Source organism: Somniosus microcephalus, chromosome 10 (assembly GCF_052327205.1).
Source record: "Somniosus microcephalus isolate GS21.2 chromosome 10, FLI_Smic_1.0, whole genome shotgun sequence".
Taxonomy (NCBI): Eukaryota; Metazoa; Chordata; class Chondrichthyes; order Squaliformes; family Somniosidae; genus Somniosus; species Somniosus microcephalus.
The window spans coordinates 71,287,959-71,432,137 of NC_140996.1; the positions used below are offsets into that span (position 1 = coordinate 71,287,959).

General features: G+C 49.7%; 1 protein-coding gene across 1 annotated transcript; it reads right to left on the bottom strand.

The window, feature by feature from the left end:
* Positions 1–3,132: 3,132 nt before the first annotated feature.
* Positions 3,133–48,823, bottom strand: LOC147111543 (CD276 antigen-like). Its single transcript, XM_085999898.1, has 2 exons — positions 48,589–48,823; positions 3,133–3,437 (listed from the first exon to the last, which is right to left on the bottom strand). Exons 1-2 carry the CDS (start codon positions 48,821–48,823, stop codon positions 3,133–3,135), a joined length of 540 nt encoding a protein of 179 aa, XP_085856024.1.
* Positions 48,824–144,179: the final 95,356 nt, after the last annotated feature.

The following is a 144,179-nucleotide window of genomic DNA, read 5'->3' on the forward strand; positions in this document are numbered from 1 at the left end:
ACCAATATGAAATTAAGTATAAGGGCACGAAACAGCATGGAAACGCTGATGGGCTATCATGCCTGCCACTGCCTACTGCGGAGGAAGCACCAGCAGTGAATCCTGTCGAAATATTTCATTCGACTATAATTGAATGCTTGCCAGTAACTAACGCTGGTATAGAGAAGGAGACCCGAAATGACCCGACACTGTCTCGGATATATGAGTTGATGGTGAAGGGATGGCCAGCACATGGCGACTCACTGTTGCCAGCATTCTCATCCAGAAGAGAACAGCTGTCAGTATGCCAGGGGACCTTGATGTGTGGATCCCGAGTGGTAATTCCACCCAAGTTAACGGAGAGAGTGCTCAATGAGCTTCACGAAGGTCATCTGGGAGGGGTGAAAATGAAAAGCCTTGCTAGGGCTTATGTGTGGTGGCCGGGGATCGATCAGCAAATCGAGGACCTGACAAAGAGCTGCTCAGGATTCCAGTAGGTCCAAAATGCACCACCACATGCCCCTCTACACCCATGGGAGTGGCCCTCATCTCCATGGCAACGGGTGCATATTGATTTTGCTGGTCCATTCATGGACTCAATGTTTTTAATAGCCGTGGATGCGCACTCGAAATGGCCTGAGGTGATCAAAATGTCCTCCACCACCACGGAGAAAACTATTGCAGTCCTACGGACCATTTTTGCCAGGAACGGCTTGCCAGAGCAGATTTGCTCTGATAACGGACCACAGTTTGTGTCCGAAGAGTTTCGAAGATTTATGAAAAGGAATGGGGTAAGGCATTACACATCCGCCCCGTATCATCCAGCCACAAATGGATTGGCTGAGAGGTTCGTACAAACCTTTAAAAAAGCAGTAAAGGCCATGTGCGATGACGACATTCCACTGCAGCATAAGGTAGACAATTTCCTGTTAGCCTACAGAAATGCGACACATGCAGTCACCAACCAGGCCCTGGCCATGATGTTCTTTAACCGAAGGTTGAGATCTCGTCTGGATTTGCTCAGACCAAATGTGCGAAGAAATGTTGAGGATAAGCAATTCCAGCACATCAATGAGAAGCCGACAAGGAGCTTCAATGTAGGACAACCAGTCTTGGCCCGCGACTACCGAACAGAGAAATGGCAACCCGGAACGATATGCACACGGCAGGGGCCACTAATGTACACAGTGGATGTCGGGGAGAACATTGTGAGACGCCACGTCGACCAGATCCTTGCGTCACAGGAACAATTCAACCCCATGTCTCGCGTATCTGGGAATGAACCCGACATACCGGTAGCATCTACCCCAGAAACAGTAGCAGCAGAAACTGATGAACTAACCGACGAAAGGGGGCCAGAATTGCCTCCGCACCAAGAACAAGACACTCAGGAAAGGCGCTATCCAGAAAGGATCAGGAAGCCACCCCAAAGACTGAATCTATAAATGGACTATTTCAGTTAAATGTGCATGTTAAAGTGTTAACTGTTATTTGAATGTTATGGGTACTGTTAATCTAAAAGGGGAGGAATTGTAGTGTATGTACCTTTAAGAGAGAACTACTTTTACAGCTCCTGTATACTGTAGTACCAGCAGTGACCACACCTGTATATAAGCCTTGAGCAGGCATCTGTACTGTTAGTCTTTAGACTACCCTCCTCCAGTAAACACCTGTTGATTGTTAATTTACAGCCTCCGTCTAGTTATTGGAAAACACCATACTTTAAGAATCACAGATTCAACATGTACCTTTAAGGGGGAGAACTACTTTTTACAGCTCCTGTATCCTGTAGTACCGGCAGTGACCACACCTGTATATAAACCCTGAGTAGTGATCTGTACAGCCAGTTGCAGTTTGAACCCTCATTCAGTAAACACCTGTTGATCGTTCCCTGCAGTCTTTGTCTGATTATTGAAGGACACAACATTAAGATACACGGATATAACACCTCATACATTACCTTCCTTCTGCCATGCACCTCTTGCTTTGCTGCCCTCCCCTCACCACAACTCCACCCTTGTGCCTTCCTCATTTTACACACCCAAGAATTGCAGCCTGCCCAGCCAGTGGGTGACCAAGAAGTGGGAGAGGAGAGTGAAGAAGAAGAAGAAACACCATCACTTGTTTTGACTCTCCCAGCCACCAGCTACTCAAGGTCGACCAGCAAGGCCATTTGCAGTGTCCGCCACTGAAAGTCAGCAGCCTTCCACCAGCCATGCTGCAGCTACTAGGGTAGCACTGTGTGACATCAGTAGGATAGGCAAAGGCACACACAAGGCAGTCACTAAGAGAATGAATAAGGGTGATGAGTTCATTTCTTGATGCCATATTGGATGGATAGATGCATAACGTTGGATTAGAAAGTTTGCTTTGTGGCGGCTTTTATTTCAGCATTGTGGCCAAAAGGACACTGTGATGGTCAGTAACAGAGGGAAGGTAAGGTATGGGACAAAACTTGAAAAGGGAATTTGGAGTTATGGTCACTGGAATCGCAGGCGGATGATTCCATTCTGGATATCCTAGCCAGAAAGGTGTGGTCTGGATTCCATCCTTCCTTCTGCTACCTCCTCTTCTGCTGACAGCGCCTCTGTCAGTTTGCTTGCTGGGTTTACCTGGCATGCTTAGGACCCAGCACTGAACTCAGCACTAGGGTCGCAGTTTGCCGTGGTGATATTAAGTCAGCGTGCACCACCATTTTTCTTTGCAGGACGATAATTCATAACAGCAGCGCTACCAGGACTTTGAAAATGGAGGATGCAGTGGGACCCACAACCAGCTGGCGGAAGAGCGGCCGCCGCCGCTTTCTCCACATTACGCCGCACTAACGGGTGGCGATAAGGTAGGGAATTTCTCCCCAGAGAGTCCAAACAGATCCACAATAGCCCACAATTTCTCCATGAGAAATGAAGGAATATCACATAAGTGTTGCCATAATCTTCTGCAATTTTCCGGTCACAAATACCGATTAACCCAAAAATCCAGTGGGCTGTGTCCTGAGTGCATGTGGTATAAGGAATCTTTCTTTAGTGAGTCTATCATAATAGAATTTGCATCCAACAAATATGAATGATGCTATCACCAAAATATTGAAATATGATCGCTGTGTTATATCAAGACATAGATTGTTTAAACATGCAATGTATCCTAACATGGTTACGTACGGAGATGATATGCTGACGTTTTATTGTCTTGAAGGCTGGAGTTTATTATGGAGCAGATTATAATACATTCTGTAGTAACTCTGACCCTCAGGACACTGGTAACGTTGCACAAGCGGTTGACAGGATCACATCTGGTGTTTGTCTCATCCTTTTCAAAAGGAACATCTCCAGTTTCATTGTACCACTCAACTTCTGGCTTTGGATAACCGTTACTGGAAGAGCAGGTTAGATTCACCTCAGTTCCATACTGGACTTCATCCTTGGGTGCCACAGTTATTGATGGTTCATTGTAAAGCCCTAAAATTAAATAGCAAGCGTTAGCTTCAAACTCAAAGCAACTAACCAACTCTGTAAACTAAGTTACTGCAATACTTTTGGGGTAGGGTAGCAAAGTGGTTATGTTACTGGACTTGTAATCCAGAGGCTTGGACTAATGATCCAGAGACGTGAGTTCAAACTCCACCACGACAGTTGGGGAATTTAAATTCAGTTAATAAAATAAATCTGGAATAAAAAGCATGAAACTACTGGATTGTTGTAAAAATCCATCTGGTTCATTAATGTCCTTTAGGGAAAGAAATCTGCCATCCTTACCTGGCCTGGCCTATATGTGACTCCACACCCACAGCAATGTGGTTGACTCTTAACTGCCCTCTGAAGTCTCAGTTGTACCAAATGGCAACGAAAAACAATAGTAAGAATAAAACTGGACAGACCACCCGGCATCGACAGAGGCAACGGCTTTGAACACGACAATGGCACACCCATCCCAGTCGAAACATAGAAACATAGAAGATAGGAGCAGGAGTAGGCCATTCGGCCCCTCAAACCTGCTCCGCCATTCAATGAGATCATGGCTGATCATCCAAATTCAGTACCCTGTCCCTGCCTTCTCCCCATATCCCTTGATCCCTTTCGCTTTAAGAAATATATCTAACTCCTTCTTGAATATATTTAATGAATTGGCCTCAACCGCCTTCTGTGGTAGAGAATTCCACAGGTTCACCACTCTCTGGGTGAAGAAATTCCTCCTCATCTCTGTCCTAAATGGCTTACCCCTTATCCTTAGACTGTGACCCCTGGTTCTGGACTCCCCGCCATCGGGAACAGCCTTCCTGAATCTAGTCTGTCTAGTCCTGCTAGAATTTTATGGCCTAGAAATTCAGTTGGTTGCGCCAGCCGGTAGCGCCTTAGGAGGAGTATATGTCGGGCGCTAGGTGGCTAGCGGCCAGGCGCAGCGCGATCTGCACCTCTCCCCAACTTCACTCACGATTTAGCGGCGGCGCAAAGTCTTTGCGCGCGCTCAGCTGCGCGCGCAGATCATGACGTCATTTCCTCGTGCAACGCCCTTTGTGCGCCCCCAACCGGAAATTCAGTCGCAACGCCCCATTGTGCGCCTGGCGCCCCTAGCGACTGTTAGAGTGGAACGGTGCTCAGTCGATGCGGGGCGCGGGGGGCGCAAATTAAAGGGCACTCCTCCTGCACTATAAAAGGCTGCCATTTCGCAGCACTCCTTCTTGAGAGACGGATCTTTGCAGAGAGACCAAGGTAGAGAGCTTTCTGCTTTGGCCCAACACTCGGACAGGTACTTGTGGCTTCAGGCCACAGCTTTCCACTTGTCTTTGCCTTCATTGACATATCATTGCTTGCCAGCATATTATGGGGGCTGCAATGGGTGCAAACGCTGGCTCTCTCAATTGCATCCAAAGGGCTCACAGACGCCGTGAGAGAGTGGCAGCCCTGGCTAGACGGAGAGGGGGCAACAGGCGTTGGGAAAGGAGGCCTTACCCACCCAGGGTATACCGCCAGCAGTTCTCCTATCTCAACATGTCTGAGGAGCAGTGTGTTCGGAGGCTGCGATTCAGAAGGGACGTGGTCACAGAGATCTGCCAGCTGCTTGGCGGTGATCTGCAGCCACAGCTGAGGAGCAGGACGTCTCTGTCGGTGGTAGTGAAGGTGACGGTGGCTCTCAACTTCTATGCCACCGGCTCCTTCCAATCCGCTACTGGGGACATTTCCAACATCTCCCAGTTCGCCGTGCATTGCTGCATCCGCCAGGTGACCAATGCCCTTTTCAAAAGGAGACGTCAGTTCATCTCCTTCTCCATGGCCCTTGCCAAGCAGCAACAGCGTGCAATGGGCTTTGCAGCATTCGCGGGCTTCCCCATGGTGCAGGGCGCCATTGACTGCACGCATGTGGCTTTGCGGGCACCTCTGGAGAATGCCGAGGATTACCGCAACCGGAAGGGCTACCATTCGCTGAACATCCAGCTGGTTTGTGACCACAGGCAGCTCATCCTAGCTGTCAATGCCCGCTTTCCAGGCAGCAGCCATGATGCCTTCATCCTGCGCCAGGCTTCTGTGGCAGACATGTTCCAGGCCCAGCCTCACCCATGAGGATGGCTTATCGGGGACAAAGGCTATCCTTTGTGTACCTGGCTGATGACCCCGCTCCGTGCGCCCAGCACCCCTGCTGAAGAGGGATACAACGATAGCCATCAAGCGACCAGGAACATCATCGAACAAACAATCGGCGTCCTGAAGCAACAGTTCCGCTGTCTGGATCGTTCCGGTGGAGCCCTACAATATTCGAGTCTCCCATTTCGTGGTCGTTTGCTGCATGCTGCACAACCTGGCTATCCGCAGGACTCAGCCACTGCCACCAGACATTGGAGGACCACCTGAGGAGGAGGAGGAGGAGGAGGAGGAGGAGGACCAGCACAGGAGGGAGGCAGAAAGTGCAAGGGCCGCCCGTCGCCAGCTTATTGAACGTCGGTTCTAGGCCCCCTCTCAGGGAATGGCTTGTGCCAATGTCAGCAGATGAATGTAGCTGCTCCACAAGCCCTCAGCCGAGCAGGGCAACCAGGACTTTACAAAAAAACCATGCACAGTGCAATTTAAGAACAATAATTTATTGCAAACCTCTGCCCTTCCCACATTACATCCTCATGTGGAGAAGCCCCCTCCAAAAACACAAAACTACCAGTCTCGGCCTTACAAAAAGAAAGAAAGACACCAGTCTCGGCCTTACAAAAACACAACTGCACCAGTCTTGGCCTTACAAAAAGAAAGAAAGATACCAGTCTCGGCCTTACAAAAACACAACTACACCAGTCTCGGCCTTACAAAAAGAAAGAAAGACACCAGTCTCGGCCTTACAAAAACAGAACTACACCAATCTCGGCCTTACAAAAAGCACCAGGCATTTGTGCATACCTTCTACTTTTTGCCCTGCGAGGGCGATGCCTTTCGCATCCTTGCCTGGCCCCTGCCCGCCCTGCAGCTCCTCCTCAATGGGAGCCCAGTGGCTGCAGCAAGGCTGGGGGAAGGCTGCTGAGGGGCAGATGGCGAGACGGCAGATGCCCTTGGGGGTCGGCCTGCACCAGCTCTGGCCTTGGAGTGGCCGGCTGCTGACTGCTCCAACTCTGGCTGGGCGGCAGCAGTCTGTCCAGCGGCTCGTGGCAGCTGCAATGGCGGAGTGGCAGTGTCAGCTGCAGGAATGGTGCCAACCTGGCAGATCGCAGGTGCTCGCTGGTCGCCTGAGACATTGGCACTCGCACGGGCCAGCACTGCAGCATGCGCAGCAAACAGCTGAATAACAGAATGCTGGGCTGCTGCTGCATGGCGAGTGCCCTGGCGATGCCTGGCTGATCCAGCGAGGGTGGCAGCAGTTAGTGCCCGTGTGGCCCTGGTCTGTGACCGCATGACAGCAGCCAGTGAATGGACGGCACGACTGAGCACTTGGCTCGAAGCCGCCTGTGCTGCCGCGAAGTCCTGTAGACTCCTGGCCTGTGCTGCACTGAATTGATCCAGACTCCTGGCCTGTGCTGCTCCAAATTGCTGCACACTCCTTGACAAAGACTCAATGGAGTCAGGCATCCTTGCCACTGCAGCCATGAGCTCATTGTGCCTGCGCTCAGCCTGGACGGCCATTTCCTCCAGGAGCCGCACCTCCTCTGCGCTGACCGTCGCAGGACTGGAGGCCGCACTCACCCTCTGGGGAGAAGTCCGCCGAGCTTCCCCACCCCTCCCGCGTTGCTGCAGGCCGCTGGGCCCCAGAGCTTCACTCTCCTCCGACCCTTCCCCCCGGCTCCCCTCCAGGGAAGACGTGTTCCCTTCATCGCCATGGGCTGGCGCGGCTGAGGGTGGCACTGATGGGCCGGCTTCCTCTTCCTCCTCCTCTAATTCAGAAGCGCTGACAGTGGCAGCTTGAGGGCCCGCCTCCTCACCTGGCGATTCACCATCTGAAAGCAGGAAGGCACAAGAGTAGCTTTAGAGTGAGGACAGGGCGGCAGCGAGGGAGGCATGAGTGGTGCCATTCACTGCATTGGTCGGACAATGGCAAAGGATGCTGATCTGAGGCGCAAGTGGAACGAGCGAGGTCAAAAAGGTGATGCCCTTACCATTGGTGCCCAGAACAGGGTCGGCATCTCCACTGGCGACGGGGCCAATCAGCCGGCCTCCCATAATGCGCTCCACATGCTGGTCGAGGTCGGAGAGCTCTTTTACGTCAGGCCTCCCCCGGTGTCAGTTCGTTTCTGCCGGTTGTGCACCACCTTGGCCTGCAAGAGAAAGGACGGCCTCTAAGTACAGTGTGAAGCCCTGATCTTGTCTGCACTGCCTCCCATGGTCGAATAGCTTGTATAGTGTGAAGCCCTGATCTTGTCTGCACTGCCTCCCATGGTCGAATAGCTTGTACAGTGTGAAGCCCTGATCTTGTCTGCAATGCCTCCCATGGTCGAATAGCTTGTACAGTTTGTAAAGTGCTGAATGTGCAAGTGATTTTCATGACAGTCCCATAGCTGCTGGATGAGGGCTGGCCATTAGGGCTTTCAGGTCCCTTTGCCCATAAAGTGAGATGCATATGCAGGGATGAGGAGGACACTGGAAAGGGTACTCACCCTGACAACCCGAGTGAGGTCGTTGAACTTCTTCCGGCATTGCACAGGAGTCCTGGCAACCACGCTGTTGGAAGACACCCTGTTTGAGACCTCCCTCCAGGCTTTCCGGTAGGCGCTGGGCAGCGGCCTCTTGCCACCTTCTGGGAACAGAACATGGCGCCTGCGCTCCACTCCGCCAACCAGCAGCCTCAGGTCACCGTCGCTGAAGCACTGCGCTCTCTCCCTGGCCTTCTCCATAGCCCTGGGCGTTGTGCAGATGAAGCTGAAGTGGTCAGGCCTAGGTTGAGGGCTGCAGTGTGCAGGGCGTGGCAGGCAAACAAATCCACCCTCCCCCTTTAAGAGCTGACCGGCGCCAGAGTGTCTGCCGTCAATCAACAACTCGCCGCACCGGCGCTGCGCCCGGCCTCGGGGGTATCGCTCAGCACCGCCGGCTTAGCGCCTAAAGATAGTCGTGCATCGCCTGTTTTAGCACAGCAGCAACCTCTTGGGGCGATGCGACTGAATATCGGCGAAGGTGGCGCGACTTTGCGCCGGGCGCAAACTTTAGCGGCCGCCCGACTTTACCGCCCCAAAAGTGGCTATACTGAATTTCTAGGCCTATAAGTTTCAATGAGATCCCCTCTCATTCTTCTGAACTCCAGCGAGTATAAGCCCAATCGACCCAATCTCTCCTCATACGTCATTCCTACCATCCCAGGTATCAGTCTGGTGAATCTTCGCTGCACTCCCTCCATGGCAAGAACATCCTTCCTCAGATAAGGTGACCAAAACTGCACACAATACTCAAGGTATGGTCTCACCAAGGCCCTGTACAACTGCAGCAAGACTTCCTTGTTCCTGTACTCGAACCCTCTTGCTACGAAGGCCGACATACCATTTGCCTTCTTAACCGCCTGCTGCACCTGCATGCTTACATACAGCAACTGGTGCAAGGACACCCAGGTCTCGTTGTACTTCCCCTTCTCCCAATCTCATAGAGTCATAGAGTTTTACAGCACGGAAAGAGGCCCTTCGGCCCATCGTGTCTGCGCCGGCCATCAGGCCCTGTCTAATCTAATCCCATTTTCCAGCATTTGGTCCGTAGCCTTGTATGCTATGGCATTTCAAGTGCTCATCCAAATGCTTCTTGAATGTTGTGAGGGTTCCTGCCTCTACCACCCTTTCAGGCAGTGAGTTCCAGATTCCAACCACCCTCTGGGTGAAAAAGTTCTTCCTCAAATCCCCTCTAAACCTCCTGCCCCTTACCTTGAATCTATGCCCCCTTGTTATTGACCCCTCTACTAAGGGAAAAAGTTCCTTTCTATCTACCATATCTATGCCCCTCATAATTTTGTACACCTCAATCAGGTCCCCCCTCAGCCTTCTCTGCTCCAAGGAAAACAACCCCAGCCTGTCCAGTCTTTCTTCATAGCTGACGCGCTCCAGCCCAGGTAACATGCTGGTGAATCTCCTCTGCACCCTCTCCAAAGCAATCACATCCTTCCTATAGTGTGGCGACCAGAACTGCACACAGTATTCCAACTGTGGCCTAACCAGCATTTTGCACAGCTCCATCATAACCTCCCTACTCTTATATTCTATGCCTCGGCTAATGAAGGCAAGTATCCCATATGCCTTTTTAACCACCTTATCCACCTGTTCTGCTGCCTTCAGGGATCTATGTACATGCACACCAAGGTCCCTCTGATCCTCTGTCTTTCCTAGGGTCTTACCATTCATTGTGTATTCCCTTGCCTTGTTAGTCCCTCCAAAATGCATCATCTCACATTTTTCAGGGTTAAATTCCATTTGCCACTGTTCCGCCCATCTGACCAACCCATCTATATCGTCCTGTAGACTGAGGCTACCCTCCTCGCTATTTACCACCCCACCAATTTTCGTGTCATCTGCGAACTTACTGATCATACCTTTTACATTCACATCCAAATCATTAATGTAGACCACAAACAGCAAAGGACCCAGCACCGATCCCTGCGGTACCCCACTGGACACAGGCTTCCAGTCACAAAAACAACCTTCCACCATCACCCTCTGCATTCTGCAACTAAGCCAGATTTGGATCCAATGTGCCAAGGCACCCTGGATCCCATGGGCTCTTACCATCTTGACCAGTCTCCTATGCGGGACTTTATCGAAAGCCTTACTGAAATCCATGTATACCACATCCACTGCACTACCCTCATCCACACACCTAGTCATCCCCTCGAAAAATTCAATCAAATTAGTCAGACATGATCTTCCCTTGACAAAGCCATGCTGACTATCCCTGATTAATCCTTGCCTCTCCAAGTGGAGACTAATTCTGTCCCTCAGAATTTTTTCCAATAATTTCCCGACCACTGATGTTAGGCTCACTGGCCTGTAATTCCCTGGTTTATCCCTACTACCCTTCTTGAATAATGGTACTATGTTAGCTGTTCTCCAGTCCTCTGGCACATCCCCTGTGGCCAGAGAGGTTCTGAAAATTTGTGTCAGAGCCCCTGCAATCTCCTCCTTTGCCTCACACAGCAGCCTGGGATACATCTCGTCTGGCCCTGGGGATTTATCCACTTTTAAGCCTGCTAAAACCGCCAGTAACTCCTCCCTCTCGATGTTAATATGTTCAAGTATATCACAGTCCCCCTGCCCAATTTCTATGTCTACATCGTCCTTCTCCATAGTGAACACAGGTGCAAAAAATTCATTTAAAACCCCACCTACATCTTCTGGCTCCACACACACATTGCCACTTTGGTCCCTAATGGGCCCTACTCTTTCCCTAGTTATCCTCTTGCCCTTAATATACTTATAAAACACCTTAGGGTTTTCCTTTATTTTGCTCGCCAGTGTTATTTCATGGCCCCTCCTCGCTCTCCTAATTTCTTTTTTAAGTATCCCCCTGCACTTTTTATACTCCTCTAGGGCTTCCTCTGTCTTTAGTCCTTTGTATCTGCCAAAAGCCCTCCTTTTTTTCCTAATCCATTCTCGTATATCCCTTGACATCCAAGGTTCCCTGGGCTTGTTGGTCTCACCCTTGACCTTTACGGGAACATGTTGCCATTGTACTCTCTCAATTTCCTTTCTGAAAGATTCCCATTGCTCCGATGTGGAACTGCCACACTTGCGCTGAGTGCAAGCCTCGGTTCTACCGCCCTGATAGAGCCCACCTAATCAAAGCTACATGGCCCTTTGAGCGGCTTAGCTTAGATTTCAAGGGCCCCCTCCCGTCCGTCGACCGCAATGTTTACTTCCTGAACATTGTGGACGGATACTCCCGTTTCCCATTCGCCTTCCCCTGCCCAGACATGACCAGGGCCACGGTCATTAAATGCCTCAACAGCCTGTTCTGCCTGTTTGGTATGCCAAGCTATATCCACACGGATAGGGGGGCGTCCTTCATGAGTGAAGAGCTACGCCAGTACATGCTGTCCAAGGGGATTGCCACGAGCCGTACCACCAGCTACAACCCCCGGGGTAACGGTCAGGTGGAGCGAGAGAACGGGACAGTATGGAGGGCAGTCACTCTAACTCTAAGGACCAAGGGCCTCCCTATCTCCCGCTGGCATGAAGTCCTCCCAGATGTGCTCCACTCAATACGGTCACTATTGTGTACCGCCACTAATGCCACGCCTCATGAGCTAATGTTTGTGTTTCCCCGGAAATCCACCTCAGGCGTATCCATACCGTCATGGCTCTCCACCCCAGGTCCGGTACTTTTGCGGAAGCATGTGAGGGGCCACAAGACGGACCCTCTCGTGGAGCCAGTGCACCTGCTCCACGCCAACCCACAATATGCGTATGTCCGGCACGCCGACGGACGGGAGGACACTGTGTCCATAAAAGACCTCGCCCCAGCCGGTAACAACAGCAACAACGACAACGACTACAACAACGACAACAACCACAGCAACAACAACAACAACCACAACAACTATTACCCACCCACTCCACCCACTTTTCTTTCATCACCCCCGGAAGAACACCAGCCAACGGTACCCCCACCACCTACTCCTTCAACAACCCCGGTGGCGCCCCCGGCAGAGACCCAGGAGGTCACCTGGGACACCCAGCCGGCACCCGCAGCACCGCAACCGTTACGTCGGTCACAGAGGACTATCACACCCCCGGACAGACTAAATCTGTAGAAGGGGTGACTGTGATGAAATATGTCATTCATCAGACTCTGTATTTAACTACATATATTGTATTGCCTGCTCCTGTGTTTTTACCTTGTATTGTATATAGTGCACCGCCCCCTTTCTCCCCATTGGGTGTGTCGGCTCCGCCCATATCTGGCCCTACTTAAGACAAGCCCAGGCTTGCCTTGCAGCAGAACAGCAGAATGCTAGGTGAAGACACAGGCATCTTTCTTTGCTAATAAAAGCCTAGTTTTATCCAGTTAACTTTGAGCCTTGAAGTTATTGAGGCGCATCAGGGCCGAGTAGTCCTGGTGGAATCCAAACTGAGCATTGGTGAGCGGGTTATTGGTAAGTAAGTGCCGCTTGATTGCATTGTCGACGACACCTTCCATCACTTTGCTGATGACTGACAGTAGATTCAGGAGATGGTTCTGTGATAGTAGATTGGCGGTTAGGATCAGATCAGCCATGATCTTATTAAATGGCGGAGCAGGCTCAAGGGGCCGATTGGCCTACTCTTGCTCCTATTTCTTATGTTCTTATGTTCTTAGACTGATGGGGTGATAATTGGCCAGATTGGATTTGTTCTGCTTTTTGTGGACAGGACATACCTGGGCAATTTTACACATTGTCGGGCAGATGCCAGTGTTGTAGCTGTACTGGAAGAGCTTGGCTAGAGGCGCGGCTAGTTCTGGAGCACAGGGGGGAAAAATTTGGTTGCTTTGCGCCTCCCAGGAGAGCTCCGAGGCGGCAGTACAAAAGCAGGAGCGAGGCGAGGCCCGACCAGATCAGAGCAGGAGAGCTCCGAGGCGGCAGTACAAAAGCAGGAGCGAGGCGAGGCCCGACCAGATCAGAGCAGGAGAGCTCCGAGGCGGCAGTACAAAAGCAGGAGCGAGGCGAGGCCCGACCAGATCGGACCAGGAGAGCTCCGAGGCGGCAGTACAAAAGCAGGAGAGAGGCGAGGCCCGACCAGATCGGACCAGGAGAGCTCCGAGGCGGCAGTACAAAAGCAGGAGCGAGGCGAGGCCCGACCAGATCGGACCAGGAGAGCGCCAAGGCGGCAGTACAAAAGCAGGAGCGAGGCGAGGCCCGACCAGATCGGACCAGGAGAGCTCCGAGGCGGCAGTACAAAAGCAGGAGCGAGGCGAGGCCCGACCAGATCGGACCAGGAGAGCTCCGAGGCGGCAGTACAAAAGCAGGAGAGAGGCGAGGCCCGACCAGATCGGACCAGGAGAGCTCCGAGGCAGCAGTACAAAAGCAGGAGCGAGGCGAGGCCCGACCAGATCGGACCAGGAGAGCTCCGAGGCGGCAGTACAAAAGCAGGAGCGAGGCGAGGCCCGACCAGATCGGACCAGGAGAGCTCCGAGGCGGCAATACAAAAGCAGGAGAGAGGCGAGGCCCGACCAGATTGGACCAGGAGAGCTCCGAGGCGGCAGTACAAAAGCAGGAGTGAGGCGAGGCCCGACCAGATCGGACCAGGAGAGCTCCGAGGCAGCAGTACAAAAGCAGGAGCGAGGCGAGGCACACTAACTCAGCAGCGGGGAGAGAGGTAAAAAGTAATCAGAGTGTGACATCACCAGGGAGCAGGTAAGTGATTGGTTGGTCAGTATTTCTCTTTTTTAAACTTTAACTCTGTAGTTTATAGTTACTAAGGTCTTTTCTGGTGTAGCAGGGACTGTTGGTAGACCATACAAGTGCCTTAGAGCTATCTTTAATTGGTGATAGTGAAATAATTTAAATTAATTAAAGGGTAAGTCATGCCAGGAGAGCCCAGCCCCGTGTTATGCTCCTCTTGCTCTATGTGGGAATTCAGGGACACTGCCGGTGTCCCTGATGACCACGTGTGCCAGAAATGCATCCAGCTGCGGCTGTTGGGTGAGTCAGGGAGTCTTAACTGGTTGCTGAAATCAAACTTTTGTTTGTTCCACATTTACTGTGTACTGTTTACTGTTTAAAATCTAAATTTCCCAGCTTGAAGCAGGGTTAAAAAGGGATAAACAAGTCCTACAACTCAGAGCAGCTGAAGGCAGTTAACAAGGGAAACTGGAGAAATCTGGTTAACCTGGTTCTCCTGTAGCTGGGCTCAGCTCAGCAAGTCTTTGTTTCAGGGCCTGTAAAAACAGGCTTTGAAGTGCGATTTTGCACTGAGTGCGGTTTTTCAACAGAGTGCTGAGAGTTGGGTGAGTCAGGGAGTTAGGTGAGGCAAGGCCTCAGAGCTTCGGCGGGTGCTTCAGCGGTAGAGCGGGCCTACAAAGGGCTCCAGAGACCAGGTAAGGCTTACTTTGCTGGTGGTATTGAACTAAGTTAACTTAAATTGATTAAAGGGGTAGGTCATGCCAGGAGAGCCCAGCCCCGTGATGTGCTCCTCTTGCTCTATGTGGGAATTCAGGGACGCTGCCAGTGTCCCTGACCAACACGTGTGCCAGAAATGCATCCAGCTGCAGCTACTAACGGGCCGTCTTGCGGCGCTGGAGCTGCGGGTGGATGGGTTGTGGAGCATTCACGATGCTGAGAGGGTCGCGAATTACTCGTACAGTGAGTTGGTCACACCGCAGGGTAGGGCTGCACAGGCAGAAGGGAAATGGGTGACCACCAGGCGGAACAATAGAAGCAGGCAGGTAGTGCAGGAGACCCCTGTGGCCATCCCCCTTTCAACCAGGTATACCGCTTTGGATACTGTTGAGAGGGATGACTTACCAGAGGAAGGCAGCAGCAGCCAACTTCCTGGCACTGGGGGTGCTCCTGCTGCCCAGGAAGGGAGGAAAAAGAGTGGGAGAGCAATAGTGGTAGGGGATTCTATAGTAAGGGGAACAGATAGGCGTTTCTGTGGCCATAGACGTGAATCCAGGGTGGTTTGTTGCCTCCCTGGTGCCAGGGTCAAGGATGTCACTGAGCGGCTGCAGGGCATTCTGGAGGGGGAGGGCGAACAGCCAGAGGTCGTGGTCCACATTGGTACCAACGACATAGGTAAAAAGAGGGATGAGGTCCTGCAGCAAGAATTTAGGGAGCTAGGTAGAAGATTAAAGAGCAGGACCTCAAAGGTTGTAATCTCTGGATTACTCCCGATGCCACGTGCCAGTGAGTATAGGAATAGGAAGATAGAACAGGTGAATGCGTGGCTAAAGAGTTGGTGCAGGAGGGAGGGCTTTAGTTTCCTGGATCACTGGGTCTGCTTCTGGGAAAGGTGGGACTTGTACAAGTCGGACGGTTTACACCTGAACCAGAGGGGGACCAATATCCTTACGGGGAGGTTTGCTAGCACTGTTGGGGGGGGTTTAAACTAACTTGGCAGGGGGATGGGATACAGAGTGGAGCTATAGTAGGGGGTGAATTACAGCCAAATACGGAGGAAAAAACAAGTCAGCTGGGAAGGCAGAGCAAATATGTGAAGGCAAAAGGGAATATGGCAAGGCTGGAAGGCATTTATTTTAATGCAAGGAGTCTTGCAAATAAGGTGGATGAACTGAAGTTGTTGTTGAACACATGGGAGTACGATATTGTTGCTATCACGGAGACATGGCTGAGGGAGGGTCAGGACTGGCAGCTCAATATTCCGGGGTATAGAATCTTCAGGCGAGACAGAGGGGGGTGTAAAAGGGGAGGGGGTGTTGCAATATTAATTAAGGAATCAATTACTGCTGTAAGGAGGGATGATATATTAGCGGGTTCCTCTAATGAGGCCATATGGGTAGAACTTAAAAACAAAAAGGGGGCAAGCACTTTGCTGGGAGTGTACTATAGGCCCCCAAACAGTCAGGGGGAGATAGAGGAACAGATATGTAGGCAAATCTCAGAGGTGCGAAAATAATAGGGTAATAATAGTGGGGAATTTCAACTTCCCCAATATTAATTGGGATAGTCAGAGTGTGAAAGGCTTAGAGGGTGCACAATTCTTAAAGTGCATCCAGGAGAGCTTTTTGAGCCAGCGTGTAAAAAGTCCTACAAGAGAGGGGGTGGTACTGGATCTAATTCTAGGGAATGTAGCCGGGCAAGTGGTGGAAGTGTCAGTAGGAGAGCATTTTGGCGACAGTGACCATAATTCGGTGAGATTTAAGGTGGTCATGGAAAAAGACAAAGACGGCCCGGAAATAAGGGTTCTAAATTGGGGGAAGGCCGATTTTAATATGATAAGGCAGGATCTGGCCAAAGTGGACTGGGAGCAGCTACTTATAGGAAAATCCACATCAAAGCAGTGGGAGACTTTCAGAAGGGAAATAGAGAGAGTACAACGCCAACATGTTCCCGTAAAGGTCAAGGGTGGTACCAACAAGCAAAGGGAACCTTGGATGACAAGGGATATACAAAAATGCATTAGGAAAAAAAGGGGGGCTTTTGGCAGTTACAAAAGACTAAAGACAGAGGAAGCCCTAGAGGAGTATAAAAAGTGCAGGGGCATACTTAAAAAAGAAATTAGGAGAGTGAGGAGGGGCCATGAAATAACACTGGCGAGCAAAATAAAGGAAAATCCTAAGATGTTTTATAAGTATATTAAGGGCAAGAGGATAACCAGGGAAAGGGTAGGGCCCATTAGGGACCAAAGTGGCAATCTGTGTGTAGAGCCAGATGATGTAGGCGGGGTTTTAAATGAATTTTTTGCATCTGTGTTCACTATGGAGGAAGACGATGTAGACATAGAAATCGAGCAAGGGGACTGTGATATACTTGAACATATTAGCATCGAGAGGGAGGAGGTACTAGCGGTTTTAGCAGGCCAAAAAGTGGATAAATCCCCAGGCCCGGACGAGATGTATCCCAGGCTGCTGTGTGAGGCAAAGAAGGAGATTGCAGGGGCTCTGACACAAATTTTCCGAACCTCTCTGGCCACAGGGGATGTACCAGAGGACTGGAGAACAGCTAACGTAGTACCATTATTCAAGAAGGGTAGCAGGGATAAACCAGGGAATTACAGGCCAGTGAGCCTAACATCAGTGGTAGGGAAATTATTGGAAATAATTCTGAGGGACAAAATTAGTCTCCACTTGGAGAGGCAAGGTTTAATCGGGGATAGTCAGCATGGCTTTGTCAAGGGTAAATCATGTCTGACCAATCTGATTGAATTTTTCGAGGGGGTGACAAGGTGTGTGGATGAGGGAAATGCTGTGGATGTGGTATACATGGACTTCAGTAAGGCTTTTGACAAAGTCCCGCATAGGAGACTGGTCAAGAAGGTAAGAGCCCATGGGATCCAGGGTGCCTTGGCACGTTGGATCCTAAACTGGCTGAGTGGCAGGAGGCAGAGGGTGATGGTCGAAGGTTGCTTTTGTGACTGGAAGCCTGTGTCCAGTGGGGTACCTCAGGGATCGGTGCTGGGTCCCTTGCTGTTTGTGATCCACATAAATGATTTGGATGAGAATGTAAAAGGTATGATCAGTAAGTTCGCAGATGACACGAAAATTGGTGGGGTGGTAAATTGCGAGGAGGAAAGCCTCAGGCTACAGGACGATATAAACGGGTTGGTCAGATGGGCGGAAAAGTGGCAAATGGAATTTAACCCTGAAAAGTGCGAGGTGATGCATTTTGGACGGACAAATAAGGCAAGGGAATACACAATGAGTGGTAGGGCCCTAGGAAGCACAGAGGGTCAGCGGGACCTTGGTGTACATGTACATAGATCCCTGAAGGCAGCGGAACAGGTAGATAAGGTGGTTAAAAAGGCATATTGGCTACTTGCCTTCATTAGCCGAGGCATAGAATATAAGAGCAGGGAGGTTATGATGGAGCTGTACAAAACGCTGGTAAGGCCACAGCTGGAGTACTGTGTGCAGTTCTGGTTGCCTCACTATAGGAAGGATGTGATTGCTTTGGAGAGGGTGCAGAGAAGATTCACCAGGATGTTACCTGGGATGGAGCACCTCAGCTGTGAAGAAAGACTAAACAGGCTGGGGTTGTTTTCCTTGAAGCAAAGAAGGCTGAGGGGGGACCTGATTGAGGTGTACAAAATGATGAGGGGCATAGATAGGGTAGATAAAGAGGAGCTTTTCCCCTTAGTAGGGGGGTCAATAACAAGGGGGCATAGATTCAAGGTAAGGGGCAGGAGGTTTAGAGGGGATTTGAGGAGGAACTTTTTCACCCAGAGGGTGGTTGGAGTCTGGAACTCACTGCCTGAAAGGGTGGTAGAGGCAGGAACCCTCACAACATTCAAGAAGCATTTGGATGAGCACTTGAAATGCCATTGCATACAAGGCTATGGACAAAATGCTGGAAAATGGGATTAAATTGGACAGGGCTTGATGGATGGCGCAGACACAATGGGCCGAAGGGCCTCTTTCTGTGCTGTATAACTCTATGACTCTACTAGCAGACCGCATTGTGGCGCTGGAGCTGCGGATGGATGGGCTTTGGAGCATTCACGATGCTGAGAGGGTCGTGGATAACACGTTTAGTGAGTTGGTCACACCGCCGGCAAGGGCTGCACAGGCAGAAGGGAAATGGGTGACCATCAGGCAGAGCAGTAGAGGCAGGCAGGTAGTGCAGGAGACCCCTGTGGCCATTCCCCTCTCAAACAGGTATTCCGATTTGGATACTGTTGAGGGGGATGACTTACCAGAGGAAGGCAGCAGCAGCCAACTTCCTGGCACCAGGGGTGCTTCTGCTGCTCAGGAAGGGAGGAAAAAGAGTGGCAGAGCAATAGTGGTAGGGGATTCTATCGTAAGGGGTACAGATAGGCGTTTCTGTGGCCGTAGACGTGACTCCAGGATGGTTTGTTGCCTCCCTGGTGCCAGGGTCAAGGATGTCACTGAACGGCTTCAGGGCATTCTGAAGGGGGAGGGTGAACAGTCAGAGGTCGTGGTTCACATTGGGACCAATGACATGGGTAGGAAGAGGGATGAGGTCCTGCAGCAAGAATTTAGGGAGCTAGGTAGCAGATTAAAGAGCAGGACCTCAAAGGTTGTAATCTCTGGATTACTCCCGGTGCCACGTGCTAGTGAGTATAGGAATAGGAGGATAGAGCAGATGAATGCTTGGCTAAAGAGTTGGTGCAGGAGGGAGGGCTTTAGTTTCCTGGATCACTGGGCCTGCTTCTGGGAAAGGTGGGACTTGTACAAGTCGGACGGGTTGCACCTGAACCAGAGCAGGACAAATATCCTTGCGGGGAGGTTTGCTAGCGCTGTTCGGGGGGGTTTAAACTAAAATGGCAGGGGGTTGGGTACCTGAGCAGGGAGACTGAGGAAAGGGAAACAGGGATAAAAGCAAAAGATAGGAAGGAGAAAAACAAAAGTGGCAGTCAGAGAAATCAACGGTTTAAATCAAACGTGGCCACAGTAAATAATAATTCTAATAGGTCTAAGTGCGTTAAAAAACAAGCCTGAAGGCTTTGTGTCTTAATGCGAGGAGCATTTGTAATAAGGTGGACGAATTGGCTGCGCAAATAGAGGTAAACGAATATGATTTGGTTGGGATTACGGAAACGTGGCTCAAGGATGGCCAAGACTGGGAGCTCAACATCCAGGGGTATTCGATATTCAGGAAAGATAGGCAATAAGGAAAGGGAGGTGGGGTAGCATTACTGGTTAAAGAAGGGATTAATACAATTGTAATGAAGGATATTAGCTCTGAAGATGTGGAATCTGTATGGGTAGAATTGAGAAATACTAAGGGGAAAAAAACATTAGTGGGAGTGGTATATAGACCTCCCAACAGTAAGGCGGAGGTTGGGGATGGCATTAAAAGGGAAATTAAACAAGCGTGCAATAAGGGCACAGCAGTCATCATGGGTGACTTTAATCTACATATAGATTGGGCCAACCAAATTAGTAACAATACTGTGGAGGAGGAATTCCTGGAGTGTTTACGGGATGGTTTCCTGGACCAATATGTCGAGGAACCAACCAGAGATCAGGCCATCTTAGACTGGGTATTATGTAACAACAAAGGATTAATTAGCAATCTTGTTGTACGAGGCCCCTTGGGTCTGAGCGATCATAATATGATCGAATTCTTCATTAAGATGGAGAATGAATTAGTTGACTCAGAGACTAGGGTCCTCAATTTAAATAAAGGAAACTACGATGGTCTGAGGAGCGAGTTGGGTAGGATTGATTGGGGAATGGCACTCAAAGGGTTGACGGTGGATAGGCAATGGCAAACATTCAAAGACCGAATGGATGAGCTACAGAATTTGTTCATCCCAGTTTGGCATAAAAATAAAACAAAAAAGGTGACTCAACCGTGGCTAACAAGGGAAATTAGGGATAGCATAAGATCCAAGGAGACGACATATAAATTGGCCAGAAAAAGCAATAATCCTGAGGATTGGGAGCAGTTTAGGATTCAACAAAGGAGGACAAAGGGATTAATTAAGAAAGGGAAAATAGAATATGAGAGTAAGCTTGCAGGCAACATAAAAACTGACTGTAAAAGCTTTTATAGATATGTGAAGAGAAAAAGATTGGTGAAGTCAAGCGTAGGTCCCTTACAGTCAGAATCAGGGGAATTTATAATGGGAAACAAAGAAATGGCAGACCAACTAAATTCATACTTTGGTTCTGTCTTCACAAAGGAGGACACAAATAACCTCCCAGAGATGCCGGGGAACATAGGGCCTGATGAGAGGGTGGAACTGAAAGAAATCAGTATTTGTAGGGAAATGGTGTTAGGAAAATTGATGGGACTAAAGGCCGATAAATCCCCAGGGCCTGATAATCTACATCCCAGGGTACTTAAGGAAGTGGCCCTGGAAATAGTAGATGCATTACTGGTCATCTTCCAGAACTCGATAGGCTCTGGAACAGTACCCATGGATTGGAGGGTAGCTAATGTTACCCCACTATTCAAAAAAGGTGGTCGAGAAAAAGCGGAGAATTATAGACCGGTAAGCCTGACATCGGTAGTGGGGAAAATGCTAGAATCTATTATAAAAGATGTAATAGCAGAGCACTTGGTAAGCAGTGACAGGATCGGACAAAGTCAACATGGATTTACAAAAGGTAAATCATGCTTGACTAATCTACTGGAATTTTTTGAGGATGTAACTGGTGAAATAGATAAGGGAGAACCAGTGGATGTGGTGTATTTGGACTTTCAGAAGGCTTTCAATAAGGTCCCACATAAGAGATTAGCGTGCAAAATTAAGGCACATGGGATTGGGGGCAAGGTATTGACTTGGATAGAGAACTGGTTGGCGGACAGAAAGCAAAGAGTTGGAATAAACGGGTCATTTTCCGAGTGGCAGGCAGTGACTAGTGGGGTACCGCAAGGATCGGTCCTAGGGCCCCAGCTGTTCACAATATATATTAATGATCTGGACGAGGGAATTGGATGTAATATCTCCAAATTTGCAGACGACACAAAGCTGGGTGGGAGGGTAAGCTGTGAGGAGGATGTCGAGAAACTCCAGTACGATTTGGACAGATTGGGTGATTGGGCAGAAACATGGCAAATGCACTATAATGTGGATATATGTGAGGTTATCCACTTTGGTGGCAAAAACAGGAAGGCAGATTATTATTTGAATGGCAATAGATTGGGAGAAGGGGAAGTGAAAAGAGACCTGGGTGTTCTTGTGCACCAGTCGCTGAAGGTAAGCATGCAGGTGCAGCAGGCGGTTAAGAAGGCAAATGGTATGTTGGCCTTCGTAGCAAGAGGGTTCGAGTACAGGAACAAGGATGTCTTGCTGCAGTTGTACAGGGCCTTGGTGAGACCGCACCTTGAGTACTGTGTGCAGTTTTGGTCGCCTTACCTGAGGAAGGACGTTCTTGCCATGGAAGGAGTGCAGCGAAGATTCACCAGGCTGATACCTGGGATGGCAGGAATGACGTATGAGGAGAGATTGTGTCGATTGGGCTTATACTCACTGGAGTTTAGAAGATTGAGAGGGGATCTCATCGAAACCTATAAAATTCTGTCAGGCCTGGACAGACTAGATGCAGGAAGGATGTTTATGATGGCCGGGGAGTCCAGAACCAGGGGTCATAGTCTAAGGATAAGGGGTAAGCCATTTAGGACTGAAATGAGGAGGAATTTCTTCACCCAGAGAGTGGTGAACCTGTGGAATTCTCTGCCACAGAGGGCGGTGGAGGCCAGTTCATTAAATATATTCAAAAAAGAGTTGGATATATTTCTTAAGGCTAAAGGGATCAAGGGATATGGGGAGAAGGCAGGGACAGGGTACTGAATTTGGATGATCAGCCATGATCTCATTGAATGGCGGAGCAGGCTCGAAGGGCCGAATGGCTTACTCCTGCTCCTATCTTCTATGTTTCTATGTTAGTGCCTTAACAGGGCACTAATGGGGTGCAAAGCAACTAACACCCGGGCGTGGTGGTGTTTGCGCCGCTCGCAAAATTGACCAGACATTTTGCGGCGGCACTAAACACTATCGCCACGATCTCCTGTACCCGCAGATCGTGACGTCAGTCAAGCGTGCAACGCCCCAGACCGGATATTGAGTGGCGCTCCCTGCCTTTCCGCCTGCTGCTAGCAACGACAGGTTGAGGGGAACGTTTTGCAGTCAGGAAGGGACTGGGGGAGCACTATTTAAAGGCAACCGCTTCCTGACTTTTTTTGTCGGCGACATTTTTGCACCACGCAATCAGAGAGAGAGAGAAACTTCTGGAGAGATTCAACGTTGTGTGAAGGAGTTTAGGGTACTGAGCAGTACTTTTGACCTTCCTTGCATCGATTTGGAAGAAACTATGGGGGCTGCACTCTGAGCTCTTTCCCTGGGCATCTTCATTGTTCTTTCCAGCAGATTTGATGTTCAGGTCTCTCCAGGCCAAGATTCAAGGCTGCAATGAGTAGGGTGTGGCTGGAGAGCAAGATCGACCCGCCCCCCCTTTAAGAACTGGCTGGCGCCAGTGTGTCTGTGTTCCATTGCTGACTGACATCACATGAGCTTCGCCAGCGCTCTGAGGTAGCGCCTCGCTCCTCGGTGTTAGCGCCTTAAGAGAGGTGTGTAGCGCCTGATTTAGCGCTCCAATCACCTCCAGGGGCGATAGAAGCCAAATTTGCAGTTTGAGGCGATAATTAACACCAGGCACTAATCTTTGCGCCCAGCCGATAATTGCACCCCAAACGGGGAGATACCGAATTTCTCTCCCTGTGTCTTCAACACAACAGCCAGGATGTTGTCGGGGCCCATAGCCTTTGCAGTATCCAGTGCGCTCGGCTTTTTCTTGATATCCCATGGAGTGAATCGAATTGGCTGAAGACTGGCTTCTGTGGTGGTGGGGACCTCAGGAGGAGGTCGAAATGGATCATTCCCTCGGCACTTCTGACTGAAGATGGTTGTGAATGCTTCAGCCTTGTCTTTCACTAGCCCTCTAGATATAAAGGCTAACATTCTATTAGCCTTTTTGATTATTGTTTGTACCTGACTGCTACATTTTAGTGATCTGTATACATATCCCCCAAAAATCTCTTTGGACCTCCACTGTTTGTAGCTTTTCACCATTTAAGAAATACTCAAAGGCAACAAATCCCCTGGACTTCATGGCCTACATCCTGGATGGCTACAGAGATAGTGGATGCATTGGTTTTGATCTTCCAGAATTCCCTAGATTCTAGAACCATCCCCATGGATTGCAAGGTAGCAAAAGTAACCCCACTATTCAAGAAAGGAGGGAGAGAGAAAAGAGGGAGCTATAGACCAGTTAGCCTGACATCAACAGTAGAGAAAATGCTAAAATCTACTACTAGGGACATGGTAACAGGGCACTTAAATAATCATAATATGATTGGGCATAGTCAACACGGATTTATGAAAGGGAATTCGTGTTGGACAAATCTAATAGAGGTTTTAGAGGTTGTAACTAACAGCGTAGATAAGAGGGAACCAGTGGATGTGTTGTATTTAGATTTTTAGAAAGCATTCAATAAGATGCCACACAAGAGGTTATTACACAAAATTAGGGCTTATGGGATTAGGGGTAATATATTAGCATGGATTGAGGATTGGTTGACAGACAGAAAACAGAGTTGACAAGAACATGGCAGATGGAATATTCTGTGGAGAATTGTGAAGTTATCCACTTTGGTAGGAAAAATAGAAAAGCAGAATATTTTTTAAATGGTGAGAGATTGGGAAATGCTGGTATTTAGAGGGACCTAGGTGACCTTGTACATGAGTCACTGAAAGGTAACATGCAGGTACAGCAAGCAATTAGGAAAGCAAATGGCATGTTCGCCTTAATTAAAAAAGGATTGGAGTGTAAGAGTAAATGGGGGAAAAACTCAGTCGGTTTGCCTCTCCCCTTAGCGCCTTAAGAGGGCGCGAATGGGGCGCAAAGCAACTAGTGCCCAGGTGCGGCGATGTTTGCGCCGCTCGCAAAATTAACCAGACATTTTGCGGCGGCGCTAAACACTACCGCCATGATCTCCTGTGCGCAATGCCCCAGTAGCACTCTGGACCGGATATTGAGTGGCACCCCTGCCTTACCACCTGCTGCTAGCAACAACAGGTTGAGGGGAGCGTTTTGCAGTCAGAAAGGGACTGGGGTGCGCTATTTAAAGGTGACCACTTCCTGCCTTTTTTTGTTGGTGACATTTTTGCACCATGCATTCTGAGAGAGACTTCTGGAGAGATTCAATGCTGTGTGAAGGAGTTTTGGGTACTGAGCAGCACTTTGCAGGTTCATTTTGATTTGCCCTTCCTTGTATCAATTTAGAAGAGACTGTGGGGGGCTGCACTCTGAGCTCTTTCCCTGGGTCTCGCCATTGTTCTTTCCAGCAGATTTGATGTACAGGTCTCTCCAGGCCGAGATTCAAGGCTGCAATGAGCAGGATGTGGATGGAGAGCAAAATCAACCCTTCCCTTTAAGATAAAAACAGAAAATGCTGGAGAAACTCAGCAGGTCAAGCAGCATCTGTGAAGAGAGAAACAGAGTTAATGTTTCAGATCGATGACCATTCGTCAGAACTCCCCTTTAAGAACTGGCCGGCGCCAGTGTGTCTGTGTTCTATTGCTGACTGACATCACATGAGCTTTGCCAGCGCTCTGAGGTAGCACCTCGCTCCTCGGCCTTTGCGTCTTAAGACAGGTGTGAACCACCTGATTTAGTGCTCCAATCATCTCCGGGGCGATAAAAGCCAAGTTGCCGTCGGAGGCGATAATTAGCGCCAGGCACTAAACCTTGCGCACGGCCGATAATGGCACCCCAAACGGGGCGATACTGAATTTTTCCCCCAATAAGTCTTACTGCAATTATATAGAGCCTTGGTGAGGCCACACCTGGAGTACTGTGTACAGATTTGGTCTCCTTACCTAAGGAAGGATATACTTGCCTTAGAGAGGGAGCAACAAAGGTTCACCAGACTGATTCCTGGGTTGGGGTATTGTACTTGAGGGTACAAGAAGGTCTAAGAGAGGTTTACAGTGCATGTGTGTAAACGCAAAAGCTTTGGAACTAAGGTTGGTGAGCTGCAGGTGCAAATAGCCACATGATGTGGACACCTGGCTCAAAAAAGGGCAGGATTGGGTATTAAATATTCCTGGATATAAGGGGCAGGATTTTCATTGGGCCGTGGAGGTGGGATTGGAGGTGTGTGGGGGGTTAAAATCCCGAAATCAGGGGGCACAAACCCATCCCGCCCCCAACCCGCCTCCATGCCTGTTTCAAAGGAGGCGGGTACCCGACCCGCACTGGGACCCGCCTCCCTGAGGCGGGAAGGGGAATAGTGCCAATTAACTGCCTGTTGGGTAGTTAACAGGCAGTTTTTAGCCTAATCCCTATTTTCATCCCTGAAGTGTGGGCTTCCCGATGGCTCCAAACCACGCCAATTTAGCGAGGCGAGCCGTCGGGCTGAAGGGCTTGGAGAGGTCGAGATGTCTGGTGTTCAGGTGAGTGATGGGTGCATGAGTGCAGAGGTAAGTGTGTTTGGTGTGTTTAAATAGGTTTTACTTACCTTTACAGCCTTCCTTCCTTCAGGTCTCGGGAGTCCCTCATCTCACCGGCACAGAAAGCAGAATGGCCGTGATCTGTCAAAAGTTCCAGCATTCAGCTTTCTGTTCCGGGGAGATCTCTAAATCATCCTGAGAGGAAGGAATTAACCTCGAGTACAGATTGTCAGTGTTTGACAGCTTCAAACAGCTGTGAAACATTGATATTTCATCTGTCAAAAGGTCTCGACAGATGAAATATCAATCTGTGACGTCACCTGTTGCCGGGTGGCCCTTAATTGGCCTGCTGAGCCCGCTGGGCGGGCTCAACAAGGTCAATCAAGTCAAAATCACGTGGGTTGGCTAGAACTCGATGGAGGCAGGACTACAACCCCGAAAGTTGTAGTCCCGCCTCCTACCCGCCTCCTCAATGAAAATCCAGACCAAGTTGTTCAGGAAAGATAGGGACGGAAAGAAAGAAAGAAAGAAAGGGTGGCAGTATTGGTTAAGGAGAATGATACAATACTGGAGAGGGAGGATGTCCTGGAGGGGTCAAGGAGAGAATTTATTTGGTTAGAGTTAAGAAATAATAGAGGTACCATTACACTACTAGGTGTATTCTATAAGCTGCCAACTAGTGGGAAGGATATAGAGAAGCAAATTTGCAGGGAAATTACAGAGAGGTGCAAGAACTATAGAGTAATGATAATGGGGGACTTCAACTATCCTAATATAGACTGGGATAGTAATACTGTAAAGGGGAGAGAGGGGGAAGAATTTCTGAAATGTGCTCAGGAGAACTTCCTTGATCAGTATGTTTCCAGAGCAATGAGGAAGGAAGCATTGTTGGATCTGGTTCTGGGGAATGAGATGGGGCAAGTGGTGTAAGTATCAGATGGGGAACTTTTAGGGAACAGTGGTCATAGTATCATAAGGTTTAGATTAGCTATGGAAAAGGATAGGGAGCAATCTGGAGTAAAAATACTTAATTGGAAGAAGGACAAGTTCAGTGAGTTGAGAACGGAGCTGGCCCGGGTAAATTGGAACCAAAGATTGGCAGGCAAAACTGTAATTGAACAATGGGCTGCCTTTAAAGAGGAGATGGTTCGGGTACAGTCGAGGTACCTTTCCACGAGGGGGAAAGGTAGGGCAACTAAAAGCAGAGCTCCCTGGCCGATGAAAGAGATAAAGAGTAAGATGAAGCAGAAAAAGGGTGCGTATGACAGATGTCAGGTTGTGAATACAAGTGAGAATCAGGCTGAATATAGAAAGTTCAGAGGGGAAGTGAAAAAGGAAATAAGAGAGGCAAAGAGGGAGTATGAAAGGGAATCCAAAAGTCTTCTATAGGCATAAAAATAGTAAACGGGTAGTAAGAGGAGGGGTGGGGTCGATGAGGGACCAAAAAGGAGACCTATGCATAGAGGCAGAGAGCATGGCTGAGGTACTAAATTAGTACTTTGCATCTGTCTTCATCAAGGCAGAAGGTGCTGCCAAAGTCATAGTGAAAGAAGAGGTAGTGGAGATACTGGATGGGATAATAAAAATTGATAAAGAGGAGGTACTAGAAAGGCTGGTTGTACTTAAAGCAGCAGGTGGTTAAGAAGGCAAATGGTATGTTGGCCTTTGTAGCAAGAGGGTTTGAGTACAGGAACAAGGATGTCTTGCTGCAGTTGTACAGGGCCTTGGTGAGACCACATCTTGAGTATTGTGTGCAGTTTTGGTCGCCTTATCTGAGGAAGGATGTTCTTGCCATGGAGGGAGTGCAGCGAAGATTCACCAGGCTGATACCTGGGATGGCAGGAATGACGTATGAGGAGAAATTAGGTCAATTGTGCTTATACTCGCTGGAGTTTAGAAGAATGAGAGGGGATCTCATTGAAACTTATAAAATTCTAACAGGAATAGACAGACTAGATGTGGGAAGGATGTTCCCGATGGTCGGGGAGTCCAGAACCAGGGGTCACAGCCTAAGGATGAGGAGGAATTTCTTCACCCAGAGAGTGGTGAACCTGTGGAATTCTCTACCGCAGAAGGCCGTAGAGGCCAATTCATTAAATATATTCAAGAAGGAGTTAGATATATTTCTTAAGGCTAAAGGTATCAAGGGATATGGAGAGAAGGCAGGAACAGGGTACTGAATTTGGATGATCAGCCATGATCTCATTGAATGGCGGAGCAGGCTCGAGGGGCCGAATGGTCTACTCCTGCTCCTATCTTCTATGTTTCTATGATTCCATAAGTCACTGGGACCGGATGGGATGCATCTTAGGATGCTGAGGGAAGTTAAGGTGGAAATCTCGAAGGTACTGGCCATAATCTTCCAATCCTCCTTAGATACAGGAGTGGTGCCAGAGGACTGGAGAATTGAAAATGTTACATGCTTCTTCAAAAAAGGGTGTAAGGATAAACCCAACAACTACAGGCCAGTCAGTTTAACCTTGGTAGTGGGGATCCTTTTAGAAATGATAATCTGGGGCAAAATTAACAATCACTTTGACAAGTATGGACTAATTAAGGAAAGCCAGCACAGATTTGTTAAAGGCAAATTGTTTTGGACTAACTTGATTGAGTTTTTTGATGAGGACAATGAAATTGATGTGGTGTACATGGACTTCCAAAAGGTGTTTGATAAAATGCCACATAATAAGCTTGCCAGCAAAGTTGAAGCCCATGGAATAAAAGGGACAGTGGCAGCATGGATACGAAATTGGCTAAGCAACAGGAAACAGAGAGTAGTGGTGAACAGTTGTTTATTGGACTGGAGGAAGGTATACAGTGGTGTTCCCTGGGGTCGGTACTAGGACCACTGCTTTTCTTGATGTATATTAATGACTTAGACCTGGAAATACAGGGTACAATTTCAAAATTTGCAGATGACACAAAACTTGGAGGTATAGTGAACAGTGAGGAGGATAGTGATATGGGTGGACATGTGGCAGATGAAATTTAACGCAGAAAAGTGTGAAGTGATACACTTTGGTAGGAAGAACGAGGAGAGGCAATATAAACTAAAGGGTACAACCCTAAAGGGGGTGCATGAACAGAGAGACCTGGGGGTATATGTGCACAAATCGTTGAAGGTGGCAGGGCAGTTTGAGAAAGCGGTTAAAAAAGCATACAGGATCCTGGGCTTTATGAATAGAGGCATAGAGTAAAAAAGCAAGGAAGTTATGATGAAACTTTCTAAAATACTGGTTTGGCCTCAACTGGAGTATTGTGTCCAATTCTGGGCACCGCACTTTATACGGATGTGAAAGCCTTAGAGAGGATGCAGTATAGATTTAAGAGAATGGTTCCAGGGATGAGGGACTTCAGTTATGTGGATAGACTGGAGAAGCTGGGGTTGTTCTCCTTGGAGCAGAGAAGGATGAGAGGAGATTTGATAGAGGTGTTCAAAATCATGAGGGCTCTAGACAGAGTAGATGGAAAGAAACTGTTCCTGTTGGCGGAAGGGTCGAGAACCAGAGGATACAGATTTAAGGTGATTGGCAGAAGAACCAAATGCGACATGAGGAAAAACTATTTAACGCAGCAAGTGGTTAGGATCTTGAATGCATTGCCTGAAAGGGTGGTGGAGGCAGACTCAATTGTGGCTTTCAAAAGGGAATTGGATAAGTACCTGAAGGAAAAAGATTTGCTGGGCTACAGGGAAAGGGTGGGGCATTGGAACTAGCTGAAGGGCACTTGCAGAGAGCCAGCACGGGCTCGACGGACCAAATGGCCTCCTGTGCTGTAACTATTCTATGATTCTATGAGGAGAGATTGAGGAGGTTAGGCATTTTTTCCCCTAGAGTTTAGAAGAATGAGCGGTGATCTCATTGAAACGCATAAAAATTTTAAGGGGCTTGACAGGGTAGATACTGGGAGAATGTTTCCCCTGGTTGGGAAGTCTCAAACTATGGGTCACAGTCTCAAAATAATGTGCCGGATATTTAGGACTGAGATGAAGAGAAATTTCTTCACTGAAAGAGTTGTGAATTCTCTATCCCAGAAGGCTGTGGATGCTCAGTCGTTGAGTATATTCAAGACAGCGATCAATAGATTTTTGGATATTAAGGGAATCAAGGGATATGGGGATCGTGCAGGAAGGTGGAGTTGAGGTCGATGATCAGCCATGATCTTATTGAATGGCGGAGCAGGCTCGAAGGGCCGAATGGCCTACTCCTGCTCCTATTTCTTATGTTCTTATGTACTATCTTTTTTGTCTCCCTTTTCTGCTATTTATATCTATCCCAGTCCCCTAGATGTACACTATTCTTTGCACCTTTGTATGCTCTTTCCTTTAGTTTAATGTTACCTCTCACCTCTTTTCTCGACCATGGCTGTTTTTTTGATAAGTAGAAGTCCTGTCCCTTAGGCACATAGACTGGTCCTGTATTAAACAAATTCTTTTTTGAACTTCTTTGAAGTTCATCTGTATTTTCACCTGATAACAGTTTTGACCAGTTTGCTGTCGCCAGTCTCTGTCTCATCCCGTTAAAGTTAATGTTGGTCTTACCAAAACCTAGAATCTTCGTAACTGTTTTAAGTGTCTCCTTTTCAAACCTACCATTGAATTCGATCATTTTATGATAATTGTCAGATAAATATTCTCTTATTTTAAGATTATTAACTAAGTCTGGCTCATTACTCATTAGAAATCTAGTATGGCCTGCCCTCTTGATGGTTGTAGAACATATTTCTCCAGAAAACTATCTCGAATGCACTTAAGAAAATCACTACCTTTCTAACTTGAGCTACTCTGCTCATTCCAATCTATATGAAAATTAAAGTCTCCCATTAAAACAACTCTGCTTTTGCTACAAGCTTCTCTAATCTCAGAATTAATATATTCGGACACTTCATTGCTGCTATCTGGCCTGTTGTCAGTTTTAAGTCCTCTCTTATTCCTCAATTCTAACCATAGAATCTGATCTGATTGCTTTCCCCTATCTATATCCTGTCTTGCTAATGTTGTAATAATATCTTTAATCTTTAATCCTCCTCCTCCTCCTCCATTTGGCAGATTGAGAACATTTATGATGGCAGGTGGGGGGCACAGTTTAGAGGCCGCTAACAACACAGAGGTATCAGGGTAAGCTTTAAAAGTTTGGGCTCCCAACTCAGTTGGAAGGCAGGTTGATAACTGATCATACAGTGACACTTCTTGTTCTTGCTTTGAGGTTGGTTATATCTAAATACTTTATATATGACATCAAGCAGTTTCTTTAACAGTCGTTATTATCTCAAGCAAATTTTGGTGTCACATTAGGATCTATTATGTTGCTTGTATTACATTTCCATTCCATAAATATTTTCAATAAATATTTTCAATCCCATAAAATAGCTCAAGAAATTAACAAACCGATTAACTCTATCATTACCAGTCGAAGACTGCAGTTATACTCAAAGCAGTTTTGGATTTGTATTGTAAAAGTGGTCGTTAACTTGAAAATCTGATTCCTAAGTGCACTGAAACCAACTGGTTATCTCCTAGCACTTGGGCTTGACCATGGGTGCAATATAACTCCAATCTTTAAAAGGCACTACTTTCTAAGGGATAATGTAGCCTAGTGGTTATGGTACTAGCCTAACCAACCCAGAGATCAGGGCTTGATTTTAAATCTCAGGAAAGAAAGCGGCAAAGCAAGCAGCCGGCCATTCCAGGAGCAATAGTGGGGAGGCTAGGAAGTCGGTGGGGAATGGCTGCCCGGCTGAAGGGGAACCTCAGTCAGGGAGGCCTAATGTCACCTTGTGGACTCAGAGGAGAACTACTGCCCGCAACCATACTGTACAGATAACTGTAGCTGTAGTAAAGACAGCTGCTTTACGGTAGCTGTAGTAAAGACAGCTGCTTGACGGCAGTCGTATAAATAGGAAGCCATCTTGGCCATGCGGCAGTACTGCACGATCTGGCACTGACTCAAGACCTAATAAAGAGTACTCAACGATATCTACTCGTAAGCCTCTTAATACTAAGATATAAGATAACATTACATGGTACCAGGATTTATAGAATGCACGATACGGGCATACCACAACCATGGAAGGGATAAAACCACCGACTAGCCTGCAACTTGAAGGAAATCTGGACAAAAATTGGCGCGAATTCAAACGACGCTTTCTTCTCTACCTCACAGCGATCGACGCCACGACTAGCTCTGGAACACGTAAGGTAGCTTTGTTGCTAACAGTGGCTGGCTCGCAGGCAATCGAGCTGTATAATACATTTATGTTTGCAGCTGAAGGTGAAAAAAATGATCTGGACAAGGTGATAGACTTGTTCGATAAATACTGCATACCTAAAAAGAATGAAACGTTCGAGAGATTTGTTTTTTGCTCCCGCGTGCAAAAGCAAGGAGAATCCTTTGATGTTTTTCTGACGGACTTGGAAACAAAAGCACAAACATGTAACTTTGGAGACTTGAAGGAATCGATGATACGCGATCAGGTCGTTTTCGGAATACTTGACAAGAAGGTGAGGGAGAGAATGCTTAGGGACAATGACTTAACTTTGGATGCTGCAGTAAAAATATGTAATGCTAGTGAACTCACAGCCATGCACACGCAAACATTCAATGGGAGAACTACAGCAACGGGCGTGAGAGCGCTGGGACTGGACAACCTACCAATGGATGTAGTACACAGAAGGGACACAAGAGGGCGCACAGAGTTCAGGACTATGACGCCATACGATTGCAGACGGTGTGGCAATAGACACGTGGCAAGACAATGTCTGGCTTATGGGAAGAACTGCGCAAAATGTAAAGGCAGGAATCACTTCTAAAATGTGCTTTTCGGAAGAGAAAACCGAAGGTAAAAAGACAGTGCATGCTATTGAGACTGAAGACACAGAATCGGAGACTTTGTATGTTGGAATGGTGCAAAATGACTTAAAACAGGGTAAAGATATGGAAAAGGAAGTACATTCCATAGGACTAAAGACTGAAGTTTGGATAGCCCCCTTGCTGGTAAATGGCACCATTGTTCCCTTCAAGCTAGATACAGTTGCTAAGGCAAACCTCATAAGCTGGAGTGATGCATGGAATCTCAAAGTGAGACCAAAAATACTGAACAAGACAGTGGCTTTGAAGGCGTACAATGGACAAAGTATTGATACAAAAGGAATGTGTAGGCTGAATGTTAAGGTAAAAAATCGCATTCACCCATTGACGTTTGTTATAGTGCCTGAAGGACATGAGTCACTGTTGGGGAATAAGGCATGTGTGGATTTGGGCTTGGTAAAACGAGTCTATACTATTAATGAACTGAACTGTGTACAGAATGCCCCCCAAGACAGTACAAATATAAATCATGATGCTATAACACACAAGTACGCAGATGTATTTCAGGGTTTCGGAGCACTGCCCTTTACATACTCCATCAAACTGAGAGATGATGCACAACCTGTGATTCACGCACCGAGGAGAGTTCTGGTGGCCCTCCGTGAGAAACTGCGGAAAGAGCTAAACCGCATGGAGGGACTAGGGCCTAGAAATTCAGTATAGCCACTTTTGGGGCGGTAAAGTCGGGCGGCCGCTGAAGTTTGCGCCCGGCGCAAAGTCGAGGCCACTTCGTCGATATTCAGTAGCATCGCCCTAAGAGGTTGCTGCAGCGCTAAAACTGGCGATGCACGACTATATTTAGGCGCTAAGCCGGCGGTGCTGAGCTATACCGCCGAGGCCGGGCGCAGCGCAGGTGCGGTGATTTCTTCATTGACGGCAGACACGCTGGCACCGGCCAGCTCTTAAAGGGGGAAGGGTTGATTTTTTTGGCTGCCACGCCCTGGACACTGCAGCCCTCCACCTAGGCCTGAGCACTGCTGCTGCAACTCTTCACCGCCCAGGACGATGCAGAAGGCCCGGGAGAGAGCGCTGCGCTTCAGCGAGGGTGACCTGAGGCTGCTGGTTAGCGCAGTGGAGCAAAGACGCCATGTTTTGTTCCCTGACAGTGGCAAGAAGCCGATGCCCAGCGTCTACCGCAAAGCCTGGAGGGAGGTCTCCAACAGGGTGACATCCAACAGTGTGGTTGCCAGGAATCCTGTACAATGCAGGAAAAAGTTCAACGACCTCACTCGGATTGTCAGGGTGAGTACCCTTTCCAGTGTCCTCCTCATCCTTGCATGTGCACCTCACATTATGGACAAAGGGACCTGAAAGCCCTAATGGCCAGCCCTCATCCAGCAGCTATGGGACTGGCATGAACATCAATTGCACATTCTGCACTTTATACACTGTCCAAGCTATTCGACCATGGGAGGCAGTGCAGACAAGATCAGGGCTACACACTGTCCAAGCTATTCGACCATGGGAGGCAGTGCAGACAAGATCAGGGCTACACACTGTCCAAGCTATTCGACCATGGGAGGCAGTGCAGACAAGATCGGGGCTACACAATGTCCAAGCTATTCGACCATGGGAGGCAGTGCAGACAAGATCAGGGCTACACACTGTCCAAGCTATTCGACCATGGGAGGCAGTGCAGACAAGATCAGGGCTACACACCATACTTAGAGGCTGTCCTTTCTCTTGCAGGCCAAGCTGGCTAACAACAGGCGTAGCCAGATTGCGACTGGTGGAGGCCGACCTGAGCACCAAGAGCTCACCGACCTAGACCAGCGCGTGGAGCGCATTATGGGAGTCCGTGTGATTGGCCCCGTTGCCACTGGAGATGCCGACCCTGTTCTGGGCACCAATGGTAAGGACATTACCTTTTGGACCTCTCTCGTTCCACTTGCGCATCAGATCAACATCCTTTGCCACTGTCTGACCAATGCGGTGAATGGCACCACTCATGCCTCCCTCGCTGACGCCCTGTCCTCACTCTAAAGCTACTCTTGTGCCTTCCTGCTTTCAGATGGTGAGACGCCAGGTGAGGAGGCGGGCCTTGAAGCTGCCAGTGACAGCCCCTCGGAAGAGGAGGAGGAGGAGGAAGAGGTAGCCAGCCCATCAGTGGCACCCTCAGCCGCGGCAGCCCATGGCGATGTAGGGGACACATCTTCCCTGGAGGGGAGCCTGGGGGAAGGGTCGCAGGAGAGTGAAGTTCCTGGGCCCAGCGGCCTGCCGCAACGCGGGAGGGGTGGGGAAGCTCGGCGGCCTTCTCCCCAGAGGGTGAGTGCGGCCTCCAGTCCTGCGACGGTCAGCGCAGAGGAGGTGCGCCTCCTAGAGGAAATGGCCGTCGACTCGGAGCGCAGTCACACGGAGCTCATGGGGGTAGTGGCACGGATGCCTGACTCCATACAGTCACTGGCTCGGAGAGTGGAGGAATTCGGGGCAGCACAGTCGGCGAGTTCCCAAGTGCTCACTCGTGCCGTCCAGTCACTGGCTGGGAGTGTGGAGGAATTCGGGGCAGCACAGTCGGCGAATACCCAAGTGCTCAGTCGTGCCGTCCAGTCACTGGCTGGTCTTATGCGGTCACAGACCAGGGCAGCACGGGCACTAACTGGTGCCACACTGGCTGCATCAGCCAGGCATCGCCAGGGCACCCGCCGCCCTGCAGCAGCCCAGCGGGCTGTCCTTCAGCAGTTTGCTGCGCATGCTGCAGTGCTGGCCCGGGCGACTGCCACTGTATCAGGCGACCAGCGAGCGCCTGCCATCAGCCAGCTTGCCCCCATTCCTGCAGCCGACACTGCCACTCCACCAGTGCAGCTGCCACCAGCTGCTGGACACACTGATGCCGCCCAGCCACAGCTGCAGCAGTCACCAGCCGGCCCCTCGAGGGCCGGAGCTCGTGCAGGCCGACCCCCAAGGGCATCTGCCGTCTCGCCATGTGCCCCTCAGGAGCCTTCCCCCAGCCTTGCTGCAGCCACTGGGCTCCAATTGAGGAGGAGCAGCAGGGCGGGCAGGGGCCGCACAAGTATGCGCAAGGCATCGCCCTCGCGGGCCAAAAAGTAGAAGGTGTGGGCAAATGTGTTGTTTTTATGAAGGCCGAGGATGTTGTGTTTGTTTTTATGAAGGCCGAGGATGTTGTGGTTTTTATGAAGGCCGAGGATGTTGTGTTTGTTTTTATGAAGGCCGAGGATGTTGTGTTTGTTTTTATGAAGGCCGAGGATGACGGTCTTTTTTGTTTCACTGTTCTGTTAATCCTCTCCAGGTTGTGGGAGCGAGTTATGTGGCTGACTTTTTTTGGGGGGGTTTTTCTGTTTCTGTTTGTCATGTGGGAAGGGCACAGAGTTTGTGGAATAAACAATTTTCTTTAATCAGATTGTCCATGTTTGAAATTTGAAGTTTTTGTTGCCTTGACCGGCTGAGGGCTTGCGGAGCGGCTGCATTCATGTTCTTTCATTGGCACAAGCCATTCCCTGAGAGGGGGCCTAGAACCTACGTTCAATAAGCCGCTGACGGGCGGCCCTTGGACCTTGTGCCTCCCTCCTGTGCTGGTCCTCCTGCTCCTCCTGCTCCTCCTCCTGAGGTGGTGCTCCAATCTGTGGTGGCAATGCCTGAGTCCTGCGGACAGCCAGGTTGTGCAGCATGCAGCAAACGACCACGAAATGGGAGACTCGCTTCGGCGAATACTGCAGGGCTCCGCTGGAACGATCCAGGCAGCGGAATCGTTGCTTCAGGACGCCGATTGTTTGTTCGATGTTCCTTGTCGCTTGATGGCTCTCGTTGTATGCCTCTTCAGCAGGGGTCCTGGGCGCGCGGAGCGGGGTCATGAGCCAGGTACACAAAGGAGAGCCTTTGTCCCCGATAAGCCATCCTCGTGGCTGAGGCTGTGCCTGGAACATGTCAGCCACAGTAGTCTGTCACAGGATGAAGGCATCGTGGCTGCTGCCTGGAAAGCGGGCATTGACAGCTAGGATGAGCTGCCTGTGGTCACACACCAGCTGTACGTTGAGGGAATGGTAGCCCTTCCGGTTGCGGTAATCCTCGGCATTCTCCACAGGTGCCCACAAAGCCACATGCGTGCAGTCAATGGCGCCCTGCACCATGGGGAAGCGCGCTATTCTTCCAAATCCCATTGCACGCTGTTGCTGCTTGTCCAGGGTCATGGGGAAGGAGATGAACTGGCGTCTCCTTCTGAAAAGGGCATTGGTCACCTGGCGGATGCAGCAATGCACGGCGAACTGGGAGATGTTAGCAATGTCCCCAGCAGCGGATTGGAAGGAGCCGGTGGCATAGAAGTTGAGAGCCACCGTCACCTTCACTGCCACCGACAGAGACATCCTGCACCTCAGCTGTGGCTGCAGATCTCTCCGAAGCAGCTGGCAGATCTCTGTGACAACCTCCCTTCGGAATCGCAGCCTCCTAACACACTGGTCGTCAGACATGGTGAGATAGGAGAACTGCTGGCGGTAGACCCTGGGTGGGTAAGGCCTCCCTTGGCGACGCCTGTTGCCCCCTCTCCATCTAGCCAGGGCTCGCACTCTCTCACGGCGTCTGTGAGCCCTTTGGATGTAATTGTGAAAGCCAGCGTTGACACCCATTGCAGCCCCCATAGTATGCTGGCAAACAATGAGATATGAATGAAGGCAAAGACAATTGCAAAGCTGTGGCCTGAAGCCAGAAGTACCTGTCCTAGTGTTGGGCCAAAGCAGTAAGCTCTCTACCTTGGTCTCTCTCCAAAGATCCGTCTCACAAGAATGAGTGCTGCAAAATGGCAGCCTTTTATAGTGCAGGTGAAGTGCACTTTAATTTGCGCTCCCCGCGGCCCGCATCGGCTGAGCATCGTTCCACTCAACAGTCGTGAGGGCCGCCAGGCGCACAATGGGCCGGCGCGACTGAAGTTCCAGTTGGGGGCGCACAAAGGGCGTTGCACGAGGAAATGACGTCATGATCTGCGCGCGCAGCTGAGCGCGCGCAAAGACTTTGCGCCGGCGCTAAATGTCTACTGAAGTTGGGGCGAGGCGCAGATCGCGCTGCGCCTGGGCGCTAAGCGCCTAGCGCTCGACATCTACTCCTCCTAAGGCGCTAGCGGCTGGCGCAACCAACTGAATTTCTAGCCCAAGGTGTCATAAAGAAGACTGAGGAACCGACTGACTGGGTAAATTCCATGGTTTGCGTCAATTCAAAAAAGACTGATAAATTGCGTGTCTGCATGGATCCCAAGGACCTTAACGCGAATATAAAAAGAGAGCACTATTGTTAAGTCTGTGTGTTCTAGTTGTATTTAAGATTAATTACTGACACAGACTACAAGAATAACGTTTCAACAGGTCTTTACTAGTTGGAGGTCAGGGCTATACTAACAGCAATATCACTACACAGTACTTATATACCGGTGGTCACCACCGGTATTACGTATACAGCAGCCAGAGAAAGTAGTACATCTCTTAAGGTGGAACAGGCTTAAGTTCTCTTAAGGTGGAACAGGTTACATACACCACAATCCTCCCTTTTTAGCTTAACAGTCATATCCCCATTTAACATAACATAATAACATATATACATATATAACTTCAGGTATAAACAGTTCAAAGGTTCAGTCTCTCAGGAGGCCTTCTGATTCGGGTTGGATAACGCCTTTCAGTGGTCTCTGATTCTTGTTGCTGAGGTGACTCCTCTAGTTGGTTTCCTATGTATTGGACGTCATCATCAGGTACATTCCCTGCCGAGGTAGATGCTTCAGGTTCATTAACGTCTTCCACAATTGTCTCTGTCGCAACCATGGGTTCGACCCTTGCTCTCGATTCTACCAGTTGATCCGCATGACGCCTTATCACATTGTTACCAATATCTACTGTGTACATCAGAGGTCCTTGTCTGGCCCGAATTCTTCCGGACTGCCATTTTTCGTTTCCATAGTCCCTTGCCAACACTGGTTGTCCTACGTCGAAACTTCGAGTGGTCTTGTTATTAATATGCCGGAACTGTTTGTTTTCCACTTCCCTCCGCACATTTGGTTTTAACAAGTCCAACCTGGACCGCAACCTCCTGTTATAAAACATCATGGCAGGACTTTGGTTAGTTACTGCATGAGCGGCGTTTCGATATGCCATTAGGAAATTGTCCACCTTGTGTTGTAGCGGAATCTGATCATCGTTCATGGCCTTTATTGCCTTTTTGAATGTTTGGACAAATCTCTCGGCCAACCCGTTTGTCGCCGGATGATATGGAGCAGGGGTATAATGTTTCACCCCATTCTTCTTTAAGAATTTTTGGAATTCTTCCGACACGAACTGTGGTCCGTTGTCTGAACATATCTGTTCTGGCAATCCGTTCCTTGCGAATATTGTTCTTAACACTGCAATTGTCTTTTCTGAAGTAGTGGTATTCATCTTGATCACTTCTGGCCATTTGGAATGTGCGTCCACTGCAATTAGGAACATGGAGTCCATGAATGGACCAGCAAAGTCAATATGTACGCGTTGCCATGGGGCTGAAGGCCATTCCCATGGGTGTAGCGGTGCGATCGGAGGTGCATTTTGCACTTTTTGGCACCCAGCACAGCTTTTCGTCAACTCCTCTACCTGTTGGTCAATACCCGGCCACCATACATAAGCCCTAGCAAGACTTTTCATCTTAACTCCCCCCAGATGACCTTCATGCAGTTCCTTTAGAACTCTTTCCCTTAACTTGGGAAGAATAATCACTCTTGTCCCGTACATCAAAGTACCATGGCAGACGGACAGCTGGTCTCGCCTTGCCGAGAATGCCGGTAACAGAGGATCACCATGTGTTGGCCATCCCTTCACTGTCACCTCGTAGACTCGGGACAGTGTCGGGTCGTTCCTGGTTTCTCTTTCAATACTTGCATTGGTGACTGGTAAACACTCGATGATGGTCGAATGAAATAGCTCAACAGGGTCAACTTTCGTCGTCTCTTCTTCTTCAGGTAGTGGCAGGCGCGACAGCCCATCAGCATTGCCATGCTGCTTTGTACCTTTGAATTCTATTTGATATTGATGTGCCCCTAGGAAAAGGGACCATCTCTGGAGTCTCTGTGCTGTCATCACCGAAACACCCTTCTTAGGGTTAAAAATGGATACCAACGGCTGATGGTCTGTCAGAAGTGTGAATTTTTGGCCCTGCAGGTAATGATTAAACTTCTTCACTCCCCATACAAGGCTGAGAGCCTCCCTATCGATCTGCGCATAGTTGCGCTCAGCAGAGGTCAATGATCTGGATGCAAACGCGACTGGCCTTTCCGTGCCATTTGGCAACTTGTGTGAGAGTACTGCCCCAATACCATATGGAGAAGCATCACAAGCCAACCGAATAGGCAGTGTCGGGTTGAAGTGAGCCAACACTTCCTCTGAGGTGATCAATTCTTTGCTTTTGCGAAATGCCTTCTTACAGTTTTCGTTCCATTCCCATGGTACCTCCTTCTGTAAAAGAGCATTCAGCGGGTGCAGTACCGTGGATAGATTCGGTAGAAACTTATGGTAATAGTTAATCAATCCTAGAAACAACCTCAACTGAGAGACATTATCCGGAGCGGGAGCCTTTACAACTGCCTCTATCTTGTCAGGAGACTTATGAAGCCCCTCCCGGTCAATGACATGACCACAGTACGAGATCCACTTCTGAAAGAACTCACATTTCTGCCGATTAACTCGAAGTCCATACTCTTTCAGTCTGTTGAGCACCAGTTCCAAGTTTGCGAGGTGTTCTTCATCACCAGCTCCTGTAATCAGAATATCGTCCAGGTAACATTGTGTGCCTGGAATTCCCTGTAATACCTGCTCCATGGCCCTCTGCCAAATTGCTGGAGCCGATGCCACTCCAAAAACCAGCCTATTATACCGGTACAAACCTCTATGCGTGTTGATCGTGAGGTACTGGCGTGACTCTTCTTCAACCTCCATCTGCAAGTACGCCTGCGCCAGGTCTATCTTGGTGAAGTGTTTCCCGCCAGACAACGAAGCAAAAATATCCTCAATCCGCGGAAGCGGATACTGCACCATGTGAAGCACCGGATTAACGGTGATCTTGAAGTCTCCACAGATGCGAACCTTCCCTGGTTCTCCTGGCTTGTTGCTCGAAGGACGTTTCATAATGGGAACAATGGGCGTAGCCCACTCACTCCAATCTACCTTAGACAGTACACCTGAACATTCTAGCGCTTCCAGTTCCGCTTCTACAGCAGGTCATATTGCATAGGTACCGGTCTGGCTTTGAAAAATTTTGGGTGTGCATGTTCATCAATCTTGATGTTTGCCGTAATTCCTCCCAGTGTTCCCAGTCCCTGCTGGAACACCTCTTTAGCATCATCCAATATTCTGGACAATCGTTTAGGTTTGACATCTGCTTCCCCGGAATCTACCGTTAGTGCCTTTAAGGAGTGCCAGTCCATATTCATTTTCCTAATCCACTCCCATCCCAGTAGTGGTGGACCTCCTTCAGGTAGCACATATAAGTCCATTACTTGGCTTTCTTTGCCCTTGTGGACCACTTTTACCTCTATCTTTCCGATGGGGTACACTCTTTGCCCCGTGTATGTTTTCAGTATAATCTCCGTATCCCGTAGGGGAATATGTTGGAATAACCTTTTGTAATCTTTCTTATTCATGACCGTCAATGCCGATCCAGTGTCCAATTCCATCTTTACTTGGACTCCTGCTATCTGAAGAGTGACCCAAATTGTCTGGAGATCTGCATCCTTACCAACGTTGTGTACTCTTAAGCTACCCAGTTCATTACTGCTGGCGTCTGAATCTGACTTCTGTTCGTTCGAACTGTTCTTTGTCACCTTGTGTACCTTTATGTATTTTCCTTGCGGTGATTTTTTGTTGCTGGTCTTCTTTCCTGACCGGCATACTTTAGCTATGTGGCCAAGCCTGCCACACGTTCTGCATTCTTGGTCTTTAAACCAACACTGGTTCTGATCATGCGTTGTCTTTCCACAACGATAACATTTTACAGTACTCAAAACCAATTGATTTGTACTGAGTTCCGGTGACCGTAGCTGCATTACTGCCGTGCCTCTCGCTGTGGCTTCGTGTGATGCTGCCATAGTGACCGCTTTCTCAAGCGTCAGCTCATTCTCCTCGAGCAGTCGCTTTTGTGTATCTTCTTTTAATAATCCACACACAAATTTATCTCTTAGCGCATCTGTTAGTCCCGTTCCAAACTGACAGTACTTTGCTAGCTTACGCAATTCCATTAAATATTCAGCATTGCTTTCATCTTTCAGCTGCTTTCTGCTGTAAAATTTAAATTGTTCTGCTAGCATCAGCGGCGTGGGGTTTAGATGATTTCTCAGGACAGTAACAATCTCCTCGAACGTCTTCTCCGTCGGTTCATCTGGTGATAAAAGGTGTTTCAATTGCCCGTATGTCTTCGGACCCATTAAGTTTAATAAAGTTAGTGCTTTCTCATCATCTGGGATTTTATTTGCTTTACAATAATTTTGTATGCGTTCTACATATGTGGCCCAATCTTCGATGTCGCTATCAAAGGTATTAATGTTCCCATGTTTAGGCATCGTTGCAATTTTTTTTTTTTTTTTTTTAGTGATTTCCCTTTTTCCAAGATGGCGGCTTCCCGCTCTTGTCTTCGTCCTCCGCCTACAAAATGGCGGTTTCCCGCACTTGGCAGTCTTTCCCGCGCTCGCCTTCTTCACCCGCTGGCTGCAATGGCGTTTGGCGTGCCGCTGCTGCTCCCCTTTCCCAGCAGTTAGTAACTCCCCCGACGCTGTCTCCGCTTCAACGCGGCTCCCTCGGGCATTCGCGCTTCCCCGATGTCGCGCCTCGCAGCCCTTCTTGCAGCCCGGTTATTAGCACTGGCTGCGTTCACCTTCACCGCGGCTCTCGCGCCTTCAGTCGCCCCAGACGCTGCGCCTTTTTGGCCCGAATGTGGCCCGGCCCTTATCTCCGGTCGCGATCGATCTCACCGCCCTTATTCCTCCGTCTTCCCTCCCCGTCTGTACAGCCAACGCGGCCGACTTTCTGCTCGCGTCGCTGACCGGCTTACCCACCACCGAGGTAGAAGGAAGATAGCTGACTGCCGCTGATGGAGGCTTCGAGTTCAGGATATCTTCTGCACTCCGGGTTCTCGATGCCTGCCGCGCGACGTGTCTTCCAGCAGGGTGATGAGGGTGGATGCCTCTCTTCGACGCCCGTTCTGTGGACGAAGCCGCCGTGGATATAAACTGCCGCAGGGTAAGAATCGGACTCGTCGCCACTGTTAAGTCTGTGTGTTCTAGTTGTATTTAAGATTAATTACTGACACAGACTACAAGAATAACGTTTCAACAGGTCTTTACTAGTTGGAGGTCAGGGCTATACTAACAGCAATATCACTACACAGTACTTATATACCGGTGGTCACCACCGGTATTACATATACAGCAGCCAGAGAAAGTAGTACATCTCTTAAGGTGGAACAGGCTTAAGTTCTCTTAAGGTGGAACAGGTTACATACACCACAACTATCAAATCCCTAAGAGAGAGGAAATAGCGAAATGACAGGAGCAAAATTCTTCTCCAAGATGGACGCCTTGCATGGATTCTGGCAGCTGAAACTTGATGAAGAGAGTGCTAAGGTGTGCACCTTTAACACCCCGTTTGGTCAATACTCTTACCAGCGCCTGCCCTTCGGCATTAGCTCCGCCCCAGAAATCTTCCACAGAGCAATGGAGCATATCATCGAGGGCCTGGATGGTGTGCGGGTGTACGTGGATGATCTGGTAGTATGGGGCTCCACTCAGGGAGAGCACGACACCAGACTGGAAAAAACACTTCAGAGGATACGGCAGTATGGACTCAAACTAAATAAAGACAAATGTCAGTTCAGTGTCAATGAAATCACATTCCTTGAGGACAAGATTTCTGCAGAAGGGATTCAGCCAGACACGTCAAAGGTAAAGGCCATACATGACATGGAAAAACCAAAGGACAAGAAAGGGGTTCAGCGGGCCCTTGGCATGGTTAATTACCTAGGGAAATTCATTCCAAATCTGGCAGTGAAAACCGCTCACTTGAGAAAACTGCTGCACCAAGAGACAGAGTTCCAATGGGGACATGAACATGAGAATGAATGGAAGGGGCTGCTACACATTCTAGCAAGTGAACCCCTACCGAAGTTCTTCTGCCCTGAAAAGAGGACAAAAGTGTCCACAGATGCCTCTAAGGATGGATTAGGTGCTGTCCTTCTACAGGAAGATGAAGGAGAATGGCGACCAGTGGCATATGCGTCACGCTCCATGACGGCTACAGAGTGCCGGTATGCGCAAATAGAGAAGGAGTGCCTTGGCTTGGCATTTGGGTGTGAAAAATTTCATACCTACATCTATGGACTTCCCAAGGTTATCCTAGAAACTGACCATAAGCCACTGCTAGGGATCGCAAAAAAGAATCTGTGTGACATGTCATCACGGATACAGCGCCTAATGATGAGACTACAATGTTATGATTTTGAGCTCACATATGTGCCAGGGACACAAATGTTCATAGCAGATACACTATCCAGGGCTGCGCCTCGTGCCACACAACACAGTGAATCAGAAGAGGATGTGGCCCTTCATGTGGATATGGTCTATGCAGCATTGCCCGCCTCACAGGGACAACTATCAAAGATAGCCACAGAGACATCAAAGGACCCTGTTCTGAGGAAAGTGATGAGAAATCTTCAAGAGGGTTGGAAGAAAGGGTCATGTAAACAATATCATCATATTCAGTCTGAGCTTTCTGTGGTCAATGGACTACTGCTTAAGTGTGACAGGATTGTAGTGCCCATCTCTATGCAACGAGAAATGCTTCACAGGATACATGAAGGGCACCTGGGTGTGGAAAAGTCAAAAAGGAGAGCACGTGAGGCACTCTACTGGCCAAACATGAACTCTGATATTGTCAGGAGTATCACTACAAGCAAACAAAAGAGCCCCTCATTACCACAGAGCTCCCAGCACAACCTTGGGAAAAGGTAGGAACTGATATTTTTCACAACGAAGGAAAAGACTATTTGTTAGTTATTGATTATTACTCTAATTATCCTGAGATTGCTCTCCTACCCAGCACCACGTCAAGAGCTGTGATAACTCACCTGAAGTCAATCTTTTCCAGGCAGGGCATCCCTCTAACTCTGGTCTCTGATAATGGCTCTCCCTATGCCAGTCATGAGTTTCAGTCGTTTGCTACAGAGTATGAGTTTAAGCATGTAACCTCCAGCCTACTCTACCCTCAAGCCAATGGAAAAGCGGAGAAGGGGGTACAGATTGTGAAAAGACTATTAAAGAAAGCAGCACACAGCAACACTGACCCATATCTGGCCATGATGTTGTACAGGGCGGCCCCGCTGGAAAGTGGCAAGTCTCCAGCTGAGCTCTTACTGGGTCGCAAAATCCGTACTCGACTTCCCAGGCATGTCACACCTGACCACAGAGATGAGGTATGGGCAGACAAGGCCCGGAAACTTCAGCGGAAACAAAAAACGCTCCTTGACCACACAGCCACTGCACTAGTGCCTCTACAAGAGAAGGATGTAATTCGCATTGAAGGGCCTGGGTCATGGAATCAAAGAGCCACTGTTCTATAACAGGTCGCCCCCAGGTCATACAGTGTCATGACAGAAAATGGCAATGTGTATCGCAGAAACAGGAGGCACCTACTGAAAACCACCGAGACCTATCTGTGATGAAATATGCCATTCATCACTCATCTGTATTCTCTGTGTGTGATTGTGCCTGTGACTGTGGTTTAGTTTCAGTTTCATTTCCCTTACCTCAGTTCCATTTCCTCACCTGTATTTTATTGTGTGTAGGGCTCCGCCCATACCTGGCCCCTACTTAAGCAGGCCCAGCGTGTCTCACATCCAGTACAGCCGACCTCTGGATGGGAGACACTTCTCCACTGTGTGTTACCTTCTAAGTTAATAAAAGCCTTGCTTTGTTCAGTTAACATTGAGTCTCGGATTTATTGAGGCACATCACTATCAGCCGCAGGAGGACAGAGAGGATGAGCTGATGATGGAAATCCGACAGAGTGATGAGGAGATGAGGGCAATGCCACAAAGTGATGAAGTACACAGGGGTGACAATGAGACAAGGGATCCGTGTGGTACAGACATGAACTTAATGGACACAACTGGGTTGGCCCAGCAAATACCCGCTCAGCTACGCAGGTCACAGCGCACCAGAAAGCCTGTCATTAGACTCGACCTGTAGACAAGGGAAAGACTGTAAACAGCTAATGGACTTCTGGGTGTGGGTAGTGTTTATATGTACCAGCAGTTTTTGCAAGGTATAGTTACACTGACAGTTTTTACATGTTGTTAATAGTAATTAATAGTAGTTACACTGACTGATTTTATATGTTGTTAATATGTGTTCTGTGTGTTATGTTATGGTGTTTACTGTTTATGTCATCGTTGAGGGGGAAAGATGTACAGATAACTGTAGCTGTAGTAAAGACAGCTGCTTTACGGTAGCTGTAGTAAAGACAGCTGCTTGACGGCAGTCGTATAAATAGGAAGCCATCTTGGCCATGCGGCAGTACTGCACGAGCTGGCACTGACTCAAGACCTAATAGAGTATTCAACGATACCTACTCGTAAGCCTCTTAATACTAAGATATAAGATAACATTACACATACTAAAAAAATGTTTTTTAAATATTACATTGCTGGGTCTGTTCTGGCCCTGGCTGCTGTTTCTGGCAGGTTTTTCCTGGTGGGGAAGCCATCACTGCTGTAATGTAATTAGAGGCCGATCTGCATATTTAAAGAGCTCCCCGCTGGTTTGGGGCATGTGTCCTCGCCGCCTGTAATTTAAAATTGCAGTTGGCCAGATCGGGGCAAGAAAGGAGTGGGTAAACTGTAACCCCCACCACCGCCTGGTTTCCAGCAGGCGGGTGGGAGAGATAAGATAGACCCGCAGGAGTTCAAATCCTACCATGGCAAGTTGCAATAGATCTGATAATCTATGGCCTGCACCAGGAAAAGATGACCGTGGGAGCTGGTGGATTGTCGTGATAATTTAGTTGTGACTCGAGTCCAAGCTATGTGGTTGGCTCTGCAGATGGATAATAAATGCTGCCTTATCAGTGACATCCACATCTCAAGAGAAAAGATTTTAAACATGGAAGCCTGGAAATGTAATAGTGTCGCACCTGTTTTTCGGGTGCTAAATGGATTCCTAAGCCTCCAATATAGTGGGCAGGAAGATCATTATGAGCTGGAAGTGCGCTGCCCACCATATTGGTACAGGCAAAAAAATAGGCATCCAGGGCCCACACCAGAAACAAGCTTTAGATCCTTTGCATATTCAAATAAGGGGCCAACAGCCTGTTTGAGGCCCCCTGTGAAAGATTGGGTTGCCAGCTGCATTCAGGAAAATCAGGTTTATATGTGGCCTAACCAGTGGTCCTTAAAAGGGCCCTGCAGGCCGCCACCAAAAAGGCACATTTTAAAAATGTACCGACTTGAATGTAACACCAGGAGGTGCAGTAGTACTCCTCCTGGCTCTGCATTGAAACCATGAGCCCCTGCCAGCCACTGCTCATCCTCCCCCTTCCAATCGCCGCATACACCACCAAACCCCACCCCCCCTTCTCCACAAAATCGTCCCCCTCCCAGTCGCACCCCGCTCACGATCACCTTCCCTTCCCCTTTAATGACTTATCTCAGGGCCGCTTTCAGCAACGCTGCAGCAAAATATTCCCGACCTCTTCGTTGGCAAGCTGCCTGCGGATGCCCAGTCGGGGTCTGCAGTTCGCTGGTGCAATTTAAATGAGGCCCGAGACCCAATATAAAGTGAGCCTCAGGCCTACTGTACAACAAATACTTGCATTTATATAGCACCTTTAATATAGTAAAATGTCCCAAAGCACTTCACAAGTATTCAGACAAAAAAATTGATAATGAGCTAAAGAAGAAGACATTAGGACAGGTGACCCAAAGCTTGATCAACGAGGTAGGTGTTATGGAGCATATTAAAGGACGATAGAGAGGTGGAAAGGTGTCCCATTTGCGCGGCCTGCCCTGAGTCATTTTAATATTACAAGACTGTTCCATGAGCTCTCCTAACATTAAAAGATAGCAATTGACGCTCTCTAAATTGGTCTTTCTGCCTGCACATAATAACTGCTGGTTTCAGACCTTGAGTGTAATATAACTGCAGCCTAACTCCATCATAAATCCTGGCATGATGGTAAATTCACCAATCCCATTTTCCTATCGAAGGGAGCATGGGTTTGAGAATTGGAGTTACAGCGTTGTAGCCCTATTTCCGTCTCTGCTCCCTTTAAGTGTGAAGGTACATAACCTAATTGTTACGATACTGGACCAGCAATTCAGAGGTTCTCACCATGAGAAATTGGAAATTGAATTTAGTAAATCTGGTCATTTGTGGGCTGGCACCAGATAAAATGACCATGAAAGCTACTGGATTGTCATTAAAAAAAATTCATTCACTACTGTCCTCCTTCAGGGAAGGGAACCTGCCACTCCTACCTGGTCTGGTCTACATTGATTCCAATCCCACTCTACATATTTGAATCTTAATGCTTCCAGGGCAACTAGGGCTGGTCAATCCTGAATGTGCAACTGGAAGGTTCAGTGTTGCCCACATCCCAAGAACAAATTTAAATAAAAATTAAGAGTGCCAGAAAGTGGTGATTCTGAGGTTTTAAGTAAGACTCTTGCTGGGAGTGGAGTTGCCAAAAAAATACCCATACTGAATGCCCTGAAAGGGAGATAAACAGAGTAAAGTAGGCAAGATGTGAAGTCTAAAGAGGAACAAGTAACTCAATAACTTACCTACAAGTTCCAGATGAAATTTAAAGGAGTGATATTTTGTGTATTCGTCTCCTCTTCTCACCTGAATGATACATTCATACTGTCCGTCATCAGAGATTGAGACTTTGGAGAGCTGGACAACAAATCTGGGCAACACAAACTTGGTCCGATTTTTATACTGAGAATCCTGAAGTGCTAGGTCATCCTTTCCAGAATGAAATGAATGGACCACTTTGAGTGGCTTGGACATCTGCATGGTTACACGGAGATTATTGGTATTGTCACCTTTGTTCGCTGTAAAACGGCACGGTAGGTCCACTGATGTCCCAGGTACTGCTGGAACTGACCAACCAGCAGCCAACACTATAGAAAAAAATACAAATAAGAGCTTAAGAAGAACGCAGCAAAAGGAAAATGAGCCTAAATAATAAAAATGGCCTTTACTAATTTTGAACTATCTCATGCTTTTATATTCTAACTAGCTGAAGTGCCCGGCGGTGCCGAGGGTCTTTTGAGGGCATGTAGTTGTTGGAAGAGAGAGAGAGAGCGACTGGGGGGAAGAGAGAGAGCGACTGGGGGGAAGAGAGAGAGCGACTGGGGGGAAGAGAGAGAGCGACTGGGGGGAAGAGAGAGAGCGACTGGGGGGAAGAGAGAGAGTGACTGGGGGGAAGAGAGAGAGCAAGAGACTGGGGGGAAGAGAGAGAGCGACTGGGGGGAAGAGAGAGAGCGACTGGGGGGAAGAGAGAGAACGACTGGGGGGAAGAGAGAGAGCGACTGGGGGGGAGGGGGGAGGGGGGAAGGGGGGAAAGGGGGGGAGAAAGGGAGGGGAGGGGGTGAAAGGGGAGGGGAGGGGAGGGGGGAAAGGGGAGGGGAGGGGGGGAGGGGGGAAAGGGGAGGGGAGGGGGGAAAGGGGAGGGGAGGGGGGAGGGGGGAAAGGGGAGGGGAGAGAGGGGAGGGGGGAGGAAGGGTGGGGAGGAAGGGGGAAGGACGGGTGGAGGGGGGAGGAAGGGGAGGGGAGGGGAGGGGAGAGGGGGAGGGGAGGGGAGGGGGAGAAGGGGGAGAGGAGGGGAGGGGGAGAGGAGGGGTGGGGGAGAGGAGGGGAGAGGGGGGAGGGGAGAGGGGGAGGGGAGGGGGGAGGAGGGGTGGGGAGAGGGGAGGGGGAGCGGGGGGGAGGGGAGGAGGAGAGGAGGGGGAGGGGAGGGAGAGGGGGAGGGGAGGGGAGAGGGGGAGGGGAGAGGGGGAGAGGAGGGGAGGGGTAGAGGAGGGGAGAGGGGGAGGGGAGAGGGAGAGGAGGGGAAGGGTGGGGAGGTGGGGGAAGGAGGTGGGGAGAAAGGGAGGGGGGAGCCAGCAGACCCTCTCCCCTCTGCCGGCGATGGCTCCGCTGAGCTCCGTGCCGCCCCACGCACGGACATGCCGAGCGCAGCGCCCCGGTCAGCCCGAGCCCCGCCCTCCCGAGGCCGGGCCTGAGGCGGCTTGAGACGGCCGATTGCGGCTGGCCGGGCCCGGTTGCCTTGGTAACCCTCCTCCCCTCTCCGCCTCCCGATCTCCGGGACCGGGCCTGGGCCTGAGCGGCTTGAGACGGCCGATTGCGGCTGGCGAGCCCGGTTGCCGGGGTAACCCTCTCCGCTCCCCCTCCCCTCCCGAGCCCCGCCCCCCCCGCTAACCTGCTCGCTTCCCTCTGGCCGCGCTCTGTGTGGAGGTGCGCGTGCGCCGTGCAGCGCGAGCGTGAATTTAGCGCGAGGAGCTTGCAGTGAGCCCAGCCAGCCTTTACCAAGATGGCTGGCCGTTGGTTCGGAATCAGGCCCAGCGGCGGGGGGCGGTGGTGGGGGGTGAGGGGTGGGAGGATCTTGCCGTAAAACAATTGCCTAGGGTCCAGCATGGCTGGCAACAGACGCCCAGGCTTCGAGGCCTACCTGCAAAAACGGGGAAAGGTAGGAAAATTAATGAGATTAGGTAAAAGATTTAGAAAGTAATTAACTTTTTTTTAAAAACAATATGGGCTAAAAATTCAGTTTGGGGCGCCAAGCTCGCCTGGGCGCCGGAATTACCGCTGCGAGCGGAGCCACTTGCGCCATCCGGATATTCAGTTTCTGCGCCCCAAATGGAAGTGGGCCACTAAACGAGGCTTCCCGCGCCCCGCTTGGGGCGCTGAAACTGAATTTCGGCGCGCTAAGGGCCGCAGCGCCACACGCTGCGGCACGGCACGCTGCGGTACTGCAGGCCTTCCTCCCACTGTTAAGGGGGAGGTGCCTGCAACAGCGCGATCCCTGCTCGCGAGTGCCGGCAAATGAGCCCAGCACCAAGGAGAAGTGCCGGGCTCTCGGGAAACAGCCGGCAATGCCGCGGGGGGGGGTGTAGGAGGCCGGGGACGGAGGTGCGGGCAGGCGGGTGCCGAAAAAGCGGCCGGCCGCACCTCCACCTTAACTAGCACCACTACTGCCACAGGTAGGCCCCTGTGTACTGGTCGCTATTTGCGGCCGGCGCTGAGGAGGCGGGCGCGACCAAATATGGCCAGCGGGGCGATAGCGGGGCGCTGCGCACACCGATGACATCATCGGTGGCGGCGCAGCGCTACAGGCTAACACCGCCATTAGCGCCCCGCTAAATATCGCGGTAGGTGTGGCCAGTGCCCTCTTTGGGCGCAAACTGGTGGCGCAGGCCACTGAATTTCTAGGCCTATGTGTTTTAAAAGCAACTTTTTTTTTAAAGACGCAGAAAGCGGGAAAAAGAAATGAAAAGTTTGGAATCAAGATGGCGGCGACTCACCTCGGTTCAGAATGATAAGGCCCGCCCACACATGCACCGATTGGTCAACCGTCAGGTCACTGAACTGTAGGATTGGTCAATCATCACGTCACTCAACTGTAGGATGGCCCGCCCGCACACACAATGAACCCGCCCCCGCTCGATGCAAATGAGCGGATAATGAGAGGAATTTTGAACGTTTTTTGGATACCGTCGGCACAATTTTTGTCCGAGCAAAAAGTAAATATGCCTGCAAGAGTCCCCTAATGATGAGCTTTCTTTTGATATGACATATGTGTAGGTACGCTCTATAACTTTTGATTGTATAGCCGGACAGACAGACAGACAGAGAGACAGACAGACAGACATATCCTTTTTATATATATAAGATACAATGGAACTGAGTGTAAAACTAAATTCCAAACCCAAGTTGTCTCGAATTGGATCAGTTTTGGTTAAGTCACCACAGGGAAGATTTTCCAACCAGCAGCATTATTCGGTCTAAAGTTATCTTACCCAAGATGTGCAAGAGCATCATTTCAACGGGAAATTTTATGGTAGTAAAGAAAGCAAGAACTTGCATTTATATAGCACCTTTCACAACCTCAGGACGCCCCAAAGTGCTTTACAACCAATGAAGTACTGTAATAAAGTGCAGTCACTGTTGTATGTATGTGCACAGCCAGGTCCCCCAATCAGCAATGAGATAATGACCAGATAATCTGCTTGAGTGATGTTGGCTGAGGAGTAAATATTGGTTACAACACCAGGTAGGCAAAAGGGCCTTGGTTTAACATCTCATCCAAAAGATGGCACCTCCAACGAGCACTCCCTCATTACTGCACTGAAGTGTCAATGACCTTTTGACTCAATTACCTTTTGTCTCAGAGGCAAGCGTGCTACCACTGAGCCACAGTTGATGTCTATGAGATGGAAATGAGCGCTCATGAAATTTCCTGATCGTCTTGCTGGGACACCGCTGTGCACCCAGCTGTCCCATATAAAATGAATGATAAAGACCAGTGATGTTCTGGCCTTTCAGAAAGGTCTTAAAACTATAGATTTGATTGCTATAATCTAAATTCTGAATATGAGAGTTGCTATATGTGTTCCTCTGTGGTTGACTTTTTTTTGGCAGTGGAAGAATAGGATTACTAGATAATAAAGGCCATTCAGCCAGCCTGAGATTGTTCATCCAGAATGACCCGAACAAACCCTTCCATTGCAACATCTAATTGCTTGTTAAATGATTCCAGGGTTTTCACCTCCACTGCTCCATTAAGGAGCCATTCCATGTGGTGATCACTCTCTGTGTGAAAAGAAACTTCAGTCCTAAATTTACCTTTTTATTGTTTGAACGTGTTTCCCCTTGACTTACTCTTATAATTTAGATTAAAGCTGTTGTGTATGTACCTTTAAGAGAAGAACTGATTCTATACTGCAGTACCGGCAGTGACCACCCCTGTATATAAAGCCATAGCAGGCTTCTGTATTTCAGTCTTAAGTTCAAATCAAATCAAATCAAATCAACTTTTATTGTCATTGTTAGTACACAAGTGCAGGACAACAAAATGTAGGCTTGCGGCTCCCGAGAGTGTACATTTAGATTAAGACATTTAAACATTCAACATACATTTGGCTTGTAATACATTAACATAAACATAACCATAATAAAGTGCATTGGCAGATGTGCAGGCTTTAGAGTTTATTTGTGGAGTTCAGTAGGATGACAGCCCTGGGAAAGAAGCTGTTCCTAAATCTAGTCGTACGGGTGCGAATGCATCTGTAGCGTCTCCCAGATGGCAGGGGGGCGAACAGACTGTGGCTGGGGTGGGTAGGGTCTTTGATGATGGACCGTGACCTCCGTAAACAGCATTTCTGGTATATGTGCTCTATGGTCGGTAGCCGGGTGCCGGTAATGCGTTGGGCAGTTTTGATTACCCGCTGCAGGGCTTTCCGGTCATAGTAGCTACAGCTCTGTTCAGTAAATACCTCTTATTATTGTTCTCCTGCATTCCGTGTATTATTTATACTCGGACACTACATTGGCGACGAACAGGTTCGAACTCACCTGCAGTACTGCATCACCTCACGGGGATCTTTCCCTGAGAAAAAGCTTCTTGGAGGTCGAAGTCAGAACAACGGGCGTCGACCGCGGGCAACCGCCCAAGGATCCATCGGAGTTCGGAGAGTTGCAGGAGAGGTTGTGGAGAGCTGGGCTTGGCTCCCCAGTCAAGGTGTTCCAGCAAATCGTGCTGGTAGAAGGTAGTGCGCTGATCCTTCTGGACTGCGGCGGGCTCGAGCTCGATCGAGCAGCTCTGCAAAGGGGCCGTGCAGCGTCGTCGGGAGGAAAAGAGAGAGAGAGAGAGGGTGGAGCGCACAGGGCGCGGTCGGTGCTCAAGAACCGGGCAGCATAGCGAAAATAAAACAAGGGGAAGGAAAAGTGAGACGCGCCGAAGCTGCGGGTCGCTGCCATTACCCTGCAGAAAGCTAGGAGCAGCGTGGCAGCAAGGGGAAGAAGGAAAAGCGCGGGAGGCGCCATTTTATTTCATTGGGGAAGAAGGAAAAGCGCGGGAGGTCATAGAGTCATAGAGTCATAGAGTTTTACAGCACAGAAAGAGGCCCTTCGGCCCATCGTGTCTGCGCCGCCCATCCATCCCTGTCCAGTCTAATCCCATTTTCCAGCATTTGGTCCATAGCCTTGTATGCAATGGCATTTCAAGTGCTCATCCAAATGCTTCTTGAATGTTGTGAGGGTTCCTGCCTCTACCACCCTTTCAGGCATTGAGTTCCACATTCCAACCACCCTCTGGGTGAAAAAGTTCCTCCTCAAATCCCCTCTAAATCTCCTGCCCCTTACCCTGAATCTATGCCCCCTTGTTATTGACCCCCCTACTAAGGGGAAAAGTTCCTCTTTGTCTACCCTATCTATGCCCCTCATCATTTTGTACACCTCAATCAGGTCCCCCCTCAGCCTTCTTTGCTCCAAGGAAAACAAGCCCAGCCTGTCCAGCCTCTCTTCATAGCTGAGACGCGCCATCCCAGGTAACATCCTGGTGAATCTTCTCTGCACCCTCTCCAAAGCAATCACATCCTTCCTATAGTGAGGCGACCAGAACTGCACACAGTACTCCAGCTGTGGCCTCACCAGCGTTTTGTACAGTTCCATCATAACCTCCCTGCTCTTATATTCTATGCCTCGGCTAATGAAGGCAAGTATCCCATATGCCTTTTTAACCACCTTATCTACCTGTTCCGCTGCCTTCAGGGATCTATGTACATGTACACCAAGGTCCCTCTGACCCTCTGTACTTCCTAGGGTCCTACCACTCATTGTGTATTCCCTTGCCTTATTTGTCCGTCCAAAATGCATCACCTCGCACTTTTCAGGGTTAAATTCCATTTGCCACTTTTCCGCCCATCTGACCAACCCGTTTATATCGTCCTGTAGCCTGAGGCTTTCCTCCTCACAATTTACCACCCCACCAATTTTCGTGTCATCTGCGAACTTACTGATCATACCTTTTACATTCTCATCCAAATCATTTATGTAGATCACAAACAACAAGGGACCCAGCACCGATCCCTGAGGTACCCCACTGGACACAGGCTTCCAGTCACAAAAGCAACCTTCGACCATCACCCTCTGCCTCCTGCCACTCAGCCAGTTTAGGATCCAACGCGCCAAGGCACCCTGGATCCCATGGGCTCTTACCTTCTTGACCAGTCTCCTATGCGGGACTTTGTCAAAAGCTTTACTGAAGTCCATGTAAACCACATCCACAGCATTTCCCTCATCCACCCCCCTAGTCACCCCCTCGAAAAATTCAATCAGATTTGTCAGACATGATTTACCCTTGACAAAGCCATGCTGACTATCCCCGATTAATCCTTGCCTCTCCAAGTGGAGACTAATTTTGTCCCTCAGAATTTTTTCCAATAATTTCCCTACCACAGATGTTAGGCTCACTGGCCTGTAATTCCCTGGTTTATCCCTGCTACCCTTCTTGAATAATGGTACTACGTTAGCTGTTCTCCAGTCCTCTGGTACATCCCCTGTGGCCAGAGAGGTTCTGAAAATTTGTGTCAGAGCCCCTGCAATCTCCTCCTTTGCCTCCCACAGCAGCCTGGGATACATCTCGTCTGGGCCTGGGGATTTATCCACTTTTTGGCCTGCTAAAACCGCTAGCACCTCCTCCCTCTCGATGCTAATATGTTCAAGTATGTCACAGCCCCCTTGCCCGATTTCTATGTCTGCATCGTCTTTCTCCATAGTGAACACAGATGCAAAAAATTCATTTAAAACCCCGCCTACATCATCTGGCTCTACACACAGATTGCCACTTTGGTCCCTAATGGGCCCTACCCTTTCCCTGGTTATCCTCTTGCCCTTAATATACTTATAAAACATCTTAGGATTTTCCTTTATTTTGCTCGCCAGTGTTATTTCATGGCCCCTCCTCGCCCTCCTAATTTCTTTTTTAAGTATGCCCCTGCATTTTTTATACTCCTCTAGGGCTTCTTCCGTCTTTAGTCTTTTGTAACTGCCAAAAGCCCCCCTTTTATTTCTAATGCATTTTTGTATATCCCTTGTCATCCAAGGTTCCCTTTGCTTGTTGGTCCCACCCTTGACCTTTACAGGAACATATTGGCGTTGTACTCTCTCTATTTCCCTTCTGAAAGTCTCCCACTGTTTTGATGCGGATTTTCCTATAAGTAGCTGCTCCCAGTCCAATTTGGCCAGATCCTGCCTTATCATATTAAAATCGGCCTTCCCCCAATTTAGAACCCTTATTTCCGGGCCGTCTTTGTCTTTTTCCATGACCACCTTAAATCTCACCGAATTGTGGTCACTGTCGCCAAAATGCTCTCCTACTGACACTTCCACCACTTGCCCGGCTACATTCCCCAGAATTAGGTCCAGTACCGCCCCCTCTCTTGTAGGACTTTCTACATGTTGGCTCAAAAAGCTCTCCTGGATGCACTTTAAGAATTCTGCACCCTCTAAGCCTTTCACACTCTGACTATCCCAATTTATATTGGGGAAGTTGAAATCCCCCACTATTATTACCCTATTATTTTCGCACTTTTCTGAGATTTGCCTACATATCTGTTCCTCTGTCTCCCCCTGACTGTTTGGGGGCCTATAGTACACTCCCAGCAAAGTGCTTGCCCCCTTTTTGTTTTTAAGTTCTACCCATATGGCCTCATTAGAGGAACCCGCTAATATATCATCCCTCCTTACAGCAGTAATTGACTCCTTAATTAATATTGCAACACCCCCTCCCCTTTTACACCCCCCTCTGTCTCGCCTGAAGATTCTATACCCCGTGCCATTTTAATCCATTGGTGAAGAAGAAAAAGCGCGGGAGGCGCCATTTTAAATCACCCAAGATGCCGAAAAGTGGCAGTATCACTGCTTTCGGCAACGAGGTAGAAGACTGGACCACGTATGTGGAAAGAATTGAAGTGTACTGCAAGGCAAATGAGGTGGCCGATGGAAAGAAGGCGTCGGTATTATTAAATTTGATGGGTGCGAGAACGTACGGCCTATTGCGGAATTTAATTACCCCAGCTAAACCAATGGAGAAAAGTTTTGAGGAGATTGTTAATATCTTACAGGAACACCTAAACCCTACACCGCTGCTGATAGCAGAAAGATTCAAGTTCCATAAAAGAAACCAGCACAAAGATGAGAACAATGCTGACTATCTTACGGAACTACGCAAGTTATCGAAGCACTGCCAGTTTGGAGCAGGACTGGCAGACACCTTACGGGATAAGTTTGTCTGCGGGCTCCAGAGTGAAGGAACCCAGAAACGACTACTTTCGGAAAAGGACCTGACGCTAGAACAGGCTTTCAGCGTGGCAGTATCCTACGAAGCAGCAGCACGGGGAGCTGCGGAAATACAACAGAAACCACAAGAATACAGCGCTAACAAAATGGCGTATGGAGCAGAAAAGTGCTATCGCTGCGGCAGAACAACCCATGATCAGAAGGACTGCTGGTTTAAGGACAAAGTATGCAGGCAATGTGGGAAAATGGGACACATAGCAAGAGTCTGCAGGTCGGGAAAGAAAACCAACACTACAAGAACTACTAAGGAAAAGTACAAGAAAGTAAAGAAATTGACAGACAGTAGTTCGGAAGATCAGGAGAGTGATAAGGACTCCGGGAGCAGGAGACTAAGTTGTCTAAAGTTACACAACGTGATTGCAAAGGAGGATCACCGAACCATTTGGGTCACCCTCATGATAGCAGGGTCCCCAGTAAAGATGGAATTGGACACAGGATCAGCCCTAACTGTCATGAATCGATGAGACTATCAGTGGCTATTCTCACACATACCCTTGAAGGACACGTCCATTGTATTGAAGACATACACGGGGCAAAAAGTCTACCCCAGAGGAAAAATAAGGGTGCCAGTTGAATACAAGGGCAAGGAAAAACAGAAACTGTATCTATATATACTACCAGATGGAGGACCACCATTATTGGGACGTGAATGGATCCGAAAAATACAATTGGATTGGCATTCCATTCAGGCGCTAACTGTGACTGATAAAAAGGATGATGACGTCACACCTGGACGACTGTCAAAAATTCTAACTGACACGAAAGAGGTGTTCCAACAAGGACTTGGGACTCTAAAAGAAGTATTGGCCCACTACAATCCAACACTACCGATTCGGTTAGCATGTGATGCGTCTCCCTACGGCATCGGAGCGGTGCTGTCACACAAATTCCTTGACGGTTCAGAGAGGCCAATAGCCTTTGCGTCGCGCTCGTTAACCTCAGCCGAGCGTAACTACGCCCAGATTGACAGGGAGGCCTTCAGCCTGGTGTGGGGGGTGAAGAAGTTCAATCGCTATCTGCACAGGCAGAAATTCACCCTACTGACTGATCATCAGCCCCTGGTCTCCATTTTTAACCCAAAGAAGGGCGTTCCGGTGATGACGGCACAACGGCTGCAAAGATGGTCACTTTTTCTAGGGGCACATCAGTATGACATAGAGTACAAGGGTACGAAACAGCATGGAAATGCTGATGGGCTGTCGTGCCTACTGTTGCCTACAGTAGAGGAAGCACCTGCAGTGGACCCTGTTGAGATATTCCATGCGACTATAGTCGAATGTCTACCTGTTACAAACTCAAGTATAGAGAAGGAAACCCGAAATGACGCGACACTCTCTCGGGTCCATGATTTGACGGTAAAGGGATGGCCAGCACATGGCGACTCACTGTTGCCAGCATTCTCGCCAAGGAGAGAACAGCTGTCAGTGTGCCGGGGGACCTTGATGTTTGGATCCTGTTAAGTCTGTGTGTTATATTCAGAATTACTACACAGACCACAAGAGTAAACTTTAACAGGTCTTTACTAGTCGAAGGTCAGGGCGGAACTGCCCAATAAATCATTACACAGCACTTATATACCGGTGTGGTCACTACCGGTATTACAGTATACAGCAGCCAAGATAAAGTAGTGCAACCCTTAAAATAGTTCTCTTAAAGGTGGAACGGTTACATACACTACACTCTTAAAGGTGGAACAGTTACATACACTACAATCCTCCCTTTTTAGCTTAACAGTATATATGTTCCCCATTAAACATAACATCATAACATATATACACAACTTCATGTAAAAACAGTTCACAGATTCAGTCTCTGCGGCGGCGCCTCCTGCGCTTCCTGACTCGGTCCGGATAACGCCTCGGTGGTGTAGTAGTTCTCAGTGGTGTAGTAGTTTTCGGTGGTGTAGTAGGTTCTTTTGGCAAGGTCGATTCGGCTTGAATGCCAGTGTCGAATTCATCTGATTGCAGTATCACCGGATCGGAGGTAGATGCTATGGGTATCTCTGCTTCATCATTAGGCGTATAAAGTTGTGGTGTAGATTGTCCCTTTTCGGATGACTCTATGATCTGGTCAGCATGGCGCCTTTCAGGGGTCTCTGGTTCTCGTTGCTGGGGTGACTCATCTAATGGTCCTTCACTGGACTTAACAGCTTGAACTTTCGAAACTTCAGAACCAGCATTGTTGACTTCTAAAGGCTCGAGTACCTTGGGAAGTTTTTCTGCTTCCAGACTGATTTGGCTCAGTTCGGAGGGACCACCTGCGTGACCTGGTAGGGGTGATAATAGTTCAGATGAGTCATCATCTTCTGCTTCCTCTCTATTGTCTTCTATTTCCTCCATCACTTCAGCTTTTGCCTCTGCCACCAATTCCCTGAGTGGCTTATTACTGCTGACACTGCTCACAAAAGGATGCTCTTTCTTCTTAGCTTTCAACTGATCGATGAATTTGACATATTCCCTTTCTTGCTCAGCTTTGATTCGTTTGGCCTCATCGCGCCGATGGTTTGTGTGTTCCTGTTCCATTTTCTCAATCAGCTGCTTCTGCTGTCTTTCTAGATTCTCCCACTCTGTGTCAAAGAACTTTTTCTTTGCATTCATCTCTTGCTCAAAACGGCAAATCATTTGTTCTAATTGCTGTTGTAGTTTGAGATTGAATTGAGTTCGAGCCCGGTGTTCCTCAGAAATTTGCATGTCTGTAGACTGGACAGACTCAGAATTCTCTGTCAAACTATGTTGGTTGTTCAGTGGAATTCTGTTCTGATACTTTGTTCTCTTCTGAAGCATTTATGCACTCCTTCGTTTTTCCGTCATTAGTCTGCAAGTCCATTTTAGACTTGTCTTTTGCACATGGGCTGATCTTACCATCATCAGTTCCAGAGTCTGAGCTGATCCTGGGTAGGCGGCAATCTTCCTCGCCATCAAAGAAACTGCACGGCTCGAGTCTTCCCTCGCGATCGGACGTGATGACAGTTCTGGTGAAATTGTAGTAGTATTCCATATCCTCGTCAGAAGACATGCTTGGATCATCGGCTCCGTCTACCTGCCCTTGAGTTGACTGCTCTCCTCTTTTCTTCCCCGAAGGATCTCGGTAGAATGGAAAATCCTCTTCACCATATGACTTGCCACCATAAAAGGGAGTCAACCCGAAAAATGTAGTTGAGCGGGCCTGGGCACTGCGTCGGGGGTACCTCCTTTTGTTTGAATCATTATCCTGGGCTTTGTACCCGTCACCATCCTCCTGTGAAGTCTGGTTTCCGCACTGCAGCACGTGCTTCTGAAACAGGTTTTTCACCCTTTGTTTGTAGACTTTGTTGCACGTTGGGCACCTCAGGACTTCCCGCTCATTTTCTGGACTTTCCGTCATTGCTTTTAGGGGGTGCCAGTCCATATTTATTTTCCTGATCCACTCCCGTCCCAGAAGTGGTGGACCTCCCTCAGGTAGTACATATAAGTCCAGTCCTTGGTGCTCTTTGCCCTTGTGTATCACCTTGACTTTTATCTTTCCGATGGGGTATACTCTTTGCCCCGTGTATGTCTGCAATATTATCTCCGTATCCCGTAGGGGAATATGTGTGAATAACTTTTTGTAATCTTGCTTATTCATGACCGTCAATGCCGATCCGGTGTCCAATTCCATCTTCACGTGGACTCCTGCTATCTGCAGTGTGGCCCAGGTAGTTTGTCGGTCAGTTTCCTTACTCACACTGTGAATTCTCAGACTACCCAGTTCCTTGCTGTTGGAGTCTGAATCCGAATTCTGTTCATCCGAACTCTTCTCAGCCACCTTATGTACCTTTCTGCACTTTCCCTGCGGTGACTTTTTGTTGCTGGTCTTCTTTCCTGACCGGCATACCTTAGCTATGTGACCAAGCTTGCCACATTTTCTAAATTCCTGGTTTTTAAACCAGCATTGGTTCTGATCGTGTGTTGTCTGTCCATAACGATAACATTTCGTTGTACCCAAAGCCATTTGATCTACGCTGAGTACCGCTGCCTTCAGCTGCATTTCTGCAGTGCCTCTCGCTGCGGCTTCGTGCGATGCTGCAATAGTGACAGCCTTATCAAGTGTAAGATCATTCTCTTCAAGCAACCGCTTTTGGGTTCCTTCTTTCGACAATCCGCACACGAATTTGTCTCTCAGTGCCTCTGTCAGTCTTTCCCCAAACTGACAGTATTTCGCTAGCTTACGCAGTTCAATTAAGTACTCCGCGTTGCTTTCCCCTTTCAGTTGTGTTCTCGCATAAAATTTAAATCGTTCTGCTAACATCAGCGGTGTGGGGTTCAAATGATTCTTCAGGACAGCAACAATATTAGCGAAAGTCTGGTCCGCCGGTTTAGCTGGTGATAGAAGATGCTTCAATAGCCCGTATGTCTTCGCACCCATTGAGTTTAGCAAGGTTAATGCTTTATCTTCATCTGATATTTTATTTGCCTTACAATATATCTCTATGCGTTCTACATATGTGGCCCAATCTTCAACATCGGGATCGAAATCGTTGATGTTACCACGCTTAGGCATCCTTGCAATCTTCTTGAGAGACAAAAAGAAATTTTTCTTTTATTTTTTTTTTCAAAATGGCGGTTTCCCGCGCTCGTCTTCTTCCCCCGCCTACGAAAATGGCGGCTTCCCGCGCTCGTCTTCTTCCCCGCTGGCTGTAATGGCGATTGCCGTATTGCTGCATTCACCCTCCCCAGCGGTTTTCAAATCGCGCCTCCCAGCCCCTCTTGCAGTCCGGTCCTTTCCCCCCCCGGCTGCGGCTGAGTTCTCCGCGGTTTTTCTATTTTCTCCCGTGCCTTACGATCGTGCCTCCCAGCCCCTCTTGCAGTCCAGTCCTTTCCCCCCCTGGCTGCGGCTGAGTTCTCCGCGGTTTTTTTATTTTCTCTCGCGCCTTACGATCGTCCCGGTCGCTGCGCCTCGCGGCCTCGGTAGCTGCCCGGCCTTTTTCACCGGTCGCGGTCGAGTTCTCCGCCCTTATATCCTCCGTTTTTTTTTATTTTCTCCCCTACTCACAGTCAACGTGGCCGACTTGCTGCTTGTCGTTGATCGGCTTACCCACCACCGTGATAGAAGGGATGATCACTGCCTGTTGCTGATGGAAGGCTTCGTGTCAGAATTCTTCCTTTGCTCTGCAGACCCGAGTCTTCTCTCAGCAGAATGATGAGGGCGGATGCCTCTTCTCGACGCCCGTGAAACTGCCTTGGATGTATCTCTGCCGCAGGGTAAGATCGTACTCGTCGCCACTGTTAAGTCTGTGTGTTATATTGAGAATTACTACACAGACCACAAGAGTAAACTTTAACAGGTCTTTACTAGTCGAAGGTCAGGGCGGAACTGCCCAATAAATCATTACACAGCACTTATATACCGGTGTGGTCACTACCGGTATTACAGTATACAGCAGCCAAGATAAAGTAGTGCAACCCTTAAAATAGTTCTCTTAAAGGTGGAACGGTTACATACACTACAGATCCCGAGTGGTAATTCCACCCAAGTTGAGAGATAGAGTGCTCAATGAGCTTCATGAGGGTCATCTGGGAGGGGTAAAAATGAAGAGCCTAGCCAGGGCGTTTGTGTGGTGGCCGGGAATCGGTAAAGAAATTGAGGATATGACCAAGAGATGCACAGGATGCCAGAAGGTCCAAAATGCTCCACCACAGGCCCCGCTACATCCATGGAAGTGGCCCTCATCTCCATGGCAACGGGTACACATTGATTTTGCTGGTCCATTTATGGACTCAATGTTCCTAATCGCTGTGGACGCCCATTCGAAATGGCCAGAGGTCATCAAAATGTCCTCCACCACCACGGAGAAAACTATTGCAGTCCTACGGACCATCTTCGCCAGGAATGGCTTACCAGAACAGATTTGCTCCGACAATGGGCCACAGTTTGTGTCCGAGGATTTCTGGAGGTTTCTGAGGAATAATGGGGTGAAACATTACACATCTGCCCCATATCATCCAGCCACAAATGGATTGGCTGAGAAGTTTGTGCAGACCTTTAAAAAGGCCATAAAGGCAATGCATAATGACGACATACCATGACAACACAAGGTGGATAATTTCTTGTTTGCTTACCGGAATGCGACACATGCAGTCACCAACCAAGCTCCAGCCATAATGTTCTTCAACCGAAGGCTAAGATGTCGCCTGGGTTAGCTCAAACCAAACATAAGACGAGATGTTGAGGATAAGCAATTCCAGCACATAAATGAGAAGCCAACCAGGAGCTTCAAGATAGGGCAACCAGTCTTGGCCCACGACTACCGAACAGAAAAATGGCAGCCAGGAACAAGCTGCACACAGCAGGGACCACTAATGTACACAGTGGACGTTGGAGAGAGCATCGTGAGATGCCATGCTGACCAGATTCTAGAGTCACAGGAACAAGCCAAACCCATACCACGAGCAGGTGCACCTGGTAATCAACCCGAAGTACAGATTGCGTTTACCTCAGAAGCAGTGGTATTGGGAGCTGACGAACCAACCAATGACAATGAGCCAGAGTCAACTCCGCCGCAAGAACAGGATGCTCGAGAAAGGCGCTATCCAGTCAGGATCAGGAAGCCTCCTCAAAGACTGAACTTATAAATGATTATTTCAGTTGATGTATATAGTACAGAGAAAATTGTAATTGTAATTAGTTATTATTTAGTTGTTAAATGAATGTTATGTACTGTTTATCTAAAAGGGGAGGAATTGTTGTGTATGTACCTTTAAGAGAAGAACTGATTCTATACTGCAGTACTGGCAGTGACCACCCCTGTACATAAAGCCATAGCAAGCTTCTGTATTTCAGTCTTAAGTTACCCTCTGTTCAGTACATCATTCACAGCATTGCTGGCTGTGCAGCTGCAAGCAGAAGGAGAAGGAGCAGCCAGACTAGGAGAGTGGACTAAAGTGGTGGTCCCCTGACCAGGAAGAGGAGGAGAACGCTGGACCACCACCACCACCAACTCCACCATCATAACATCAACTGAGGTGCCTGGAGAGAGAGGACAGAGCAGGAGGAGGAGAGAGGAGGCCAGCAACAACACCAACCAGGGGAGAGGCCTTTCCCATTACTGCCTCCCCAAATTGGCCTCCATTCCAGGAGAGAGGGGAGAGAAACAACCAACAACCACCAACTGTTTGGAAGGAGGGAAGAACAACATCATCTTTCAGGTGGGTGTTATTTGGTGCACTCTCCCAAAGACTTTGTATTTTAGGTGGGGGGAGAAAAGAAGAAAAAAGGGCCGGATCATCAAGGGGTGTATGTGTGGCTCTTGTAAAACACTAGGCCACACACACCACTAATTAAGCACCCCTTCCTATTGCCTGACCTGGGATAGCTGGAGCTGCCTAGGTGATCAGCCCAATTGTACATCGTTAAGACCTGGTGTGGGACTGAGCCTGGGGCATCTCCAGCTTTCCCAGGTGAAGACATCTTCTTCCCCTGCTAGAAGACCACCTTCAAAGACTTTAATTTTTCATCGGAGAGTGCACCCCTGCCGACACTCACCCACCCACCATCCTGAGTGGTGACCCTGCCTTTGCGGCCTCCTTCCTTCCCAACCCCCCCTCTCTCTCTCTCTTTGTCTTTCTCTGCCTTTCTCTCTGAGGCACCTCATTTCATCTTTAATTATTAATTGCCTATTGAGCAGAGGGGAGAAGGCCCCTCTCCCAATTTCAATCAATAAGGGGGAGAGGCGTGCCTTCAATATAAACAGCTCCCTCTGCTCAATTGAGGACCAAAAAATACCTTCAGGCATGTGACTTGGGGTGAGTGTAGCCCTTTTTAGAAAACACCCCAGAATGCCGACTGCATCTTCGCCGGTGGCGGGGCCAGCCAGGACTTATGCGGGAGTGGCAGCCACAGCCACAGCTGCTCCCGCTGCTTCTGCTGCCCCGTCACCTTTCAGATTGATAATAAAAAAGCTTGGGGTGAAGAGCTACACTCACCCCACTATGACCATTGAGGCCTGCGTTAAAGCCATGGCTGGGGTTCTCGGCCCCTCAGCCATCGTCGCGGCCTCAAAAATGTATGGGAAGGCTGTGTTCTTCCTGGGGTCGGAGCGGGCGGTGTCCCTGGCCATCGCCAAGGGGCTCACCGTGGGCGGGACCTTCCTGCCGGTGGATCCTCTCGAGGCCACCGCGCAGAGGATCGTCATTTCCAACGTCCCGCCCTATGTTCCTGGTGAGCTCCTCCTTCCCCATTTACGCCAACTTGGGGAGGTGAGGTCGGGGATTACACCCATCCCGCTCGGCTTCCGGGAGGCCAGCCTTCGCCGCGTCTTCTCCTTCCGGCGCCAGCATCTTCTGGACGTCGGATGGTGTGCGGTGCCATGCCTGCAAGGAGGTGGGGCACATTCGGAAAAACTGCCCTGCCTCCAAGGCCGCCAGATCATCTAGTGCGGCCGAGGCTGGCGCCGCCGCCGTTTCTCCCCCCGGGTCTACCCGCGCGTTGGGAACCGCTGATGCGCGGTCGACGTCGGAGGCCGATGCCACCAAGGCCTCCGGCGGGTAGGAGGGAGCGCGTCCAGCCGGAAAGAAGGTGCGGAATAAATCTAAACACCTTAGGGCGGGTCCCCCCGTGGATGGACAGCCCTTGCCCCTTATGCCCCTTACACCCGCGCTCCTCGCGGAGTTAATCGGGGCAGACGCGAGTGGGAGGGGCCTCGTGCCCGAGCCTGTGGCCGCAACCGCCGTAGCGGAAACGCCAATACCTGCGGCCGGGCTCGGGCCCGAGGAACTCGACAAACCTGCTCCGCCGGAGGGAGCGGACGAGGAGGCCCCTGCAGACATGGAGGTCTCCCTCACTCCCTCCACGTTAAAAAGAAGGCGCGGCCCCCTGGAAGAGGAGGAGGACCGGGAGGAGGAAGGTCCCTCCGAGCAGGGGGAGTCGTCGCCCGCCGCGGGTACTGCGCCCCCGCTATCATTACCACCGGCGATCGGCAGGGGTCGCCTGTCCCTCGGGAGGTTGAGGCAGATGGGTCTGTCCGGCACGTGCCTCCCGGGGATGGGGACGAGACCCTGCCCATGGGGGTGGGCGCGGGACAACCCGCGGCGGTGATTGACATTTTATCGGTGCCGTTACCCCTCGCCGGGTCGGGCAGCCTAGGGTCTGGGTCGGGCGAGCTCGAGGAAAATGAGCTCGCCCAATGCGACCCGGACATCTCCCAGGGGCTGCTCGTCCCAGTGGAGGTTTTAATTGAAAACACCCCATCCGCTGGGTCAGAGGCTGGTGGCGGGGAGAAGGATGGCCCCCTGGCTGCGTCTCTGGTGCCGGACGTACTAGAGGAGCTGGGAATTGTTCTCTCCCCGGTTTCTCCAGTCGTTCTGGCGTCTGAGGTGGTGGGGGGGGACTCCGAACTGCCGCCGTCTTCTGGCCCGGCGCCCCTAGAGGAGCCCAGGGAGGAATCCTCTGCCGCCGATCCTGGGGGTGGGATCCAGGCGGAGGCGGGACCGGCTGGTGCAGCCGAGCCGTTCGCTGCGCACTGCGCGACGGACGGGTCGGCCGCTGGTGACGACCCCCTGGAGGAGGATGGGGACTCGGTGATGGGCACGGAGGAAGATTTGGACTCCACCGTCCACGAGGCGCTGGATGACCTCCTGCCCCTCGCTGAGTCTCTCCTCATTCCCGTAAGGGAACTCCGGGACTTTATGGCCACGTGCCAGGGTCGGCAAAATAAGATCCGGCTGGCCCTCGACAGGTGGTCGGAGCTGGCGCTGCTCATTGTGTCCATCCGCGATGCCGTTAAAATCATGGGCGCGGACGAGAGCGTGAACCCGCTCGAGCTGCGTCGGCTCAGAACGTTTCTCACTGGGCTGCTGAGGAAGTGGCGGCTGACCAGCGGCTGCGCTCCCTCCCCCCGTTAGGTGTAGGTAGAGGTTGCACTATGCTTCTGACATGAAGATAACCATAGCCAGCCTCAACATCAACGGCAGCAGGGAGGCGCGCCGCAGGTTCAATAACTTCTCGGTCCTTCGGGACAGGAAGTGTGCGGTGTGCTTCCTGCAAGAAACCCACACCGTTCCGGGAGACGAAGCCACGTGGCTCCTGGAGTGGCAAGGAGGGGTCAGCATGAGTCACCTCTCCAACAATTCCAGCGGGGTGGCTATCTTGCTGGCCCCGCATTTTCAGCCGGAGATCTTGGGGGTCAAGGAGCACGTGCCGGGCCGCTTCCTCCAGGTCACTGTTCGCCTCGGGGGCGTGCCGCTCCATCTAGTGAACGTGTATGCTCCTCAGACTGGTGCGCAGCAAGTGCGCTTCTTCGAAGAAGTGTCCGCTCTTTTGGGCTCCGTCGACGTGGGCGAGTACGTCATCCTCGGGGGGAATTTTAACTGCACCCTCGAGGCGAGGGACCGTTCGGGTCCCCCGCGAAGCCCGGCGGCGATGGAGAAGTTGAGGGACCTGGTCGGGTCCTTCGACTTGGTGGACGTCTGGCGAAATCTCCACCCCGACTCCAGCGCCTTCACTAGCGTGAGGTCTGGGGGAGGAAGGTCCAGAATCGAACGCCTTTACATTTCCCGGGCGTTCGTCTCCTGCGCTCCGGCGGCTTCCGTGCGGCCGGTGCCGTGCACGGACCACCACCTGGTTTGGGCGGAGCTCGCTCCGCTGCGCACGCGGGGGATGTCCGCGTACTGTCATTTTAACAACCTGCTGCTGGAGGACGCGCGGTTCCGGGATTCGTTTCGTCGGTTCTGGGCCGACTGGAGGAGGAATCGGGGGGGCTTCCCCTCCTTGAGGCTATGGTGGGATGTGGGCAAGGCTCACATCTGTCTCTTCTGTCAGGAGTACGCGAAGGGGTCGACCAAGAGGCGGAAGGCCCGGGTCGGGCGGTTGGAGAAGGAGGTGCTCGACCTGGAGTCCCGTCTCGGTCAGGTCGTCGAGGACCCGGCCCTGTGGAAGGTGTACGAAGAGAAGAAGGGCGCGCTGAAGGACCTGCAGCTCGTCGGGTCCTGAGGCACGTGCGTGAGGTCGCGGATCCAGCTCCTGCGGGACCTGGACCGTGGCTCCCCCTTCTTCTATTCGCTGGAAAAAAGACGGGGGTCCGTAAGCAGCTCTTGGGGCTGCTGGCCGACGACCGATCTCTGGTCTCGGATCTGGAGGGAATCAGCGCGTAGACCCGCGCCCATTACGGGGCTCTGTTATCTCCGGATCCGCCCAGCGAGGATGTGTGCAGAGTTTTGTGGGAGGACTTGCCGAAGGTCGGCCCGGAGGGCGCCGAAAAATTGGACGCTCCGCTAAGCCTGGCGGAGCTGACTGGCGCCCTCCGCCAGCTCTCTAGGGGAAAGTCCCCGGGGCTGGACGGGCTGACCGTGGAGTTCCACAGGACGTTCTGGGACGTCTTGGGGGGCGACTACGCGCGGGTCCTGGGGGAAAGTTTGGCAACCGGGGAGATGCCCCTCTTTTGGCGCAGGGCGGTCATTGTCCTGCTGCCTAAGAAGGGCTATCTCCGCCTCCTTAAGAACTGGCGCCCGGTCTCCCTCCTCAGCACGGAGTAAAGAATCTTTGCCAGGGCCATGTCTGCTCGCCTTGGCACCGTGCTGGCCCACATGATCCACCCCGACCAGTCCTACACGGTCCCGGGCCGGACCATCCACGATAACATCCATCTGGTCTGGGACCTGGTCCACCACTCCCAGAGGGCTGGTCTGTCAGTCGCCTTCCTTTCCCTGGATCAGGAGAAGGCGTTCGACAGGGTGGATCACGAGTATCTCTTCGGGAATGCCAGCAGATTTACTCGGACGCATCCTCCGCCAAGATCAACTGGGGGAAATGTTCCGGACTCCTGGTGGGTCAGTGGTGGGTGGACTCCCTGCCGGAGGAGTTCAGGCCTTTCGCCTGGAGCACCACGCACCTCCTCTATTTGGGAGTCTACCTTAGCCCTGCCGAGGACGCCTGGCCGGCGAACTGGCAAGAGCTGGAGGCCAAAGTCACCGCTCGCCTAGGACGCTGGACAGGACTGCTCCGAGTGTTGTCCTACAGGGGTCGAGCGCTGGTCATAAACTAACTGGTGGCCGCCATGTTGTGGTACCGGTTGGTCACTTTGATCCCTCCCCCTGCGTTTGTCGCCAAGATGCAGAAGAAGCTCATTGACTTCTTCTGCGACAAAAGGAAGCACTGGGTCTCTGCCGCGGTTCTGTGTCTCCCGCTTAGGGAGGGCGGTCAGGCGCTGGTGTGCCTTCGCACCCAGGCTGCGACTTTCCGTCTTCAGACGCTGCAGAGATACCTGTACGTCGAGAATCCTCCGAGATGGTGTGCGCTGGCGACGTTTTTCTTCCGCCAGCTGCACGGCCTCAATTACGATACGCAGCTCCTGTTTGTGAAAGTGGGCAGCAGGCGTGCCGGCCTGCGGGAGCTGCCTGTCTTCTACCAGGAACTACTATGGGTTTGGAACTACGTCGCTTCCAGGCGGAGCTCTCCCCCGTCAGGAGCGGCGGCTCTCCTTCGGGAGCCGCTGCTCAGGAATCCGCACCTCCACGAACGGGGGTTCGGGCGGCTGGCAGAGGGCAGGGCTGTGCCTGGCAAGGTGACCAGATTCGGGGACCTGCTCGATGGCAGAGGAGCGGGCTGGATGGCGCCGGAGGAGCTGGCGCGGCGCCTGTCCTGGGCCAATGTCCGGCTCGCGGTCGAAGCCATCGAATCGGTGAAAGCGGCACTGGGCCCCGACTCCACTAGGTGTATCGAGGCGGCTCAAGCACGTGGGGCGATCCCGTCTGAGCTTACCCCCGTTTGGACGGAATTCCTCATCGGGGCCCGGCCCCGGAACTCCCCTCGGGAGCCGGCGCCTCACAACTTGAGCCGTCTCGAGGAAATACCCTCCATGCCTTTTCATTCCGCGCGGAGGGGTTTCCTGTATGGGCTGCTCCTGCACCCCCTCCACTTTGCCATCTTCGTCTACCGTCCGGACACGCCTTGGCGTGGCGTCTTGCCGACTGGCGGTGGCGAATGTCCCCAATGGAGGGCTCTCTACACGGGAGTCCTCCCTTGTTCCATCGGGGACTTGGCCTGGAGAATGTTGCATGGAGCGGTCCCGTGCAATAAGGTTTTAAGTAGGTTCACGGACTCCCAGGACGCCTGCATTTTTTGCGGCCTGGAGGAGTCCGTGTTTCACGTTTATATGGAGTGTGAGAGGTTGCCGCCCCTCTTTCACTACTTGAAGGGGCTGCTCCTTGATTTTTGGTTGCACTTCAGTCCCACGCTCTTGATCTACGGTCACCCGGTGCGGAGGGGAGCGGACAGGTAGGAGGACCTCCTTGTGGGCCTGGATAACAGAGCCATCAATTGGCCCAGGCAGTGGGCGGTCGAGGGGGTCGCCCAGCCGGATTGCCTGCCTCTCTTCCGCGGCCATGTTCGCGCCCGGGTGGCCCTGGAGATGGAGCACGCGGTGTCCGCCGGTGCGCATGAGTATTTCCGCGACCGGTGGGTGCCACGGGGACTGGAGTGCATCATCAACCCGGAAAACCTAATTTTAATTTGATTTATTAAGTTTTAGTTGAACTTTTGTGTACAGTCCAATTTTTTTTTTTTTTGTTTGTTTTTTTTGGTACAAACAAAAAGAGTACCCTCTGTTCAGCACCTCATTCACAGCATTGCTGGCTGTGCAGCTGCAAGCAGAAGGAGAAGGAGCAGCCAGGCTAGGAGAGTGGACTAAAGTGGTGGTCCCCTGACCAGGAAGAGGAGGAGAACGCTGGACCACCACCACCACCAACTCCACCATCATAACATCAACTGAGGTGCCTGGAGAGAGAGGACAGAGCAGGAGGAGGAGAGAGGAGGCCAGCAACAACACCAACCAGGGGAGAGGCCTTTCCCATTACTGCCTCCCCAAATTGGCCTCCATTCCAGGAGAGAGGGGAGAGAAACAACCAACAACCACCAACTGTTTGGAAGGAGGGAAGAACAACATCATCTTTCAGGTGGGTGTTATTTGGTGCACTCTCCCAAAGACTTTGAACTTTAGGTGGGGGGAGAAAAGAAGAAAAAATGGCCAGATCATCAAGGGGTGCGTGTGTGGCTCTTGTAAAACACTAGGCCACACACACCACTAATTAAGCACCCCTTCCTATTACCTGACCTGGGATAGCTGGAGCTGCCTAGGTGATCAGCCCAATTGTACATCGTTAAGACCTGGTGTGGGACTGAGCCTGGGGCATCTCCAGCTTTCCCAGGTGAAGACATCTTCTTCCCCTGCTAGAAGACCAACTTCAAAGACTTTAATTTTTCATCGGAGAGTGCACCCCTGCCGACACTCACCCACCCACCATCCTGAGTGGCGACCCTGCCTTTGTGGCCTCCCTCCTTCCCACCCCCCTCTCTCTCTCTCTTTGTCTTTCTCTGCCTTTCTCTCTGAGGCACCTCATTTCATCTTTAATTATTAATTGCCTATTGAGCAGAGGGGAGAAGGCCCCTCTCCCAATTTCAATCAATAAGGGGGAGAGGTGTGCCTTCAATTGTTACAACCTATCACACCATCGACAGCTTGCTCCTCTGATCTCTACTTGACCTGCCATCTATTCCATCAGCATGGGTGCCGTTTATACTGTCTCACCTTGGTCCTCAGAATCGGACCATGATGAGCCCCAACACCAGCAGCACCAGGCACACCACCAGCACTAACAACACCACCAACCTTCTCCTCAACCACCTGATGCTGCACAGGACAGAGGGAATCAGCACAGGGCTGCACCGCACTGGAGGCCATACCCGCAACACAGGGTATACAGAGGCTGAGCTTCCTCAACATGACTGAGCAGCAGTGTCAAAGCAGGCTCAGGCTATCGCGCCAGATCGTCGCAGACATTTGCACACTGTTGGAGCAAGACCTGAAGCGCAGAGGAGCGGGTGGACACATATTACCAGTTGTTGTCAAAGTCACCAGCGCCCTCAACTTCTTCGCTTCAGGCTCCTTCCAGGGATCTGCAGCAGACATTTGCGGCATTTCGCAGTCAGCCGCCCACAGATGCATCACACAGGTCACTGATGTCCTCTTTGACAAATCAGCCAATTATATCAGCTTTGCCACTGATGAAGCCAGTGTTACTGAGCAGGCGCTTGGCTTTGCCATTCTGGCTGGCTTCCCACAGGTGCAGGGTGTCATCGACTGCACACATGTGGCCATCAGGGCACTCCCACATCACCCAGGAGGCTTTGTCAACCGCAAGAACTTCTACTCCCTCAATGTGTAGCTGGTCTGAAACCATAGGGAGATCATCATGCATGTGTGTACCAAATTCCCTGGCAGCTACCATGAATCTTTTGTCCTTTGCCAGTCCACCTTCCCTCAGCTCTTCGCTCCTACAAATAGACTTTCCGACTGGCTGCTTGGAGACAAGGGCTATCCACTGAAGACATGGCTCATGACATCCTTGAGGAGGCCAAGTACTGAGACGCAGGAGAGATACAATGAAAGCCACAGATGTGTCATACAGCAGACAATGGACATGCTCAAAATGCACTTCAGAGGCCTTGACAGATCTGGAAGAGCCCTTCAGTACACACCAGCCAAGGTCTCCAGAATCATCATGGTCTGCTGCGCCCTGCACAACATAGCGCAACAGCGAGGATTGGCGCTGCATGAGGAGCAAGGCACTGAATGCACAGCCTCTTCAGAGGAGGAGGAGGAGGAGGAACATCAGCTGGAAGATGAGGAGGAGCAGGAGCTGGAGGAACCTCAGGCCAGATCCCACCAGCACCCGAGCACATTGCCAGATCATCATGGCCAGATTTACATAACTTTACGCAATACATCCATATGGCTGCCACATCCTGCGCCATGTTGGCACCACACCACACCATAAAGGATCCCTACAATGACCAAGCCATTCCTTTCACACTCACCACCATTGCTGGAGGTATTGTTATGTCTCACCATTCACTGCAACTCACTGAGCCACTTCCAAAGGTGCACACAAATTTGTCCAAGACCGGAAAGTGGTGAAACTAAAGAATTTTATGGTTGAGATCACATTTTTTAGCTCCACCCATACTGATTGTACATCCTGACTTTCTGGGCTGGTGTAGAAGCCCATACATTCAACACACCGTCTTGATGCATGCTTGTAATTGTTGATCCATAAGCATATTGTTAAAGAAAGGCTTCGCAGATAGGAGAACTAAGGTGTGGAGTTCAGCTCCACCTCATTACTGATGGCTAAGGATGAAATATAAAGGTAATGGCTATGAATGTGTACTTCTGGAGTGGAGCCTCAGCCTCCGTGAGCACATATGAGGAAATCACAGGTATATTCCATGTGAATTTCTGTTCATTGAAATCAGTGGATCAAAAGTCTTGGGGAACACACCCATTATTTCCTAATCTGTACTCCCAATAGGTGAGGCTCCACATCAGGAGCATGCTTTTGTAAAAATTCATGAATATTTTTTCTGAGGTGAATGCTTTCTTAATAACTTTTCACTGCAGCCTAGCAACTCTCATTGATCTAATTACCATCTTATGGTGCAGTTATATTGTTAATTTTGCATCGTAATAGTGACAGTATAATTCCAGACCTGACTCCAGAAGATTTAAAAAGTAACCGCTAGGAGCCAAGCTCTCCATATGTGTATAGGTGGTTAAGAAGGCATACGGAATGCTTGCCTTTATTAGCCGTGGCATAGAATACAAGAGCAGGGGGGTTCTGCTTCAAATGTATAAAACACTAGTTAGGCCTCAGCTAGAGTACTGCGTGCAGTTCTGGTCACCACATTACAGGAAAGATGTGATTGCACTAGAGAGGGTACAGAGGAGATTTACAAGGATGTTGCCGGGAGCAGAGAATCTTAGCTATGAGGAAAGATGGATAGGCTGGGTTTGTTTTCCTTGGAACAGAGGAGGCTGAGGGGAGACCTTATTGAGGTGTATAAAATTATGAGGGGCCTAGATAAAGTGGATAGAAAGGGCCTATTTCCCTTAGCAGAGGGGTCAAGAACTAGGGGGCACAAAATTAAAGTAATTGGTGGAAGGTTTAGAGGGGATTTGAGGGGAAATTTCTTCACCCAGAGGGTTGTGGGGGTCTGGAACTCACTGCCTGAAAAGGTGGTAGAGGCAGGAACCCTAACCACATTTAAAAAGTACTTGGATGTGCACTTGGGATGCTGCAACCTGCAGGGCTACGGACCAAGAGCTGGGAAGTGGGATTAGGCTGGATAGCCCTTTGTTGGCTGGTGCGGACACGATGGGCCGAAATGGCCTCCTTCCGTGCTGTAACTTTCTATGATTCTATGATTCTATGATTCTATGAAGCACTGTCCTGGCCATTAGAAGCCACGAATTGGAGCCAGACAGGAGCTGGGAAGTATAAAAGAGGTGCTGCCTGGCTGGAACTGATTCTGTAGCTGCCAATCACAAACTTCTGGCTCCTTTTTGGGGTAGTTTTCTGACTTTGTACTGCTCACAGGGAGCCTCACTCGCATGGTAATGTGTATCAGAAATCTCTTTGCTGCTGCACAGGATTTCCTGCCCATTACTTTAAATGGTTGGAAAATCATACAAAATGCACACCTGAGTTTCCGATATGTGCAGCCAGTTGGAGAGGCACCTTCCAGAAACACAGAGGCGGAAAATCAACCCGCTAGTGCACAATCACCTGCAAGAGAATTTCCAGATGAAAGCTTCCCTAACCAGCACGGTGGCATAGTGGTTAGCACTGTTGCCTCACAGCGCCAGGGACCCGGGTTCGAATCTGGCCTCGGGTGACTGTCTGTGTGGAGTTTGCACATTCTCCCCGTGTTTGCGTGGGTTTCCTCCGGGTGCTCCGGTTTCCTCCCACAGTCCAAAGATGTGTGGGTTAGGATGATTGGCTATGATAAATTGACCCTTAGTGTTAGGGGGATTAAATACGTGGGACTACGGGGATAGGTGTGGGATATGTGTTGGTGTAGGGGTTACGGGGATCGGGTGGGATATGTGTCAGTGCAGGCTCGATGGGCCGAAATGGCCTCTATCTGCACTGTGGGGTTTCTGTGATTTCTGTGAACCTTTTAGTGGATGTGCATGGCCTGTGCAGTTTGAACAGCTTGCCGGCAGTGCAGACAGCAGGTGGCACTCTGGCTGTAAGGCTCCTCCTTGAATCATTGAGCATGGTGAAAAAATAGACTGCACAAGCTCAGAGAAGGCATGTGGCCTTGCTTTGAAATTTTGAAAGTTTCAAAGCAGAATCTGATCCGTGCACACACCAAGGACTGGATTTTGCGGGGGGTCAGCGGGTGTGATCAGTGGTGGGAAAGTGTTTTTTTCCCCCAGCGGGTCGGGGCCCTGCTGTGAACCCGCCGCCACACACCTTTCCTTAATGTCGGTTATGTCAGCACTTAGCAGACGAGGCACGCAGCGGTGGGTTCACAGCGGGGGATCCAATTCAGGTAATTAGTGGCTTGTTTAGAGCCACTTAAGAATGAATTTCAGTTTACCTTCTGCATTTAACAGCTCGCCCATGGGGTCCACGCTGGTCGTGGACCACATCTGTCAAGCTGAGGCGGGAGTTCAGTGGCCATTGAATTAGCTGATGAGTTGACAAATTCAAATGTACAGTAAAAGCTGCTGTAGTGGTGCTCCTTAGTTTTCAATATGCAGCCACTGAGCTTTGAGGCTTTTAGCAACGAGTAGACGCGTGTCGAAATAAAACGTTCCAAAATGTAACTTTGTCTTTTAACTGTTTACTGTAATATATTTCAAAACAGGATTTCAAAGTAAAACACGTTTAAATACACACACGGTCAAAAACTGTATTGCTCCAGCCATCAAAGCTTTTACCTTCTCTCTAGCCTCGTGGAGCTTGAACTGTAAAAATGGCTGGATATATCATGTGACAAGCTTAAGGATTATACCATTGTAGCAAGAATAAAGGGGGCATCTCAGACTATACTATTAGAACAAGAAAATAGGGGGTTTCTCAATACAATAAGTCAGCCAGATAAATTAACTAGAATATGCACCAATAATAAACAAATGTACATACATACTGTACCATAATATTTAACCAATATTTTAAAGTATTTTCTTTCTTCTTTACAATTTCTTAAACTTTCATGACTCTTACAGCTGCCACCTAACAGAGATATCTTCCCTCAGCCACAAACTCTTCCTCACCGCATTTCCACAACAGATTCACTATGCTGCAAATCTTTACACAAGTCTCTATCCAGTCTGGCTTCATTACCTCTCTCACCATTGACAGATCGTTTCTGTCATCTCTACTTTGCCTGCCATCTATTGGCATGGGTGCCATTTATACTCTCTCACCTTGGTCTTCAGAATTCCACCATGATCAGCCCCAACACCAGCAGCACCAACAACAACACCAACCTTCTCCACAATCACCTGATGTTGGACAGGACAGAGGGCATCAGCACCTGAGCACATTGCTGCCCGGGAGGCCAGGGATGGCCTCACCATGGCCAGATTTACTTCACTTGATGCTGTACATCTTGGCTGCCACATGATGCACCAGATTGGCACCACCCCACACTAATACCAAAAGGTATACCTACAATGCCCAAGCCATTCCTTTCACACTCATCACCATTGCAGGGGGTACCGTTATGTCTCACCATTCACTGCAACTCACTAAGCCACTTCCAAAGGTGCACACAAATCTGTCCAAGCACGCAAAGTGTTGAAAATAAAGGTTTCAATTTTGACAGCACTGTATTGATTTCTTTGTGGGTTCAATGACGAGACATTTATGAAAGAGAATGTCTTTTAATCTAAAGTCTGTTCAACTCTTTATACAGCTTTACAGGAGACACGATGCTAGTGATGCATCTAGAATGAAACTGAAACTAAACTGAACTGCCTTGCTTGTCTCTGTCACATGCCCTCTGCTGGTCAGGCACAAGCAATCAATACATGCAAACATGCTGTTAAGGCGTCATAATCGAACAGGCAAATACCATCTCTATTTGCTGATATCATTACATCTCCTTTTCTTAAAACAAAAGTATTTTACTTTTAACTAACAACATGTTTTCTTTGTATTAATCTGCATTTTAACTGTAACACTTAATGAACTTACATTATCATTATCATGATCAAGGTTTTTTAACCTTGCTTTGTGTGTTCACATGAAATATGTCAATACACTAGAACTTGAAGAAAGAATAAGATAACATTACTTCCTTCTATAACAATAGTCCTTAAATTTGCTCAATGAGTCTCTCAGGAGGCTTCACGTGTCTTGAGGATTTTCTGATTGATTGTCCTTGAATCTGAGTTGTTGCCTCAGATGATGTGTTCTCAGCTGTGTGATCAGGTTGTTCAACAGTATCAGTCTCTTGACCTGCTGTGGCTGGTCCCATGAGAAGATCTCGACGATTTCTTCTCAGAACAGCACCCTCATCTGTCTGAATGGTGTATGATCTTGGTTGAACTTCACTCAGGACAGTTCCCTTCTGAGTCCATGTGTTTGTTTTGTCTTTGAACCTTACTTGGTCACTAGTGTGGAGTTCAGGTAGGTTTTGTGTTCCTCTGTCATAGTAGTACTTTTGCTTTTCTTTCTGTTGCTCTTTGAACTTCCTCACTTTCCCCCCCCTCTTTTGTTTTCAGGAGGTTCTCCGGGATGGGTAGGTTTGACCTTAGCCGACGTCCCATAAGGAGTTGGGCTGGTGACATACCACACTCGAGCGGCGTTGTGCGGTATACAAGCATGCTCTGGTAGAAGTCAGTTCCACTGTCTTTTGCCTTGTACATCAGTCTTTTCACTGTGTTTGCGGGCTCTCCTGGGTCAACAGCTCTGGACAACATGTCTGCTGTATACATCAGCTTACCCGGTGTGTACGCAACATTCAGTTCATCATAGACTGTCTCTCCTTCGCTTTCCACAACGAGGACTCTCTTTACCAGGTTCAGTCTCTCACAGGCTTTTAAACCTAGTATGGCTTGCACATCCTTTGGCACCACGATTAATGCTAGTGTGTGCTCTCTGTCCTTGTGTGTTACTTTGACAATGCATCTTCCTTTCACTGGTATATCAGTACCTGAGTATCCTGTCACTTTCACTTTGATTCCATGTATCTTTGGTCTGGGTCTAATTTTCTTAAAATCAGTCTCTGATATCACATTAACTTGTGCTCCAGTATCCAATTTAAATGGAATGTGTACGTCATTCACTTTTAGTGTCAACATCCAGTCTCTTTCTTCTTTTTTGTTTTCAGACACAACATCTACATAGAACTCCTCTATGTCGCTTTCATCTACTGCATGGACCTTGCTTTGTTGCATTTGATTCTTACAGCAACGGGCATAATGGTTGTTCTTGTTGCAACTATTGCATGTTTTACCATATGCTGGTCACTTTCTTGGTGGATGCTGTGTACCGCATCGACTACATGACTTTCGATTGTCCCTTTCATTTTCGTTCGCTGGCCACGCCTCTTTTTTCACATTGGCGCTCGTTTTGTTAAACGGTTTGTATCCGTTCTTTCTCACTGCATCCACGTTGCAGCTATTGTCACTGAACAGCTCCTTTGCCTGCAACTTCACAGTCTCTGTAGCCCTACACAGTGCTATGGCTTTTCCCAGGTCTAGATCTTGCTCTCTTAGCAGTCTTTCCCTTAGACCATTATCTGGAATACCACACACCAGTCTGTCTTTTATCAGCGAGTCTGTCAGTCCCCCAAATTCACATGTTTTGCTTCGGTTTCTCAGTTCAGTCACATACTGATCAATAGTGTCACCCGTTTCCTGTACACATGTGAAAAATCTGTGCCTCTCAAATGTCACGTTACGTTTAGGTATGCAGTAGGCCTCAAACCATTCCATTATTTTATCTAGTTTCATTTTATCTCCATCAACAGCAAATGTGAAGTTATTATACACCTCCAGTGCTTCATCACCCACGACATGTAAGAACAGTGACGATTTCTTTTTATTACTTTTCTCGTCAGCTCCGATTGCCGCTAAATACAATTCCACACGTTGTTTGAATCTCCTCCAATTTTCAGCCACATTACCTGTCAACTGAAGCGTCGCCGGTGGGTGTAAACCTTCCATTTTTCACTTCGTTAGCTATTCTCCAATGGTAAGCAACGATGTTCTCTTTTGGCTTGCTAATTTGTGGAGAGCTGATTTAACTTCAGATTTTTTCTCTTCATCTCTTTCAATCACTTCTGACACCATGTATTGATTTCTTTGGTTCAATGATGAGACATTTATGAAAGAGAATGTCTTTTAATCTAAAGTCTGTTCAACTCTTTATACAGCTTTACAGGAGACACGATGCTAGTGATGCATCTAGAACGAAACTGAAACTAAACTGAACTGCCTTGCTTGTCTCTGTCACATGCCCTCTGCTGGTCAGGCACAAGCAATCAATACATGCAAACATGCTGTTAAGGCATCATAATCGAACAGGCAAATACCATCTCTATTTGCTGATATCATTACAAGCACATTAACAGAAACTTTACATGAGCATTGCATAAAACACCCAAGTGCCTACCCTTTTGTGTTGTTAGTTGGTATGATTGTACTAGGATGAGGGTGAGTGTGAGGGGTGGCTAGTGAGATGGGAAAGTGATAATACAGATAGAGAGGGATGGGTGGAGGTGCAAGGTAAGTTATTGTGAGTAAGGATGTGCAGGAGTATGGTAGGGAAGGCAGAGTGATGGGGATGTGACGAGAAGCATAGCAGGATGAGGTTGAGTGTGACTTTGTACTAACGTTTCATGATCTACTGAGATCATTGAAACGTTTGAGGCACTGCACCCAGGTCCTCCTGACCACATCCCTGCTTGTGCCCTCCTCGGCAATGTGCAACCAGGCTGTGCTGATCTTCTGGAGAGGTCTTTTCCGCCCATGGGAAGGGAAGAAGACCTCCCTGCGTGCTGTGACTCCCTCCATAAGCATTGGAGGGAGTCATGGGAGAGCCTGGGTGCAGCCCTGCACCTCTGCGCAGTGCTTGTCAGTGTTTGCAACACCTCAATGCTGTAGAACACTGACAGCACAAATGTGAAAATAAAGGGCCATAGTCCCTTTAAGGAAATCGGCTAATGACGTGCTCCTTCCTGGGTTTGAAAGGCACCAGCCATCCTCCAGTACCTCACACACTCTTCATGTTTGAGCCGAGTCAGATTATTTGGACATCACAGCCAAGCTCTCACTTGGCGTTTGCACTTTCTGCAGGTATCCGTGGATAATGATCAGAGCCCTGGTTATGTTTTCAGGCTTTACTCAGACATTTCTTTCATACACAGTGCCAAAGGACAACCCCCCCTAACCCCCACCATAAGCAAAGCCTTGATCCTTATCAACTGGAGTGCACAGCGATTGAAAACCTTTGTTACTTTAATAGCTTTCTGCAATTGACAGGAGCCCTATTGTACTCTACTAGCCTATGGATCATGGAGGATTAAATAGTAGCCTGGCATTTCCTTGGGTCTGGGGTGCAATGGAGGGGAGTAAAGGATGCAGAAGAAACTCAACAGAAGAAGAAAATTGGGCAGGTCGTGGAAATCTTAGGTCCCTGTCCCAAAGAAGTAACTTTAATTGACACAGTGTCCAGTAGGAAGAAATGGTTTTCATTTTGCAGCTATCCAAACAAGATTACTGCAGGGTGGAGGTGAACAGCAGAGTTGCCGAATACTTTCACCAGTCATGTTCACCATTTATTTGCCTCATTATGGATCAGATGCCAAGGATCCAAATATTTGTGAGTGATCCCCTGAGCCCTGAAATTGCAAAACTCTACTGGTGGTATGGATTTTCACTCAATGAGTCCAATTTTCACTTGTTATGCCTGACTTTAATGGGCCAGTAACGGCCTCAAAATGGGGTCGGTTACCTTATAACCAACATACTGATGTGGCCGGCACCAAGGAAAAATTTGCAGGGTTATTGGGAAAGAGCAGGGAGTGGGATGAATTGGACAGCTCTTTCAAAAAGCCAGCACAGGCACGATGGGTCAAATTGTCTCCTTTTTGGCCCCATTTAATATGCAAATCAGAGTCCTAGGACGCTGATTGCCATTTTCAGAGAAGAGAAATCAGAGAAACCCCACAGTGCAGATAGAGGCCATTTCAGCCCATCGAGCCTGCACCGACACATATCCCACCCGATCCCCGTAACCCCTACATCAACACATATCCCACCCTATCCCCGTAACCCCACGTATTTAATCCCCCTAACACTAAGGATCAATTTATCATAGCCAATCAACCTAACCCGCACATCTTTGGACTGTGGGAGGAAACCGGAGCACTCGGAGGAAACCCACGCAAACACGGGGAGAATGTGCAAACTCCACACAGACAGTCACCCGAGGCCGGATTCGAACCCGGGTCCCTGGCACTGTGAGGCTGTTTTAGGTTGGAACTGTTTGGAACATGTGCCGTGCAACAACAACAACAACAACTTGAATTTATATAGCACCTTTAATGTAGTAAAATGTCCCAAGGCGCTGCACAGGAGTATTTTAAGGCAACAAATTTTACACCGATCCACATAAGGAGAAATTAGGGCAGGTGACCAAAAGCTTGGTCAAAGAGGTAGGTTTTAAGGAGCGTCTTAAAGAAGGAAAGAGAGGTAATGAGGCGGAGATGTTTAGGGAGGGAATTCCAGAGCTTAGTGCCTAGGCAACAGAAGGCATGGCCACCAATGGTTGAGCGATTATAATCAGGGATGCTCAAGAGGGCAGAATTAGAGGAGTGCAGCTATCTCGGGGGTTGTGGGGCTGAAGGAGATTACAGAGATAGGGAGGGGCGAGACCATGGAGGGATTTGAAAACAAGGATGAGAATTTTGAAATCGAGTGCACTCTTAGATCAGTGCCACAGACGATAGAGGAAAAGAGGCCCACCTCCTTTAAGTTTGGAATTATTTTTGTGGGGCCCAACGTGCTCCTCTGTGGCCCACAAAAATAATCTGGGACACTGCCACCCTGGGGCCCTCACCCTCCGCAATCATTTGTGGTGCTCCAGGTTTAAATTAATGGAGGGAAAATCAGAAGTGCAGCAATTGGACGCACTGAGCCTGCACCCAATTTTAACAGCTGAAACTTCATCTGGTGGAGTTACACAATTTCTAGGTTATAGAGTTAGTAAGGCATTCTTATGCATAAACTTTCTCATCAGAATATTGACTTGACATTCCCTGCACTAAATGTAACATCATTTACCCTCTCACTATTGAATTCTGTCTGTATCTACGTACAGTGACTCGGTCGGCACTTGTCTATCAGATGGGGCAGAGAATGGAGTCATCAGTAAAAAGAACAATATCACTTTTAATGACCTCCTTCAGGCCGTTGATGAAGCTAAGAAGCCCATTGGGCTGAGTCTGCCTCTCAAAGGCTCTGTAAAGCTGTGGGGTGGAGGGGAGCAGTGGGTGGATTTCTGATGAAACTAGTTTAAGGCTATTGTGTTGAGAACAGATTAAAAATATGGAGAGGTCCTACATATAAAAGAGGATCAGAAAGATGAACACCGCCTGTTAGGGAAATTCCCTAATAAATATTAGATATTAACTGTTTCATTGACTATTCGCAAGCTGTTGAAAAGCTTCTGTCAGTCACTATGAAGGCTAACATGTAAACCTTAGCAAGAATATGTAGCGCCGTTCATATCCTCGGGATGTCCTGAAGTGCTTCACAGCCAATAAATAGTTTTGAATAGTAGCGAAGGCAAACGCAGCAATTTATGCAGAGCAAGGTTCCACAAACAGTAATGAGATAAGAGACTAGATAACCTGTTTTAATGGAAGTAGTTAAGGGGTAAATGTTGACCAAGCCACTAAGGGGGCAAAATTGGGTCATGCCCCCTTTGGGGCGCTAATTTCGCCGGGACACTAAAATTCACTGTGCCCGAAATTCACTGGTCACACCCCAAGAGGGAGGTGGGGTGCTACTGGAAGCACCCCGCCTCCCTCTTGGGGTGCTGCGAGTGAATATCACGGCGCTACGTGCAGCAGTGCCACGCTCTGTGGCACATTGCGCCACGGTACTGCAGGCCTTCCTCCCCTTATTAAAGGGGAGGGGCCTAGCACAGCACGACCCGGGGCCCAGCTGGGCCACCAGGGATCGGAGTGCCGGCAGAAGAGCAAAGACTCAAGAGGAGTGCCGGGCTCACGGAACGCAGCCGACAGTAGAATTTTAGTCCAACAGGATGTCAATACCTTCATGGGAAAGGGGGAGGGGGGAGAAAGAGAAGGGGAAAATGGGCAGAGAAATTTTAAAACACTTGAACAATGTAGCATTCTGTTACTTTCATTTTAGAACCAGTGTATGTGTCGGGGTGTGCACTGGGTGTGTGTGTATGAAATAATTGCTTTGGTTTATAAAGCTTCATTCGGATATGCCTGCCAAGGCATCTCTTCTCCCAGCCTGGATCATAGTCTCATGCTGCTGGTGTTTGGGAAAAGGGGAATGTTGGAATGTTTGCAGAAAGCTGCTCCCAATTACCACACATGGGAACAACACTCCCAAAGCGTCAGAAACATACCAGTACAAAAGGTGTGAAAAGCACTTACACTGCAGCAGACTTGTGCCAGGAACTCTAAAGTTTGTCTACAAAGGTACGGTTTTCTATGGCATTCATTAGCATGACCATATGGTCATGGTGACAATGTTTGATCTCAACATTATAGTCAGAACATCACAGGCATAACTAGGTTGGGGAGATAGATTTCCATGTTCACCACTTGGCCAGTAATCTGGTGGGGTTTTCCTCTTTTTATAGAACCCACCCAATGTTCTTTTCCATTGGAAATGAAAACAAATGGGTTGTATAATGAATGGGCGATCCACTCTGCCAGTTTACTGCCCAAGCAGTGAACACGGAAATCTATCCCATAAAAATTCTGCACTTACCGTGCTTTAGAATGCTGAACACTAGGGTTGCAACCAGTGCCAATCTCTCAGACCTAGAGTTGAAAAATAACAAAAAATAAGTTTTTAAAAATCTATATGCTTATGATCTTTAGGGCTAGATTTTCAGTATAGGCAGTTTTGGGGCGCTAGCTTTAGCGCCCGCCCGAAGTTAGCGCCCGCCCCAAAGTAGCGCCCCGTTGCCGGGAATTCAGTGGCTTCGCCCTAAGAGGTTGGTGGAGCGCTAAAAGAGGCGTTCCACTACTCTCTTTAGGCGCTAAGCCGGCGGTCCAGAGGGATAGCGCCCAGGCGGGGCGCAGCACGGGTGCGCTCATTTTTGCACTGACAGCAGACCCCGTGGTGCCGACCAGCTCTTAAAGGGGGAAGGGACGAATTGGTCTGCTGCCACGCCCTGCACACTGCAGCCTTGCAAAGACGCCTCAACACTACTGCTCAGCCCCAGGGAGTCATGGCAACGCCAGAGAAGGCCCGTCAGCGTGCCCTGCGCTTCTCAGAGGGTGATCTGGACATAATGGTCACAGCTCTGGAGGTGAGGCGCAAGATCTTGTTTCCAGAGAGTGGGAGGAATCCAACCCACCACGACTACACCAAAGCCTGGAAGCAGATCGCCCAGAGGGTGACGTTCACCGGCGAGGCCCCCAGGACCCACAAACAATGCCGTAAGAAATACAACGATCTGACCAGGATTGTGAGGGTGAGTAGCCTTTCCAGTCTCCTCCTCATTCTTGCATGTACACCTGACATGATGGGCAAAGGGACCTGAAAGTCCTTTTGGCCAGCCCTCAGCCAGCAGCATTGGGACAGTCATGAGCATCAAATGGCCATTCGGCACTCTACACTTTGGCCAAGCTATTCCACCATGGGAGGCAGTGGACAGTACATCAGGGCTTCACTCTGTCCAAGCTATTCCACCATGGGAGGCAGTGCACACTACATCAGGGCTTCACTCTGTCCAAGCTATTCCACCATGGGAGGCAGTGCACACTACATCAGGGCTTCACTCTGTCCAAGCTATTCCACCATGGGAGGCAGTGCACACTACATCAGGGCTTCACTGCGCACTTACAGCCCGTCCTTTCTCTTGCAGGCTAAAGTAGCGTTTAATCGCCAGGCCCGTGCCAGGGGTGGCCGCGCCAAGCTGCAGAAGCTCACTCGGCTGGAGGAGCGCGTGTGTGTGCTCATGGGAGCCCGTGTGATTGTCCCCACAGCGTGCGGTGTATCCGACCCTCCACTGCCCGGCAATGGTAAGGACCTCGCCTTTTGGCCCTCTCGCGTCGCACTGGCCCATCCGAGCTACCTCCTTTGCCACTGTCCCACCAATGCGCTGAATCCCACCAGTCCTAACTCCCTCGCTGACGCCGTCTCCTCACTCTGAAGCTACTCTTGTGCATTCCTGCTTTCAGCTGGTGACGACCAGGACCCTGAGGCTGCCAGTGACAGCACCTCCAACCAGGAGGAGGAGGAGGAGCAAGCCGGACCTTCGGGGGAACAGTCACGTCCCGCAGGAGAGGAGGAAATGCTTGACACCTCCTCACTGGACGAGTGCCTGGAGGAACTGTCGCAGGGCAATGCAGCTTCTGGGACCAGTGGCGTCCAGCCACCCAGCAGCCGTGCGCGTGGCCCGCGGCCTTCCCCCCAAAGGGGGGAAGGATCAGAGGGGAGTGCTGCTGCTCGGCACACTCGCCGTCACCAACGCGGCAAGGGTCCCCTAGTTCGGCCCCCTCCTCCCCAGCGGGAGAGTCGCGACTCCAGTCCGGACACCTTCACTTCGGAGGAGGTGCGGAAGCTCGATCAGATGGCCAACGACTCGAACCGGCGCCACACGGAGCTCATGAGCGTGGTGGGGCGCATGCCTGAGGCCATCGAGTCGCTGGCGACCAGTGTGCGCGAGTTCGGGGCAGCAACTGCCGCGACTGGCCGCATGCTAACTGATGCCGTCAAGACCCTGGCGGATGTGATGCGCGCGCACACCAGGACCACAGGGCCACTCACTGCTGCCACACGCGCTGTCTCAGGCAGGCATCGCCAGGGCAGGCGCCGCGCTGGACCATCCCAGCAAGCCGGCCGTCGGCTGATTGCTGCGGATCCTGCAGTGCGGGCCCGGCCGAGTGCCACCGCGCCACAGCACCAGCCAGCGCATCCCAGACGCCAGCTGGCCCACATTGCGCCATCCGTCGCCGCCATTCCCCCTCTGGGGCGTCAAGGGCAAGCGGCTGCAGCTGATGGTGGCCAGGCTCAGGTGCGCCACTCAGGAGACGGCCCCTCGAGGCCCAAACGCCGTGTAGGCCGCCCCCCAGCGGCATCTGGCGGAAGGGCATCTGAGCCTCAGGCGCCTTCCCCCAGCTTCGCAGCAGCCACTGGGCAGAGCTTGCGAAGGAGCAGCAGGCAGGGCAGGGGAGGCAAAATGCTGGCCAAGGTCTCGCCCTCGCGGGCCACTCAGTAGAGGGTGTGGCCAGCTTTCCTTTAATATGGCGGTGGCCATCTTTATTTTGCCCATGGTTGTGCTTTTGGAGGGCTTTTTTTTTGCGTTAGGCCGACGTTGAGGCCCGGTTTCAATAAAGGTGGAGTGGCTCCTCCCCAGTTTGTGGGAGTGAGTCGTTTGTTGGGCTTTTTGTGGGGCCCGTTTATTGTTTTTGGGGATTCATGTGGGAAGGGCTTTTCATTTTTGTGTAATAAAAAATTATCTTTATTCATGCAGTCTCCATGGTTGTTCTTCTTAGTGTTTGTTGGCTTCGCCGGCTGAGGGCTTGCGGAGCGGCTGCATTCATCTTCCCTCATGGCCCCTGGCCATTCCCTGACAGGGGGCTTAGAAGTACCGTGTAATAAGGTGGCGTCGTGCGGCCCTTGGCCCTGGTCGCTCCCTCCTGGGAACGTACTCCTGCTCCTCCTCCTCCTCCTCCTCCTCCTCCTCATGCTCCTCCTGCTCCTCCTCCTGAGGTGCTGGTCCAACGTCAGGTGGCAGTGCCTGAGTCCTGCGGATAGCCAGGTTGTGTAGCATGCAGCAAACCACCACAAATTGGGAGACCCGGTCCGGCGAATACTGGAGAGCTCCTCCGGAGCGATCAAGGCAGCGGAACCGCTGCTTGAGGACCCCAATAGTTAGCTCGATGATGTTGCGGGTGGTTTGATGGCTCTCGTTGTAGGCCTCTTCAGCAGCGGTCCTGGGCGCGCGGAGCGGGGTCATGAGCCAGGTGCACAAAGGATAGCCTTTGTCCCCGAGTAGCCATCCTCTTGGGGGAGGCTGTGCCTGGAACATGTCATGCACAGTACTCTGCCGCAGGATAAAGGCATCGTGGCTGCTGCCTGGGAAGCTGGCATTGACTGCCATGATGCGCTGCTTGTGGTCACAGACCAGCTGCACATTCAGAGAATGGTAGCCCTTCCTGTTGCGATACTGCTCGCCATGCTCCAGAGGGGCCCGCAAAGCCACATGCGTACAGTCAATGGCGCCCTGCACCAAGGGGAATTCCCCGAGTCTGGAAAATCCCAATGCGCGCTGATGCTGGCTCTCCAGGGCCATGGGGAAGGAGATGAATTGGCTTCTCCTTCTGAACAGTGCTTCGGTCACCTGGCGGATGCAGCGATGCGCGCCGTACTGGGAGATGTTTGCTATGTCCCCAGCAGCGTATTGGAAGGAGCCGGTGGCATAGAAGTTCAATGCCACTGTCACCTTCACTTCCACCGACAGAGACGTCCTGCACCTGAGCTTTGGCCGCAGATCTCGGCGAAGCAGGTGGCAGATCTCTGCAATCACCCCCTTTCGGAATCGGAGCCTTTTAACACATCGCGCGGCACTCATGTTTAGGTAGGAGCGCTGCTGGCGGTATAGCCTGACTGGGTAAGGCCTACGTGGCTGACGCCTGTAGCCCCCTCTGCCTCTAGCCAGGGCTGCCCCTCTCACAATGCGTCTGCGAGCCCTACGGACATGGAGCTGCAGCTCCGCGTTGGCACCCCATGCAACCCCCATCAAATCCTGGCAAACACTCTAATTTCCAAATGGCCACTTGCAGCGCTGTTGCCTGAGTCCAAAAATACCTGGCTCTTGCTGCTTGAAACCAGTTAGCTATCCTCCTTGTTGTGTCTCCAGAAATGCGTTGCACAAGACTGTTTTCTGAAAAAAGGATGGCCTTTATACTGGAGAGGACGTTCCCTTTAATTAGCGCCCCCCGGGGCCCGCGCTGGTTGTGTTGCGTTCCTTTTTCCAAACGCTCCGGCCGCCCGCCGCACAATGGGGCGGTCCGACTGAAGTTTGCAATCGGGGCGGCCAAAGGGCGTTGCACGAGGATGTGACGTCATTTTCTGCGCGCGCATCCGGGCGGGCGCTAAACTTTGCGCCGGCGCTAACGGGCAACTTAATTTGGGGCGGGGCGCAAACTGCGCTGCGCCCGGGCGCTACACGCATAGCGCCCGGAAATCACTTCTCTTAAGGCGCTAACTGCTGGCACAAGCAACTGAAAATCTAGCCCTTAGAATTTTAGCAAAGAATTTACAGCACAGATGGAGACCATTTGGCTCATCGTACCTGTGCCATTGCTAACTCTGCAAATGGAGCTGTCTACTCTACTTCTATTTCTACCCTTTTCCCGTATCCTTTCACATTTGTCCTTTTCAAATTTCAAATAATTATCCAATTCCCTTTGAAATGATGTTATAGTCTCTGCCTCAATATCCCCTTGTGGTCGAATAACCCTCTGTGTGGAAAGTTCGCTTCTAACTTCCACCTTCATTCTTCTAATGATAATCCTACCGATTTGTCAATTTTTCACTATCTTCCCTGTCAAACATTTCATAATTTGGAAAATCTTTATTAGATCCTCCCTTAATCGTCTCTACTCCCATATGAAAAGCCCCAATTTTGCAAGTCTTTCTTCATAACTATATTTGTACAAATTTACTGATTTAAAGAAGCAAGACTAACATCTTCATATCCCTTAAGCACTGACACTAAACTTCTGCTCATTGGAATGCAGGGAGACATTTAATTTAAAGAAGCCTTTGCCTTTTTGTGTTGGTGGTAAGATTGTTAACATTGTGATAGTACCACTACTAACCTCCCAATTTCTAAAATATCATTTCAAGAGGAGTAACAAGTCAGGCTGCCCAGTGCAGGCTGATCAGATTGCAACTACCCTTCTACAGCTTCAGGCAGTGTATGACACAGTGACAGATGCCACAGGGGCACTGTAATGCTTAGCACGCTAGCTGATCTAGACAGAGGCAGGATCAGGTCAGTTGTGGTTCATTACAATAAACAATTTTAGAATGAGGTTATATTCACTCCAATTTTTAAAATAGACTTACCATTCCTTTACAGATGTGAGAAAAATGAAATAAATTATGCTTAAGTTCATAAAACAGTAAATTGTTATTTTTTACAGTCTACAAAGTCATAGAAGCGAAACTCAAAAGTGAACCAAAAATTCTCACCTATTCATGCTTTTTAAAATACAATGTTCAAAGACTCAGTCAAAAATATCTCGATGGTAACGTTAGACATAGGTCTTTAAAAGTCCTTAGTCAGATAGAGAATGATACTAGTGAAGATAATGACTGGTAACTCCCATCACGCCCACCTACTATTCAGTCCCTTTTATGTCACAAAATAAAACTCAGTCATTTAATCCTCCCTTCTTGTGAAACAAAACCTGACATCATCGCTGGGCTTCTAAATCAAGTCATCTATTCATGAGCTATAAGGGGTAATTTTCCATGCACACACTTCCCATGATTTTCCAATACAGGTTGGTGACTGGCAAGGTTCCGTGCAACAGAATATGTGTGGAAAATGAGCTTCATGTGTATTAATTGGAGAGAGCTGATGGTTAAAAGTATACTCTACTGACACCCATAGAAATGCAAAACATTTGTTAAACTGTTTATATAAGCAAATAGGAACAGGAGTAAGTCATTTAGCCCCTCGAGACTGTTCTGCTATTCAATTAGATCATGGCTGATCTGTATCTTAACTCCATCTACCCGCCTTGCTACCGTGACCCTTAATACCCTTGCCTAACGGTGGTAGCGGGGCGCTGCGCACACCGATGATGTCATCGGAGGTGGCACAGCGCTACAGGCTAACGCCGCCATTAGCGCCCCACTAAATTTCGCGGGAGGTGTGGCCAGTGGCGCTAAAACCACTAAGTTCCCTCTTTGGGCGCTAACTGGTGGCGCAGCCCACCAAATTTCTAGGCCATAGTTTCTCTATCCAATCCTGTAAACATCTTAAACACCTCAATTAGAGAGAGATGAAGCTGCATTGATTCCTGATGGTCATTGGATCACATCGCCACAGAGACTTTGAACATGAATCACATCCCAGCAGAAAACTCCTGAATCTCCTGTTTACAAACAGCTTGGTATTGCTCACATGTTTCTTCAGCAGAATTATGTCCTTAATCTTCTATACTCAAGGGAATACAAGCCTAGTCTATGAAACCTGTCCTTATAATTTAACCCTTTTAGCCCGGTATAATTCTGGGGAATCTGCGCTGCTCCCTAAAGACTTAAAGAAGTTAAGCAGAGTATTAGATTAAAAGAAGAGGCTTATAATGTTGCAAAAAATATTAGTAAGCCTAAGGATTGGGAGAGCTTTAGAAACCAGCAAAGGATGACCAAAAAATTGATAAAACGGGAGAAAATAGAATGAGAGTAAACCAGCAAGAAATATTAAAACAGATTGTAAGAACTTGTGCAAATATGTAAAAAGGAAGAGAGTAGCAAAAGTAAGCATTGGTCCCTTAGAGGCTGAGACAGGAGAAATTATAATGGGGAATAAGGAAATAGCAGAGACTTTAAACAAATATTTTGTATCTGTCTTCACAGTAGAAGACACAAAAAGCATACTAAAATAATGAGGAACCAAGGGGCGAATGAAAGTGAGGAACTTAAAGTAAGTAATATCAGTAGAGAAAAAGTACTAGAGAAACTAATGGGACTAAAAGCCAACAAATCCCCATGACCTGATGGCCTACATCCTAGGGTTCTAAAAGAGGTGGCTGCAGAGATAGTGGATGCATTGGTTGTGATCTTCTAAAATTCCCTAGATTCTAGAATGGTCCTAGTGGATTGGGGGTACCAAATGTAACCCCGCTATTCAAGAAAGGAGGAAGAGAGAAAATAGGGAACTGCAGGCCAGTTAGCCTGACATCAGTCATTGGGAAAATGCTGGAATCCATTATTAAGGAAGTGGTAACAGGGCACTTAGAAAATCATAATATAATTAGGCAGAGTCAACATGGTTTTAGAAAAGGAAAATCGTGTTTGGCAAATTTATTAGAGTTTTTTGAGGATGTAACTAGCAGGGTAGATAAAGGGGAACCAGTGGATGTAGTATATTTGGATTTCCAAAAGGCTTTTGATAAGGTGTCACATAAAAGGTTGTTAAGTAAGATAAGGGCTCATGGGGTTGGAGATAATATATTCGCATGGATAGAGGATTGGTTAATGGACAAAAAACAGAGAGTAGAGTTAAACGTGTCATTTTCCAGTTGGCAGTATTGGGGTATCGCAGGGACCGAGTGCAATGTATCCAAGTTTGCTGATGATACAAAGCTAGGTGGGAAAGTAAGCTGTGAGGAGGACACAAAGAGCCTGCAACGGGATATAGACGTGTTAAGTGAGTGGGCAACAAAGTGGCAGATGGAGTACAATGTGGGGAAATGTGAGGTTATTCACTTTGGCAGGAAGAATAGAAAAACAGAATATATTTTAAATGGTGAGAAACTATTAAATGTTGGTCTTCAGAGAGATTTAGGTGTCCTCGTACAGGAAACACAGAAAGTTAGCATTCAGGTACAGCAAGCAATTAGGAAGGCAAATGGCATGTTGGCCTTTATTGCAAGGGGGTTGGAGTAAAAAAGTAAAGAGTAAGGAAATCTTACTACAATTGTACAGGGCCACATCAGAACGAAGGGTCATCGACCTGAAACTTTGGGGTCGATTTTCCCGAAGCTGTCGGGAAGAAGGCGGGACTACAACTTTCGGGTTTTAGTCCCACCTACATCGATGTCTGGCCAATCCGTGCGATTTTCCCTTGATTGACCTTGTTGAGCCCGACCACAGGCACAACACGCAAACCACAGGCACAACACGCAAACCACAGGCACAACACGCAAACCACAGGCACAACACGCAAACCACAGGTACAACACAGAAACCACAGGCACAACATTCAAACCATAGGCACAAAACGCAAACAACAGGCACAACACGCAAACCACAGGTACAACACGCAAACCACAGGCACAACACGCAAACCACAGGCACAACATGCAAGCCACAGGCACAACACGCAAACCACAGGCACAACATGCAAACCACAGGCACAACCCACAAAACACAGGTGAACACACTAATCACAGACGGACACACTAATCACAGATGGACACACTAACCACAGGCGGATACACTAATCACAGGTGGACGCGTTAAACACAGGCGGACACACTAACCACAGGCGGACACACTAACCACAGGTGGACACACTAATCACAGGCGGACAGACTAATTACAGGCGGACAGACTAATCACAGGCGGACACACTAATCACAGGTGGACACATTAACCACAGGCAGGCAAGCTAACCACAGGCGGACACACTAATCACAGGCGGACACACTAATCACAGGTGGTCACGTTAACCACAGGCGGACACGTCAACCACAGGTGGACACACTAATCACAGGCAGACACACTAATCACAGGCAGACACACTAATCACGGGTGGACACACTAACCACAGGCTAGCACGTGAACCACAGGCAGACGTGTGAGCCACAAGCAGAAATGCTAACCACAGGTGGACACGCTAGCCACAGGTGGACACACGAACCATAGGGGGACACGTCAACCGGCAACTCTACTTTTCTATTTTCTGCCGGGTTGCTCACAATAGTGCACAGGAGATCATCTGTCATTCCTGAAGACTCCAGGGATAGGAGAGTTGGCAACCCGAATTATACTGAGGTTATAGGGGTTCCAAATTCGCCTCTGGCTCTGGACATGGACTCATCAGCCTTTTGGTAATGTGCCACTTATGGCTGAGCAAATCTCTGAAATAAGCAGGCCTGTCTTTGGATTAGCTCTCCACTCTCCCTCTGCCCTCCCCCCAGAAAATACCTGTTTCATGAAATGCATATGAAAAATATAGTTTATCTAGGGGCAAAAAATATTAGTGGGAGTGGTATATAGGCCTCCAAACAGTAATGCGGAGGTTGGGGATGGCATTAAAAGGGAAATTAGAGAAGCGTGCAATAAGGGCACAGCAGTCATCATGGGTGACTTTAATCTACATATAGATTGGGCTAATCAAATTAGTAACAATACTGTAGAGGAGGAATTCCTGGAGTGTTTATGGGATGGTTTCCTGGACCAAAATGTCGAGGAACCAACTAGAGATCAGGCCATCTTAGACTGGGTATTATGCAATGAGAAAGCATATTTAGCAATCTTGTTGTACGAGGCCCCTTGGGTCGGAGCGATCATAATATGATCGAATTCTTCATTAAGATGGAGAATGAAGTAGTTGACTCAGAGACTAGGGTCCTGAATTTAAATAAAGGAAACTACGATGGTCTGAGGCGCGAGTTGGGTAGGATAGATTGGGGAATGTCACTCAAAGGGTTGACGGTGCAGAAGCAATGGCAAACATTCAAAGACCGCATGGATGAGCTACAGAATTTGTTCATCCCAGTTTGGCATAAAAATAAAACAAAAAAGGTGACTCAACCGTGGCTAACAAGGGAAATTAGGGATAGCATAAGATCCAAGGAGAGGACATATAAATTGGCCAGAAAAAGCAGTAAACCTGAGGATTGAGAGCTGTTTAGGATTCAACAAAGGAGGACAAAGGGATTAATTAAGAAATGGAAAATAGAATATGGGAATAAGCTTGCAGGGAACATAAAAACTGACTGTAAAAGCTTTTATAGATATGTGAAGAGAAAAAGACTGGTGAAGTCAAGCGTAGGTCCCTTGCGGTCAGAATCAGGGGAATTAATAATGGGGAACAAAGAAATGGCAGACCAATTAAATACATATTTTGGTTCTGTCTTCACAAAGGAGGACACAAATAACCTCCCAGAGATGTTGGGGAACATAGGGTCTGATGAAAGGGAGGAACTGAAAGAAATCAGTATTTGTAGTGAAATGGTGTTAGGGAAATTGATGGTATTGAAGGCCGATAAATCCCCAGGGCCTGACAATCTACATCCTAGGGTACTTAAGGAAGTGGCCCTATAAATAGTAGATGCATTGCTGATCATCTTCCAACATTCAATGGAATCTGGAACAGTACCCATGGATTGGAGGGTAGCTAATGTTACCCCACTATTCAAAAAAGGTGGTAGAGAGAAAACAGGGAATTACAGACCGGTAAGCCTTCCATCGGTAGTGGGGAAAATGCTAGAGTCTATTATAAAAGATGTAGTAGCAGAGCACTTGGAAAACAGTGACAGGATCGGACAAAGTCAACATGGATTTACGAAAGGTAAATCTTGCTTGACTAATCTACTGGAATTTTTTGTGGATGTAACTGGTAAAATAGATAAGGGAGAACCAGTGGATGTGGTGTATTTGGAGTTTCAGAAGGCTTTCGATAAGGTCCTGCATAAGAGATTAGCATGTAAAGTTAAGGCACATAGGATTGGGGGCAAGGTATTGACTTGGATAGAGAACTGGTTGGCAGACAGAAAGCAAAGAGTTGGAATAAACGGGTCTTTTTCCGAGTGGCAGGCAGTGACTAGTGGGGTACCACAGGGATCAGTACTAGGACCCCAGCTACTCACAATATATATAAATGATCTAGACAAGGGAACTAGGTGTAATATCTCCAAATTTGCAGACGACACAAAGCTGGGTGGACGTGTGTGCTGTGAGGAGGATGCCGAGAAACTACAGTATGATTTGGACAGGTTGGGTGATTGGGCAGAAGCATGGCAGATGCAATATAACGTGGATAAATGTGAGGTTATCCACTTTGGTGGCAAAAACAGGAAGACAGATTATTATCTGAATGGCAATAGATTGGGAGAAGGGGAAGTGCAATGAGACCTGGGTGTCCTTGTGCACCAGTCGCTGAAGGTAAGCATGCAGGTGCAGCAGGCGGTTAAGAAGGCAAATGGAATGTTGGCCTTCGTAGCGAGAGGGTTTGAGTACAGGAATAAGGATGTTTTGCTGCAATTGTACAGGGCCTTGGTGAGGCCACATCTTGAGTATTGTGTGCAGTTTTGGTCGCCTTATCTGAGGAAGGATGTTCTTGCCATTGAAGGAGTTCAGCGAAGATTCACCAGGCTGATACCTGGGATGGCAGGAATGAGGAGAGATTGGGTCGATTGGGCTTATACTCGCAGGAGTTTAGAAGAATGAGAGGGGATCTCATTGAAACTTATAAAATTCTGACAGGACTGGACAGACTAGATGCAGGAAGGATGTTCCCGATGGTCGGGGAGTCCAGAACCAGGGGTCACAGTCTAAGGATAAGGGGTAAGCCATTTAGGACAGAAATGAGGAGGAATTTCTTCACCCAGAGAGTGGTGAACCTGTGGAATTCTCTACCACAGAAGGCAGTAGAGGTCAATACATTAAATATATACAAGAAGGAGTTGGATATATGTCTTAAGACTAAAGGGATCAAGGGGTATGGGGAGAAAGCAGGGACAGGGTACTGAATTTGGATGATCAGCCATGATCGCATTGAATGGCGGAGTAGGCTCGAGGGGCCGAATTTCCTACTCCTGCTCCTACCTTCTATGTTTCTATCTTCTGTACACCACAGAATGGACGCCTGTATTACATGACATTAAATGAGGTTAATGTCAAACATGACCCAGAGAGCTTGTTAAGTGAGTATATGAATCATGCAGACAAGGGAAGTCCCAGTTTTAACCCAGTTTCTGCTGTCAGCTCGCAGTAGCTGGGCAGGAGAGGGGTATTTCATGTGGCCTTGTTGAACCTGGTGTGATGAAGGGAAAATTTCCCACAAAGGATTGTTATACATCGACTTGTATGTGGACAGTGGCGGAGGTCAGGCTCAGGTTTACTTGTGAATTACCTGCCAAACTACAAAAGCATCAAAAGCAGCAGCTTCAAAAGAGCCGAAATATTAAAAACAGGACCTGATGATTGGTCATGTGAAGACAAAGTGGTAAATTTTACAAATTTTTGGGGCCTGCTAATCACCATGTCTGCATTCCTAACATACACTCCTGTCAACAAAACTCCACATATGGAGAGAGAATTTGCAAAAGTTAAAGGGGGAGAAATTCGGTTGGTTAGCGCCTCCCGTTAGCACCTGGCGGGGGCGCTAATGGGGCGCTAATGAAGTAGCAGCAGGACGAGATGAATCTAGAACCGCACGTCAAATCCAGTCGCTCCATAGTGCTGCCGCTAACAGTTAGCGCCTGGGGCTTTAGCGGCAGGCAGATCGTGACATCAGTGAGTGTGCAACGCTTACTCAGCACCCGATCTGCCAAATTGATTATCGCCCCCTGCCTTAGCGCCTCGTCCCAACAACAACAGGAAGAGGAGGCGTGAAGCAGGCGGAAGGCAGATCCAGGGGTGCTACTTAAAGGGATCAGTCGCAGCTGTCAGGTTAGTGCTGTTTCACTGCCTCCTTGTCAGTTTAATTCAGCTATTTAAAGGTTCTTTAGTATCAGGAGTGTTGTGGCTACTAAAAATTTGTAACATTTATTCTTACAAAATTTCAAAGTGTGACACATTGTTACATTAATGGGGGCTGTACTGGCAGTCGACCTCTCCCTCCAGAATCTACTGCAGAAGGAGCAGAGACAGCGAGAAAGATTGCAAGATGTGGCCAGAGGGAGGAGGAGGGCCATCAGGGCTCTCAACAGGAGGCTTACCCTCCGAGGGTATTCCGAGAGAACTTCTCCTACCTCCAATTAAGCGAGGAGCAGTGTATTAGACGGCTCTGCTTCAGCAAGGAGATGGTGACAGAACACTGCCACCACCTGCAACCAGACCTCGAGCCTCAGATCAGGTCAGCCACGGCTCTCTCAGTGGCAGTCAAGGTCACCGTCACCCTCAATTTCTTCGCCAGTGGTTCCTTCCAGTCTGCGACCGGAGATATAGCGAACATCTCCCAGTTTGCCGTCCATCATTGGATGGTGGTTGACCCAGCCATGATGGCAGCAGTCAGAGCTTGCATGGCAACAAGCTGAGACTGCATTACAGCACTAAGACGTTGTGTGACTTCCGCCTGTGCTGCAATGGAAGCTGCAACATCACCCATCACACGCGGCATGAGGTCTGGGTCGCCACGGTCTCTCTGGGAGTCCACCATCCTTTCCAGACTGGAAATGATGGGCTCCATGGTGTGCGCAGAGCTCTGTGCAATGTTGGAGGTGGACTCCTCCACACTCCTTACCATTGCCGAGAGGCTCTCGGGCACCCTTGCCATTGCACTGGTCATCTCCGTGTGCATGCCCATCACCCTTCTTCTAAAAGCCTCCCCATCGAGGTCCTCATCTGAATCCTGTGCAGCAGAACTCGCGCGTGAACTCGCCCTCCGGGGAGCTGACCCCAGAGCTACCCTTTCCCCCTGGCCTTGCTGCAGCCCACTCACCCCCGCTGCATCACCCTGTGCAGAGCCCACTACTATACTAGCCTCTAAATAATGCATAGTGCCAGTGTCTGAGGTGGTGCCTGTGGGTGAGACATGCAGTGACGCGGTGTGTTCTTCGTCCTCCTCTTCTTCCGCCTCGCTCTCTAATGGTGCCCTCAGGGACAGGCTGCTCAGGTGCTTCTGATTATCTCAAAGCATAAAGGCACAAGAGTTGGGTTAAGGTGAGGGGAGGGGGGCAGGAAGGGAGAAATGCATGCATACGGCACGATTAGCTGGAAAGTGGGAAAGACTTGTGGGGTGAGGGGAAAGTGGGATGTGAGAAGAAGGAGTAGGGATGAACATACCGTTGTTGTTCCCAAGGTGGTCAACAACGCTGGTGGCCATGGCGCCCACCACCGGGCACCCAATGATTTGCAGCATTTTTTCCTCCAGCTCAGAAAGTGATTGGGTGTCAGGTTATCCCCTCCTGTGCACTCCTGCTCCCTCCTGTTGTGAGCGACCTTGGCCTGCAAGAGAAAGGAAAGTGTGTGAGTGAGTGGGGAGCAATGTGTTTGGGAGATGTGCCTGCCATAGTTGAATAGCTATCATTGTGTGCAAGGTGTGAGATGTGGGTGTGAATGTAGGAAGGTGGAGATTGTTGGTGGGTGAGTGCTGGGGGTGTGGTGCTTTGGGCAGTGTGTGCAGACTGAGGTTCAGATGGTGGTATGTAGCATTTATTGAAGCGTTGACTCACCCTGACCACCCGAGTGAGGTTGTTAAATTTCTTCCTGCACTGGGTGTGGGTCCTGGGGACGACAGTGCTGCCCGAGACCTGCTGACCTACCTCCCTCCACATGGTGCAGAAGACTTGCGGCGAGGGCCTCCTGTCACTTGCCGGGTAGAGCACCGCCCTCCGTCTCTCCACAGCAAAGACCAACACCTCCAATGATTGGTTGCAGAATCTGCAAGCTCTCTCTCCCTGGGCCGTTGACCTGCCATAATGACACCTCCTTAAGTGGTCCAAGTCCTTCTCCTTGGCCTTCTGCTGCTTGCTGAGACAGCTGCAGAACCAGCAATGATGAGAATGAGGTTCTGCAGCATGATTGAACCTCCCCTTTAAGAACTGGAAAGAGCCTGTGGAATGATGACTAACGATTAGACTGCACCTGAAATTGCTTAGCGCTTTGAGTCTAACGCCACTGAGCTAGGCCGTTAACATTTGGTTTAGCACTCCCATCCTTTCTTTGAATGATGACACTGAATTTTGCATCCAGCAAGATTCATTAGCGCCTGGTGCTAAATCTCAAACTTTTCCGAAGTTAGCGCCCATTCCTGGGAGATAATGAATTTCGCCCCCAAAGAGTTAGGCTGAACGTGCAGCTTGTGATGAAATATACGCCTTCATCAGCCCTTGTGTTTTACCTGCTTTGTATTGTGTGTACCGCCCCCTTTTTCCTATTGTGTGTATTGGCTACGCCCCTGTCTTTTGTCATATAAAGGTCTCAAGAGCTGTATGAGTCATTCTATCAGACGAACCCGATGTGTAAAGACCTGCAATGTTCTTAGTGATTAAAAGCCTTTAGTTGAATCCTTTAAACTCCTTGGGCTAAAAATTCAGTTGGGCGCCGTTTGGGGCGCCAAGCTCGCCTGGGCGCCGGAATTACCGCTGCGAGCGGAGCCACTTGCGCCATCCGGATATTCAGTTTCAGCGCCCCAAATGGAAGTGGGCCACTAATCGAGGCTTCCCGCGCCCCGTTTGGGGCGCTGAAACTGAATATTGGCATGCTAAGGGCCGCAGCGCCACATGCTGCGGCACGGCAGCCTGCGGTACTGCAGGCCTTCCTCCCACTGTTAAGGGGGAGGTGCCTGCAACAGCACGATCCCCGCTCGCGAGTGCCGGCAAATGAGCCCGGCACCAAGGAGAAGTGCCGGGCTCTCGGGAAACAGCCGGCAATGCCGCGGGGGGGGGGGTGTAGGAGGCCGGGGACGGAGGTGCTGGCAGGCGGCCGCCGAAAAAGCGGCCGGCCGCACCTCCACCTTAACTAGCGCCACTACCGCCACAGGTAGGCCCCTGTGTACCCGTCGCTATTTGCGGCCGGCGCTGAAGAGGCGGGCGCGACCAAATATGGTCATTGGGGCGGGAGTGGGGCGCTGCGCACACCGATGACGTCATCGGTGGTGGCGCAGCGCTACAGGCTAACGCCGCCATTAGCGCCCCGCTAAATATTGCGGTAGGTGTGGCCAGTGGCGCAAAAGCCACTGAGTGCCCTCTTTGGGTGCAAACTGGTGGCGCAGGCCACTGAATTTCTAGGCCCTTGTCTTTGAGTTATCGATGGCACATCACAGCTGAATGCAGTTTGGTACGATTAACATACCAATGTTCCACCACTTGTATTCCCACCGTCACACCGTCACCTTGTGAGGCCTGAAAGGATCCATCTTTGGCCACCTCTACTTCCTTATCTGCATGCTGCCTATTGGTGACATCATCTGCAGACATCAGGTCAGTTTCCACATGAATGCTGAGGACACACATGGTGGAAACTGGGCAGTACAGGAGTTAAAATCAAAGCTCTAGACTTACTGTTGGTTTTCCACCGTGCTGCCATCTTCCGGTTTAATAGGCAGCTGAGGTACCTGCTTGACTCAGGCAGAAGCCTCCTGAATACATTTAAATCAGAGTCTATTTTTATGGCCTACTTGTCAGATCGTCCGCCGTGGACACTCCGCTCATTAGAGCCTGTCAGCTAAGAAGTGGAGGCCCTCAAAGGACAATGGAAAAATTATTTCTGTGGGGCCCTGAGGAGTAGGCTGTCCTGAATCTGGTGGGCTACATCAAGAAGCCCATTTATGATGGGCAGCTTGTCGGTTCTATTTAAATGAGGCCTGGCCCTCAAAATGGTCGAGCCTTTTGTTGCTCTTCTTGGCAAGAGCTAATCAGAGTAAGGCACATTCTGGGCTTAGGAAGTCACTGCTTACTTGGATAATTATAGTCAAATGAACTTTAACTTTGAGTTTATGACAGCTGAATTAGTAATGTGTATTTTTTGACACTTTGTTTATTTTGGAGGATTTTGCCTCAAATCTTTGCCAGAAATAATTATGACTGTTACAATCAACATTCTAGAAATTAGGAGGAATTGTCCTCTTTGGGGCAGAGTTATAGACATTTATGCCACAGAAGGAGGCCATTTGGCCCATCATGTCTGCACCGGTTGAACAAGAGCTATCCAGCCTAAACACATTTTCCAGCTCTTGGTCCGTAGCCCTGCAGGCCCGGCACCTCAAGTGCACATCCAGGCACCTTTTGAATGTGATGAGTGTTTCTGCCTCTACCACCCTTTATACTATATCCAATATTTACAGTGTCAGTATCGGCTCACTGGTAGCACTTTTATCTGAGTCAGAATGTTGCAGGTTCAAGCCCCACTCCAGACTTGAGCATATAATCTAGGCTGACACTCCAGTGTAGTAATGAGAGTGCTTCATTGTCCAAGGTGCTGACTTTCAGATGAGATGCTAAATAGAGGCTCCACCTGCTCTCTCAGATGGATATAAAAGATTTCACAGCCACATTCGAAAAAGAGCAGGTAAGTTCTCTCAATGTCCTGGCCAACACATGTCGCTCAACCAACACTAAAAAAACAGATCTGGTCATTCGTCTCATTGCTGTATGTGGGACTTTACTGTGCGCAAATTGGTTGCCTCCTTTGCCTACATTATAAGAGCTACACACTCCAAAAGTACGTCATTGGCTATGAAGCAGTTGGAGCACGTGAAAGGCATTACACAAATTAAAGTTCTTTCTTGCATCTTTCCACATTGTGAAATGAGATCATCGCATGGGCTCAATTCTGAGAATAAGTGATTACCTTATACAATTTCATCACTACCAATTGCAGCACAAAAGCTACACGCTGCACTTGATTAGCGTTACAAAATCCATTTGTTCACTTCAAACATAATCGGTAGATAGTGTTGTGTATGTCCCTTTAAGGGAATAACTGGTCTCAGACTGCAGTACCGGCAGTGACCATCCCTGTATAAAAGGCCCTGGCAGGCTTCTGTAGTTTCAGTTTCCAGATTGTCTCCATTCAGTAAAGACTTGTTAAACCAACTCCTGCATTCCGTGTCTCCGTTAACACACGGATTTAATAGACAGCAAGAGCAATATTATCAAGGTAGGATGGGTTGCAACAAGGGATGCTTTGTCTTGTATCTATTCACTTTCATATTTAATAATGCTTTTGCCAATGTTAACTGTCAGTAGGACACTGTCTTCACTGTTCTGATAACTGGTCCTGACTGAAGCAACACAAAGGTAGGATAGGGATTTAGCACAAAAACATTGGGAAAAGACTCATATTTCACAGCAACACACCATATTTTGCAAGTGGAAAGAAAAGTTGCTGAGAAGCAAATCCAAGCCATAAACTATCCACGCAAAACATTCCGGACTGCATTTTATGCTTCTTATTAAAAAGCTTTTCCTAGCCTTCTCTTCATAGCCCCTTCTCCAAGAGCCCAGCTGTTTCCGAGACTAGGTGCTTTTATGGTGGAGAGGATTTTCTGCCCATCCCTCGGTATTCACCCAACCTCCAACACATTTTCCTGGGATGAGGTTCATTCTGTATACATGATGGGCTTCCAGCAGGATTTTCACCCCGAAAAGGGAGCCCATCTGTGCAGGGGCGGAAAATCCTGACAGTGCCATAATGTCCCGGCCAATATTCTTCTCAGTCAAAACAGATTACCTGGACATTCATTTCATGTGCTGTTTGTGAGTACTTGCTTTGTGTAAATTGGCATTTACATTTTCTTACAAAACAACTGTGACTACACTTTACTTTACAGCAGCTATACTCTGAATGGAAGTACGCTGGGTGCTGTAGAAGAGCAGAGGGAGTTGGGTGGACGGGTTCACAGGACATTGAATGCAGCACCTCAGGTTGATAAGGCCATAAAAGAAAACTAATGGTTTTATCACAAGAGGTGTAAAATATAAAAGCCAAGAGGTAAAGATAAGCCTAAATAAAACCTTAATAAGACCTCAGTTACAGTATTGCGTGCAGTATTGGGCTCCACACTATAGGAAGGATATTGAGGCTTTAGACAGAGTACAATGCTGATTTACTTGGGTGCTGCCTATTATGAGGAAATACAAATATGGGGAATAACTTGAACAGTTGGGTCTTGTTTTGTTAGAACAACACAGATTATGGAGAGATATGATAGAAATGTTTAAAATTCTGAAGATGGACAAGGTAGATAGAAGCAGACTGTTTCCAGTAGTTGAGGGGTCAACAACAAGAGGCCATAGATACAAGAATAAATGTAAAATATTTAGAACAGAGGGCAGAAGAAACTTCTTTACACAGAGAGTTGAGGCTGTGGAATTCACATCCAGGATTAATGGTTGAGGCAGAAACTATCTAAACATTCAAGATTAGATTGGATGGGTGGGTGAAGGGATATGAGAACAGGATGGGTAAATGTGATGATTGCCTATTTGCTTGTGTGGAGAGTAAATGCCGACATAGACTGGTTGGACTGAATGGGCTGTTTTTGTGTATGTCTATATACAGTTTCCACCACTTACATCATCCCCGTTTATCCAGGACAAATAACAGACAAATAGCATTGACTATTTACCATTACACTAGGTGTAAATTACAAAGGCACTGCTGAAACCGTCGGGTGGGCCAACTCATGTCAGGCAGCTCAAGCAGCTGTTTGAATGCGATTACCTGTCATTAAGTCCTAACCCCAGTGTGAGTCCAAACAAGTGATGTTTCACAAGCAGTTTTCCCATCCAGTAAACTATTAGCAGTAAGCATGCAAGAGTTCTTGAAATACAATTTCATTGCAATGGGAAGTTATTGGGAATAAAACAACTTGTGTTACTGTTTGGTCCAGATTCGGGGACACCTTCCACCCGCCCCTTCACAGTCCAACCGACTTTTAAACGGTCCAGGGCTTTAATCTCAGCAAAGTTGACAGATTCATCAGTGTATTGACTGTGGGCACAAGGACCGTTAATACTGTTAGGATATATCGGCCCGGATTTTCTGGGGCATATGATCATGTACACGGAGTGTACGCGGCCGTAAGTGTCCCGCAAGTTCCAGGTTTCCACGTGCGATGTGCATCTTCTTGACAGATCATCCACATCCCCGGGAAATGGACATTCGCTGACGGAAGATTTGCCCAACTACTGCCCAGCGAATGCCCATGTAAGTCTTACATCTGGTAAATATTAAAATAAATTTTAAAAAATCATTTTAACATTCAAAAACCTGTAAAATAAGTTTGTGTTATTTTTGGCCCCTTAAAAAATGTATAAATTTATTTTTCAAAAAATTATTTTTTTCTTTTAAATGTTATATTGTATTTTAATTAATTTTAAACATGTAATGATTTTTTTTATTTCAGTGTTGTTAAAATGTATTTTTTGGGTAATTCCTATTAAGCTTATGGGGATTCCATACGTAAATAAGAACATAAGAAATAGGAGCAGGAGTAGGCCATTTGGCCTTTTGAGCCTGCTCCGTCATTCAATAAGATCATGGCTGATCTTCTACCTCATCTCCACTTCCCGCACTATCCCCATATCCCTTGATTCCCTTAATATCCAAAAAGCTATCGATCTCTGTCTTGAATATACTCAACTGTCCTCTGGGGTAGAGAATTCCAAGGATTCACCACCCTCTGAGTGAAGAAATTTCTCCTCATCTCAGTCCTAAACAATGGCCGACCCCTTATTCTGACACTTTGGCCCCTGGTTCTAGACTCCCCTGTCAAGCCCTGTAAGAATTTTGTATGTTACAATGAGATCACCTTTCATTCTTCTAAACGCTAGAGAATTTAGGCCTAGCACGGTGGCATAGTGGTTAGCACTGTTGCCTCACAGCGCCAGAGACCCGGGTTCGAATCCGGCCTCGGGCGACTGTCTGTGTGGAGTTTGCACATTCTCCCCGTGTTTGCGTGGGTTTTCTCCGGGTGCTCCGGTTTCCTCCCACAGTCCAAAGATGTGTGGGTTAGGTTGATTGGCTATGATAAATTGACCCTTAGTGTTAGGGGGATTAAATACGTGGGGCTACAGGGATAGGGTGGGACATGTGTTGGTGTAGGGGTTACGGGGATCGGGTGGGATATGTGTCAGTGCAGGCTCGATGGGCCGAAATGGCCTCTATCTGCACTGTGGAGTTTCTGTGATTTCTGTGATTTCTACTCAATTTCTCCTCATAGGACAATCCCCCCATCCCAGGAATCAGTCTGGTGAACCTTCGTTGCACTCCCTCTATGCAAGTATATCCTTCCTTAGGTAAGGAGACCAAAACTGTACACAATACTCCAGATGTGGTCTCACCAGGGCCCTATATAATTACAGTAAGACATCTAAAGTAATGAATTGCTTCTGAAACTTTGGAATGTCCTGAGGTTGCATTCAGGCAGCATATAAATGCAAATTATTTCGTTCTTATCATTTCTCTGCTGTAAACCAGGCAGAAAAAGGAAAGGGCCATGCAATTTTATCATAACTGGGTTTCCCAAAACTTGAGGACTTTATTAATGGCACCCATGTGGCCACCTGCGACCCCACGTACAATCCCACGCCCTTTGTGAACCACAATAGGTATCACCCAATCAACGTGCAGGTGTCAGTGACCTGCAATTCCAGATCATGCAGGTCAATCGCCACTTCCAGGCAGTACTCATGACACCTTCATCTTAAAATAATCCATTGTGCCTGGTTATTTGAAGAAGGCCAAGGCCACCCTCTTCAACCCTGGCCCTTGACACCATTGAGACAGCTACAAACAGCAGGAGAGTACAATGAGCACATTGTTGGGTTATATATAGGATATTGTTATATACCCCTTTGCCCTTATGTGGAGGTATTATTGGATATTGTTTCAAAATGGTCAGGGCCTCGCCTTGCACCTCTTGACAAGAGCTGATCAGAGTTAGGCACATTCTGGGTGTTTGAATCCACTCTGGAGTGTGTGGGCCAAGACACTGATGATCAACCAGAAGATATTCCTGCTGCAATAGCTTTGCAGGCAACAAGAGTCACATGGCAAGGTCTCCTAGATTAGACCTTCAGCAACCTGCCAGATCTGTCCAAAGCATTAATGGCCTATCCACATGTGCACAATGCAGAAACACAATACACCTTCAGGAACATTGGCCTCTGCAATATTTCAGATACCACAGCTGTAAATCTTTCACATGCTGAACTTTTGTTCTACACCCTCAAAAGAAACTTTCTGAACATGGTTGAAATAAAGTGCAACCAAATTTCATTCCCTACAGGTGTGTGGCTCCTTTGTTTTGACTTGGTGCTTCCCCTTGTTGATAGAAAATGTTTTATTTGTTCTATATCCTAAACCTAGCTCCTTCTAGGTGCTTTCCCAGTGACAGGAATAAATGAGGTAACTGGGTGCAGGGAACTATTACAAGGTCTGCCTTAGCTACATTTTCAGGTAGAGTGATGATATTTGCTCTTGTAAGGGAATCCCATGCCCCCCACATTCTGGAGTGGACTCACATTAGCTCATACTGCCCAAGATCTGCTTATGCAATTGAGGATGTAACAATACACCCTCCTTGACGTGAGCTGGAGACTGTGCCTTTCATACATGTCCTCAATTATTTTTTGTGGCAGACCGAGAAAAGACTTGGTAAGGTGAGGTCAGATACAAATTATTACTACTTTATTTTGAAGTAGGTGAATATACAAAACAATCATTATAATTCGGCTTCTTCTCCTTCTTCATATTAGGAGGTCGCCTGCTTGAATTAAGCAATATAACTTCTTACAATAATTCTGCGTTTTATTCTGCTGAGCCCTGTGAAAGCTTCCGTGAGCAGTTTCTGTTTAAAAACCTGATTGAAGTTGACGTAAAGGAAAATTGGGAAGTGTGTATAACATGCATCCGATTCGCTATCGCTTATTTTATGACCCTGCCAAAGTTACGTCCAATGGGTGTGAGGTGTTCAATTATGAAGACAAGCTAATAAATTGCTTATTGTCTACAACCTTTAGAAAAATCAAATTCAAATACTAGCTCATTAACATTTTAACCTCCTTCTGGCTTAGTGCCTTTTAAAAAAATGTATGAATACACTTTGCTTTAAAACACAGCCCTTAAATGTAATTCTTTTTCCCAAATCCTTTCTATAGAATAAAAATAAATTGATCAGAAATGTGACAGGAGCATCATCGGCCATTGTCAGTGTGTCATGCTGAAAGTCAGCACAACTGGCCCCTCTGCTCTACCGTCCTGCTCCTCCCGAGTCTGGTGGCTAAGTAGCTTCAGGAGGAACATGAGTGAGTCAGTAACACTGAGAAAAATGTTGAAACTAAGCGCTGATAAAGGGCCGCACAAAACATTTTCCTCTTTTATTACTGATCAGCCTGTAGTACATTTCAAACGTTTTGTGCTTTTATAGCTTTAAAACGCAAGGCTAGAAATTACAGTTCAAAACAATGGATGCATACTTAATGTATTTGTAAGTCAATTGGACATTGTGGTGGGGGGGGGTGAGGGGAATCGGACATCGCCGGGGAATGGGGGAATCAGACATCACGGGGGAAATGGGGTAATTGGACATCGCAGGGGAATAGGGTAATCGGACATCGCAGGGGGAATGGGGTAATTGGACATCGCGGGGAATGGGGTAATCAGCCATCATGGGGGGAATGAGGGAATCGGACATCGCTGGGGAATGGGGGAATCAGGCATTACGGGGGAATGGGGTAATCGGCCATCGTGGGGGGAATGAGGGAATCAGACATCGCTGGGGAATGGGGGAATCAGGCATTACGGGGGAATGGGGTAATCGGCCATCGTGGGGGGAATGAGAGAATCAGACATCGCTGGGGAATGGGGGAATCAGGCATCACGGGGGAATGGGGTAATCGGCCATCGTGGGGGGAATGAGGGAATCGGACATCGCTGGGGAATGGGGGAATCAGGCATTACGGGGGAATGGGGTAATCGGCCATCGTGGGGGACTGGGGTAAGCAGACATCGTGGGGGAATGGGGTAATCGTACATCGTGGGGGAATGGGGTACATAGAAACATAGAAGATAGGAGCAGGAGTAGGCCATTCGGCCCCTCGAGCCTGCTCCACTATTCAATGAGATAATGGTTGATCATCCAAATTCAGTGCCCTGTCCCTGCCTTCTCCCCATATCCCTTGATCCCTTTAGCCTTAAGAAATATATCTAACTCCTTCTTGAATATATTTAATGAATTGGCCTCCACTGCCTTTTGTGGTAGAGAATTCCACAGGTTCACCACTCTCTGGGTGAAGAAATTCCTCCTTATCTCTGTCCTAAATGGCTTACTCCTTATCCTTAGACTGTGACCCCTGGTTCTGGACTCCCCAGCTATCGGGAACATCCTTCCTGCATCTAGTCTGTCTAGTCCTGTTAGAATTTTATAAGTTTCAATGAGATCCCCTCTCATTCTTCTAAACTCCAGCGAGTATTAGCACAATCGACCCAATCTCTCCTCATACGTCATTCCTGCCATCCCAGGTATCAGCCTAGTGAATCTTCGCTGCACTCCTTCCATCGTGGGGGAATGGGGTAATCAGACATCGTGGGGGAATGGGGTAATTGGACATCGTGGGGGAATGGGGGAATCCAACATCGTGGGGGAATGGGGTAATTGGACCTCATGGGGGAATGCGGTATTTGGACAAAGCGGGGGGGGTGGGGGAATTGGACATCGTGGGGGAATGCGGTATTTTGACATAGCAGGGGGGATGGGGGAATTGGACATCGTGGGGGAATGGGGGAATTGGACATCGCAGGGGGAATGGGGTAATTGGACATCGTGTGGGAGTGCAGTAATCGGACATCGTGGGGGAATGAGGTAATCGGACATCATGGCGGAATGGGGTAATTGGACATCGTGAGGGAATGGGTTAATTGGACATCGTGGGGGAATGGGGTAATTGGACATTGTGGGGGAATGGGGTAACCGGACATCATGGGGGAATAAGGTAATTGGACATCGCAGGTGAATGGGGTAATCGGACATCACGGGAGAATGGGGTAAGCGGACATTGCGGGAGAATGGGGTAAGTGGACATCGTGGGGGAATGGGGGAATCGGACATCGTGGGGGAATGGGTTAATTGGTCATCATGGGGGAATGGGGTAATCGGACATCATGGGGGGAATGGCTCAATCGGACATCACGGGGAATGAGTAATTGAACATAGCGGTGGGAATGGGGAATTGGACATCATGGGGGCAATGGGAGAATCGGACATCGAGGGGGAATGGGGTAATCAGATAGCGTGGGGGAATGGGGTAATTGGGCATCGTGGGGGAATGGGGGAATCGGACATTGTGGGGGAATGGGGAATTGGACATCGCGGGGGAATGGGATAATCGGACATTGTGGGGGGAATGGGTTAATTGGACAAAGCGGGGGGAATGCGGGAATTCGACATCATGGGGGGAATGGGGGAATCAGACAAGTGGGGGAATGGGGTAATCGGACATCATAGAAACATAGAAACATAGAAGATAGGAGCAGGATTAGACCATTTGGCCCCTCGAGCCTGCTCCGCCATTCAATGAGATCACGGCTGATCATCCAAATTCAGTACCCTGTCCCTGCTTTCTCCCCATATCCCTTGATCCCTTTAGCCTTAAGAAATACATCTAACTCCTTCTTGAATATATTTAATGAATTGGCCTCAACTGCACTGTGTGGTAGAGAATTCCATAGGTTCACCACTCTCTGGGTGAAGAAATTCCTCCTCATCTCTGTCCTAAATGGCTTACCCCTTATCCTTAGACTGTGACCCCTGGTTCTGAACTCCCCGGTCATCGGGAACATCCTTCCTGCATCTAGTCTGTCTATTCCTGTTAGAATTTTATAAGTTGCAATGAGATCCCCTCTCATTCTTCTAAACTCCAGTGAGTATAAGCCCAATCGACCCAATCTCTCCTCATACGTCATTCCTGCCATCCCAGGTATCAGCCTAGTGAATCTTCGCTGCACTCCTTACATCGTGGGGGAATGGGGTAATCGGACATCGTGGGGGAATGGGGGAATTGGACATCATGGGGGAACAGGGTAATCGGACATTGTGGGGGAATGGGGGAATCGGATATCGTGGTGGAATGGGGTAATTGGACATCATGGGGGAACGGGGGAATTGGACATCATGGGGGAATGGGGTAATTGGACATCGCGGGGAATGGGGCAATTGGACATCATGGGGGAATGGGATAATTTGACATCATGGGGGAATGGGGTAATCGGACATCGCGGGGAATAGGGGAATCAGACATCGTGGGGGAATGGGGGAATTGGACATCGTGGGGGAATGGGGGAATTGGGCATCGTGGGGGAGTGGGGTAATCGGACATCGTGGGGGAATGGGGTAATCGGACAACACGGGGGAAAGGGGGAATCGGACATCGCAGGGGGAATGGGAGAATAGGGCATCTTGGGGGAATGGGGGAATCAGACATCTTGGGGGAATGGGGTATCCGGACATCACTGGGGAATAAGGTAATTGGACATTGCAGGGGAATGGGGTAATCAGACATCACGGGGGAATGGGGTAAGCGGACATCGTGGGGGAATGGGGGAATCGGACATCGTGGGGGAATGGGTTAATTGGTCATCGTGGGGGAATGGGGTAATCGGACATCATGGGAGAATGGCTTAATCGGACATCACGGGGAATGGGTAATTGAAAATAGCGGGGGGAATGGGGGAATTGGACATCATGGGGGCAATGGGAGAATCGGACATCGAGGGGGAATGGGGTAATCAGATAGCGTGGGGGAATGGGGGAATTGGACATCGTGGGGGAATGGGGGAATTGGACATCGCGGGGGAATGGGATAATCGGACATCGTGGGGGAATGGGTTAATTGGACATAGCGGGGGGAATGGGGTATTTGGACATCGCGGGGAATGGGGTAATCGGACACTACGGGGAATGGGTCAATTGGACATAGCGGCGGGAATGCGGGAATTCGACATCATGGGGGGAATGGGGGAATCAGACAAGTGGGGGAATGGAGTAATCGGACATCATAGAAACATAGAAACATAGAAGATAGGAGCAGGATTAGACCATTTGGCCCCTCGAGCCTGCTCCGCCATTCAATGAGATCACGGCTGATCATCCAAATTCAGTACCCTGTCCCTGCTTTCTCCCCATATCCCTTGATCCCTTTAGCCTTAAGAAATATATCTAACTCCTTCTTGAATATATTTAATGAATTGGCCTCAACTGCACTGTGTGGTAGAGAATTCCACAGGTTCACCACTCTCTGGGTGAAGAAATTCCTCCTCATCTCTGTCCTAAATGGCTTACCCCTTATCCTTAGACTGTGACCCCTGGTTCTGGACTCCCCGGTCATCGGGAACATCCTTCCTGCATCTAGTCTGTCTAGTCCTGTTAGAATTTTATAAGTTTCAATGAGATCCCCTCTCATTCTTCTAAACTCCAGTGAGTATAAGCCCAATCGACCCAATCTCTCCTCATGCGTCATTCCTGCCATCCCAGGTATCAGTCTGGTGAATCTTCGCTGCACTCCTTCCATCGTGGGGGAATGGGGTAATCGGACATCGTGGGGGAATGGGGGAATTGGACATCATGGGGGAACGGGGTAATCGGACATCGCAGGGGGAGTGGGGTAATTGGACAACACGGGGGAATGGGGGAATTGGACATCGTGGGGGAATGGGGGAATCGGACATCGTGGGGGAATGGGGTAATCGGACATCATGGGGGAACGGGGTAATTGGACAACATGGGGGAATGGGGGAATCAGACATCGTGGGGGAGTGGGGTAATCGGACATCATGGGGGAATGGGGGAATTGGACAACACGGGGGAATGGGAGAATTGGACATCGCGGGGAATGGGGGAATCGGACATCGTGGGGGAATGGGGTAATCGGACATCGTGGGGGAATGGGGGAATTGGACATAGCAGAGAAATGGGGTAATTGGACATCGCGGGGAATGGGGCAATTGACATCATGGGGGAATGGGGTAATCGGACATCGCGGGGAATGGGGTAATCGGACATCGCGGGAGGAGTGGGGGAATTGGACATCATGGGGGAGTGGGGGAATTGGACATCGTGGGGGAGTGGGGTAATCGGACATCGTGGGGGAATGGGGGAATCGGAAAACACGGGGGAATGGGGGAATCGGACATCGCAGGGGGAATGGGGTAATCGTACATCATGGAGGAATGGGATAATCAGACATCGTGGAGGAATGGGGTAATTGTACATCATGGGGGAATGGGTAAGCGGACATCGTGGGGGAATGGGGTAATCGGACATCACAGGGGAATGGGAGAATAGGACATCTTGGGGGAATGGGGGAATCGGACATCGTGGTGGCATGGGGTAATCGGATATCGCGGGGAATGGGGTAATTGGACATTGCAGGGGGATGGGTTAATCGGACATTGCAGGGGAATGGGTTAATCGGGCATCGTGGGGGAATGAGGGAATTGGACATCGTGGGGAATGGGGTAATCGGACATCACAGGGGAATGTGCTAATCGGACATCACGGGGGAATGGGGAAATCGGTCATCATGAGGGAATGGGGTAATTGGACATCGTGGGGGAATGTTGTAACCGGACATCACGGGAGAATGGGGTAATTGGACATCATTGGGGAATGGGGTAATTGGACATGGTGGGGGAAAGGGGTAATCGGACATCGCAGGCGAATGGGGTAAGTGGACATCGCGGGGGAATGGGGTAATTGGACATCGTGTTGGAATGGGGTAATTGGACATCACGGGGAATGGGGGAATCGGACATCGTGGGGGAATGGTTTAATCGAACATCATGGGGAATGGGTAATTGTACATAGCGGGGGGAATGGGGGCATTGGACATCATGGGGACAATGGGGGAATTGGACATCATGGGGGAATGGGATAATTGGACATCGTGGGGGAATGGGGGAATCAGACATCGCGGGGGAATGGGGTATTCGGACATCGTGGGGGAATGGGGTAATTGGACATCACGGGGAATGGGGTAATTGGACATTATGGGGGAATGGGTTAATTGGACATAGCGGGGGAATGGGGGAATTTGACATCATGGGGGAATGGGGGAATCGGACATCATGGGGAATGAGGTAATTTGACATAGCGGGGGGAATGGGGTAATCAGACATCGTGGGGGAATGGGGTAATCGGAAAACACGGGGGGAATGGGGGAATCGGACATCGCAGGGGGAATGGGGTAATCGTACATCATGGAGGAATGGGGTAATCAGACATCGTGGGGGAATGGGGTAATCGGACATTGTGGGGGAATGGGGTAATCAGACATCGTGGGGGAATGGGGTATTCGGACATCGTGGGGGAATGGGGTAATTGGACATAGCGGGGGAATGGGGGAATTTGACATCATGGGGGAATGGGGGAATCGGACATCATGGGGAATGAGGTAATTTGACATAGCGGGGGGAATGGGGTAATGAGACATCGTGGGGGAATGGGGTAATCGGACAACACGGGGGGAATGGGGGAATCGGACATCGCAGGGGGAATGGGGTAATCGTACATCATGGAGGAATGGGGTAATCAGACATCGTGGGGGAATGGGGTAATCGGACATTGTGGGGGAATGGGGTAATCAGACATCGTGGGGGAATGGGGTAATCGGACATTGTGGGGGAATGGGGGAATCGGACATCATGGGGGAATGGGGTAATCGGACATCGCGGGGGGCTAGGGTAATCGGACATTGCGGGGGCAATGGGGTAATAGGATATCGTGGGGGAAATGAGGGAATCGGACATCGCGGAGGAATGGGGTAATCGGACATCATGGGGGAATGGGGTAATCAGACATCGTGGAGGAATGGGGTAATTGTACATCATGGGGGAATGGGTAAGCGGACATCGTGGGGGAATGGGGTAATCGGACATCACAGGGGAATGGGAGAATAGGACATCTTGGGGGAATGGGGGAATCGGACATCGTGGTGGCATGGGGTAATCGGATATCGCGGGGAATGGGGTAATTGGACATTGCAGGGGGATGGGTTAATCGGACATTGCAGGGGAATGGGTTAATCGGGCATCGTGGGGGAATGAGGGAATTGGACATCGTGGGGAATGGGGTAATCGGACATCACAGGGGAATGTGCTAATCGGACATCACGGGGGAATGGGGAAATCGGTCATCATGAGGGAATGGGGTAATTGGACATCGTGGGGGAATGTTGTAACCGGACATCACGGGAGAATGGGGTAATTGGACATCATTGGGGAATGGGGTAATTGGACATGGTGGGGGAAAGGGGTAATCGGACATCGCAGGCGAATGGGGTAAGTGGACATCGCGGGGGAATGGGGTAATTGGACATCGTGTTGGAATGGGGTAATTGGACATCACGGGGAATGGGGGAATCGGACATCGTGGGGGAATGGTTTAATCGAACATCATGGGGAATGGGTAATTGTACATAGCGGGGGGAATGGGGGCATTGGACATCATGGGGACAATGGGGGAATTGGACATCATGGGGGAATGGGATAATTGGACATCGTGGGGGAATGGGGGAATCAGACATCGCGGGGGAATGGGGTATTCGGACATCGTGGGGGAATGGGGTAATTGGACATCACGGGGAATGGGGTAATTGGACATTATGGGGGAATGGGTTAATTGGACATAGCGGGGGAATGGGGGAATTTGACATCATGGGGGAATGGGGGAATCGGACATCATGGGGAATGAGGTAATTTGACATAGCGGGGGGAATGGGGTAATCAGACATCGTGGGGGAATGGGGTAATCGGAAAACACGGGGGGAATGGGGGAATCGGACATCGCAGGGGGAATGGGGTAATCGTACATCATGGAGGAATGGGGTAATCAGACATCGTGGGGGAATGGGGTAATCGGACATTGTGGGGGAATGGGGTAATCAGACATCGTGGGGGAATGGGGTATTCGGACATCGTGGGGGAATGGGGTAATTGGACATAGCGGGGGAATGGGGGAATTTGACATCATGGGGGAATGGGGGAATCGGACATCATGGGGAATGAGGTAATTTGACATAGCGGGGGGAATGGGGTAATCAGACATCGTGGGGGAATGGGGTAATCGGACAACACGGGGGGAATGGGGGAATCGGACATCGCAGGGGGAATGGGGTAATCGTACATCATGGAGGAATGGGGTAATCAGACATCGTGGGGGAATGGGGTAATCGGACATTGTGGGGGAATGGGGTAATCAGACATCGTGGGGGAATGGGGTAATCGGACATTGTGGGGGAATGGGGGAATCGGACATCATGGGGGAATGGGGTAATCGGACATCGCGGGGGGCTAGGGTAATCGGACATTGCTGGGGCAATGGGGTAATAGGATATCGTGGGGGAAATGAGGGAATCGGACATCGCGGAGGAATGGGGTAATCGGACATCATGGGGGAATGGGGTAATCAGACATCGTGAGAGAATAGGATAATCGGACATCTTGGGGGAGTGGGGGCATTGGACATCGCAGGGAATGGGGTAATCGGACTTCGGGGGGGCCTGGGTAATCAGACATTGTGGGGGGAATGGGGTAATTGGACATCGTGGAGGAATGGGATTATCGGACATCTTGGGGGAATGGGGGAATCATACATCATGGGGGAATGGGGGAATTGGACATCATGGGGGAATGGGGGAATCGGACATCCTGGGGGAATGGGTGAATCGGTCATCGCTGGGGAATGGGGTAATCAGACATCACAGGGGATATGGGGGAATCGGAAATCGCGGGGGAATGGGGGAATTGGACATCGTGGAGGAATGGGGGAATCAGACATCGTGGGGGGAATGGGGTAATCGGACATCATGGTGGAATTGGGGAATTGGACATCATGGTGGAATGGGGGAATTGGACATCATGGGGGAATGGGGTGTCAGACATCGCAGGGGGAATGGGGTAATCAGACATCTTGGGGAACGGGGTAATCAGACATCATGGGGTAATGGGGGAATTTGACATTGTGGGGAGAATGGGGGTATCCGACATCATGGAGGAAAGGGGTAATCAGACATCGCGGGGAATGGGGTAATCGTACATCATGGAAGGAATGCAGGAATTGGACATCGTGGGGGAATGGGGTAATCGGACATCATGGGGGGAATGGGGTAATCGGAAATCACAGGGGAAATGGGGGAATCGGACATCATGGGGGGAATGGGGTAATCGGAAATCACAGGGGAAATGGGGGAATGGGACATCGCGGGGGGAATCGGGTAATTGGACATCGCGGGAAATGGGGTAATCGGACATCACGGGGGAATGGGGGAATCGGAAATCGCAGGGGAATGGGGGAATCGGACATCGCGGGGGGAATCGGGTAATTGGACATCACGGGAAATGGGAGAATCGGACATCACGGGGGAATGGGGGAATCGGAAATCGCAGGGGAATGGGGGAATTGGACATCATGGAGAAATGGGGGAATCAGACATCGCAGGGGGAATGGGGTAATCGGACATCGTGGGGGAATGGGGAATTGGACATCATGGGGGGAATGGGGGAATTGGACATCGCGGGGGAATGGGGGAATCGGTCATCATGAGGGAATGGGGTAATTGGACATCGTGGGGGAATGTTGTAACCGGACATCACAGGAGAATGGGGTAATTGGGCATCATTGGGGAATGGGGTAATTGGACATGGTGGGGGAAAGGGGTAATCGGACATCGCAGGCGAATGGGGTCAATGGACATCGCGGGGGAATGGGGTAATTGGACATCGTGGGGGAATGGGGTAATCGGACAGCACGGGGGGATGGGGGAATCGGACATCGTGGGGGAATGGTTTAATCGAACATCATGGGGAATGGGTAATTGGACATAGCGGGAGGAATGGGGGCATTGGACATCATGGGGACAATGGGGGAATTGGACATCATGGGGGAATGGGATAATTGGACATCGTGGGGGAATGGGGGAATCAGACATCGCGGGGGAATGGGGTATTCGGACATCGTGGGGGAATGGGGTAATTGGACATAGCGAGGGAATGGGGTAATTGGTCATCACGGGGAATGGGGGAATTGGACATTATGGGGGAATGGGTTAATTGGACATAGCGGGGGAATGGGGGAATTTGACATCATGGGGGAATGGGGTAATCAGACATCATGGGGAATGAGGTAATTTGACATAGCGGGGGGAATGGGGTAATCGGACATCATGGGGGAATGGGGTAATCGGACATTGTGGGGGAATTGGACATCATGGGGGAATGGGGTAATCGGACATCGTGGAGGAATGGGGTAATCGGACATCATGGGGGAATGGGGGAATCGGACATCGTGAGAGAATAGGGTAATCGGACATCATGGGGGAATGGGGGAATCGGACATTGCGGAGGAATCGGGTAATCGGACATCATGGGGGAATGGAGGAATCGGACATCGTGAGAGAATTGGGTAATCGGACATCATGGGGGAATGGAGGAATTGGACATCGCGGGGGAATGGTGTAATCAGACATTGCGGGAAATGGGGGAATCGGTCATCGTAGCATTGCTAGTAAAAAAGGGGATAAATGCAATTGAAAGGAAGGATATTAACTCAGTTAATACAGAATCTATATGGGTGGAGCTAAGAAATAGCGAGGGGCGAAAAACATTAATAGGAGTGGTATATAGGCCTCCAAATAGTAAAATAGAGGTTAGGGAGGGCATCACGAGGGAAATTAGAGAAGCGTGCAATAAGAGCACAGCTGTCATCATAGGTGACTTTAACTTACATATAGATTGGACTAGCCTAATCAGTAAAAATAATGAGGAGGAGGAATTCCTTGAGTGTTTAAGGGATGGTTATCTGGATCAATATGTCGAGGAACCAACTCGGGAACAGGCTATATTGGACTGGGTACTGTGCAATGAGAAGGGACTAATCAGTAATCTTGTTGTACGGGGACCCTTGGGTCAGAGCGATCATAACATGATCGATTTCTCACTCGAAATGGAGAGCGAAGAAATTGACTCAGAGACTAAGGTCCTGAATTTAAACAAGGGGAATTATGATGCCATGAGACGGGAACTGAGTAGGTCTGATTGGACAACGTTCCTGGGAGGACTGGAGGTAGATAAACAATGGCAAACATTTAAAGATAGAATGACAAAATTGCAAAAATTGTTTATACCAATCTGGCATAAAAGGAAATCTAAAAAGGTGACTCAACCGTGGATAACAGGGGAAATTAGAGACAGCATAAAATCCAAAGATAGGGCGTATAAAATAGCCAAAAAAAGCGCCAGAGCGGAAGATTGGGAACAGTTTAAGATAGAGCAAAGGAGGGCAAAGGGCATAATCAAGAGGGGCAAAATAGCTTACGAAAACAAGCTGGCGGAAAATATAAAAACTAACTCCAAAAGCTTTTATAAGTATATCAAAAGGAAAAGACTGGTGAAAACCAAAGTTGGTCCATTGCAGTCAGATACGGGGGAATATATAATGGGAAATAAGGAAATGGCAGATCAACTAAATGCATACTTTGGGTCAGTCTTTACGAAGGAAGACACAAAAAACCTCCCTGGGATATCGGGAAAAATAGGGACATTGGCAAAGGAGGAACTGACGCAAATCAATATCTCTAAGGATATGGTGTTAAGGAAGCTAAAGGGATTGAAGGTGGACAAATCCCCAGGGCCTGATAACATGCATCCTAGGGTACTGAAGGAGGTGGCCCTAGAGATAGCGGATGCACTAAGGATGATTTTTCAGAATTCATTAGACTCGGGAACAGTGCCCATGGATTGGAGGGTAGCTAACGTTACCCCACTATTCAAAAAGGGGGGTAGGGAAAAAGCAGGTAATTACAGACCTGTAAGCCTTACATCAGTTGTGGGCAAAATGCTGGAGTCCATCATTAAGGATGAAATAGCGGAGCACTTAGCAAATGGGGACAGGATAGGACAGAGTCAACATGGATTTACAAAGGGTAAATCGTGCTTGACTAATCTATTGGAATTTTTTGAGGGAGTAACTGGTAGAATAGATGGGGGAGAGCCAGTAGATGTGGTGTACCTGGACTTCCAAAAGGCCTTCGATAAGGTCCCACATAAAAGATTAGCATGGAAAATTGAGGCTCATGGGATAAAGGGGAAAGTATTGGCGTGGATAGGGAACTGGCTGTCAGATAGAAAACAGAGAGTTGGAATAAACGGCTCATTTTCTGAATGGCAGGCAGTAACAAGTGGGGTACCACAGGGATCTGTCCTGGGCCCCCAGCTGTTCACAATTTACATTAATGACCTGGATCAGGGAGTCGGATGCAGCATTTCCAAATTTGCAGACGACACTAAACTAGGAGGGGGGGTGGGCTCAGAGGAAGAGACCAGGAAGCTCCAGAGCGATTTGGACAGACTGGGCGATTGGGCGGATAAATGGCAGATGCACTATAATGTGGACAAGTGCGAAGTTATCCACCTTGGGTGCAGGAACGGGAGGGCAAATTATTATTTAAATGGCAATAGATTGGGAGAGGGGGAAGTACAGAGAGACCTGGGTGTTCTTGTACACCAGTCACTGAAGGCGAGCATGCAGGTGCAACAGGCGGTCAAGAAGGCAAACGGTATGCTGGCCTTCATAGCAAAAGGGTTAGAATACAGGAACAGGGATACCTTGCTGCAGCTGTACAGGGCACTGGTGAGACCACACCTCGAGTACTGTGTACAGTTTTGGTCGCCTCATCTGAGGAAGGATGTTCTTGCCATGGAGGGGGTGCAGCGGCGATTCACCAGGCTGATACCAGGAATGGCGGGAATGACCTATGAGGAGAGACTATGTAGTTTAGGGATGTACACACTGGAGTTTAGAAGATTGAGAGGGGACCTCATAGAAGTGTATAAAATTCTGACAGGTCTAGACAGACTGGATGCAGAAGGAATGTTTCCCTTGGCGGGTGAGAACAGAACTAGAGGACATAATTTAAGGATAAGGGCTAAACCATTTAGGACAGAGATGAGGGGGAATTTCTTCACTCAGAGAGTGGTGAACCTGTGGAACTCATTGCCACAGAGGGCAGTGTACGCCAGCTCATTAAATATATTTAAGAGGGAATTAGATATATTTCTACGGGCAAAAGGGGTTAAGGGTTACGGAGAGAAGGCGGGGACGGGATACTGAATTAAAGGATCAGCCATGATCTCATTGAATGGCGGAGCAGGCACGAAGGGCCGAATGGCCTACTCCTGCTCCTATCTTCTATGTATCTATGTATCTATGTATCGTGGAGTAATGGGGTAATTGGGCATCACAGGGGAATGGGGTAATCGGAAATCATGAGGGGAATCGGGGAATTGGACCACATGGGGGGAATGGGGGAATCGAACATCGTGTGTTAATGGGGTAATCGGATTTCATGGGGGAATGGGGTAATCGGACATCGCCGGGAAATGGGGTGATAGAATATCACACGGAATGGTGTAATTGGACATCGCGGGAGAATGGGGTAATTGGACATCGCGGAGGGATGGGGTAATTGGACATCATGGGGGAATGGGGTAATTGGACATCGTGGGGGAATGCAGTAATCAGACATCGTGGGGGAATGGGGGAATCAGACATCGCGGGGGAATGGGGTAATCGGACATCGTGGGGGAATGGGGGAATTGGACATCGCAGGGGGAATGGGGGAATTGCGCTTCGCAGGGGAATGGGGTAATCGGACATTGTGGGGGGAATGGGGGAATCCAACAGCGTGGGGGAATGGGGGAATTGGACATCCTGGGAGAATGGGAGAATCAGACATCGCAGGAGGAATGGGGTAATCAGACACTGTGGGGGAATGGGGGAATCCGACATCGTGGCGGAATGGGGTAATCAGACATCATGGGGTAATGGGGGAATTGGACATCGCAGGAGGAATGGGGTAATCAGACCCTGTGGGGGAATGGGGTAATCAGACATTGCGGGGAATGGGGGAATCGGACATTTTGGGGGAATGGGGTAATCGGACATCATTGGGAAATGGGGTAATCGGACATCGCAGGGGGAATGGGGTAATCAGATATCATGGGGGCAATGGGGTAATCGGACATCGCAGGGAATGGGGTAATTGGACATTGTGGGGGAATGGGGGAATCGGACGTCATGGGAGAATGGGGGAATCAGTCCTGACAGGGGGAATGGGGGAATCGGACATCGTGGGGAATGGGGTAATTGTATATTGCAGGGAATGGGGTAATGGGACATCATTGGGGGAATGGGGGAAGTGGACATCATGGGGAATGGGGTAATCGGGCACCATGGGGGAATGGGGGAATCGGACATCATGAGGAAATGGAGTGTCAGACATCATGGGGGAATGGTGGATTCGGACTTCGCAGGGGGAATCGGGGAATCAGACATCGCAGGGAATGGGGTAATTGGACATCGTGGGGGAATGGGATAATCGGACATCGTGGGGGAATGGGGGAATTGGACATCATGGGGGAATGGGGGAAAATGGTCATCGCGGGAGAATGGGGTAATCGTTCATCATGGGAGAATTGGGTAATCAGACATCTTGGGGGAATGGGGTAATAGAGTCATAGAGTCATAGAGTTATACAGCACGGATAGAGGCCCTTCAGCCCATCGTGTCCGTGCCGGCCATCAAGCCCTGTCTAATCTAATCCCATATTCCAGCATTTGGTCCGTAGCCTTGTATGTTATGGCATTTCAAGTGCTCATCCAAATGCTTCTTAAATGTTGTGAGGGTTCCTGCCTCCACAACCCTTTCAGGCAGTGAGTTCCAGACTCCAACCACCCTCTGGGTGAAAAAGTTCTTTCTCAAATCCCCTCTAAACCTCCCGCCCTTTACCTTGAATCTATGCCCCCTAGTTATTGACCCTTCTACTAAGGGAAAACGCTCCTCAGTATCCAGCCTATCTATGCCCCTCATAATTTTTGTACACCTCAATCATGTCCCCCCTCAGCCTCCTCTGCTCCAAGGAAAACAAACCCAATCTGCCCAGTCTTTCTTCATAGCTGAAGTGCTCCAGCCCTGGTAACATCCTGGTGAATCTCCTCTGCACCCTCTCCAAAGCGATCACATCCTTCCTGTAGTGTGGCGACCAGAACTGCACACAGTATTCCAGCTGTGGCCTAACCAGTGTTTTATACAGCTCCATCATAACCTCCTTGCTCTTATATTCTATGCCTCGGCTAATGAAGGCAAGTATCCCATATGCCTTTTTTACCACCTTATCCACCTGTTCCGCCGCCTTCAGGGATCTGTGTACTTGCACACCCAGATCCCTCTGCCCCTCCGTCTTGCCTAGGGTCTTACCATTCATTGTGTATTCCCTTGCCTTGTTAGCCCCCCAAAGTGCGTCACCTCGCACTTTTCCGGGTTAAATTCCATTTGCCACTGTTCCGCCCATCTGACCAACCCATCTATATCGTCCTGCAGACTGAGGCTACCCTCCTCGCTATTTACCACCCTACCAATTTTTGTATCATCCGCGAACTTACTGATCATACCTTTTACATTCATATCCAAGTCATTAATGTAGACCACAAACAGCAAGGGACCCAGCACCGATCCCTGTGGCACCCCACTGGCCACAGGCTTCCAGTCACAAAAACAACCTTCGACCATCACCCTCTGCCTTCTGCCACTAAGCCAGTTTTTTATCCAATGTGCCAAGGCACCCTGGATTCCATGGGCTCTTACCTTCTTGACCAGTCTCCTGTGCGGGACTTTATCGAAGGCCTTACTGAAATCCATGTATACCACATCCACTGTGTTACCCTCATCCACACACCTAGTCACCCCCTCAAAAAATTCAATCAAATTAGTCAGACATGATCTTCCCTTGACAAAGCCATGTTGACTATCCCTGATTAATCCTTGTCTTTCCAAGTGGAGACTAATTTTGTCCCTCAGTTCCCCGGTTTTTCCCTACTTCCCTTCTTGAATAATGGTACTACATTAGCGGTTCTCCAGTCCTCTGGCACATCCCCTGTGGCCAGAGAGGTCCTGAATATATGTGTTAGAGCCCCCGCAATCTCTTCCTTTGCCTCACACAGCAGCCTGGGATACATTTCATCCGGGCCTGGGGATTTATCCATTTTTAGGCCTGCTAAAACCGCCAATACCTCCTCCCTCTCGATGTTAATATGTTCGAGCATATCACAGTCCCCCCGCCCTATTTCTATGTCTACATCGTCCTCCTCCATAGTGAAAACAGATGCAAAAAATTCATTTAGAACCCCTCCTACATCTTCCGGCTCCACACACAGATTGCCACTTTTGTCCCTAATGGGCCCTATTTTTTCCCTAGGTATCCTCTTACCCTTAATATACTTATAAAACTTCTTAGGATTTTCCTTTATTTTGCTCGCCAGTGTTATTTCATGGCCCCTCCTTGATCTCCTAATTTCTTTTTTAAGTATCCCCCTGCACTTTTTGTACTCCTCTAGGGCTTCCTCCGTCTTTAGCCTTTTGTATCTGCCAAAAGCCCTCCTTTTTTTCCTAATCCATTCTCGTATATCCCCTGACATCCAAGGTTCCCTGTGGTTTTTGGAACCACCCTTGACCTTTACGGGAACATGTTGCCATTGTATGATCTCAATCTCCCTTCTGAAAGCCTCCCATTGCTCCGATGCAGATTTTCCTACAAGTAGCTGATCCCAGTCCATTTTGGCCAGATCCTGCCTTATCCTATTAAAATCGGCCTTCCCCCAATTTAGAACCTTTATTTCCGGCCCATCCCTGTCCTTTTCCATGACCACCTTAAATCTCACCATATTATGGTCACTGTCACCAAAGTGCTCACCTACTAGCACTTTTTCCACTTGGCCGGCCACATTCCCTAGAATTAGGTCCAGTACCGCCCCCTCTCTTGTAGGACTTTCTACATGCTGGCTCAAAAAGCTCTCCTGGATGCACTTTAAGAATTCTGCACCCTCTGAGCCTTTCACACTTTGACTATCCCAGTTAATATTGGGGAAGTTGAAATCCCCCATTATTATTACCCTATTATTTGCACATTTCTCTGAGATTTGCCTACATATCTGTTCCTCTATCTCCCCCTGACTGTTTGGAGGCCTATAGTACATTCCCAGCAAAGTGCTTGCCCCCTTTTTGTTTTTAAGCTCCACCCATATGGCCTCATTAGAGGAACCTGCTAATATATCATCTCTCCTTACTGCAGTAATTGACTCCTTAATTAATATTGCGACACCCCCTCCTCTTTTACCTCCCCCTCTGTCTCGCCTGAAGATTCTATACCCCGGAATATTGAGCTGCCAGTCTTGCCCCTCCCTCAACCATGTCTCCGTGATAGCAACAATATCATACTCCCATGTGTTTATCAACACCTTCAGTTCATCCACCTTATTTGCAAGACTCCTTGCATTAAAATAGATGCCATCCAGCCTTGCCCTTATATATTTGCCCTGTCTACCAAGCTGACTTGTTTTTTTCTCTATAATTGGCAGCACATCACCCCCTATTTCAGCTCCCCTCTGTATCCCATCCCCCTGCCAAGTTAGTTTAAACCCCCCGCAACAGTGCTAGCAAACCTCCCCGCAAGGATATTTGTCCCGCTCTGGTTCAGGTGCAACCCGTTCGACTTGCACAAGTCCCACCTTTCCCAGAAGCAGGCCCAGTGATCCAGGAAACTAAAACCCTCCCTCCTACACCAACTCTTTAGCCACGCATTCATCTGCACTATCCTCCTATTCCTATACTCACTAGCACGTGGCACTGGGAGTAATCCAGAGATTACAACCTTTGAGGTCCTGCCCTTTAATCTGTTACCTAGCTCCCTAAATTCTTGATGCAGGACCTCATCCCCCTTCCTACCTATGTCGTTGGTCCCAATGTGGACCACGACCTCTGCCTGCTCACCCTCCCCCTTAAGAATGCCCTGTAGCCGCTCAGTGACATCCATGATCCTGGCCCCAGGGAGGCAACAAACCATCCTGGAGTCACGTTTGCGGCCACAGAAACACCTATCTGTTCCCCTTACGATAGAATCCCCTACCACTATTGCTCTCCCACTCTTTTTCCTCCCTTCCTGAGCAGCAGAAGCATCCCTGGTGCCAGGAAGCTGGCTGCTGCTGCCTTCCCCTGGTGAGTCATCCCCCTCAACAGTATCCAACTTGGTATACCTGTTTGAAAGGGGGATGTCCGCAGGGGTTCCCTGCACTTCCTGCCTGCCTCTGTTGCTCCGCCTGATGGTCACCCACTTTCTTTCTGCCTGTGCAGCCCTACACTGAGGCGTGAACAACTCGCTAAACGTGCTATCCACGACCCTCTCAGTATCGTGCATGCTCCAAAATTCATCCGCCCGCAGCTCGAGCGCCGCAATAATCTGACATCATGGGGGAATGGGGGAATCGGAAATCATGGAGGAATCGGACATCGTGGGGGAATGGGTGAATCTGACACCATGAGGGATTGGGGTAATCGGAAATCATGGGGGAATGGGGGAATCGGACATCGTGGGGGAATTGGGTAATCTGACATCATGGGGGAATGGGGTAATCGGAAATCATGGGGGAATGGGAGAATCGGACATCGTGGGGGAAAGGGGTAATTGGACATCGCGGGGGATGGGGTAATCGGAAATCATGGGGGGAATCGGGAACTGGACAAGATGGGGGGAATGGGGGAATCGAACATCGTGGGGTAATGGGGTAATCGGATATCGTTGGGAATGGGGTAATCGGACATCACCAGGAAATGGGGTAATAGAATATCACACGGAATGGTGTAATTGGACATCGCGGGGAATGGGTAATTGGACATCGAGGGGTGATGTGGTAATCAGACATCGTGGGGGAATGGGGGAATCAGACATCGTAGGGGAATGGGGTAATCGGACATCGTGGGGGAATAGGGTAATCAGACATCGTGGAGGAATGGGGGAATCGGACATCATGGGGGAATGGGGAAATCGGACAACGCGGGAGAATGGGGTAATCAGACATCGTGGAGGAATGGGGGAATCGGACATCATGGGGGAATGGGGGAATTGGACATCGCAGGGGGAATGGGGGAATCGGACATCATGGGGGAATGGGGAAATCGGACATCGTGGGGGAATAGGGTAATCAGACATCGTGGAGGAATGGGGGAATCGGACATCATGGGGGAGTGGGGGAATTGGACATCGCAGGGGGAATGGGGGAATCGGACATCATGGGGGAATGGGGAAATCGGACAACGCGGGAGAATGGGGTAATCGGACATCTTGGGGAATGGGGTAATCGGACTTCATGGGAGAGTGGGGTATCGGACATCTTGGAGAATGGGGTAATCGGACAACATGGGGAATGGGGGAATCGGACATCATGGGGGAATGAGGTAATCGGACATCGCGGGGGAATGGGGTAATCGGACATTGTGGGGGGAATCCGACATCGCGTGGAATGGGGTAATCAGACATCATGGGGGAATGGTGGACTTGGACATCATGGGAGAATGGGGGAATCGGGCATCGCAGGGGGAATGGGGGAATCAGATATCCTAGGGGGAATGGGGGAATTTGAAATCACGGGGAATGGGGTAATGGGGGATTCGGACATCGCGGGGAATGGGGTAATTGGACATCGCAGGAAATGGGGAAATTGGACATCACGGGTGACTGGGGTAATCGGACATTGTGGGGGTAATAGGGTAATTGGACATCGCAGGTGAAATGGGGGAATCGGACATCGCAGGAGAATGGGGTAATGGGACATTGTGGAGGAATGGGGGAATTGCACCTTGTGGGGGAATGGGAGAATCGGACATTGCAGGGGGAATGGGGGAATCGGACATCATGGGGGAATGGGGGAATCGGACATCATGGGGAATGGGGTAATCGGACATCGTGGGGGAATGGGGGAATCGGACATTGCAGGGGGAATGGGGGAATCGGACATCATGGGGGAATGGGGGAATCAGACATCATGGGGGAAAGGTGGAATTGGACATCATGGTGGAGTGGGGGACTCGGATATTGCGGGAGAATGGGGTAAACAGACATCGTGGGGGAATGGGGGAATTGCAAATCAAGGGGGAATGGGGGAATTGGACATTGTGGGGGAATGGCGTAATCAGACATCATAGGGATTGGGGTAATCGGACATCACGGGGGAATGGGGTAATCGCACATCGTGGGGGAATAGGGTAATCGCACATCGTAGGGGAATGGGGGAATCAGACATTGTGGGGGAATGGGGTAATCAGACATCGCAGGGATTGGGGTAATCGGACATCATGGGGTAATGGGGAATTGGACATCATGGGGTAATGGGGGAATTGGACATCATGGGGGATTGGGGTAATCGGACATCATGGGAGAATGGGGGAATTGGACATCACAGGGGGAATGGAGGAATCAGAGATCATGGGGGAATGGATGAATTGGACATCGTGGGGTAATGGGGTAATTGGACATCGCGGAGCAATGGGGTAATTTGACATCGTAGGGAATGGGGTAATCAGACATCATGGGGGGAATGGGGAATCAGACATTGTGGGGGAATGGGGGAATCAGAGATCATGGAGAAATGGGGGAATCGGACATTGGGGGGAATGGAGTAATCGGACATCATGGGGGGAATGGGGGAATTGGACATCATGGGGGAATTGGGGAATCAGTGATCGTGGGGGAATGGAGGAATTGGACATTGCGAGAGAATGGGGTAATCGGACCTCAAGGGGGAACGGGGTAATCGGACATAAGAACATAAAACATAAGAAGTAGGAGCAGGAGAATGGGGGAATGGGGGAATCGGACATCATCAGAATTGGACATCATGGTGGAATGGGGGACTCGGACATTGCGGGAGAATGGGGTAAACAGACATCGTGGGGGAATGGGGGAATCGCAAATCATGGGGAAATGGGGGAATCGCACATCATGTGGGAATGGGGGAATTGGACATTGTGGGGGAATGGCGTAATCAGACATCATAGGGATTGGGGTAATCGGACATCATGGGGGAATGGGGGAATTGGACATCTTGGGGAATGGGGTAATCGGACATCACAGGGAATGGGGCAATTTGACATCACGGGGGAATGGGGTAATCGTACATCGTGGGGGAATGAGGTAATCGCACATCGTGGGGGAATGGGGGAATTGGACATCGTGGGGGAATGGGGGAATCAGTCATCACAGGGAATGGGGTAATCGGACATCATGGGGTAATGGGGGAATTGGACATCATGGGGGATTGGGGTAATCGGACATCATGGGAGAATGGGGGAATCGGACATCACAGGGGGAATGGAGGAATCAGAGATCATGGGGGAATGGATGAATTGGACATCGTGGGGTAATGGGGTAATCGGACATCGCGGAACAATGGGGTAATTTGAAATTGTGGGGAATGGGGTAATCAGACATCATGGGGAATGGGGTAATCAGACATTATGGGGGGAATGGGGGAATTGGACATCATGGGGGAATTGGGGAATCAGTGATCATGGGGGAATGGAGGAATTGGACATTGCGAGAGAATGGGGTAATCGGACCTCATGGGGGAACGGGGTAATCGGACATAAGAACATAAAACATAAGAAGCAGGAGCAGGAGTAGGGCATACGGCCCCTCGGGCCTGCTCCGCCATTCAATAGGGTCATGGCTGATCTGAATCTAGACTCACGTCCACTTCCCTGCCCTCTCCCCGTAACCCCTAATTCCCTTATCTGCTAGGAAACTGTCTATCTCCGTTTTAAATTTATTTAATGTTGCAGCTTCCACAGCTCTCTTGGGTAGCAAATTCCATAGATTTACTACCCTCTGAGTGAAGAAGTTTCTCCTCATCTCAGTTTTGAAAGGGCAGCCCCTTATTCTAAGATTATGCCCCCTAGTTCTAGTCTCACCCATCAGTGGAAACATCCTCACCGCATCCACCCGATCAAGCCCCCTCACAATCTTATATGTTTCGATAAAATCGCCTCTCATTCTTCTGAACTCCAATGAGTAGAATCCCAACCTACTCAACCTTTCCTCATACGTCAACCCCCTCATCTCCGGAATCAACCAAGTGAACCTTCTCTGAACCGCCTCGAGAGCAAGTATATCTTTTCTTAAATATGGAAACCAAAACTGCACGCAGTATTCCAGGTGTGGCCTCACCAATACCCTGTATAACTGAAGCAAGACTTCCCTGTTTTTATACTCCATCCCCCTTGCAATAAAAGCCAAGATTCCATTGGCCTTCCTGATCACCTACTGCACCTGCATACTAACTTTTTGTGTTTCATGCACCAGGACCCCCAAATCCCTTTGTACTGTAGCACTTTGCAGTTTCTCTCCATTTAGATAATAACTTGCTCTTTGATTTTTTCTGCCAAAGTGCATAACCTCACACTTTCCAACATTATATTGCATCTGCCAAATCTCTGCCCACTCACTTAGCCTGTCTATGTCCTTTTGCAGGTTTTTATGTCCTCCTCACTCACTGCTTTCCCTCCCATCTTTGTATCGTCGGCAAACTTGGATATGTTGCACTCGGTCCCTTCCTCCAAATCGTTAATATAGATTGTAAAGAGTTGGGGTCCCAGCACTGACCCCTGCGGAACACCACTGGTTACTGATTGCCAGCCCGAGAATGAACCATTTATCCCAACTCTTTGTTTTCTGTTAGATAGCCAATCTTCCACCCATGCCAGTATATTACCCCCAATCCCGTGATTTTTTATCTTGATCAGTAATCTTTTGTGTGGAACCTTGTCAATTGCCTTTCGGAAGTCCAAATACACTACATCCACTGGTTCCCCTTTATCCACCCTGTATGTTACGTCCTCAAAGAATTCGAGCAAATTTGTCAAACATGACTTCCCCTTCATAAAACCATGCTGACTCTGTCCTATTAAATTATGTTTATCCAAATGCTCTGTTACTGTTTCCTTAATAATGGACTCCAACATTTTGCCAACCACAGATGTTAGGATAACTGGTCTATAGTTTCCGGCCTTTTGTCTACTTCCCTTCTTAAATAAGGGTGTTACATTAGAAGTTTTCCAATCTGCCGGGACCTTTCCTGAGTCCAGGGATTTTTGGAAAATAATCACCAATGCATCCACAATCCCTACCGCCACTCTCTCAAGACCCTAGGATGTAGGCCATCAGGTCTGGGGGATTTATCCGCCTTAAGTCCCATTATTTTACCGAGTACCATCTCCTTAGTGATTTTAATCGTGTTTAGCTCCTCCCCCCCCCCCCCCATTGCCCCCTGTTTGTCCAGTGTTGGGATATTTTTAGTGTCCTCTACTGTAGAGACTGATACAAAATATTTGTTCAGCGTCTTTGCCATCTCCATGTTCCCCACCACTAGTTTCCCGGTCCCATCCTCTAAGGGACCAACGTTCACTTTAGCCACCCTTTTTCTTTTTATATAGCTGTAGAAAATCTTGCTATCTGTTTTTATATTTTTTGCTAGTTTACTTTCATAATCTATCTTCTCTTTCTTAATTAATCTTTTAGTTATTGTTTGCTGGCTTTTAAATGCTTCCCAATCTTCTATCCTCCCACTAGATTTGGCTACTTTATATGCCCTTGTTTTCAGTCAGATACTATCCTTTATTACTTTACTAAGCCACGGATGGCTGTCTTTTCTTTTACTCCCCTTTTTCCTCAGTGGAATATATTTATCTTGAAAGATGTGAAATATCTGCTTGAATGTAGACCACTGCTCTTGTACCGTCTTACACTTTAATCTGTTTTCCCAGTCCACTTTAGTCAATTCTACTCTCATACCTTCATAGTCTCCTTTATTTAAGCTCAGTACGCTGGTTTGAGATCCAACTCTCTCATCCTCAAACTGAATTTGGAATTCAACCATATTATGGTCACTCATTCCAAGGGGATCCTTTACTAGGACATTTTTTATTAATCCTGTCTCATTACACAGGACCAGATCTAAGATTGCCTGCCCCATGGTTGGTTCAATTACATACTGCTCAAGGAACCCATCCCTAATACACTCTAAGAACTCTTCCTCAAGGCTGCCATGCCCAATTTGATTAGTCCAGTCAATATGAAAATTAAAATCCCCCATGATTATAGCGGTTCCCTTATTACAAGCCCCAACTATTTCCTTGTGGGGAATGGAGTAATCGGGCATCATGGGGGGAATGGGGTAATCGGACATCGTGGGTAATGGGGTAATCGGACATCATGGGGGGAATGGGGGATTTGGACATCGCCGGGGAATGGGGTCATCGGACATCATGGTGGAATGTGGGAATTGGATATCGCAGGGGAAATGGGGGAATCGGACATCGCGGGGGAATGGGGGAACCAGAGATCATGGGGGAAAGGAGGAAATGGACATCACGGGGTAATGGGGTAATCGACCATCTCGGGGGAATCAGGTAATCAGACATCATGGGGAATGGGGTAATCGGACATCATGGGGGAATGGGGGAATCGGACATCATGGGGGAATGGGGTAATCGAACATCATGGAGGAATGGGGGAATCGGACATTGTGGGGGAATGGCGTAATCGGACATCATGGGGGGAATGGGGTAATCGGACATCGTGGGTAATGGGGTAATTGGACATCACGGGGGGAATGGGGGAATGGGGTAATGGGACATCGTGGGCAAAATGGGGGAATCAGACATCACAGGAGAATGGAGTAATGGGACATTGTGGAGGAATGGGGGAATCGCACATTGTGGGGGAATGGGGGAATTGAACATCATGGGGGAATTGGTGGATTTGGACATTGCTGGGGAATGGGGTAATCAGACATCGTTTGGGCATCGGGTAACTGGACATCCTGGGGGAATGGGGGATTCGGACATTATGGGGGAATGGGGAATCAGACATTGTGGGGAAATGGGGTAATCGAACATCATGGAGGAATGGGGGAATCGGACATTGTGGGGGAATGGCGTAATCGGACATCATGTGGGAATGCGCTAATCGGACATCGCGGGGGGAATGGGGTAATCGGACATCGCGGGTAATGGGGTAATTGGACATCACGGGGGGAATTGGACACCATGGGGGTAGTGGGGGAATCGGACATCGTGGGGAAATGGGGTAATCGGATATCGTGGGGGAATGGGGTATTCGGATATCGTGGGGGAATCGGACATCATGGGGAATGGGGTAATCGGACATCGGGGGGAATGGGGTAGTTGGACATCGCGGGAAATGGGGTAATTGGACATCGCGGGGGAATGGGGTAATGTGACATCACGGGAGAATGGGGTAATTGGACATCATGGGTGGGATGGGGTAATTCGACATCGAGGGGGAATGGGGTAATTGGACATCGCGGGGGAATGGGGGAATCGGACATCATGGGGGAATGGGGGAATCGGACATTGCGGGGGGAATGGGGGAATCAGACATCGCGGCGAAAGGGGTAATCAGACATCCTGGGGAATCTGGGAATCGGATATCGCAGGGGAATGGGGGAACCAGAGATCATGGGGTAATGGAGGAAATGGACATCGCGGGGTAATGGGGTAATCGACCATCTTGGGGGAATCAGGTAATCAGACATCATGGGGAATGGGGTAATCGGACTTCATGGGGGAATGGGGGAATCGGACATCATGGGGGAATGGGGTAATTGAACATCATGGAGGAATCGGGGAATCGGACATCATGGGGGAATGGGGTAATTGAACATCATGGAGGAATGGGAGAATTGGACATTGTGGGGGAATGGCGAAATCGGACATCATGGGGGGAATGGGGTAATCGGACATCGCGGGTAATGGGGTAATTGGACATCACGGGGGGAATGGGGTAATTGGACATCGCGGGCGAAATGGGGGAATCAGACATCACAGGAGAATGGGGTAATGGGACATTTTGGAGGAATGGGGGAATCACACCTTGTGGGGGAATGGGGGAATTGGACATCATGGGGGAATTGGTGGATTTGGACATTGCTGGGGAATGGGGTAATCAGACATTATTTGGGCATGGGGTAACTGGACATCCTGGGGGAATGGGGGATTCAGACATTATGGGGGAATGGGGAATTGGACATTGTGGGGAAAAGGGGTAATCGAAAATCATGGAGGAATGGGGGATTCGGACATTGTGGGGGAATGGCGTAATCAGACATCATGGTGAATGGGGTAATCAGACATCATGGGGGAATGGGGAATCGGACATCATGGGGGAATGGGGTAATCGAACATCATGGAGGAATGGGGGAATCGGACAGTGTGGGGGAATGGCGTAATCGGACATCATGTGGGAATGCGGTAATCGGACATCGCGGGTAATGGGGTAATCGGACATCCCGGGGGGAATGGGGTAATCGGATATCGCGGGTAATGCGGTAATCGGACATCATGGGGGGAATGGGGGAATCGGACATCGCCGGGGAATAGGTTAATCGGACATCGTGGGGGATTGGGGGAATCGGACATTGCGGGGAATGGGGTAATCGGACATCACGGGGAGAATGGGGGAATTGGACATCATGGGGGAATGGGGGAATCGGACATCGCCGGGGAATAGGGGTAATCGGATATCGTGGGGGAATCGGACATCGTGGGGGAATCGGACATCATGGGGAATGGGGTAATCGGACATCGGGGGGAATGGGGCAGTTGGACATCGCGGGAAATGGGGTAATCGGACAATGCGGGGGAATGGGGGAATGGGACATCGCCAGTAAATGGGGTAATAGGACATCACGTGGAATGGGGTAATTGGACATCGCGGGGAGCTGGGGTAATTGGACATCGTGGGGGAATGGGGTAGTCTGACATCACGGGAGAATGGGGTAATTGGACATCGTGGGTGGGATGGGGTAATTCGACATCAAGGGGGAATGGGGTAATTGGACATCGCGGGGGAATGGGGGAATCGGACATCATGGGGGAATCGGACATCGCAGGGGGAATGGGGGAATCAGACATCGCAGCGAATGGGGTAATCGGACATCCTGGGGAATCTGGGAATCGGATATTGCAGGGGAAATGGGGGAATCGGACATTGCGGGGGAATGGGGGAACCAGAGATCATGGGGTAATGGAGGAAATGGACATCGCGGGGTAATGGGGTAATCGACCATCTCGGGGGAATCAGGTAATCAGACATCATGGGGAATGGGGTAATCGGACATCATGGGGGAATGGGGGAATCGGACATCATGGGGAATGGGGTAATCGAACATCATGGAGGAATGGGGGAATCGGACATTGTGGGGGAATGGCGTAATCGGACATCATGGGGGGAATGGGGTAATCGGACATCATGGGGGAATGGGGGAATCGGACATCATGGGGGAATGGGGGAATCGGACATCATGGGGGAATGGGGGAATCGGACATTGTGGGGGAATGGTGTAATCGGACATCCTGGGGGGAATGGGGTAATCGGACATCACGGGTAATGGGGTAATTGGACATCACGGGGGGAATGGGGTAATTGGACATTGCGGGCGAAAAGGGGAAACAGACATCACAGGAGAATGGGGTAATGGGGCATTGTGGAGGAATGGGGGAATCGCACCTTGTGGGGGAATGGGGGAATTGGACATCATGGGGGAATTGGTGGATTTGGACATTGCTGGGAATGGGGTAATCAGACATCGTTAGGGCATGGGGTAACTGGACATCCTGGGGGAATGGGGGATTCGGACATTATGGGGGAATGGGGAATTGGACATTGTGGGGAAATGGGGTAATCGAACATCATGGAGGAATGGGGGAATTGGACATTGTGGGGGAATGGCGTAATCAGACATCATGGGGAATGGGGTAATCGGACATCGCGGGTAATGGGGTACTTGGACATCGCGGTGGGAATGGGGTAATCGGATATCATGGGTAATGGGGTAATCGGACATCATGGGGGGAATGGGGGAATCGGACATCGCCGGGGATTAGGTTAATCGGACATCGTGGGGGATTGCGGGAATCGGACGTTCTGGGGAATGGGGTAATCGGACATCACGGGGAGAATGGGGGAATTGGACATCATGGGGGTTGTGGGGGAATCGGACATCGTGGGGAAATGGGGTAATCGGATATCGTGGGGGAATGGGGTAATCGGACATCGTGGGGGAATCAGACATCACGGGGAATGGGGTAATCCGACATCGGGGGGAATGGGGTAGTTGGACATCGCGGGAAATGGGGTAATCGGACAATGCTGGGGGAATGGGGGAATGGGACATCGCCAGGAAATGGGGTAATAGGACATCACGTGGAATGGGGTAATTGGACATCGCAGGGAACTGGGGTAATTGGACATCGCGGGGGAATGGGGTAATCTGACATCACGGGAGAATGGGGTAATTGGACATTGTGGTAAACCACTGTTATTGTTTTCATTGTTGTTCACTACTGTTATCGTTATTGCATATTGTTACCTCTTGCAACTCACTGTGTACCAATGCATGCCTCAGCTGGCTCCGCCTACATGACCTGGTATAAAGGTGGCTGCCCGGCAACCCACTTCCTTCTTGGAACCAGTCGTCCACAAGAGGCATGCTCTGTTCTTTAGTTAATAAAAACCTTTTCATTACTTTCCTAATTCATCACCTTTTATGGAGTAATTGATAAGCGTATCAATTTTATTAACTAAAAGTAAAATGTCCGGAACTGAGCAGCAACAACAGCAGGCATTGCTGCGAGCCCTCAGACCAGCATGCCTGGACCTCGACCCCCAAGCGGCGGGTTCATCTACCAATTTCGAACACTGGCTGAGCTGCTTTGAATCCTTCCTAGAAGCCTCCGCCGTGACATCGGAGGAGAACAAATTAAAAGTCCTGACCGCCCAGGTGAGCCCTCAAGTATATACACTCATCCGGGACGCTACTACGTACACGACGGCTCTCGACCTGCTAAAAGGGCAATACACGCGCCCAGTGAATACGATTTACGCCAGACACCTCCTGGGATCCCGCAGGCAGCAACTGGGGGAATCGGTAGAGGCATTTTTACGGGCGTTACAGACGCTCTGCAGGGACTGCGACTGTAAGGCGGTAACGGCTGCGGCGCATGCGGAGGGACTTACCTGTGATGCCTTCGTTAAGGGCCTCCAGTCCGACTACTCCCGGCAGAGACTGCTCGAAAGCAAGGAGCTCGACCTGAAGATGGCCGTAGCCCTCGCGCTCTCACTAGATGCGGCCCACCGAAACCTCGAAGCATAGGCACGTAACGGGGCCGCGCCATGGTCATCGCGACCTTGGGACATGGGACCGCCGCCCCCGGTACCAACTACTGCAGCGATGTCCCGAAAGCAACCGGGACCACCGCCCCCGGTACCAACTACTGCAACGATGTCCCGTAACCAGGCCCAAAAATGCTATTTCTGTGGCCAGTTAAAACACCCCAGAGCGCGCTGCCCGGCGAAGACCGCTACCTGCTCTGGCTGCGGGAAGAAAGGCCATTACGCCAACGCCTGCAGAGGGAAACCCGCGAACGCCAGCAGCGCCGCGTGTGAACCGTGGGGGCAGCCATCTTCTCCGCCATTTTGTGCACCTCCGGCCGCGTGGGGATCGGAATCATGGCCGCTGCCATTTTGCCCGCCGCACTCAACCACCAATTTGTCTCCGGACTCGACCACCGTCTCGTCAGACGACCATATCAGCTCACTCAGCCATACAGTGGCCTTCGTTACGCTGGATCAAGCCCTCCCTCATCATCTGTCCAGGTCCATGATGGACATTACGGTAAACGGCCGTGCCACTACTTGCCTGTTTGACAGCGGGAGCACGGAGAGTTTTATTCACCCCGACACGGTGCGTAGCCACTCCCTCACGGTCCTGCCAACGCGCCACCGGATTTCTATGGCGTCCAAGTCCCATTCAACGGACGTCGGCGGCTACTGTGTGGTGACCCTCTCGGTTAGGGGCACTGAATATAAAAATTTTAAACTTCTTGTCCTGCCCCGTCTTTGCGCTGCCGTTCTGCTAGGGTTGGATTTTCAGTGCCACCTCAAAAGTGTCACATTGGCATACGGTGGACCCCTTCCCCCACTCACAGTCTGCAACCAACAGCTTTTAAATCGCCCGCCGCGCACCACTTGCAGCCTTTCCACACTCAAAGTCCCCCCCCCTCCCTTGTTCGCTAACCTCACCCGCGACTGTAAACCCATCGCTACCAAGAGCAGGAGGTACAGCGCCGGGGACAGAGCTTTTATTAGCGCTGAGGTGGAGTGACTCCTGAAGGAGGGCATTATCGAAGGGAGCACCAGCCCATGGCGAGCCCAGGTTGTAGTCGTTAAGACCGCCGATAAACGCCGCCTGGTCATCGACTACAGCCAAACCGGTACACCCAGCTGGACGCATACCCCCTTCCCCGCATATCTGATATGGTCAATCAGATTGCGCAATACAGGGTATTCTCCACCATTGACCTTAAGTCAGCATACCACCAACTCCCTATCTGCCATGAGGACCGCCAGTATACTGCCTTCGAGGCAAACGGCCGCCTCTACCACTTCCTTAGGGTCCCCTTCGGCGTCACCAACGGGGTTTCGGTCTTCCAAAGGGAGATGGACCAGATGGTTGACCAGAACGTGCTGCAGGCCACCTTTCCCTATCTGGATAACGTCACCATCTGCGGCCACGACCAGCAGGACCATGACGTTAATCTAGCGAAATTCCTCCGTACGGCCCAGCGGCTGAATCTAACATACAATAAAGAGAAATGTATGTTTCACACCATGCGCCTTGCCGTCCTCGGCTGCATAGTGGAGAACGGAGTCATCGGGCCTGACCCCGACAGAATGCGCCCCCTTATGGAGCTCCCCCTCCCCCACTGCCTAAAAGCACTGAAGAGATGCCTGGGGTTTTTCTCTTACTATGCTCAGTGGGTGCCCAACTATGCGGACAAAGCCAGACCCCTCATCAAGTCCACCTCCTTCCCCCTGACATCAGAGGCGGGTGCTGCCTTCACTCTTATCAAGAGTGATATTGCGAAGGCCACAATGCACGCAGTGGATGAGTCCATCCCTTTCCAAGTGGAGAGCGATGCATCCGACTTTGCCCTAGCTGCAACCCTTAACCAGGCGGGGAGACCCGTGGCTTTTTTCTCAAGGACCCTCCAGGGCCCCGAGATTCGACACTCCTCTGTCGAAAAGGAGGCCCAGGCTATTGTGGAAGCGGTGCGACACTGGAGGCATTACCTGGCCGGAAAACGATTTACCCTTCTCACTGACCAGCGTTCAGTTGCTTTTATGTTCAAGAATAAGCAGAGGGGCAAAATCAAGAACGACAAGATCTTGAGGTGGAGAATTGAACTTTCCACCTACAATTACGATATCTTGTACCGGCCCGGGAAACTCAATGAGCCCCCAGATGCTCTATCACGAGGTACATGCGCCAACGCGCAAGTTGATAGACTGCGGACCCTCCACAATGACCTCTGCCACCCCAGGGTCACCAGATTCTGCCACTTCATTAAGTCCCGCAACCTGCCCTACTCCATCGAGGAGGTCAGAACTATAACCAGGAACTGCCAAATCTGTGCCGAATGCAAACCGCATTTTTATAGGCCAGACAGAGCAAGCCTGATCAAGGCCACTCGCCCCTTCGAGCGCTTGAGCATCGACTTTAAGAGGCCCCTCCCTTCCTCTGACCACAACGTGTACTTCCTCAACATTGTTGATGAGTACTCCCGTTTCCCGTTTGCCATCCCTTGCCCAGACATGACCAGTACCACAGTCATCAAATGTCTGAATGACCTCTTCGCCTTGTTCGGGTTCCCCAGCTATATACATAGCGACCGGGGCTCATCTTTCATGAGCGACGAACTTCGTCAGTACCTGCTCGCGAGAGGTATTGCTACGAGCAGGACCACCAGCTACAACCCCCGGGGGAACGGCCAGGTGGAAAGAGAGAACGCGACGGTTTGGAAGGCCGTCCTCTTAGCCTTAAAATCTAAGGGCCTTGCGACCTCTCGCTGGCAGGAGGCCCTCCCTGCGGCACTCCACTCCATCCGGTCACTGCTTTGTACTGCCACTAATGCCACCCCTCATGAGCAAATGTTCGTTTTCCCCAGGAAGTCCACATCGGGAACCTCGCTACCGACATGGCTGACTTCTCCTGGGCCCGTCCTACTGCGGAGGCACGTGAGGACCCATAAAACGGACCCCCTGGTCGAGAGGGTGAACCTCCTACACGCCAACCCCCAGTATGCCTACGTGGCATACCCAGACGGGCGGGAGGACACGGTCTCCATACGAGACCTCGCACCCTCGGGCGCCCCTGAATCACCACCGTTATTATCCACCACTTCTCCCAACCCAACCCCTGTAGACGGCATGCCGGAGCCCCAGGACCCTTCGTCGACCACTCAGACACCAGACTCGACGTTGGATACTGCAGCACCGCCGCCGCTGCTACAATGATCAGGACGGCATACAAGGCCTCCTGATAGACTTACCTACACGAACTTTTAGTACACTTCACCCTGCCGGACTCAATTTTAAACAAGGGGTGAATGTGGTAAACCACTGTTATTGTTTTCATTGTTGTTCACTACTGTTATCGTTATTGCACATTGTTACCTCTTGCAACTCACTGTGTACCAATGCATGCCTCAGCTGGCTCCACCTACATGACCTGGTATAAAGGTGGTTGCCCGGCAACCCACTTCCTTCTTGGAACCAGTCGTCCACGAGAGGCATGCTCTGTTCTTTAGTTAATAAAAACCTTTTCATTACTTTCCTAATTCATCGCCTTTTATGGAGTAATTGATAAGCGTATCAGACATCGTGGGTGGGATGGGGTAATTCGACATCGAGGGGGAATGGGGTAATTGGACATCGTGGGGGAATGGAGGAATCGGACATCATGGGGGAATGGGGGAATCAGACATTGCAGGGGGAATGGGGGAACCAGACATCGCGGCGAATGGGGTAATCGGACATCCTGGGGAATCTGGGAATCGGATATTGCAGGGGAAATGGGGGAATCGGACATTGCGGGGGAATGGGGGAACCAGAGATCATGGGGTAATGGAGGAAATGGACATCGTGGGGTAATGGGGTAATCGACCATCTCGGGGGAATCAGGTAATCAGACATCATGGGGAATGGGGGGATCGAACATCATGGAGGAATGGGGGAATCGGACATTGTGGGGGAATGGCATAATCGGACATCATGGCGGGAATGGGGTAATCGGACATCGCGGGTAATGGGGTAATTGGACATCATGGGGGGAATGGGGGAATTGGACATCGCGGGCAAAAAGGGGAAACAGACATCACAGGAGAATGGGGTAATGGGACATTTTGGAGGAATGGGGGAATCGCACCTTGTGGGGGAATGGGGGAATTGGACATCATGGGGGAATTGGTGGATTTGGACATTGCTGGGGAATGGGGTAATCAGACATCGTTTGGGCATGGGGTAACTGGACATCCTGGGGGAATGGGGGATTCGGACATTATGGGGGAATGGGGAATTGGACATTGTGGGGAAATGGGGTAATCGAACATCATGGAGGAATGGGGTAATCGAACATCATGGAGGAATGGGGGAATCAGACAGTGTGGGGGAATGGCGTAATCGGACATCATGTGGGAATGCGGTAATCGGACATCGCGGGTAATGGGGTAATCGGACATCGCGGGGGGAATGGGGTAATCGGATATCGCGGGTAATGGGGTAATCGGACATCATGGGGGGAATGGGTGAATTGGACATCGCCGGGGAATAGGTTAATCGGACATCGTGGGGGATTGGGGGAATCGGACATTGCAGGGAATGGGGTAATCGGACATCGCGGGGAGAATGGGGGAATTGGACATCATGGGGGTTGTGGGGGAATCGGACATCGTGGGGAAATGGGGTAATCGGATATCGTGGGGGAATGGGGTAATCGGACATCGTGGGGGAATCGGACATCACGGGGAATGGGGTAATCCGACATCGGGGGGAATGGGGTAGTTGGACATCGCGGGAAATGGGGTAATTGGACAACGCTGGGGGAATGGGGGAATGGGACATCGCCAGGAAATGGGGTAATAGGACATCACGTGGAATGGGGTAATTGGACATCGCAGGGAACTGGGGTAATTGGACATTGCGGGGGAATGGGGTAATCTGACATCACGGGAGAATGGGGTAATTGGACGTCGTGGGTGGGATGGGGTAATTCGACATCGAGAGGGAATGGGGTAATTGGACATTGCGGGGGAATGGAGGAATCGGACATCATGGGGGAATGGGGTAATCGGACATCCTGGGGAATCTGGGTATCGGATATCGCAGGGGAATGGGGGAATCGGACACTTGGGGGAATGGGGTAATCAGACATCATGGGGGAAAGGGGGAATTGGACATCATGGGGGAATGGGGGTATCGGACATCGCAGGGGCAATGGGGGAATCGTACATCACGGGGGAATGGGGTAATCGGACATCATGGGGGAAAGGGGGAATTGGACATCATGGGGGAAAGGGGGAATTGGACATCATGGGGGAATGGGGGAATCGGACATTGCGGGAGAATGGGGTGATCAGACATCGTGGGGGAATGGGGAATTGGACATCATGGGGGAATGGAGGAATTGGACATCATGGAGGAATGGGGGAATTGGACATCATGGGGGAATGGGGGAATCGGACATTGCGGGAGAATTGGGTAATCAGACATCGTGGGGGAATGGAGGAATTGGACATCATGGAGGAATGGGGTGTCAGACATCGTGGTGGAATGGGGGAATAGGACATTGTGGGGGAATGGGGGAATCGGACATCATGGGGGAATGGGGTAATCGGACATCGCGGGGAATGGGGTAATTTGACATCGCGGGGAATGGGGTAATTTGACATCAAAGGGGAATGGGGCAATCGCACATCGTGGGGGAATGGGGGAATCAGGCATTGTGGGGGAATGGGGCAATCAGACATCATGGGGGAATGGGTGAATTGGACATCATGGGGGAATGGGGTAGTCGGACATCATGGGAAAATGGGGGAATTGGACATCGCAGGGGAATGGGGGAATCAGAGATCATGGGGGAATGGGTGAATTGGACATCGCAGGGTAATGGGGTATTCTGACATCGCGGGGTAATGGGGTAATCAGACATTGTGGGGAAAGGGGTAATCAGACATCATGGGGGGAATGGGGGAATCGGAGATCATGGAGGAATAGGGGAATCGGACATTGTGGGGAATGGAGTAATCGGACATCATGGGGGGATGTGGGTAATCGGACATCATGGGGGGAATGGGGGAATTGGACATCGTGGGGGAATTGGGGAACCAGAGATCATGGGGGAATGGAGGAATTGGACATTGCGGGAGAATGGGGTAATCGGACCCCATGGGGGAACGGGGTAATCGGACATCGTGGGGGAATGAGGTAATCAGACATCATGGGGAATGGGGTAATCGGACATCGTGGATAATCGGACATCACGGGGGGAATGGGGGAATCAGATATCACCGGGGAATGGGGTAATCGGCCATCGTGGGGGATGTGGGAATTGGATATCGCTGGGGAAATGGGGGAGTCGGACATCGCAGGGGAAAGGGGAATCAGAGATCATGGTGGAATGGAGGAATTGGACATTGCGGGTTAATGGGGTAATGGGACATCTCGGGGGAATCAGGTAATCAGACATCATGGGGAATGGGGTAATCGGACATCATGGGGGAATGGGGAATCGGACATCATGGAGGAATGGGGTAATCGGACATTGTGGGGGAATGGCGTAATCAGACATCATGGGGGGAATGGGATAATCGGACATCGTGGGTAATGGGGTAATCGGATATCACGGAGGGAATGGGGGAATGGTGGAATCGGGCATCGCCGGGGATAGGTTAATCGGACATCGTGGGGGAATGGGGTAATTGGACATCACGGGGGGAATGGGGGAATTGGACGTCATGGGGGCAGTGGGGGAATCGGACGTCGTGGGGGAATCGGACATCAAGGGGAATGGGGTAATTGGACATCGCAGGGGGAATGGGGTAATTGGACATCGCGGGAAATGGGGTTATTGGACATCGCGGGGGAAATGGGGGAATGGGACATCGCCGGGAAATGGGGTAATAGGACATCGCGGTGGGATAGGGGAATTGGACATCATGGGGGAATGGGGTAACTGGACATCGTGGGTGGGATGGGGTAATTGGACATCATGGGGGAATGGGGGAATCGGGCATCATGGGGGAATGGGGAATCAGACTTCGCAGGGGGAATTGAGGAATCGGACAATGTGGGAGAATGGGGTAATCGGACATTGTGGGGGAATGGGGGAGTCGCACATTTTGGGAGAATGGGGGAATCGGACATCGTGGGGGAATGGGGGAATCGGACATCGTGGCGGAATGGGGGAATTGGACATCATGGGAGAATGGTGGAATCGGTCCGCACAGGAGGAATGGGGGAATCGGGCCTCATGGGGGAACGGGGGAATTGGGCATCGCGGGGAATGGGGTAATAGGATATAATTGGGGGAATGGGGGAATTGGACATCATGGGGAATGGGGGAATCGGACATCATGGGGAATGGGGGAATCGGACATCATGGGGAAATGGAGTGTCAGAAATCATGGGGGAATGGTGGATTCAGACTTCGCAGGGGAATGGGGTAATCGGACATCATGGGGGAATGGGGAAATCGGACATCGTGGGAGAATGGGGGAATCGGACAACCTGGGGAATGGGGGAATTGGACATCAAGGGGGAATGGGGGAATTGGACATTGCGGGGGAATGGGGTAATCAAACATTGTGGGGGGAATCCGACATCGCGTGGAATGTGGTAATCAGACATCATGGGGGATTGGGGGAATTGGACATCATGGGAGAATGGGGGAATCTGACATCGCAGGGGGAATGGGGGAATCAGAGATCTTGGGGGGAATGGGGTAATCTGAAATCATGGGGAATGGGGTAATGGGGGATTCGGACATCGCGGGGAATGGGGTGATCAGACATCATGGGGGAATGTGGGAATCGGACATCACGGGGAATGGGGTAATCGGACATTGCAGGAAATGGGGAAATTGGACATCACGGGGGACTGGGGTAATCGGACATTGTGGGGGTAATGGGGTAATTGGACATCGCAGGCGAAATGGGGGAATCGGACATCGCAGGAGAATGGGGTAATGGGACATTGTGGGGGAATGGGGTAATCGCACCTTGCGGGGGAATGGGGGAATCGGACATCATGGGGGAATTGGTGGATTTGGACATTGCTGGGGAATGGGGTAATCAGACATCGTGTGGGAATGGGTTAATCAGACATAATGGAGGAATGGGGGGAATCGGACATCATGGGGGAATGGGGTAATCAGACATCATGGGGGAATGGGGGTATCGGACATCATGGGGGAATGGGGTAATCGGACATCATGGGCGAATGGGTTAATCAGACATCATGGGGGAATGGGGGGAATTGGACATCATGGGGGAATGGGGTAATCGGACATCGCAGGGGAATGGGGTAATCGGACATCACAAGGAATGGGGTAATTTGACATCGTGGGGGAATGGGGTAATCGCACATCGTGGGGTAATGGGGGAATTGGACATCATGGGGGATTGGGGTAATCGGACATCATGGGAGAATGGGGGAATTGGACATCGCAGGGGGAATGGGGGAATCAGAGATCATGGGGGAATGGATGAATTGGACATCGCGGGGTAATGGGGTAATCGGACATCGCGGGTAATGGGGTAATTTGACATCATGG

What these genes read in the sequence shown, in the direction of transcription:
- LOC147111543 (XM_085999898.1), bottom strand. Translation starts at nt 48,823, where the DNA reads ATGCAGATGTCCAAGCCACTCAAAGTGGTCCATTCATTTCATTCTGGA. An exon ending in ATTTCATCTGGAACTTGTAG is followed by an intron (nt 3,438 to 48,588) that starts GTAAGTTATTGA and finishes ATTTAATTTTAG; the next exon opens with GGCTTTACAATGAACCATCA.